The sequence below is a fragment of the Sinohyriopsis cumingii genome, chromosome 4, assembly GCF_028554795.1.
Source record: "Sinohyriopsis cumingii isolate HCF-2022 chromosome 4, ASM2855479v2, whole genome shotgun sequence".
Lineage (NCBI taxonomy): Eukaryota > Metazoa > Mollusca > Bivalvia > Unionida > Unionidae > Sinohyriopsis > Sinohyriopsis cumingii.
This window is the reverse complement of record NC_142964.1, coordinates 119,906,029-120,050,207: the sequence shown is the minus strand read 5'-3', so window position 1 is coordinate 120,050,207 and position 144,179 is coordinate 119,906,029. Positions and strand designations below refer to the sequence as shown.

At 34.8% G+C, this 144,179-nt stretch overlaps 2 protein-coding genes across 9 annotated transcripts; both read right to left on the bottom strand.

Annotated features, from left to right (window-relative positions):
• Positions 1-30,272: 30,272 nt before the first annotated feature.
• Positions 30,273-119,907, bottom strand: LOC149802004 (uncharacterized). Of its 8 annotated transcripts, none has more exons than XM_089956397.1 (12): positions 119,369-119,907; positions 75,936-76,002; positions 75,392-75,505; positions 63,109-63,189; positions 56,636-56,788; positions 56,099-56,167; positions 55,568-55,594; positions 46,157-46,237; positions 44,949-44,996; positions 43,578-43,634; positions 42,931-43,083; positions 30,273-34,549 (listed from the first exon to the last, which is right to left on the bottom strand). In XM_089956397.1, the coding sequence occupies exons 1-12, from the start codon at positions 119,711-119,713 to the stop codon at positions 33,786-33,788; spliced, it is 1,959 nt and encodes a 652-aa protein (XP_089812523.1). In that variant the 5' UTR covers positions 119,714-119,907; the 3' UTR covers positions 30,273-33,785. The 8 variants fall into 8 exon arrangements, with proteins under 8 accessions (XP_089812523.1, XP_089812524.1, XP_089812525.1 ...); XM_089956398.1 differs by having other exon boundaries at positions 42,931-43,059; XM_089956403.1 differs by lacking the exon at positions 42,931-43,083 and adding an exon at positions 36,620-36,752 and having other exon boundaries at positions 34,403-34,549.
• Positions 119,908-131,819: 11,912 nt separating this feature from the next.
• LOC149802003 (uncharacterized) lies at positions 131,820-136,680 on the bottom strand. The gene is made up of 3 exons (XM_089956879.1): positions 136,380-136,680; positions 134,769-135,895; positions 131,820-131,846 (listed from the first exon to the last, which is right to left on the bottom strand). The coding sequence occupies exons 1-3, from the start codon at positions 136,678-136,680 to the stop codon at positions 131,820-131,822; spliced, it is 1,455 nt and encodes a 484-aa protein (XP_089813005.1).
• Between the last annotated feature and the right edge of the window lie 7,499 nt (positions 136,681-144,179).

The following is a 144,179-nucleotide window of genomic DNA, read 5'->3' as shown; positions in this document are numbered from 1 at the left end:
TGCTCTTACGTATGTCAACAGTTAGACGTATTTGGGTCATATTTCGAAATCCAATCGGTCAGATAAGGAAGATACGATGAGACAAGACCGATGTTTTTGTACTCGAACAAATTATTATTCATATCTTATTGCTGCACTATGTAGTTTGCTTCTCTGTTGACAAACTTATGTGAATGTATGTAAAGATAACTAGCTATTGGTTATAACAATAGTATTCGTTTTCAATTAGGTCTTTCTAGATGGGTTCAGTGCCTCCAACAAGTTTGTAAATTATAATTTATTCAGTTTTGATGAAGTAATGAGAAAGTATATATTCTCAATGATGACAAGAATATCTAGTAGTACGAACTGTATATTGAAAACTCTTTGGAACTCTGACATTCATTTAAATTCTAGTATTATTAGCAGATAGATCAAATTACTCTTTAAATGTGCCACTTAATTTCATTCTAGCAATGCAAGGCGCAGTTAATTGTGTATATGTAGATGTATACTTGTACAGTGTTTTTAATTTATATCTATATTTTAATTTAGATGTATGGATTACGTAGCCTGAAATAAAGAATTCTTATCTTATCTTCTCTATTTACGCTGCATGGAATTAGCCGAATACCAGAATGAAATTAGAACATAAGTAATCCCGTAGGATATTCGGCAAGTTTAGTTGTACCGAAAACAAAAAATGAACCCAGAACAAAATCTATCACAACGTACAATACAAACAAAATGAATCCATGCAGATATACACTCTGAAGGGATTTGTAATTTAGAAAGTGTGTGTGTGTGTGTGTGTGTGTGATTTGGATTTTTAACGTAGCTTTAATAATTCAGTCATATCGCTACGATGTCTGCAGTGTGACCGTTTATAGTGATGTCTAGCACTCTGGCATCATGCCGCAGACATGTAGCAACACTAACCTCTTAACGCTGAACGCCAGGCAAGGCAGCTGTACAAAGTCTCCTTTTCGTTGCTGGTACCACGCGCTATGGGTCAAGTAACCCAACTCCAGGACAAGAATGTGTAAAATGTCAACCAAAAGGAATAAATACCACCCAATGAATCGGGTGCTGATAAATTATGGTTTCCCAAATGTCAAACGTTATCAAACCACAACATTTTTTCCAATTCAATAATGCAAATATTTGGTCACAAAATATTAAATCTAGGAATCGCTAGTGCCATATGAATGCAAATCAGTATAATTACTTCAGTAAGCATCATTTCAGATAAATATTTAACAATTAAGATGTTGTTTCTTCTACATTATCCAATACTGAAAATGTTGTAAACAGTCATATTGAAATACATGTGGCGCCTCAATACATCAGTTGACCTGACCCGAATGAACTATGTGATATCGGACACGAATTTCCCAACGCAAATTCATTGTTGAAGAAAAAGGATGTCGCCCATGTACAATGTTCTTAGACTCGTGACTCAAACTTTTCTCTCAGTGGCAAGAATAGAAATGCGCAGAAGCTGATACAGAATTAAATGAAACGCCGACAATCATTTGTTCTTCTTTCTATCTAGATATTTTCCACTATTATGAAAACTATATGATAAACAGAATCTCAAAAGGATAACGATTTAGTATTTTACTTATGAAACTGAATCATTTCCAGCTTTGGTTCGCCAAAGCTCGAGCTATTCTTGTTATTACAAATTATTGATGTTAAAATACCCATGTCATAACCTTCCTTTATTACATATTTCATAATGAGATATTGAAATGTATCAGCGGTAAAATGATATCGCCACAGCAAACTGATGACGAAGACCTACAGCTGGTGTTCCAATTTTTGTGTATACAGGTCTCTTCTCGCAAACTGATTTCACGTTGGAGTATAGCAGTCTAAGCTTTGTTTTCTGGTGGATGTTATCATTCCTTCAGACTGGTCGGAGAATGGTAAAGCCATTGCTTGCCTTGGCATTCTTTTTGTTGACATTCACACCGGCTCCTCCTGAATTGTTCACAATGCTGCTACAGTATGTGAACTTGTCGACAAGCTTATCCCTCTGAGAGAATAGTCATCCTGGTTTATATTGACTCGTAGGCATTTCATCTAGTCAACATTGATCTCCATGCCGGTAGTTCGGGCTACGGTATGTATGCTCTATGTTTTTAACTACATGCGCTAGAGTGTGTGTGTGACAGCACTCTAATACCTTCTGCAAAGCCCAGATCTTTCAGTTACGGGGTCAAGGTCCACTGTAATCCTAGTGGTTGTTCGATTGCCATCTTCATCAGTCGGTCTATCACTAACAAGAAGATCATTTTAACTGTTATTACAATCATTAATCACGATGAAGATATCAAACATTCAATAGTGTCGATTGCAAACTGAAATTAAGTGGCAATCATACTTTAGGTTCAGCGTTTGTTACCGAAGTAGACTACAAGCTTGCCGATACATAGGATTCACGTCTAAATGCAGAAATAAATAGAGATATCAACCAAAAACATTACAATCAATTCACAATCAATAAAAGCTGCTGCTTAATGATATTACGCTCAGAAATTTGTTTGAGCGTTTTGTGATGTTGCTACAGTACCACCACCAAAGTAATGTACGCTACATCACTCGACACAAGAAATGAGTTAACGAAAAATAAAATAAAAAATCTCTTAGTTTTCGTATTAAAACATTCATTAATTCAACAAAATAAACAATTTGAAGCAATATCAACTCATAAAACTTAAATATCCTTTACCTTGACAAAATTCTCACATGTAAATAAAATAAGATTTTCCATCATGCCAAGCGACGTTTGATTGTGTGTACCTAAACAAGTTATACCTTCAAAAGCAAAATCGAGGACTTTGTGGGCTTTGAAACGGTGCTGCGTTTCATACATGAAAATTAAATTTTCGCTCCTGAAATTTGAGTCGGCACCGTTCGCGTCCATAAAGTTATTGCTCCTTACGTCCTTGACAAATGTACCACACGAGGAAATACTTCACGTAATAACGTAGGAAAATAATATCCACTATTTATTTTATACTATGCCGCAAATTACTGTACTTTCCTAGACTACAAATTTTGACAATTCACTACGGTGTAATATCAGGATTATCTTTGTAAATGGAATTTTATTGTTACGTAATAGATATTTTATGTATTAGTGAATGGCAGATTAGAAAACGGAAAAAGTATCCTCTTTGGAGTGTCACATTCGATTTCACAATTCGCACGATATGAACCTTTGCGTCTAACACTGCTCATTTGGGTGTATTTGATTTGTAAATAAAATATGTTTTAATGCATACGTTTTATCTTTTCGAGATCATTTAAATAAATGTTTAGAGTGAGACCTTGGCGTTGGAAATACGGTTTTACAACCGAGTCAATATTTCAAATTTATATCAGAACACGAATCTGTCTGTCTGTCTGTTTGTCTCTCTCTCTGTCTCTCTCTCTGTGCGTAGAAAGTTAGTATGCTTTTTTCCAAGTTCGCTTTGGTGCTTGTGTGGGTTTTTTATAACTGAAAAAGAAACATGTGCATAATTTGTAAAGCCTAATGCAACATCTGAAGATATACATCTATGCTACACCTTGCTTGTAAAAGTCATGTTCGTATGAAAACAACAGCTGTGCACCCGTTGCCTGTATCAGATTAATATAAAGAATAATCGACTCATTTGAAAAGAAATTTGAACTTCATTTATGAGATAAGAAGACAACACAATAGCTGTGTTAGTACAAGACCATAAAGCAAAACAATGCAAATCAAAGAAAAATTATATTGATTGTGGTTAAGTCTGACACTGCAGATGGTATAGCCACATAAAATTACACTCCAACTTTTATCATTCTTCATTGTTTAAAGAAATTGTCGGTCAACTAGATGTACGCTTTGACATGATCCTTTACTATGTTACTCTTCTTTATTGTTGGTGAATATTGCATTTTATATTAGATATAAGAACAATACGTTCGTACCTGTACCCGACTATATTAACGCCCTTTCCCAAAACTGAACTGGAACTTTTCACAAGGAAGCGAATTTCGCTGACAACTGTTTCACAGTTCCGCAGCCTGTGATCCTGCAAATAACTAGTAACCCAACTTCAATAGTCACGTGACTAGGAATGCAAATGGACCGATCCAGGTCAAATTTCAGCAACGATGTACTTTCGTCTCGTCTGTCAGCGGATTAAAGACATAACGGATGCTATGATCAAAAGTTCTGAGAAAATAAATCATACTCCTATCGATTTCATGCAGGTATATCCCGATGAAAGGTCGTTCAAGTTTGCTGGGCTGGCTAGTAAGCGGCTACCCCATGCCGACGCTATCTGGGTCCAAACTATGTTGAATCACCACGAAACGGACAAATTTTAGTTTTAAGAATTATGCATTGTTGATATTTCACCGTTTTCAAAGAAATACTCCGTACATTACACCAAACTGTACCCCGCACTGGCCATCAAACTTACATTGTAGATTGTACATATTCTAACGATAGAATCTCTGTATTGCTTAGTCAAGTGAGTGAATTATTGATTCATCAGACTAATTACCTATGTACGTGCAGAAATAAAGATGGGTTATATAACTACAGTATCCAATAGTTTCCAAGATTTTCTAACGATAAATGGCCACGAGTGATTGAGAAAATTACGACCAGAAATAGATGCATTCTGACTCCAGACTATATTGCCTATTTCTCTCTCTCTCTCTCTCTCTCTCTGACCCGATCTATAGTTGCGTGAGACTCTTTGAGCGCCGGGTTGAGACTCGGTTAACTCCGGTTTGAGACGATTTGACCTATTTCTGAGAAACAGTAACCTATATATGTGTCAACAATTTGTTATACAATATGTTGGTGATAGCATTCGTGAATAATGGGGCCTATGTGCAGTTTGTATTTGACAAGGGGTTTTGACACTGGCTCCATACATCTCGTATACGGTTACTAACAAATAATATAACTAATTTATTGACCAAAACACTGTGCATTTGACTTGAATATTAGAAATGTAACGAGCCCAGTTTCAAAGCCAGTATTGTGGTTCTTTTTGCCATGACAGTTCCGTAATATATAAGCAGTGTTATTATTTGATTCAGTAGTCTTGTCAGAGACATTTAAACATCCTCATCATTCTAAACCACTTCATTAAAATCATAAAACTTTAATATGGTTTAAAAAAACAACAACAGCATCATCCAGTCAAAAAAAACCCCACCCACCCCATCAAAAAAAAAAAGACAAACACTAGCTTATACAAATAATGAAAGATGTTTTTCAAACAATATGCAACTAAATTGCAAGAACAAATTCGCTTTACTTTATGTCGAAGAAAACATTGTATCATACTCAATAATTATGACTTTTCGTCAAATTGTTTATTTTGACTATTTTTCATCTGGTTTGGTATACCTTGACTTTTTCTGTTAGATTCAGTCCTTATAGACAGACCCTTTGAAACTGAATATACTGTGTCAGAAACGTGTACACGTGACGTATCATAATACATATGAATGTTAACCAGGGTAATTAGGGGTAATTAGGGGTTGTTATCATAGATCTCGTATTGATTTATTCCCACTGTTACATATTGGATATCAAACTGACACTTAAAAAACATTCTAAGGTAAGAAACTGTTGCCCCTATCCAGAATATTGAGTGAAAAAATGCAACAGTTTCAGACAACATTCAGCCTTAACTGCGAATGTGAGATCATCCCCGCCACTGCTGTGTGTGTGTGTGTGTGTGTGTGTGTGTGTGTGTGTGTGTGTGTGTTCTATGTTATTAACACATGAACACACTTAAACATATCAATGCATTTAGTATTATGAGTAGAAACTTTTGAATGCTTCATTATCCAGGTAAAATACATGTTTTGAAGAATTTCGTATCTGTATGATTAACTTCGGTTTAAGATCCTGTTTGTTTCGGTTGAATTTACATTTCTTTTTGGCACAACCGATACCTACATGCACTGATTTTATTGGCATATTCTGTCAACAGAAAAAGCCTTGTGTAAATATGTACACATTCACCTAATTAAGGTTGCAACGTCTACCAAATTCTCTAAACAATTTATAATAAATCAAAACGATGCCGTTCGAAACGATGTGTGACAAACTTTATTACCTATCTACTCGTACGGCAATCCGACTAGATGACATATATTTTAATACGCATGTCGTACCTATCTCAGCTCCCATTTATTTCATTAGGATCTTAATACGAAATTTTCAATCAGAAAGACGTGTATTTGATAAATATATTGGAAAGGATCCACTTTGTAAGACATAGCTGTGTTGAATTTATCGGACAGGATTTAGTTTGCAAAACATTTCTTTGTTAAATATTTCAGACATGATTCAGCTTGCAAGACATGTCTTTTGCTGAATATATCTGACAATATTTGTATAACATCCTTAGGGTCGTCCCGATATAGTTCTAACTGTTTTTATATATACACTCGTAGATCAAAATTGAGAATACAACAGGACGTTTAGACTGGGCATGCGTATATGATGTGTTTCTAGAATCCACAAAGAATAAGACACTGTGAAATGACATAAAATTGAAATAGTGCTTCTTCAAAATAAAATGTTACTAATGAAAGGTTATGATGACAGAGTTTAAAGACATTTTTATCAGGATCATCAGTGAATCAACCTGATGTGTAACGTTGTGTAATGTGTGCTACAACAAATTCTCGTTAACCTCTGCTTTTACCTTGAGAAACCTATATTCGATGAGCAAAATCATACATACTTTAAGAAAGGAGGTAACATCAAAACCTACTAAGCATTCCCTAATGGCGGAGATTTATCTAATTTAATTGGAACGCGTAGTTCTTGATCACTAACAGCCAAAGGCAAGTTCGTTTACATGTGTATCTATTTTGTTAACGCTTACAGTAAGTAAATTAGAAAATGCCGGTTACACTTGTGACGTTGCAACCTTAGCCAACACGTTTTGTAAAATTCAGCAAATAATTTAATCTGAAACATATGACATAACAATTTAAGAGGAAATTACAGTATTGTGAGTTAAATCCCAAATAATCCTAAAAGTTATATCACAAATACAAAATGAAATTCCAATCTTGAATGTGCTGATGTACCAATAGCCATGAATATTCTGATTATGATGTCCCAGCAGTTTTGATATATAATAAAATATAATCCAGAATGTCTTTGAACGCGAATCCCAAAATAATTTTCATCCCGTCAATGAGCACTTTGTAATTCCGTTGAATAATTTAAATAATTCATCTAAGTTTATATCTGAACACAAGTAAAAGTAATTCCACTACACTGATGTTAAAAGAAGAATGAAGAATTTTGTTTACTTCAGAACTTTATATAAAAACTTAAGACACAATAAAATTACCAGGATGTGGGTAATTTTTGAATTCAATTTGTATACAAGATCACGGCTGTTTATTTAAATTTTAGTAACCAACCTGACAAAAATCAGGTAGACCATGGAAATTCCAGGGGAAGAAACCATGTCCTGAACTCAGATCCAAGTAATCACATTTAAAAATGACAGTCAGGTAGGCCCGAACTCCTACCCTCAATTATGGAGAAAGGTGAAGCACACATTATAAATACAGATTTAACATACACAACACATACATACATTTTTAAAAACTTAAAATGTCTATAAAATAAAAAAAAAAACGTTTGATGCTTCGTGTATTCAGATTTGCCTTTTAAAGGGGATCCACTCAGTTAATATCATGATATGTATCTTCAAGATGAAAAGAAGAGTCGTCCCTCATTCTTAACTAAAACATCATTTTTAAGAAAAGCACGTATACAACATTGTATATCTCTTTTCTCTTCTCTTCTCTTCTCTTCTCTTCTCTTCTCTTCTCTTCTCTTCTCTCTCTCTCTCTCTCTCTCTCTCTCTCTCTCTCTCTCTCTCTCTCTCTCTCTCTCTCTCTCTCTCTCTCTCTCTCTCTCTCTCTCTCTCTCTCTCTGTAATGTAATAGTTGCCTGTATATGTACCTGGTCTTTCTGATTTCACATTTGTATGATCCATCAGTAAACATTTCGAGGCCGGATATTAGTATTTCAAATCAGACAGTACAAAAGATGACCGCAACGCCCGATAACAAAAAATATTCCTCTCTCAAACTGCGCAACATGTATAACAAATATTATCCTTATGTTAAGAAATTAGGGAGGGTCCATTTTACGATAATTATTCGTGTTCCAATAAAAGACTCTTTTACTTGAAATCGTTTTAACATTTAACAATTTTAAAATATATAAAATACCTCTTAAGTTACCAGCTGATGTTTTTATTTTTTTTATTTATTTCTTTGGTTGCATGTTTCTGTTTGTTTTTGTTGTTGTATTTTCAATTCCACTTTTGGTATTTTCAAAAGATTTTTTCGCGCCAGGGACCTGTTTGACCTAATCCATTATTCGAAAAAGTCAACTGTGGTTGTAATCTATGTTGATAATCTCATTTGGAGAAAGATAATGGGTGTGGGGTTATGTGTGCCTACGTGTGTTTGTTGAAATTTTAAATGAGCCATTGTCACGACTTGCAGAAATCGGAGAAAGATAACTTCCAACAGTATTCCTGTCAGAGGGGTTCGGCAACGCTCTAATTGTTAACGTGGCGGTCGACAACTTTCAAGTTTTCCTATTCGAGTGGTTCAGCAGTGTTGTGATTGTCAGCTTGTTAGACAACTCAGCCTCCAGCAGCTTTCCCATCCTAGTGGATCAACAGTGATTTGATTATTAACTTGACAGGCAAAGTTCAACATGCTTCCCATTTGAGCCTTTCTGATTGTTATGTCGAATGACACCTTCCAACAGTATTTCCAATTTGAGCCTTTCTGATTGTTATGTCGAATGACATCTTCCAACAGTATTTCCAATTTGAGCCTTTCTGATTGTTATGTCGAATGACACCTTCCAACAGGATTACAATTTATCCTTTCTGATTGTTATGTCGAATGACATCTTCCAACAGGATTCCAATTTATCCTTTCTGATTGTTATGTCGAATGACACCTTCCAACAGTATTTCCAATTTATCCTTTCTGATTGTTATGTCGAATGACATCTTCCAACAGTATTTCCAATTTATCCTTTCTGATTGTTATGTCGAATGACACCTTCCAACAGTATTTCCAATTTATCCTTTCTGATTGTTATGTCGAATGACACCTTCCAACAGTATTTCCAATTTATCCTTTCTGATTGTTATGTCGAATGACACCTTCCAACAGTATTTCCAATTTATCCTTTCTGATTGTTATGTCGAATGACATCTTCCAACAGTATTTCCATTTGAGCCTTTCTGATTGTTATGTCGAATGACATCTTCCAACAGTATTTCCAATTTATCCTTTCTGATTGTTATGTCGAATGACATCTTCCAACAGTATTTCCAGTTGATCAGCCGAGCAGTACTGTAATTATTGGGTATACTGCTGCATTAAAATTGTAGAGAAGACTGGATATATTCTTGTCTAGTCGCTTTCAAATTCAATATTATTTTAAGATCAGGGAGGATCATCTTGGAGTTTGTGAAAGTTTTGTAAATTTGCCTGTTCTGGGTCTTTTTGCAGCAAACAATCGAGGAAAAACTGGCATTACTACAAAAGGACTAAAAATTAGTCCGTCTGGTGCGATTGAAATTTAGAGGAATTATTTCCAAAATATTTTAAAACTCTTATCAAAAAATTTTAAGACCTGACTTATGAATTTAAAGTACATCATATCATATATTATGAAAGGATACTTTTCAGTATGAAGGAAAACATTGCCAATATACTTTATAATATGGTATATGATAAGGTCATTGCTATACTGTTGTACCGCATTAATTTGCAATGCATATTATGTAACAATATTATAGACAAATAGCTTTGAAAAATGTCTAGCTTGCAGAAACGAAAAGTGATAATTAAAATAATGTTTCCAAATGGAAAAAAGCAACAAATTTTAGGGATGTGTACAATGCAGAAACTGGCAGCTATTCTCAAATATGGTAATCATATTTCTACAGATTCAACTAACGTCCTTATTTCAAATAAAACTATAATAAGGATAAGGATAAACAAAGTCGGAAAAGAATTTCAGACAATGTAATGAAGTGATTTCTAGATTCTTTTTTTTTTTAAAAATAGCACACAAAGTCATATTAAGGCTAAGTCGTATCTTGTCTCTCTTATCTAGTCTAACCTCGAAAAAAATGCAACTTAGGAATGCTGGTTTTTGGAGAAAAAAAAAGCAGAAGCCTCAGATTCGATAAGTGACGATGACGAAGAATCTTTATTTTTCGCTAGTGAAATGGGTTCTCACACGCCATCTGCTTTCTAATTTTTACTGTTCCTTCCATTTTGAGAAAACGTTTGGATTTAGAGGCCGAGAGGAGCAAAGAAGTGTGGAGGTTATCAGTATTCACAGATTCGACCAGTACCCAATACCTTCAATATGCTGATAAGGGATAGCAAAACATTGGACAGTACTGGATGGGATGATTAAAGATCAACAATATCTCGCATTTTAGCCACCGGAACAGCACCGAAACGAGACCCAATTCAACTTTATTTGAAACGAAGATCCTCAGAAGTGATGGATGATGTCATATTTTATTGTACCCCTATTCCAATAAAGAAACTGACAGAAGCTTCCCAAATATGGTAATCATATTTTTAAAAAGATTCAATTAATGTCCTTATTTTAAAAAAAAAAACAATAGAAAACAAGGTGGTTAAAAACTTTCCCACAATGTAATAAATGAATGAAAATATGTTGATATTGTTACGAGTCTAAGATCTTAAAATAAGTAACGGAAGAGAGTGAAGACAACAAGTTTGGTAAAATTTAACAAATAATTTACATCCCTAGAATAAAAAGTGAAAAATGAGAAGAAAAGAACTTACGGTTTTACGAATTAAATCCTAATTTTAATTTAAGAATGAAAACACAAGTCCTAGTAATAAAAAGTTCTAAGGGAATCTCGGTTCCAATCCGATGAAATTCAATGGCGATGACGTATGTAAAAGTCAGCGTTGTACTGATGTGTCAACAGGCTCTTGTTGAATTACTAATAATATTATTCCAGTTTTTGAATAACGTATACATTTCAGTAAATGTCTTTGTTCAAGAATTATCAGAGCACTTTTGTATTTCTAAAGAAAATCATCAATTGAATTCAATAATTTGAAAAAATAAAATGTAAGCCCAACTAGGCCACAACTTAATACAACTTAATGTGTCAAACGTATAATCCCAACTGACTAGCGTTTATCAACACATCTATTATACGCCTAATTACGACGCAAAACAAATTCCCGGATGGGGGTCAAACGTTCATCATTCTGGATAAAATAGAAGTTGGTTTACCAATTGACACATGCTTAATGACACGTAGTCCAGGTATGACCTTGACACAACTTTACGATTCTTACTCTGAGAAAGATAATTAAATTTTTTTAAAACAAGTTGTTTACCAAACCTGTCACTTATTTTGAAGGTCAGCAATTAGTTACAATGTTTCAATTCTGGACAATGTCAAATCCAGTAAACAATGTTACTTTACGATAGCATGTAATGGAGAAAAAATATGTAAAACAAACAAACAAACAATTAAATTAAATATGCATAACACTTCCCTCATTAATGTAAAAGAAAGATTTATATAATAAATCTTTCTTGTTACCATAGGTAAATTATACACGTGGTTTATAAAAAAAATATAAGAAGAAATCATATGAATGATACAAAGCATAAATGAAATAATATATTTCCTTACACGGGAAAAGGCATCTGCTATTAAGTTGTCTTTTCCCTTGATGTGCCTGATGTCAATATTATATACCTGTAACAACAAACTCGACCTTAATAACCTCTGATTTTGATCTTCCTCTTGCCATTCCTTCTCAATTGATGAATAATTTATCTGGTGCTTATTTAATTTCTTAGAACAATATCACACTGGATGATCAACACCATTTGTTATCGTCTTGAATCAAGTACTGCTCCAACCATAAAATCACTTGCATCAACGGACAGTTCAAATGATTGGCTGACATTTGGAGCTGTAAGAAACGGTGCACTCTTAAGTTTGGCCTTTAACCTATCAAAAGCCTCCTGACATTTTTCCGTCCAATTATACTTGGTTTTCTTGCTCAGTAAATTTGTCAGGTGCTCAGCAATTATAGAAAAATTGGAACAACATTTCCGATAGTATCCAGTCATACCGAATATCACATCAGTTGCTTTTGCTGATAGGCACAGGGAATTCAGAGATAGCCTTGTCCTTAGCATCTATATGTTTAATTTATCCATGTCCAACAATATGTCCTAGAAATATTACACAAGCACGGCAAAACTCACTTTTGGATAAATTAATTGTCAAATTTGCAGCAGTGAGTCTATCAACGAATTTCTGAATTGTCGCTAAATGTTCTTTCCAGAAGTCGTTGTTGATGATGACACCAACGATGTAAGCATCACAATCTTCTGGACAAGATGCAATCATGTTCATTAAACGTTGAAAAGAACTTTGCGAATCCTTCATCCCAAAGGAAATCACTTTATATTGATAAAGTTCATCTAGAGTCACGAATGCCGAAATTTCCTTTGCTTTCCGTCAGTGGGATTTGCTAAAATCCTTTCAGAAGGTCAAATTTGGTGGCATACTTTGCACGATTCTTACACTGAGACAGATAAAATAAAATTAAAAAGTTGTTTACCAAAACTGTCACCGATTTTTGAACAAGGTCAGCAATAGATACAATGTTTCATTTATTAGCTGTTTATATCAATGAAATAAAAAAAAGAATCAATTCTCGACAGTGTTATATCCAGTAAACAATGTTACTTTACAATAGCATATAATGGAATAAATAATTTAAAATTAACAGACAAATAATTAAATTGAATATGCATTACACTACAGTAACATGAAAGGTATACACTAAAAACTGTTCCTATTTATAGTACCACTCTGTATAGAAATAATGAATGAAAATATTTAATTGCGAGAAAATAATGAATCATCAGGAACAAAAGTCTTAATTACAATGGGGTGGGGGTGAAATTTTAGATGTACTTTTAGATTTGAAATATTTTGAGTTATTTAAACATCACTGTATAGTAGTATTTTTAGATCAGAAATATTTTGAGTTATTTAAACATTAGTGCATAGTGGTATTTTTAGATTTGAAATATTTTGAGTTATTTAAACATCACTGTGTAGTGGTATTTTTTTGTTTGAAATATTTTGAGTTATTTAAACATCAGTGTATAGTGGTATTTGTAGATTTAAAATATTGTGAGTTATTTAAACATCACTGTATAGTGGTATTTTTAGATTTGAAATATTTTGAGTTGTTTAAACATCAGTGTATAGTGGTATTTCTAGATTTGAAATATTGTGAGTTATTTAATCATTAGTGTGTAGATGTATTGTTAGATTTGAAATATTTTGAGTTATTTAAACATCATTGTATAGATGTACTTTTATATTCGAAATATTTTGAGTTATTTAAACATCAGTGTATATATGTATTTTTAGATTTGAAATATTTGGAGTTATTTAAACATCAGTGTATAGTGGTATTTCTAGATCTGAAATATTGTGAGTTATTTAATCATTAGTGTGTAGATGTATTTTTATATTCGAAATATTTTGAGTTATTTAAACATTATTGTATAGATGTATTTTTTGATTTGACATATTTTGAGTTATTTAAACATCAGTGTATAGTGTTATTTCTAGATTTGAAAATTGTGAGTTATTTAAACATTAGTGTGTAGATGTATTGTTAGATTTAAAATATTTTGAGTTATTCAGACATCAGTGTATAGTGGTATTTTTATATTTGAAATATATTTAGTTATTTAAACATCAGTGTATAGATGTATTTTTATATTCGAAATATTTAGAGTTATTTAAACATCAGTGTATAGTGGTATTTTTTTGTTTGAAATATTTTGAGTTATTTAAACATCAGTGTACAGTGGTATTTCTAGATTTGAAATATTTTAAGTTATTTAAACATCAGTGTATAGATGTATTTTTATATTCAAAATATTTTGAGTTATTTAAACATCTGTGTATATATGTGTTTTTAGATTTGAAATATTTGGTGTTATTTAAACATCAGTGCATATATGTATTTTTAGATTTGAAATATTGTGAGTTTTTTAAACATTAGTGTGTAGATGTATTGTTAGATTTGAAATATTTTGATTCATTTAAACATCAGTGTATAGTGGTATTTTTAGATTTGAGATATTTTGAGTTATTTAAACATCATTGTACAGATGTATTTTTAGATTTGACATATTTTGAGTTATCTAAACATCAGTGTATAGTGTTATTTCTAGATTTGAAATATTGTGAGTTTTTAAATATTAGTGTGTAGATGTATTGTTAGATTTGAAATATTTTGAGTTATTCAAACATCAGCGTATAGATGTATTTTTATATTCGAAATATTCTGAGTTATTTAAACATCAGTGTATAGTGGTATTATTTTGTTTGAAATATTTTGAGTTATTTAAACATCAGTTTATAGTGATATTTTTAGATTTGAAATATTGTGAGTTATTTAATCATTAGTGTGTTGACGTATTTTTATATTCGAAATATTTTGAGTTATTTAAACATCAGTGTATAGATGTATTTTTAGATTTGAAATATTTGGTGTTATTTAAACATCAGTGTATATATGTATTTTTAGATTTGAAATATTGTGAGTTTTTAAACATTAGTGTGTAGATGTATTGTTAGATTTGAAATATTTTGATTTATTTAAACATCAGTGTATAGTGGTATTTTTAGATTTTAGATATTTTGAGTTATTTAAACATCAGTGTATACTGGTATTTTTAGATTTGAAATATTTTGAGTTATTTAAACATCATTATATAGATGTATTTTTAGAGTTGACATATTTTGAGTTATTTAAACATCAGTGTATAGTGGTATTTCTAGATTTGAAATATTATGAGTTATTTAAACATTAGTGTGTAGATGTATTGTTAGATTTGAAATATTCTGAGTTATTTAAGCATCAGTGTATAGTGGTGTTTTTTTGTTTGAAATATTTTGAGTTATTTAAACATCAGTGTATAGTGGCATTTTTAGATTTGAAATATTGTGAGTTATTTAATCATTAGTGTGTAGATGTATTTTTATATTCGAAATATTTTGAGTTATTTAAACATCAGTGTATAGTGGCATTCTTTTTGTTTGAAATATTTGAGTTATTTAAACATCAGTGTATAGTGGTATTTTTAGATTTAAAATATTGTGAGTTATTTAAACATCAGTGTATAGATGTATTTTTATATTCGAAATATTTTGAGGTATTTAAACATCAGTGTATATATGTATTTTTAGATTTGAAATATTTTGAGTTATTTAAACATCATTGTGGTGAGACTATTTCATAACTTGGTCACACGGAGCGAATTTTATGTTTACATTTGACATTTTTGCCACTTCAAGAAATTCTTGATTCATTGAACTTGAAGTGATACGTTACATGACTCATAATGTGATTAAACGTCGACGTCATCTGGTTTTCGTGGAGCTCAAAGATGTTTAGGATCAATGTCTTTCAAGACTCAATATTATTCAGATGATTTGGCATATACAACTTTCTGCACGACATGGGGCTTTGAATGAAAACATAAAAATATACAGTTTGAATCTCCTATAAATTCTTAAGCTTTCTGTGTAAACTTGAATGTATTTAACTACCGCTGGTCTGAAAAAATTGAACTGAATGTGCTTGGATGTAGATTGTCGATTCAGTAAGTAGTGTGTAAGAAAACTGGCCCTTATTGTTCCAAACCTTATAGGCCCTTACTGGTCCAAACCTTATAGGCCCTTACTGGTCCAAACCTTATAGGCCATTACTGGTCTAAACCCTATAGGCCATTACTTGTCCAAACCTTATAGGTCATTACTGGTCCAAACCTTATAGGCCCTTATTGATCCAAACCTTATAGGCCATTACTGGTCCAAACCTTATAGGCCCTTATTGGTCCAAACCTTATAGGACATTACTGGTCCAAAACCTATGGGCCATTACTGATCAAAAACCTATGTTTCATTTGAGTGATAAGGAAAACATTTACTTCTCTGTAACTCCAGATTAATTTCTATCATAAACCCCATACACCATTTGTGAAAATTTAAAGCTAATCACCATATTTGCATTGCAGGAAGTTCGAAGACTTACCTACAGTAGATAGCCCTGGATGCGTACATGGGGATGGTTGTAAAATATCTTTCATAAAACGGCAAATATCTAGTTTAGATTTTTGAAAGTTAACATTATACATATTTAAAAGAACGTATTTATAAAACGGGGATATGAAATAAATACAAAACCACTTAAGAGTTTTGTTCCGAGTCGGGAGAACGAACTCGTTTGATACGGGGCAGAAGCATAGTCTCGCCCTGACGCACTCATCATTCCTACTCCGCATCATAGTTAATGGGGGCGATATAGCGACAATGGGAAATCTAGTCAAAAGGGTCGTGGGCCTGTATAGCGACAAGGGAAAATCCAGTCGAAAAAGGTCGTTAGCCTGTATAGCGACACTGGGACTTACTTTAAATATAGGAATAATAGGAATGGAACAAGTAAGGTGCCGTCACAATACTGGAGATTGGCAAAAATGTTGGAAAGGCTGACATCAATCGGACCAAACAGCGAGAAAAAAATATAGAATGCTTAGCGGGAACGGGGCTAGCAGGACAGAGACAGACATAGCACATACAACAGACAGCATGCAAACATCAACAGCTATTCAACTAATTAAAACAATTTTAGGCAAGAAAGCAAATCTTTTCGAGGCATATGAGTGGCCCTGAACAGGACCTTTGGGTTCTTCTATTTTCTCCTGTATTCCATCATTTCTTCACTTTGTCAATCATTCCTTTCTTCTTTTTCTCTTTGTGTGGCATCCAGTCAGGATGGCCCATCGATCTAAATTTTTTCTGCACCTTCATCCAGTTTTGATTTAGTCTGTCAAACTCCTCTTTTTTCTTTGTTTTCTTTGTTCTTTCTTTCTTCAGACCACTTGTCTTTTATCTTCTTCACTTCTTCTTTCAGCACTTTTATCATTAGTTCTTCTGCTTTCTTTAGCTGGGTTAACCCCACTTCACAAAGGACCTCTCTGTCTAATTCTAAATCTCCTTCAAGGTGCCCACTCGCACGTCTGCTGGTTGAATGAAGCCTCGTAAGTTTTTTACTTCCTTTTCGCTCATGCTTTGTACCAGATCACAGGCCACTTTCAGGCTTGTCACTTGTCGCAAAATCTTTGGTAACTGGAGCATGGTTCATCCGAAACAATTGTAAACAACCGAAAGACACATTGTTTTCAAAATATAAAAATTTTATTCAAATAACTAACAACCAACAATTAACACATTTTTAAATTAACAATCAAATAAACTAACAAATATTTTGTTCTAATAATAAACTATTTTGGACAGGTTTAATAACGTTGTGAAGTGAAGCTAGAATTCCAGGTATGGAAGTCATTGGGCCATTGATTTACACTACATTTCCTAGTTAAAAACAAATTATAACTATAGTGGTCACAGAACCATCAATCTACTTTATCATCGTTTCTAGTTGAGTGACGATCAAAATAAGTCACGAAATGTTCTTAAGAATATCCAAGACTGCGTTGATGCAGAAAATACACACAATATTGTCCACACAACGTGGAATCTGTGCCTTGTAATTTCACATTATTTAATCGTGGTCTGGGCATTTTTTCTCATAAAGTCGATGACATCGTCTTCCAAAGGTTGCACTCCATACGAATCAAAATAATCCACATAACCTTCTTTAGGATAGTAGACGGCTACCCAGTGGGTTCCTGGGAGATGACTGAAGCTTGATGGTCTTGAGGTTTGCGATGAGGCAGATCATCTTTACCACACACGACAGGATTCCAAGAAGCAGTGGGTTTTTTTCTTTTCTTTCTTCACAAGTGATCAATTCAATCCTGACTTTCTGATTGTAAAAGTCTGACAAGTAACCGTTTCTTTGTTTCCTCTCTGCACTCTGAGCCAAGATAGTTCGAATGATCAATGGTTTTCACTTCTACGCGTCGTATCGGATACTTGGCGGTCGTTCTGCTCAAAGTGTGACTGACGTCGTTTCCCACTTTAGGAAATAATTCCACACGTCGCACGTAGATTCTGGCTTCTTGGATGATGGTTTTGTAATAGAAAGCGTCACTTATCAAATGGAAAGCTGCACAGCTACGATTCAGTCTCAGGGGGGCATCCACGTCGTTCAGCAAATACTTCTCTTGCGACCACATGTCACAATGGAAACGATCCATCAGTTCTAAATTACTGTTGGGGCTTTTTATTTTGAATCGTCGGGCGTTGAATCCAACATTGTGGTTGGGGTCTTTTTCTGTAATGAATCGGTATCGTCAAACTTGCCCGCTATGTCATGTTTCCATACCACGCAAGCATCCAGATGGGTGTTCTTGGCTTCTTTTCTGTACGTCAAGAGATTTTCCAGGTAAGTGTCCATGCTGCTACTGACCAGTTTGTTATTCAAATACAAATATACTCCACTGGACAAGGAGTGCATGAAATTGTTGACGGGGTCTACCTTATCTTCGTCCGTTATATCGGTACCGTACGTCGATGTGTCGATCACTTTCACTTCCAAGTACAAGTAACTGCTATTCAGATCGATGTAATCTTTGGGCTGTCCTTTGATTTCAATCTCGATGGGAGCTGACCCCAAGCACTTGACAGAGGAGATGAAATTCCACCCATTGGGAAGCATGCATATATATACTAGATTTCCATTTACAGAAGAATGAGCATGATCATAAAAAAAACATACAGTTACTATGCACATATTCAAGGCCAACTTAGGTTACAGGTTGGGAATTGTATGAATTCATTGTGTACACGCAGGAGGATATGCATATGGAAAGAATTAAACCAGACATTCCATTTATAGCTTCAATATTACAAACGTTAGCTGACTTTTACAGAGATTATGCAATTCCACATCTGTAATCTTCAGAATAACTGATTAAAGTACTGACATGGGTGTTCAATCTGTGTAGACACCCCTGACTCATAATTCATATGTTCAATCTGTAAATATGATGTTAGTCAACAAGTAGTGTTCATGTTTGTTTATATGTATATTCGATGAGGGCAGGGTGAAACCGACAGGAGTTTGCTCAGTTTTGGATGACATCCGTAGGGTGGTAGACGCATGGTCTCGCGTGAAGGTTGACATTGACAATGAAAACCAGCAAAGAGTCCATGATAACGAGTGTCATCACCTTTGCATCCGTCAGGTTTGACACGCACAGCATCACTTTCCATGGGAGGTGGAGTGGTAGTAGTAGTAGTTATAGAAAAGTTCCCATTGTGCTTTACTGCATCGCGGAGGTAACAGCGTACGACATCGCTCACATCGCAAGGCATAGCATCGCAATCCACTTCAGAATCAACGAAATGGAATGATGTTTGTTTAACAAGGTTCACCGTTGATGCTTGGACTAGGTAGTTACAATGAACTATCGGTCTTGGACGTTGTCCCTTTTTATATGCTGACTAATATGGACGGGACTGTGCGGTAAAGTGAAGCGATTTTGTGAAGCCGCACTCACTTCTGGTGCCCGATTTGAGAAAGTTTTTCCAAAGGCCGACTGACGATTTGGTGAGTGGGTAAAGGTACAATCTTGTGCGGTTCGTAGGTGGTCACACTAAAATTTCCAACCTGTCATGAATGCAAGGCTTCTTTCAATATGCCAAAGTTCACCAGTCGACTGTTGTGATAATTGATAGTCAATCCTTTCACTTTACACTCCATGTGTACTTCTCCTTGTTTGTCCCGGTATTCGTAGCCGTAATTTTTTGGACCGCCAGTAGCAAAACTTAGAATCTTGTTGTCGGGGTGACGTTGACCCGGGCCATCGATGTAGATGGAACTGTCAGTGTCAAAGTACAGGACGCGATCACCTAACAGTTCTAAAGCTTCGTACAATTTTAAGCGAGCATGGGCTGTCACGTAAGCCGCAATGACGACATTTCCAAATTCGTCGGCTTCTACAAAGTCCAGTTCTTCTTCGTAATTAACTAAGATCAAGTCCTCACGAACGACGTCCACGTGTTTCATGTTTTTGATTTTGTCGTGAATATTCTGAAAGTACGTGGAAGGTTCAGTCAATTACTCTTTGTTGGGGAAATACGGTCGTTGTGCCATTTTGCCCCACAAGCAATTTAACATCACTTTGGCAGACGATCGCCTTCCTTCATTTTTCTCGATGAGATCTAAAGTGATGCCTTCCTGCTCCCAGTATTTCTCTTTGAATTTCATTTGGTCTTCGGGAGTGTGGCACCAGGAAGGATAGCCGCTGGCTTCTTGTTTCAGTTTCAAAAAGGCATCCACGGAGTCTGCGAAAATGACTTTCTGAGTCTCGTCACACTTGTGGTACTGTTCTGCCTTGGGAAAGTGGTAACTTTCGTACACTTCTAACAGTTGGTATCCCATATCCAGAGCTTTGAACAATTCCACGCTGACCCACCTTCCCGTCAAGGCGAGTTCTTCCTGTGTTTTGATTGCTTGTTTCAGCACAAGGCAAACATCAGTTTTCCTTTGGCAAAGATGAGATAAAATGGGATTGTACAAATCCGTGGGAGGCAAGACATTGCACTTGATCAATCCTTCGTATTGTCGAATGTTGTCCACGTCGATGTGTTTCGTCAGCAATTGCACACGTAAGGATACAGTGAACACACGACCAAGTATTTGATTTCTTCTCTGTTCTCCTCGTCGGCTTGGTATAGCAGACAGATGGCATTTGTCCGTCCTCCGTACAAACTATCCCGCGGGTTCAGTGGTTTCACCAGCTTGTGACTCTCTACGATGATTTAAACTCGGGATCGGTTTTCAAACGGTGATTGTAGTCGTGTTCCCACATTTCCACCACTTGGTATCCTTGCTTTTCTAACTTCAGTCGCTGACAAATATCCTCGTACAAGTCTTATATTGTCCGTTGCAAAAACTGATTTTTTGTGACACGTTGAGGGTAACAGAGTAGGACATCCATGAAAAAAGAAACCGTTAAACTCGTACACGAATATTTATTCACGTCCTCCAGGAATGTTGCTGCAGTGAGGGCAATGACTAAAGATAGGCTCTTGGGTGCACTTCTCGCACGCTCGATGAGTCACTCAGAAATTAGGAATGTGAGTACCGGTCTCTTGCTTGCATTCGAAATCGAAAAAGATGAAATTGCATTTCTTCTGGTCATCTTCCTCATCTTGATCGAATGGTATTTTTGAATGAAGCATTCGTGTTCCAAATTGACGATTTGGTGACAAATGTGACATCGTTTCTTTCCTCGACATACGTGAAACTTAGCACTGTTGGTACGTATGTCTTGTCCACAAATAGGACGCAATCTTTGGAGTTGACAAGCATTTTCTGCTGTGAACCTTGCATCTTCTGATGTTGTTGGCAACGGGCAGGGCTGACAAAAGTTCGTTCACAAGCAGGGCAATGCACTCGTTCTTGTCTTTCGTCCAGGCTGGGCTTAGAGGCCAAATATCCCTCACATTTCGATCCACAATGCTTGTGTTCCTCTCGTTATAGCCATAGTCTAATTCCTCACAGTAATAACTGTATCCCATGAACGCGGTGATACTGGTGATGGCATCGAAATGTTCATTATGATAATAGACATTAATGCCTTTTCTGTCTTGGAAATTTTTGCTTCGAAACAACAGAGGACCGCGCACTTCTTGAGGGTGTACTTTCAACGTGTAGCGTGGAGCCAAGACGTCTTGAAATTTTTTTCAGGAATGCCACGTGGTGTGTCTTTGCATAGCCCAAGCTTGCTGCAACAAGAGTTCTGCTTCACTTCGTTGTTTGGCTCGATCCGATCGTTGAATAGTTTCCCAGACTCTTTTCCATTCTACCGTATCGTTCTTGTCGGCATACGTTCGCCCTACGATGATGGCACGGGCTAAACACATATTCTCTTGAGGGTTGTTAATTTGGACGAGGCTACGCTTGATGCTACGAAGGTCGTCCACCAATAACACTTTTCTGAGTTGTCCGGTCCCCTTGGGTAGAGAGACGTGGGTCATGAACAGTGTAGTTTTTCCATCGGTGATGTGAAATTTGTCGTTGGATTGTTGCACGTGTTGAATCTTGTCGATGACTTTGGAAGGTATCAATTCTGATGGGCTGTGAAACTTGATCCAAACGGGGGACTTCAGACCGTCATGATGAATGGAAGGTCTCAAGCGATCATTTGGCTTGACATTGTGGTTTCAAAATGATTAACAAAGTCCCACACCTCGGTGATGAAACCCTTTGCTTTCTCCAGTGGTACGTTAGACCTGAAATCTTTAAACTTCAACGTGTACGTGTAAGCCGTAGTTCTAAATTTTCTAGAGGAGCGTTTTTCCGTCTCTCAAATGTGATAGTACTTTTCAGGGTTTTCAAATAGTGGTGAACTTTGGCTGGGTGTTGACTCTCTGAGTCTGGATTCTGGCTCATTCATGTCATCTTCAAAATCACTGGCATGAGTTGGTGCCAATACTTCAGCTACTGTACGAGGCGATAAATCACGTTTCTGCCTTTAACTTTCTTCTCATTTCTCCGTGACATGATGCGATCCTGTCATCTTGGATGCAAAAGGTCAAATGACTCCATTTTAAACGCCATGGGTCACTTTATATCCATGTCAGACCAGCATATATATAAAGGGTGTTTGACTTCCGTTCTAATATTCATTTCACTCTTAAACCGAGCAGAACGATGAAAAAGCCCACACCTATCGAACTTTTGATCAGTCAGACCTTTGCGAGGTGTCATAAAAAAATTCTTCAGACACGCCGACGGACTACTCACCATCATTTCGAGATAAAAGTTAAGATACTTGCTATATCTGTAAGAAGAAAGGGCATTGGACTACAGAGTGTCCAGACCGTCAAAAATGCAAAACAGGTGCTAGAAGAGACAAAAGTCAAGATATTTATTATGATTGTCAAGAAAAAGGACATTGGTCTTCAAAATGCCCTAAGAAACAACAGGTGCAAGAAAAATATAGGGGTTCGAACAGGAAGAAGAAGAGGTAACTTCCCCAAAGGAAGAACCCAGACACGTGCAGAAAGAGAAATATGAGAACACAAGAAGACGAGGAGAAAGTGGGGAAGAAGAGGAGGAAAAGCCTGTGAAAGTGAAGAAATTGAAAGAAAAAAACCAGAGAGAGTGAACAAAGACACAGAAGTCTATGACGTTTTTAAAGTGTTGTGTTGTGCTGTCAATTGGATTGTAAAACTTGTACCATAATAGACCAGAGAGAAAACGTGTCTCTTGATTTTGATTTTTAGAATAAGAACATACACTCACGCACTCACTCAAACATTCAAACACGTACATCATGGGTTAAAAAGGGCTTTTTGAGTTTTAATTGAATTTGACAATTGAATTACTATCTCTTTTCGAGAGAAGTGGGTCACCCTGAAAAGGACCGTTGGGTATTTGGTTTTTTTATATAAAAAAAAACTCAGGAACGGGACGAAATTATCTTTAACTGTCTTAAGCCTTTACCACGACCAATGCCCAATTCTGGGCTGGCTCCTGTCGATGACGATTTGGTAGAAATCACTAGGGGTGGTATCGCAGGAGTAGTAACAGGGCTTGGTTGTTTGGTTCGAGAAGGTCCTTCTCTCTTGGGTCGTAATAAAGAAGTCTGATACATTCGTTTCAGACTCCTTAACTCTGCTAAAATGTCAAGAGTACCGTCTCCGTTTGACTTTCACTGTCCTCCTTCTCTCTTAGACCTTGTTTCTTCTCTGCTGCTTCTTCCTGTCGTTTCCTTCTTGCCTCTTCTTCTTCTCGCTGTTGCTGTTGAAGAAGAAAAGCTTGTTCTGCATCCTTCTGCTGTTGTAAAAATTTCTCCAATTCTTCTTTCTGTCTCTGTTTAAAATCATTGACGTGTGGTAAAGAAGGTTAAGAAGGAGAAGGTGGAGACGGTACTGGTACCGGAAGAAATTCTTGAGAAGAAAAAAAATCGACTAAATCCCAATTAAAATCGACCTATTCTGGAAGTAGGCCTGTGTTGACATTGGTAACCGCTACTATACCATTGCTTGTCGTCTCCATGGCCGGTGCACCCCAACATCGTCTTCTTAGTTTCCGTCATGTATGAAAACTGTGTTGCATGGATTGACTGCGCACAGACGCTAGCGGATCTATATAGGGAATGTGACGTCACAGACTGATCTCTTCGGATCGGAAGACCGATTCCGGGTTGTGACTGAATTTTGTAACGCGTGTTTGGATTGGTGAATAAACTCAATCCGTTTCGATCCTTTTCTCCTATTCACTGCATTCCCTTCATCTGTTCTCGTCACAAGATGTGGACAAACGTAGAATCATCTACTCTAGTATCGTCGATGCTGTTCCGTACGGACTTAACCCATGTATGTAAAATCATCATGGACAATTATCCTGATGACCGATACGAGTGTTTGGAAAAGAGGAAAAGAGGAATTTATGTGGAGAGACAAGGCTGTTTGAAGAGAGTCCTTATCTATAGACCAGAAATCAGAAGAAGTCTGAGGAAGAGAATAAGACCTATGCGATGCAATCTATGTTAACGGAATGATGTTAACTTAAATCCAAAGGCCAATTTCAAGGGCACTCATACGTCTCGAAAATATTTGCTTTCTTGCCTGCAAGTATTTTAGTTAGTTGTATGGTTGTTTGCGTTATATATGTTGTATAGTGTAGATATGACTCGAAAAGATTTGCTTTTTTGCTAAAAATGTTTTGAAAATTAGTTCTATATTTGTTTATGTTTGTATGTTGTCTGTTGTATGTGTTATCTCTGTCTCTGTCCCGCCAGTCCCGTTCCCGCCAACCGTTCTGGGTGTTTTCCCCGCTGTTTGGTCCGACTGAGGTCAGCCTTTACTACATTGTTGCCAATCTTCAGTACCGTGACATCACCTTACCTGTTCCATTCCTATTGTCCCTATATTAATGGTAAATCCCATTGTCGCTATACAGGTCCACGACCTTTTTGACTGGATTTTTCCTTGTCGCTATAAATCTTGTCGCTATATATGCCCATAACCATTTTGACTAGATTTTCCATTGTCGCTATATCGCCCCCTTGAGGCTACATTGTCGTCCTGTACTACAAACAAACCGAGACAATAATTTCAAAATTAAAAGACAATTTATTTATTTTCTATTCCTAACAATACTGCATCCGGATGTATTGCCTGTTGTATCAAGTCAGTTCTGTGCGGTCTGATAGAAAAGATAAATAAAATGATTTCTAAAGGTAGATACATTGGTAAAAATATTAATCTAATGTATAATCTTCTGGATTTTGCTGAAACACAAAATAAATTCAGAATGTATAATTCTTGGATATTATTCTGTCACAGAATTAGGCAAAGAAATAACTTGGTTTCTTCTTAGAACTATTTGACTATTTCTCGTTGTACATGCGTACAACGTTATCTAGGGTGAATACGTGTTTTTCCAGGTAAGCGACTGTATTAACATGTACCTCGCCAGAAATTACTTGTGACGAAGTAACATTACTAACATGATATGTACGGGTATTTTACTCTGACATTTGCTCACTCTCCTATGGATTTAAGTAAGATCAATTTATAAAACCGACACTGGTCGTTTTGGATCACGTCAAGGAGTGTACGCTCTCCATTGTTCTCCAGCCATAGGGGTAAGTGTTAAATTTACATTTCATTTGATATGAGAAGCTTATTCGGTTTGTAATGTCTTATCGCGTAATAATGCATTTATTACAACGCAGATTTGAACTTTGAATTACAAGTCACTATTAGAGGTTAAAGTATTATCATATATCTAGAGATTATACAGAAACTATTATTATGACCAATTTGGTTTTATTGTAGATGATTGTGGCCATGATTCTGATTGTGACTGTCACTGTGATTAGGACTGTGAATATGACTAGAGCTGTCTGAAGCTGTCTAAAGTTGTTTAGAGCTGTCTGGAGTTTCCAGAATATTTAAGGCTGCGTGCTGTCGATATGTATGTATGTATGTATGTATGTATGTATGTATGTATGTATGTATGTATGTGCCACAGATGTAGACACAGCAAATTAAAAAGGGTGCTGTATGCTGTCTGTACGTGTGTATACGTATGACTGTACATGTGGTGGATCCATAAAGGGTGGGAGCGGCCAATAAGAGTGTGGGCCAACCCAAGGAATCGTGCGACTGTACAACGGGTCTAGAAGCATACGTTTGGTTCAATTGTTGTTCCAATTGCATTTTTATGTTCATAAGATTATTTTGAATCTTAGTTGTGTTCATAAGATTATTTGGAATCTTCGTTGTGTTCATAACATTATTTTGAATCTTAGTTGTGTTCATAAGATTATTTTGAATCTTAATAGGAGTTCATATTCGAGATTATGTGAATCTCTCTTGTAGTGTTAAATACTGTTTGAAGCGTATATGCAGTCCATGAGGTTTCTTGGATCTGTACTTCATATTGATTTAATATTTTGGTTTATTTTCAATGTGTGAAGGTTGTGTAGAGTGATTTGAGTCAATTGTATGTTGAGAGCGTGAGAGAATCATTGTATTTTTACATTATATATTTTTCTTTATTAATTCATTCATAAATTTCCATCTTTCTCACATTGTGTTTGTCTTATTCATTTAGTCCAAAGACCCACTCGGTGTCTATTCTGCGACATATTCTGCATCCATTAACTATAGCAGTCTTATTCACAATACTAAAGCATCACGTGACATATTGACTAGCTGTATTATTCAGGTGTGTAGCATTATGATAAAGTACTAAAGTAAGCTTAATAATTCATTACATAGTCTAATCCTGACTTTCTATTTCAACTACTGGACTGGACGTCTTTACTAATTTTTGACAATAAATTGGATGAAGTCTTTTCTCCAAACCCGTCAGTTGTAATGCTGACATGCACTCCATACTCAAACTAATCATATGGGCAATCATGTGATCCATCATGGGCATGATATGATGTCCGATAAATGCAAACTGTATGTTAAACCAACTTAGAGCTATATCTTTAAGATCAGATTTAATGTAATCAGATAGGTGTATAGTATATACCTGACCACAGAGGTAAGACACATGAATCATTTGACTTCAAACACTGACCGTTCAACATGCACTCGAAATCTAACGGAGTTTGAAAAAGAAACAAAACTTTCATCCTATTTTAAGTTCTTCAAACATGAAGTTTCGACATTCAGAGAATACATAAGTAGATATGTTGAGAGTTGTGTAAAAAATAGTTCAGCCGCAGTAATACATAAGGGATATCTCATCAATTTCATTGAAATAAAAGAGAGTTTGAGACGGGGCTGGAATGGTAATCTGCTGTGTCCATATTTCTTTATCTTGCATCTTGAAATTCTGACCTGACTCGTTAAACAATATAAGGATATTTTCACAGTAGGTTTGATGACGTCACTTCCGTGTCCTGACTCGTTAAACAATATAAGGATATTTTGACAGTAGGTTTGATGACGTCACTTCCGTGTCCTGACTCGCTAAACAATATAAGGATATTTTCACAGTAGGTTTGATGACGTCACTTCCGTGACCTGACTCGTCAAACAATATAAGGATATTTTCACAGTAGGCTTGATGACGTCACTTCCGTTTTGATAAATGCGTTATACAACTCAGTCCCTGCTAATTTTCGAATCCTACAACGTTTTCAAAACCTTATAGGACTACTAGCAAGAAAAATAACAAGAACAGACATTGTCTGTAGTTAAATTTAGATTTGACAAGCGATGTATTTGAATTGGTTTAAAAAAAAAACATTTCGTGCAGACTTGAATATCACGATTCAAATAAATTTTGAAGAAAATAAATATTTTTTAGCATCTTGGAAATGTATCAATCTCACTGTATTGCGAGCATGAGTGTTTTTTACACTAGCATACTTTGTGTACTTTGGTTAAGAAGAAACATCATATACATTGAATTGTAACGGGGCAATGTACGATGTTTGATTCTTGTTAAAATTAAACTAGCGAGGAGACACAGCAGTTTCTTGGGGGGGGGGGGAGTCAACAATTTGGTAAAGATTTGGCTAAAGTTTTCATAGCATATATTTCCTGAACGACTTAATAGAGTTGTCATTCTTTGCATCGACGAGTATGATTCTATGACAATTCATTCTGCATCACGCTTGATTGCCCTTTTGACCATAAGGTGAAGGTTACAGTCATTGCAAATCTGCCTTAAGACTTTGGTTAAAGGCTTTTCATTTGGTTTTATTTCCTAAATCCGTTGATGTATTTTGTTCATACTTAGAACAATTCCAGATGAAGCTTAAACAATTCATTGTTAGACACAATCGCTTACTTCTTTCGCGTTGGGATAATGGTCACGGTCATAGAAAATTTCGGTCAAGGTTTTGGTTAATGTATTTTCGCTTGTGTATATTTCCTAAACACTTTAATGGACTTTGTTCATATTTGGTATCAATCATTATAAAGTGAGAAAAAAATAATTCTTCGACACACTTGCTGATTTGAAATTTGGGTCAAGGTCACAGACACAGAGCCTTTGAGTTTCGTTTTTGGTTAAACCTTTTCACATGTTTCAGTGTCATAATCCATTGATGCAGCATGTTCATAAATATAATGAACCATTAGGAAGCTAAGGCAATTCATTATGAGTCATTATCGCTCTCCCCTTTGTTATTTAGGCCAATGTCACAATAAAAGAAAATTTTTATTAGGTTTTGGTTGAGTTGTCTTTCATCATTTGTTTATATTTTTGAACTCTCTTAATTGAATTTGTATTACTTTGGGTGAATCTTTATGAAACAAAGGGGAATATGTCGCGCAGTTTACAGTAATACTTCAATAGTGGGTTCGACATGCAGATCCTGGCGTTCGTGCTGTGATGGTACAATCAAAGGGGTCAAATTAAATATTGACGACGCACAAATGACTATATACTTCGAAACTGAATAAATATTTGCTACGTATTTAGCAATTCAGGTTGTTTTTTGTTTTTAAAGAAGACTACCTAGTTTGTGAAAATGTGTATTTTACAATTAATAATTCGTGCCACCTCGTTTATTTCTGCGAGTCTAAATATACGCCTAATGTGCATGTCGGCACAGTAATCATATATCTTGTTCGCTGGAAATGTCTTCACAAAAAGAAAACCGCAATCTAGGCTGACCACCTCAGCTATTTCCACTATTGGAATGACCGTAGGATTGACCCAGAAGTTGCGTATTAAAAATAGGTCGCTGCATCCGCACCTTCTTGGTTAATCCTTGCTTTACAAATAATTCAGGTGATCCGATGGCAGTATCCAGGTGTGATCCGTAGGATGACCTCAAAGTTGCGAATGGCAATAACTGTAAGTATGATACATTTAACAACAGTTGGTCAGAATTATAAAAAAGATTGCCTAAAAGACACATATGCAGAATAGGTATTGTGATTCCAATGGTCGCTGTACCTACCTTATTCTCTCTCTCTCTCTCTCTCTCTCTCTCTCTCTCTCTCTCAGATATCAGACTTGTTTATGAGAAGTCAACTATAAATACAAGTATATATTATTAATACTGTAATTACAAACTCTTTAAGATGTATATTCCTATTAAGACGTAATTTCTGCGAGTCAAAGGCTCCGTATCACGTGACTGGAGTAATTTAAGAGGACACAATGTTTACATCACAGTCCAAGAGGACTACTTTTTCCGGTTCTTTAGATTAGTTGCACTTGGAACTTTATCTTTAACACTAGCAAATATTCATCGCGTGAGTAATTCAGAAATATTGCCAGCTGACTAGTAATCACATGTTGGCGTCTTGACCAATGAAGGTTCATTTTAAATGTAATATTTATATTAACTGCAAATTTTATTTGTTTGACATAAAGGAAATGATTTACACAAGAACATGTGAGCTTTGTGCCAATGCAAATAAAAGTGTTTTTAAGTTGTACAAATACTAATTTCATCGACGAAAGTCGAATATATACGCTAGGTTTAGAAATTGGTAAAATTGGGATGCTTTGCCTTCTTTGATCATTTTATTGAAATTTCATTATGCGAGAAACCTGAAAGAACGATTTCTTAACTTTTCCAATGTGCAGATGATAGTCGTTTTCATAACAACATGCTGGGCCTATGGTTCCGCTCTCACTTTAACCCAACACAAAGATCTGGATAGTCATCAGTTTTGGTACAAAAATCGCAAAAGCTGTTATGGCAGGATTAAACTTTTATCTTACAAAACATGACAATAATTTGACAATGCATACAATTTTGTACAAAACTGTGCTTCAAAAAACACCAGAAAGAAAGAGGTACCTTACGGAAAATTACAGAGTCTGCAGCGGAAAATATAATAGCGATTAATAGCAACATAAATAAGTAAAATATCATAAATAATAAAAAGTAAACAATGAAAACTGGCACGATATAGCAGGATATGCTAGAAAATTATTTCCTCACCACTTTTCTCCATTTTTTTTTTTTTTTTTTTTGCTTTTCCTAAGCCTGCCGGGAGATTTCACACGAATAAATGAACTGGCATTTGACACTATAAACTAATATTTATTCTTCATGTAAACACACTATATTCCATAACGTCAAAATAATCTATGGTTTGTAGAAATGGGAATTACACGCAACAAGCTTGTCAATATTCTGAGATAAAACGGCAAAAAGTTCGGAAAGAAGGAAACATAAAAACAGACTTTTCGTTTAAGGTCTACTTTGCACAAGACGTTATTAAAAAATATCCCTCATAAGAAAATTTCAACGTTTTATCCCAAAATGCAATACTTCAATTCAGAAGAACATTGAGACAAATGGAACTTTGCGAAAAATCGAAAAGGTGTGTCACGATGCACATATTAGATATACAGTAGGAACAGATCATTTCTAATGACCAAAGTACCATTCTTTAAATAGATAATATTCAGATTGATGAACTAAGTACATTAATATTCAAGTATGCCAATGCAGTTTCAGAGAATCTACAAATCGTAATCTCGATCCATGGTGATGGTGTTGAGTCTAAATTCTAATAAGTCATTATCAAGCACGTTTTAAAGAAAATAATTACAGAGCTGAACATATACACACAGACAACATGGACATTTGTGTCTTTCATCCTCGTCACTTGACATTAACCTAATAAGTACGACTATTTCGTGCACTTCACCCAAGTTGTTTTTTTTTTCAATGTCCGGGATAAGGATTCAAATGACTTAAATAATTTTAGCTAAACAGGGTCAAAAACTTGCCTTTTTACGCGTAGACGATGATTGGCCTGTGTCAGTCAGCAAATAATCACTTAAGTGCATGTTGCATTGCCTCTTTTTTCATACATTGCTGATATTGTCAAATATTTTATAAGTATCATGCGGTTTCTTAAAAAGATTGAGAGTGCGAGTTTTCTACAATCACTCTATGTTTTAGGTAATAATGTATCCAACCTTCTAATTTTAATAGATAAAGACCCTGAAAGCATCGAGCATATTTGTCTATTCCGGCGAATGCTGAAGCAGGACTTAAATTTATCCTGTAAGTTATTTATAAAGTTTGCTCTTCTGGAATAGCTTAAAAGATCTCGTACAATCGGAACATTAATTCACGAGAGAAAGGGTCGCGCAAGACAAAAATGCGAGATTTAAGCAATCAACACTCCGCCTATTTTCTAAACAACAGTTCGAGGTTTGCTCAATGCAGTTTATATACTGATTTACTTTGTTCGCTTTTTGTAGGCAGAAATGAAGTGCCCCAGGTGGAATCATCTCATACCGAGAGAGGGGTATGTCAAAAAGCTAGCAATCATGGCCATAACTATTACACGCTAGGAGGATCATGTTGGTAGGTACATTTATATTTTTAAAAAATCATTAAAATAATTATGTATCACTCAAGCCAATTTCGACACACTAAAATAAAAAACATACATATTTTTAAAGAACGAGGCAGCATCACAGTTTGAAAAATGAAAGTGTTGATGCAATCGTCACGTATAAAAATATAAAACTAAATTAAATTTCGTATCACCGCAAAAAGACCTGAATATTAGTTTAGCATACTTCTAATTAAACTTGAACATACAGACAAACAAGTTAGCAAAATGTATGTTACCACCTAATCTATGTATATTTACATACACAGCGAATAAATGGGCTTCATGTGTATATCACGCCCATTTGTGTTAACAAATTTTTTTTGAGAGAAAACACTGTAAATTAGAATCTCACATTATTTTTGAAAGATAACAGTGTTAATTATAATCTAACATTAACGTCTTTATGGCAAAGTAAGACCTGAGGATTGTCAACGATTGCTCAGAAATTTGGAACAGCTAGACTGTAAATAGAGTTGTGAACTGTGTTGACCATCTTCCGATTGCACTTACATTTTGTCACACGCATACTATCATATTAGATTTATTCAAAAAGGCACTCTGTTTAGACGATAGAGGTTGTCATCCTGAACATACGTTTTCGTATAATCTTTATTTCTGCTGGAATTCATTTAACAAAATTATCGTTGACAAACCGATCTTTTGAACGTATATTAGCAGAGTTTATGACCGTGTGCAGAGTTTGTGAATCGCATTTTGAGATTCATCGGTCTGTTATATTTTCATTCTCTACCAATAAATGACATTAACGATGATTCAGTTGGTAAATGTATCTGTAGAAGTGTCTCCTGACGATGATTTTATCAATACAGTCTTTCTACATATCTTTTTGTTTGATTTACATGAAATGAATATCGTTTTCTGCCAAACTATTCATTGCATTACCTATTCAATTCTGACAATTACTGTATGGGAAATAGCGGCACCCATTAAATAATATTTAAAATGTCAGATGTACAACCGAAAGACTAAACTAAAGCCAAGAACATAAAGCACATATTAAACAAAGATGGCCTTAAATAACAAAACTTCTTGTAGATTTGACTAACGTATTGATAGAGAGATTAAAAGCTAAACATTTATGTAAACACAAAATTACAACATTATTCTCTCTCTCTCTCTCTCTCTCTCTCTCTCTCTCTCTCTCCATAATCTCTCGACCGTAATTACAGTAATACAGTTTGTAGTGTCTTTATAAGACAATTAAACTATTTATTGTGTTGCCTTCTTTTCCTTCCAGGAGTCTAAGACCGCATCAGAAACGAATTACTGCTGATTCTGTGTTAAGTTTTGAATAAAACATGTGCCTGCTCATTTGTATACAATTTAGTCACAAGAAAGATAACTCTGTCCACCGTAACATGAGCTTGTTCAAGGCCTTTCCAAAACTGGAAACGTCACCGATCTCACAATTTTCAAAGACATGGCCCAAAAAGTCAATGTAAGCTGACGACTTTACGCTAAATGTAACATGAAATTTCACCCATTGCTGCGTGGTCATTTTATATATTTTTTGAAAATATTATCGGAATAAATTGTATACATGTTTACTGAGCAAACAGTTTTTATTGGTCGCTGCTCTAAAATATGATTGAAGATAATCCATTACATCATTGTTCTATCAACTTTACTATCATGTTAATGACTACGATATTAAGACGAAACATGTGCAATTACAGACGGCTTCGTCCTCGAGAAAAAGAAGTGATGACTTAACACTGAAGCAAAACATTTGACCCCTTTATATATATATATATATATATATATATATATATATATATATATATATATATATATATATATATATATATATATATATATATATAACTAAAACAACAGAGGATAATATATGATATGTCCATTATCCCACGACAATAAGTAACTTTTACTTCGATTACTTGTTAACGAAAAGTACGATACCATGGTATTCATTTTGAAAGGATTTCCGAAGACAAGCGATATATCTGCTGCTCGTTCGTTTGCATAGAAGTCATATGCGAAGTCAACATATGACTGGTTAACCGTTGTATCCTTTATCAAGTATATTTTACCACAAGCAATAAAACCGTTTCCATAGGAACCACGTGCGACATCGAGCTGCCATGATTTCTCACGTGACATCGAAACCAGGTCGGCCTTTATAACGAATATCGATGAATCCATGCCCAACTTGGAAAAGACTACCCATAATCCATTTTCATCTGCCGTTATATCATAGTAAATGTGTTCTGTTTTGTAGAGGTAGCGGGAGTTATTATGATTGGTTCCCTCCAATGCCATGGCAGCCACTACGTCTGCCGCTTTGAGTTCATATCGGACAATTATTTCCTTTCCAGACCAATGGTAATAAAACGAACCGTTATATATCGCATGCTGTGTGCCATGGTATCGATAGTGACGTAGATCGTAAACACGATCCGGTTGGCCAGTTTCAAAGCTATTCAAAGAGTTGAACTCCTCGAGAGTATTACCATAGTAACTGTAGGTAAGCCAGTATTTGTTCTGTTTCAAAGGGTCCACCATCCAAGTTCCCAATGCTGAACTAGAGGCACGCAAATATACTGGCTTTCCTATCATCTTAATACTGCAATCTGAAATAAAATCATTGATTTGATTGACCTTCAAGAAGTAACGAGTCAAATGCTAACGTTTTTTCCTTCATCTTTGAAGCATTGTTTAACATCGTAATACATGGTACTAGTTACCAATTTATTAATTTATTGTTATATAACGGATCAGTAATCAATATGACAAAGAGATAGAAAGACATAGCTAAAATGGGGTTTAAACAAAGGATTTATTTTTTGGTACTGATAGGTTGTTTTCTTGGTCTTACAATCGTACAACACTGCTTTTCGTTACTAGTTGCTGATGAAACACTCGTGTCTTGAAGATGATTTCAAATAAAATTATTACAACAAAATAGAAGGTAATGATCTTAGAATTACGTACAGTGCGAAGGATATTATTGGAACAAGATACAAAATGTGCGCAATTAGTAATTCCAAACATTGATTTAAGTTAGAGATTCCCTGAGATATCATCCTAACCTTAAGCCGACGTCTGCTATTCCATTATCGAAAAAACATCAGTGCATTAGTCACCAAGCAGTTAGTTTTCTCTACCGCTACTACTACAGCTAGAATTACTGCCACCAAAAGTACTGCTAACAAGAACCATATCAGATAGTACTTCGGAATTACTGAACGCAAAGGAATGGTTTGTACGACAGTGCGCTTCCCGATCTTCTATCGAAATTGATTAAGTATTTTCACTAAGATGTCCTCAGATTCAAATTATAAAGTGATTATTACCAAGTTTCGCAACTTGCTAAAACAGTAGTATCAAATCTGTTTGATTCCATCCTCGCTAGTTAATGGTTGTCGTTTTGATTTCTTAGATATCAAACCTCGGCATGTGAACATATTAAACTAGTCAAAACAACGTTAACTATCTGATTGGATGCAGTTTGTAAGAACTAATCCAATCAGATTGCTCGTTAGTTGTACTCAGGACGATAGTTTGGACTGATTGTAGTGGCCTTAGTAAACGGCAACACATAGCGTATGTTATTTCTCTAATTTACACCTTTCACACGCAGATTTTACAGTGCCGAATTAAGACCTCCCAGAGCCTAAGTACTGAAAACATTATGCCCCCCCCCTTGCTACACAATGTGATACTAAAAAAAATATATAAAGCTAAAAAGGTGAGAAAATACCAGTGTTGCCATCATTCAAAATCAAACTACTCGTACATGCAGATCAAAATGGTCAAATATATTCATTTATTTTATCATCAACAATTAATCTGGATTTTTTTCTGGTGCCCTAAGCAAATGCAACGTGTGTTTAATGGGTTAACCGTACCTATATAAGGCATGTGGACATGAATCGTCATCATTTTGAATACCCACCAAGGTCATGTAATACGTTTTCTCAGTGGGCAGTTTAATATTACGTTTGCCTGCCATGGGCAATAACTCTTGCAAACGCAGCAGATAACGTGTTCAAGGCACTGTTCAAGCACTCTCCATTTGCAAGGATCGATTTGAAACGAAGTGGAGCTTCGACCCTAAACTACCGAATGTGGCGTCTTTCTGCTATACCTCAGTGGTGTGACGCGAAAGTTTGTTAGAACTGTTTGTTGGTTACGTTAGTGAATACTACGTGAGTGAGTATGTGTAAATTTGTATAAAATGTTAAGACTCTTACGACAGGATACAGCTTGTCCAATTTAGCAGCATTTCCTGTTCTCCTTATGTCAAGAAAAAGTAACAACAAATCAAATACTGATCCATGCACAGCGAAATTCGACGATCGCAAGGTTGTACATTAAGTTCATTTTACATATGGACGGGTAAGCTTAAGCTCACAGTTACGTTTCTCTTTTCCCCACTGCACTCGTTATCATGAAAATTACCTTAAATGCATGCTTGAATTTCTTATAGGGTTTACTATATACTATGACTTTCTTATAGGTTGTAATATATACTAATGATAATGCAAAAGTAAAAGACTTTCATGCTGAGAAAAAAAAATCATTTAATCCAACTCTAAGTTGAAAGAAAAGCAACAATATGTGGTCGATAATTATATGCAGACATTTTTATGCATCAACAGAGAAATTGGTTATCGATAGGAGAAGATAAACAATCTTACATGAAAATGGACAAGGTTAGTAGCAGAAGGCTGATGATTTGTTTATAGGGCTGTGTTATTGGAACATGCAGTAGGTAGCATGCTGTAACAGCGCCTCCCGATTTGTCCACCTGTTTTCCTGTGCTAACAGCATCTGAAATTACAGATTACTTTTATACATAATTGCCTAAAACTGTATAGTAACAGGCGTTACCACTAATCACTGACCTGTAATTGTTGCACTTTTATCAGAAGTTTCAAAGTCTTGCCAAGAAAAAAACAGAAATAACGCTTTTTACATTTAGTTTCCACGAGCAGTTAGTTATTCGATATATAATAATTGTTCACAACTGTGGCTTTAAGAAAATAGTGTCTTCAACGAAGACATTTCTGAATTTATTGGCAAAGTTTGTTACAAGCAACTTATTAACTTATGACATGTAAAGATTCTTTGTACTTATGAAAAATGTATAATAAACGTAATAACGACAACTATTCTCGATAACGCTGAGGACTCTTTATCGACTGGTTTCAAATAAAAATATATACTGTCTATAAATCGCAACTCCTCTACATCTTTTGACGTCCGGGTCTAACCATTTGGGTCTTTTAGTCCTGCTCAGAGAATTAAAATGAGTTAAGTTTGGTGCTTTTTCCCCAGATGATGAGTCACCAGTTCAGTTGCTCTTTCCTGTGGTGACTAGGTGGTTAGTGTGTCTGAGTTGCGACGAAAAGGTTGCGAAAACGAATCAGATCCCGACCAGGTAAGTTTGGCAGTCTTGATATGTCTCTGGGAAAGACACTTTATTGCATTGCCTTGTCATCATGTGTTGATGCTATGTTACAAATCAATCAATCGATCGATCAATCAATCATTCAATTGTTCCAGGATGTTTGAAAGCAAGCTTAAATTCAAGCCTCAAAAATACAAATATTTACCCGAAGGCTACTTTGAGAATGCAAAACCTTTCAAGCGCGACAGAAATGTGATTTGGCAATTGACCAAGTGCCTTGGGATCAGCGCAAAAGTGAAAAACCTGATGTGATGTTCAGCCGAGGCAGGTGAACGATGCCCCATGTACATGCATGTCTTAGATAATATGGATATTAAAAGAAAGAAAGAAGAAAAAAGGGAAACAGATAAGATAATAAGAGTAGATCTACTCGTTTATTGCAACGCAAAGGCTAAATTCATTGATACAGATTTTTCATCAAGGACCATTCGCTTTCACACTTGATTTCTTTAATTAGTCATTGTTCACTTAATAATTAAAATACTAAATGTAATTTTATCATTTAGTTTAACGCACATTTGACCTAACGTTCCCATCCCCCTCCCCGTGATATCAAGTTGATATGTATTCATACGGTCAAAATGCACTGTGTAATAACAAAAGTGAAACTAGCAAAAAGAGGTTACAGGCGTGATCTTCATTCTGGGGTGATCGCAAGGTAAGATTTTCTTGCATTTTAAGGTTTTCACTTTCCACTGAGCAAATTATGAATTTAAATGATAAAGTAAGTAAATCTAAAAGCCATAAAGCAGACTACATTTCTATCAAACAAGAGAATTAAAATCGCAACATGAAACGTGATTACACTGTATGAGGCAGGAAAAACAGCACAGGTATCAGCAGAGATGAGGAACTACAACCTATCCCTACTGGGCATTAGCAAGAAAAGATGGATTCAAACTGTACAAAGGAGATTGATGACAAGAAGAATGTATTCAGGACATGAAGAAGATGAAGTGCCTCATACACAGGGGGTGGGGCTCATGCTGTCGAAGCAAGCATATAACGCACTGATATGATGGGAACCACACGGGCCCAGAATCCTCACGGCAACGTTTAATGACGGTGAAGAAAAAGATAAGGATCAGCTTCACAACAGACTATAGAACATAGCAGAGAACTTCCCGGACAGAGACATCAACAGCCACATGGGTGACTTCAATGCCAAAGCAGGGTCAGACAACACAGGATATGAATAAGCCATGGGGATCCACGGCCTGGGCGAGATGAACGAAAATGGAGAGAGATTCACAGACCTTTTTGCACTGAACAACCTGGTAATCGGGGGTACCATCTTTCCCGACAAGAAAATCCAAAGAGCACATGGATATCACCAGACCATGTGACAGAAAATAGACTGACCACAATTGCACAGCCAAGGAGTTCAGAAGATCCCTGCAAGAAGTAAGGACGAAAAGGGGAGCAGATGTGGCATCTGACCACCAATTAGTTGTTGCAAGGCTGAAACGTAAGCTGAAGAAGAACTGGATGGGCACAAAAGAGAAGAAAGCAAAATATAACACCAGCCTGTTGAAAGACGTAAAAACTAAAGAAGAATACAGACTGACGCTTAATAACAAGAGCTTCTTGAAGAGGAGGAAGGCAATGCGAACAACAGATGGCAGAAAGTTGAGGATGCAGTAAAAGCGTAATGTAAAGAAGTACTAGGCCCCATGAAGCATCAGGAGAAAGAATGGATTTCAGCCGAAACATTACGCAAAATCCAGTAGAGGAAACAGAAGAAAGCAGCAGTAAATAGCAGTAGAACAAGAACTACAATAGTAAAGGTCCAAAAAATTTACAGTGACGCCCACAGAGAAGTGAAAAGAAGCATCAAGATAGACAACAAAAATTACATTGAAGGACTGGCAGCAGAGGCAGAAGAAGCGTCCAGAAGTGTAAACATGAAGAAGCTGTACTACATCACCAAGAAGCTATCCGGCAAGTACAGCAAAACAGAGGGACCTGTGAAGGAGAAGCAGGAAAAGACCATTACAAGCACAAAACGCCAAATAAATAGATGGTCAGAACATTTTGAAAAATTGTTGAACAGTCCAGCACCACTAAATCCCCCCCCCCCCCCGCCCCGAACTCCACCCAGCCAACGCAGATCTCCTCATAAGCTGTGACAATCCCACCGGATAAGAGGTCAGGAAAGCCATCACACAGCTGAGAAACGGCAAGGCAGCTGGACCTGATGACATCCCAGCAGAAGCCCTCAGAGCAGACCTAGAGGCCACCCCCATTTGAGAAGATCTGGGCGGAAGAAGAAATAAGGACTGACTGGAAGAAGGGATACCTCATCAAGATCCCACAGAAAGGCGACCTCAGCAATTGCTCCAACTACAGAAGAATCACACTCCTGTCACTACCAGGGAAAGTCTTCAACCGGGTCCTCTTGGAGAGGATGAAGGAGGCCGATGACCCATAGTTACGAGACGAGCAAACGGGCTTCCGGCAGAACAGATCGTGTACGAACCAAATAGCTACTCTTCGCATCATAGTCGAGCAGTCGTTGGAGTGGAATTCTTCGCTCTACATGAACTTTGTCGATTATGAGAATGTATTCGACAGAGTGGACCAAGAGACACTCTTGGAAATTCTTCGCCACTACAACATCCCAACCAGGCTGGTGAACCTGATCAAGAATGCTTATAACGGAATGTCCTGCAGAGTCATTCATGCAGGACAGCACACAGACAGCTTCCTAGTGCGGACTGGTGTGAGGCAAGGCTGCTTGCTGCCGCCGTTTATCTTCCTTCGAGCCATCAACTGGATTATGAAGACGTCCACCGAAGGGCAGATAAATCGGATCCTGTGGAAATTGTGGAGTGAACTTGAGGACCTGGACTTTGCCGAAGACCTAGCGCTCTTGTCCCACACTCAGCAACAAATCCAGGACAAGACCGACGTACTGGCAGCCACATCAGCACAGGTTGGCCTCAACATCCACAAAGACAAAACCAAAATCCTCAAGATCAATTATGTCAGTAACACCCTAGTCACACTGCATGCATGTCCCATTGAATAGGTGGAGTCCTTCATGTACCTGGGCAGCATCATCAACCAGCAGGGTGGCACAGACACATATGCCAAGGCAATGATCGAAAAGGCGAGAGCAGCTTTCATACAGCTCAAGAACATCTGGAGCTCCAAATAATTTCCTTGCCTAACATGATCGGACTGTTCCAACGTGAAGTCAGTCCTACTATATGAAGCAGAGACCTGGAGAACCACCACGTCGACCGTAAAGACCGTTCAGACCTTCATCAACAGCTGCCTCAGAAGAATTATTCAGATCTGCCGGCCAGACACCACCAGCAACGCCAACCTGTAGCAGGTAACCTCCCAGCTTCCGGTAGAGAACGAGATCAAGAAGGTGAGGTTGGATAGGACACAACCTATGTAAGCATCCAATCAGCATTACCAGAGAGGCATTGAGGTGGAACCCTCAAGGCAAGCGGAGAAGGGGCAGACCAAGAAACACCTGGTGATTTGACCTTGAGGCGGATGTCACTAAGCTGGGTCACACCTGGAGTCAGCTCGAGGCAATGGCACAGGACAGAAGTCTCTGGCGATCTTCTGTGGGTGGCCTATACCTCAGTAGGGGTAACGAGCAAAACTGAACTGAACTAAATACATCTTAATAGCTTTCTTACTTACTGTCTCTTTACGGTTGCCTACAAGTCTCTGAAAACATCTGAGCTATTTGAAATTGTGATTGTTCTCTTTTATGCGCTGATGTGAAAATGCGCTCCAAGTACCTTTCAACATTTTTTTGGTAGAATGTGATCAATTTATAACATTTATTTTTCCATTTCAAGCTTTAGGTCGACAGCTCTAATATTTTTGTCGCAATGGATATTGAGAACAAAAATCAACAGCGCATGGGATTTATAGTAATACGATGATAGTGCAGTTTTATTAAAAGTAAAGTCAAAGTGAAATTACTTAAATACAAAGATATGTTTATTTTTAATCGTACAATGATCTGTCTGACGAAACTGCCAATAACAGTGATGATCCACTCTATCACAGCGACAGCCATTGAAGCGCTCTATCTGAGGATTTCCAAACCATATCTTTACATATTGCCTGGCCTCAAATTCACTGATCAAGGGCGTCATTTGCTTCGGCTCATCGATTTTATTCATAAAGCCTTAGCCATAACCAAGTTTTTTTTCTAAAGTGACTGAACAAATTTGTTTTTGATAATTTATACTGGAAAAGTGACTTTCAAACAATAAAATGTCATTTAGAATTGACATGCAGTCTACAATACTGAGCACTTGTAACTTAGAAAATAGTTTCTGTTGTGGGTTTCCAAATGCTTTATCTATATTAATAATGTTTGAAACCTTAAATAGAAACAAGAAATTTATCTAGCTCAGAGTATCAAATCTGTAATATCTCACTAAAATTTTATGACTGTATAGCATCTATAAATTATATATTTTCTTCCAATATATGGTCCGAATGCATTTTATTAATATTGGAGATACTACATCTCAGAATGCTGTCAAAGCTGTACAATGTGTGAAAATATATGTTGCACCTGGCCAAACAGAACTTTTACAATAATTTTAATAACTACATAAACTTTTGTAAGATGCCACCGTATACATCTTTTAAATGTTAAGCTAGTGTTTGCACAACTACTAAACCAAAAAGGTCTAGTTGATCTACATACCTAATGAAGCGTGTATTACCAGAGCCAGGAGTTTGGAGACGACTGGTTATCAGAATCAGTCATGAAAGAGTCAATATTTAGTCATGACAGTATGACAAAGAGTTATGAAAGTGTCGATATATAGTTCATGACAGTATGACAAAGGGCTATGCACATACTGGCTTGTACTCTTCAGAGTGTTCAAGTACTCACTTATATTGAAGGTACTCACGCTTACTATCATAATCTTTTTTTTAAACAACTGATTAACTTAAAAGTTAAACGTTGAATAAAAATTGCACTTGCTATTCAAGAGCAATGAATGGTATATAAGTTATTAGAATGTATTGATTTCATTTTCTGGTTCCCGCATTTGAATTCTTATGGTCGTCGTATTGCTGACATTTTTTTCACCACAAATGCGTTTTTATTCGTAAGTGGGACAGTTTTATAAACAGCTTTTAGAGTTGTAAACATATTTGCAACATCGTCGCTGCTTTCAAGTCAAATGCATCTTATCCCCATTTTTGGTGTTACGTTGAAAGAACTTGAAGGAATCAGCTTATTTCGTTCGTCAGTTCTTCGTGCTTACGAAGTATACGTCTTATGGTTTCAGAGTTATTCAAGGACTAGTTAACTACTGTAAAAAGCATTATACAAAAGTGCCCAAAGGAATCGCTCACGGAATATTCTTGTTTGTCGAAGCGCTTGCAGTCTGATTTCGGTGGTACCCGACATAAATTGAGAAGCTAATATCAAAGTTATTTAATGCTAATATTAGTAGAAGTACAATAGCAAGCCAATAAAACATGCAAATAATGGTCCAATATAACAAGCCAATAAACCATGCAAAGGATAGTCCATTATACCATAAAGCCGTGGGGAAATACTTGGAGGGACAGTTGGCGTAATCGGGGTGCTTGAGGTTGGTAGGGTGGTGGTGGTTGTAGTGGGCTTTTTTGTTGTTGTAGTTGACGTGGTTGTTGTTGTCTTTATCACTGGAAGACATACACATCTGGGAACTGAGAATACAATTACAAACTTACATCAAAACATCACCCCAGAACATTATCCACTATCACCCTTACAGTCATCACGATCATCAGTATCGACGTTGTCATTTGTTAATATATCTTCTAATGTGAATTTAACAATATTTACTACTGCCAGGAAGAATATTGTTAATCGTTTCTTTTGTTTTAGAGACATGTTCAATCACTAATTACTATTTCAATGTACGGCGTTGTCATAATATATCTATTATTATTATTATTATTATTATTATTATTATTATTATTTAAGTTGTATGTAACCTTTCTATTTCAGAAAGAAATACACTTTCTACACTGTACCGTAAGGTGTTCTGAATTGGATACTTATCTACTAATCCAATGTTATCCTCATAAATTTAAAAATAATAAGGAACCATGTAGATTTTAGCGATGCAAACCTTTCGAGCTAGTGAATCACATGAAAATTTTGTCAGCATTCCAAAACAACAGTTACGTTAACTTACTCTGCTCTTGGGAATACAAAGTTTGTCTGTTAGTTTGTCGACCATTCAAGGGCATATCTGAAATAAAACCAACAATATCGTCAGGGTTTCACTGACTTTTTCTACATTCTGCATCTTTCGTGCATCTGTGCACAGCCAATGTAAACCAAAATAACAATACTATCTACCGGACAGGCAATTTTTACCCCCAAACGTTCAGTCTCCAAAATCCAAACTTGGACTTTCAACAGTTTTACTCAAAATAAAGCCGAAGTACCAAATTATCAGAGCTAGCTCAAATGTTTCTGGTAATTATTTTTTTGCACAATTTCATTGATGCCATATGATTCGAAATAATGTTATAGGTTTGAATTTCTTATCAATTTGTATGTTTAGCAAATAGTTTCGTTAATACTGGGCCTGATGGTTAAACAATAATAATAATAATAATAAACCGAAGAAGCCTGTGGTGCAAGGGAAGAAACTCCTGGTATAAAAACTACATTATATTCAAAGCATTCGCGTCCCATATCCCACTTGATTGAAACATGTTCGAAACGAGAAACCTTTATGTACATAAATACAATTTATGTCCTCCGAGATCATTCGCAATCGTCTTGTAATAAACGACGGAAGAAAAATAATATCTTTTTCAAGACTATCCGAACGTATTGCCAATCGCTTGCGCTCGCTCTAAACAAATAACTAGAACACAGTGCACACTCTCTAATGTTACAAGTTAAACGAGACTAACATGTGACGCTAATTTCAATTTATATAACTTAAAATTTGTCTCTAAAAGCAAATTTAATAATCTATGCCTTTAGCAGATAGAACAGAATCTAATACTATGATACAGTGATGTACACATATTCACTTCATTAACAAGAACCTGACCAGTAACAGAGAGCACGTGATCTCTGGAATGGTGTGGTTATCCAAGTCTGGTACCCAAGTTGTTTGCATATATTGTTATCCCAGTCTGGCACCCAAGTTTTTGCATATTTTGTTATCCCAGTCTGGTACCCAACTCTGGTACCCAAGCTATTTTGCATATTGTGTTATCCCAGTCTGGTACCAAAGTTTTTTTTTCCAGTCTGGTAAACAAACTGTTTTGCATATTTCACGTAGAGTTTAGCTTTGAACTAAATACATGTCTGTCCTTTTCATGCCAAATAATTATAAATACATTTTGCAGTTGACACAAACCAAAACATATATCACATTGACATATACGAAACGTGTGACATGTAGACGCGATTCCTGAAAGTTGGGAGGTTTCAGTGATTCGCTAGTCGCTGATCTGATCCAAGAACATATGCAGAATAAATGAATCATCCATCTTGTATTTATTTTAAAAATAGACAATGAGGTGAAAGTTTGCTGCCTTACCAAAACTTCGAGGCACGTTATTGCTGACGGGTCCTTCACAGTTGTAAACTGAAAACAAAATGCTGAAATTCAATCTTCAATTAGCAACGTTTGCATGATCGGAGACAATATACTAAACATAACGCGAAGATCAATGAAATTAGTGTTACCTACCATCTTTACTCGCTTATAAGTTGGGTCTGACTGCAAACTGCATAAATCCTGATTTGCTATCGCATAACTCACCGGCAAATCTGGATATTTGCAATCAGTAGAACAAACAGTATAGACCATGATCTGCCAGCGTATTATGCGACGGTATGTCATGGTCTATATTTGTTTGCAGTTGGACAGAACTTATAAGCAAGGACGGTATTTGTGACAGTTTTGCGTTTTGTAAGTAAACAGTCAAGGTAGCATTTTAAGACCATGACAGCATTATTTTCAAACATCTTCTAAGTCTGAAAGTAACTGGTACAACAATATCTAAACTCAAATACGGCGTATCCTAGCTGCATAAAGTAATTACGAAGAATGTAAAAAGTATCAACTGAATGTGTTCTTCATTTTCACTGCTGTCGTGAAATTATACGAAACCACGTTTCGCTTCTTCCTTAATTGTGTGGTACAGTTAGCTTGCAATAATATTACCGCACCAGACTCTCTCTCTCTCTCTCTCTCTCTCTCTCTCTCTCTCTCTCTCACACACACACACACACATACAAACACACTCAAAAACAAAGAAACGAAAAATATAAAATCAAACCTCCACCAAACATTACTGTAGAAAAAAACCATTACAAGGTTCCTAGTATCAAACTGTAGAAATAAACCAGCATTTCAAGGTTTCTTGTACGAGTTTGTAGAAATAAACAAATATTTAAAGGTTCCTAGTACCCAACTGAAGAAATAAACCAACATTTCAAGGTTTCTTGTACCAAATTACTGTAGAAAGCAACCACCTGGCTAAGGAGTCCTTTTGCAACTACCACTCTTATTACGTAAGGCAGGTTTGCGGTATTAGGACAGCTTAAAAGTTTGAGATAATATTGGTAAAGGAATGTCCAAAAAGGTGAACGACACTGAGGTACTCACAAAAACCTTTTTCAAGGTGATGGACGATGTTTTAGTGTGGCGTAACTGGATTCGATACTAAGTTCAAGATATGGCAAAGAGAGTATATTACCATCAATAATTACCTATTCAGTAAGATTAAGAATGTATCAAACCTGAACATTCTCCCATATCTCCTTTATCTCCCTTAGGGCCGGCTGGCCCCTTCGGTCCGGTGAAACCCTGCATCCCGTAACCTGCAATAATGCGTAGGTTAATTTAACTTATTGGTAAATACGAGCTATTTGTTTTGCTCTACAAATCTGTGGCAGCGAGGGTGTTTTAGGTCTTCTGATACTGCGAATAATGTTTGTAAAGAATTAATGTTCCACAAAAACTGAGTAGGTACTAGAAAATTATTAAAGCTGTCTTCACGCACTCTGTCTTGGTAATGACTCGGCAACCTTCCAATTGTTAGCATTTCTACTCCACTCTAGAAGGGAGAAAGCAGAAACATTCGGAACATCGGAGCATTACAGAAATTGTCACACACACACACACACACACACACGCGCGCAAACGCAGCATACACACACACACACACACACATATATATATATATATATATATATATATATATATATATATATATATATATATATATATATATATATATATATATATATATATATATATATATATATATATATATATATATATATCTTGTATCCTAAACAGAGGGCATTATTTATCACACTCATTAAAAGCTTAACTAGACTGTAATTAGTAATAAAACACGGAGGAAACAGAGAAGAGAAAAAAACAAAAAAGAGATAAAGATAGAAAGATGGAACAGTTGTATGTATGTATGTATGTATGTATGTATGTATGTATGTATGTATGTATGTATGTATGTATGTATGTATACAATACAAAGAAGCACACATTATTCGTGGAAACCTAAATATGACAGTTTTGTTTCAACCTGATCAAGTGTCATTTGCAAGAAAAAAACAAAAACGTATTAAAAAATAAACAGCTGAGATAAAACGTAAAATTATTTTTCTTTTTCACATGCCGACAGATTGTGTGGAGATTTTATTTAATCAATTGTTTTCCTAATAAACCCTCACTGTCAAACCTTTCCCTTTCAAAATCGTCATGCATTTTATTCTTTGAACAATGAAGTGAAATTTAAGTTACTTTTTATTTAAGTTTACAAATTAGGTTTGTCTTGATAATATCTACATTTATAAATGAATCGTACCAAAAGAGTGAGTAACTTGATTACATCATCATTGATTTCAAATGTTTCATTTTCTTTGGAGAAAACTAATACACGTGTCATTTAGAAATTTAGAAATGCTAGTGATCTGTGATAATCCCATAACAGCTGGGATGTTGTTTCAGTATGCAACAGAGCAGGAATCATTTTTGACAATTTTGACTGTTTAAGTAGAGTATTTGTATCCCAGGTTCTGTGTCGAATTCTCCATTGAATCCATTGGGAAAGTTGCAATGGACATACATACATAAATGTAAAACATTAAACCTCCCTCAATTATAGACTTTAATTATAACTTTTTATTTCATATCTTCTTCCATTCCATAGAAACTTTTAAAGCAGTGCAATTAAGTACATCACGTACACGATCTGATGGACATGGCAAAACATATGAACATGTCTGAGTACGGTTTGCGATCGCAAGACTTTTAATAACTTCTGTCTTTCCAAATGCTGTAAAAAGGTGTTTGTTTCATTGTAATAGTAATTGTTAATTTCTCCAGTTTTAGTGGAGAGTTAAAAATTGGAATATTCTAACACAACGTAAACTACAACCTCATGAAAACAAATTCACAAATCAGGGCAGAATATCAGTTTGCTGCTTGTTCAACCTCTAACGCATATTACCTCTCTCTCTCTCTCTCTCTCTCTCTCTCTCTCTCTCTCCTGGAGACTCGATAATTTAGAATATTTATATAAGATATAAAGAAGATTAACATCAGTTATATCAACAACATTTTTTTTCCTTGCTGTTTTTATCACGAGAGCCGATGTTTCGGATTACATATAATGATATACGGGGATAGAGGGTCTCCCTGTCTGCACCTTCTTCCTTCTTTCGATATGGAGAAATTTGGTTACTAGTCCATAAATAAATAAATATAGATGGTTCGAAGTTACTTTGAGAGAGTTAAGTCTGTTTAATAGTTGATTCATCAAGCGTTCAAAAATTCATTACTCTACCTTAAAATCAGTTAAAAGTAGCATACCTAAAATTGTATACCTTCTGGTGGGAAACGTCGAATCAAATAAATTCCTACTATTCTTAGTACGGACATATTTCTCTTTCAAAATACCAATTTGATCATCTTGTGTAAACTGTTGGGTGTACAGTTGTGATCCTATTTGCTGTACAAGCAGTGCCAGATTCAGACCTTCCAGAGCTCTAAGCACTAAAAATATTATAGTCCCCCAAAGTGTGAAACTCAAGACAAGAATATTAGATGCTAAAAAGGTGGGAAAATATCAATGTTGCAATTATTCCAAATCAAAATACTCGTACAGGCAGATCGAAATGGTCATATATAATTCAATAAATTAGATCATCAACACTTAATTGAACATTTCTGGTACCCCTATTGGTACAATAAGCACGTGATTGGTGTGCTTAATATGTAATCTGGCACTGTATACAAGCCAAAACAATTTTTATATGACACATTTAAAAGTGAAATAGTGCTTACACTTGTCACCGTTTTTGCTACACATGTGACGACTCCATCATATCCAGAATGTATTGCTTCCACAGAAAGGTATCCAATATCTTTGCAAACATAAAATTCCACAAAGAAACATTAGATACTGTACTTTTGCATTCTGCATTTATCAGAGAATATTAGTGGCTTCTAAATGTGACAATTCTCAGTCAGCCTTGATGAACATTATCTAATTTTGGAATATCAGAATAAATAGCGAACACCTCAAGATCAAATATAAATTGTTATAATAAATTTGAGTTTCCTGCAGTGTTTTGTCTTGGATTTCTGTCAACTATCCACTATTTTGGACAAGTGCAGACATCAGATTACTACTGTAGAGCCCTAGATACGCAGTGTGTTGATTTGCCTTGTTAATCGCCTATTTTGGTCATTTGGGTATTTTAAAATTAATTTGTACAGAAATAAATTTACACGTTAAAATTGTGTTTCATTGGGTAAAAATAAAACAACAGTACGTTGATGAACAGTTACAGTAGCACAGTGGAATCTTTAGGTTGTGGGCTGCTGTTGAAGATGTATCCCATAGTTTTGCTTTTTTCACATTTTAATTAATGATATTTACATCTCATTGTCAGCGTCAACGAATTAGCTACTAATGGCAAACATAAGCTGTTTAAAAATAGTAGAATTCGAACTGTAATTTCAGCAGGTCTTGGATTGAATTCACTATATAATCTACACTTCCACATCTTTTTCCTCATCCAGTGAATGGTGGCTGGACTAGCATAATTGGAGACGACATTTGGACCCAATACGCCAATCATCATCAATGTGTTTAACTTTTATGATCCAACAGAAGCTTTGAATTTGTTTTTAATCTATTTTGGGTACATAAAGCTCTCTCGCATTCTACACATGTAGATTGCATGCACGAAGCTATTGCAGCTGACTTTGCACAGTTTGGCATCATATACTAAGATAATTCGTTTACCTCTAAGACATACATGGCATATGTACCTTTGATCATGCCATATAGCTTTGGCTATTCATCTTGAAGTTTCACTCGATCAAGATTTTTTGGTTCAGTGATTTTGATTTCTGGAACAAGTCCTTCAGGCAATTCTTCCTGTATCACAGCAACTTGTTTCTCATGAAAGCCTTCCAGGTGTGCCACTGCACCATTATACTCTGCTTCAGATTATCATTAACAGTTAATGACTCAAGTACTTTGCTGAGATCATCATAGATGGCGCTGTCCTCTTTCTTAAACTGGTTCTTGGTGTGTTTTTTCTCTCATCCTTTTGACATAATCTTCCCAATTACGTTCAAATTCAGTATCCATTCCCCCTGTGATATGTCAATTTTTTTTTCATATAATAGGCGTCATCAGCTAGTATCTGTACTTCACACTTCATTATGTGATAGACATTTACCATCAACGGTCTCATAATTCTGTATTGTGGCTAGAGTCCCTTCAATCAATGGCCGTGCGTCATCGAACAATTTTTCCTCTGAAGTTCACAGTTCAAGAACGCTAGTTCATCATCCATTACAAATGCAATGACCAAAGCTATTTATGAAACATGCTTATACAACCCTTTTGCGCTTGCATTCGTCTCGGTTGCAAATGTTCAAAGTGTTGTCAGAACAGAAGTAAATGACTAAAATACAGTGGCAACTGCATTCCTTAACCCTGACCATCTTATGGAGCTCCTTAATGGACAATTTTGGATCATGCAGTGACTGTTCTATGTTTTCTTTAATGCAAATGTTCTCAAACTAGATGCACTCATGAAGTCATACAATGCACTGTACATCTCTTTAAATTTAATTATGAAATATGTGTTTCGTGATTGAATCTGTCTAATGGCGATACAATGTATTTTGGATGTAGAAGGGTGTCTACTTGCTCTTTATTTGTTTTGCAATGGCTGTATATGTTCCTCTCATTTATGGGGCACCAGCAGCTAGATTTCCCATATTAATGCTAACTTTCCCATATTAATGCTAACCTTCCCATATTAATGCTAACCTTCCCATATTAAAGCTAACCTTCCCATATTAAAGCTAACCTTCCCATATTAATACTAACTTTCCCAAATTCATGTGCAACATGATTAACAATGGTATCTAAGCAACGGCCATCAATTGGAACATTTCACAGCCTTTTGGTGATTAGAACTCCTGTTTTCACATATCGCACACATATAGTGAGCTTTTTTTCTATTGTGACACCAGTACTCTCATCAATCACAGTAGAAAATACTGGAGTGGAATTAATGTCATCAATAAGGTCATTTGTTAAAACATTGGCTATGGAATTCTGCATCTCTTCTAATGGTGTCCAAACGTAGATTTCTGTATTTAACACAATGGCCATTCTTAATCTGTAGTTCGAGCAAACCATTATTATTTTCTGAAGGTCGTCCGATTTTGCAGTGAAATGCACCGTATTGAAAACAGTTTTATCTTCTTTAGTGACAATAACAGGGACCTCATAATCCTCAGTGTCAGAAATCAGTGCAGCTTCTCCCATTTCTATCTCTAACAATGAACATGCATTTCATGCTCGATGCCAACTAACATCGTGTCTGATTACACTTGAAATTTGAATATTTGAGGTTCGTTCATCCGCACAAATACTTGTAAACTTTAACTTGGATGACATTGGTTGACATGTGTCACAAGTTAATCGCATCATCTCTGGCGATAAGCCATGAGTATTTATTTACTCTTCCATTCTCGGAGTTTTAGGACCGACACGAGTAACGTCGTGGTTTTGTTCTTCTTCTCTTTCTTTAGGGTTGAAACTGACGCTAAAATACTGTTAGCACATGGACAACCATTGCACGTGCCAAGTTTGCGCATTCTTCAATTAAATTGTCTAATATACCTGCTACAATAATTGTGAAATCTAGTTGTTTAGAATGTCCAAAATATCCATCGATTTTGCTTTGTTTCTTTTATTTTTTTTTTTTTTTTTTTTTTTTTTTTTTTTTTTTTGGCGATATATTGACTTTATTAAAGTCTCTCCAATAATATTATTACCATTTTAAAATGTAATCGTTATTTATGTATCAAAATACAATATTAGGCTGTCACTGTTTGGTCCATAGATATTTCTTAAGTGTGAATCGATACTTATAATTATGTAATACATAATAAGTATATTTCAGGCATTATCTTTCATGTAAGATACACTAGAAATTGGTATCCAATAATAACGTTACAGCTCTAGAGTTAGTAGCATAGGAAACAAAGATTTCATATCCCTATGCAGTCTTATTTTGTCCCTTATTCAGTGAAATACATGTCTTGTAGAAAATAATTCATTTTCCATTAGGACAATTCACAAATATTACTCCTTTTCTCGGACCCCACGGGCACTGGTAATTAATTCAGGCATTGGCAATTAATTGTGGCACCGTACATTGGCTTAGACCAGGGGTTCGCAACCTGCGGGTCGCGAGCATGTTCTGGATTGTCGCTAGGATTATTTTGTTGAGCGTAGCAAAACTTATCAGAAGGTGGAAACGGGGTCGTGCGGCTTAGAAGATATGTTTAGGGTCGCGGCCAAGAAATGTTGGGAACCACTGCCTTAGACAATAATCATTTCAAGGTTGATTTTGTTGGGGATTTTTTTGTAGCAACAGCAGCAATATTTCATAGTGAAACAACATCGTTTGTACAAACTTCAAAGGTGTTCATACCATAAGGCCATGCGTAACAATTGTCCAAGTCTATTAAAACGTTCTATAGAAATCGGAATAGTAAATATTAATGCACTCACGACCCATGAACTTACTTGCCAATACGGAAAACTGGCGTAAACATAATTTGTTTATAATAATAGTAATAATAATAATAATAATAATAATAATAAGTAGTAGTAGTAGTAGTAGTAGTAGTAGTAGTAGTAATAGTAGTAGTAGTTCTTGTAATGCAGGCCACTGGCCCATGATAAATCTTTGATACATCATGCGGTACCAAAAAAATGTTATCGTGCGTGACAAAAGAACATCGTATCCTTTGGGAATGATACAAATGAAAGTAATCATTTTTGCATTTATAGAACATGGTGAGATTACATGTATATATTACACAGTATTTACACAAACGAATTTAAGGCCTAAAACCTGCATAGAGCAAGTTTTGTGATATTGATCTAGAGTTTTATGTAGCAGGATTCGTTTATAGAACGGTTTCTCTAATCTTTAAGGCTTTTATAGTGAACATTGTTAAATTAGTGATCAGAATTTTACTAGTATCATTTTGTATAAAAGACCTAAATTCTTCGTAAAGTTGGATATTTATATACAAAGGTGGATAAATATTTTCTTCGTATTTCTCCATATAGCGGACAAGTTGTAATAAGATGGAATTCATTTTTTGATGCTAGCGTTACAAATTTGACACAATCCTTCCTCATAGCAAATACTTTAACAGCTTCCTGTGTTACCTCTGATTGGCAAGTTCGCCATTCTAGGCATCATGTTTATATAACAAAAAGCTCTCTTATCAATTCCAGATGTTCTTGAAAAGTAAATTCTACTTCCAATGACCAAAAGAAACGCTATCTTTGCATCGACTTATTGTCATCTTGCAGAATTTGCCTAAAAGTATATTCACATCTCTGGCTGAACAATCCAAGAAATGAATTTTCATCATTTATCCCCTCAGTATACCAAACATTGCCAAATACAAATGTAAATAAAAGCTTTGTAACATTTAGCCCAGCAATCACACACACATACCCCATCTTAACTGTTAATTATAGCATTGTTTAGGATATCTGTCTTCTTGCATTTTTAGAATTCTTAACCAATATTTCAAAATACGTTTATTAAGTGTGCTCTGCCTACTAATTCTTCCTAATTCGTTACATACAAATGCATTTTAAGTAGACTTAAATGTACCAATAATATATTAAATAAATGATAAATGAGTCTTTTTTAGTATCATTGGCATCGTAAAACCCCCAAACATCAGCCCCCTAGTTAAGGATGGGAGCTATCAAACAGACGAAGCAATCCAGTTACGAGTAATTTGCTAACTTTTGAAAGACTTTCTTTCAATATATGCATAGCCTTCACCGCCTGCAAGGACAGAGTTTTCTGACATAAATACCAATAACTTTTGAAGACAATATGCATCCTTGACATTTAAAACATGATTCAATCTTTATCTCTTCATAGCCATACTACCACTTTTCGTAACTTCTGAGATAGCCACCTCTGCGAAATACAACCAATCTTTTTTCCATATTCACTTTTAATTTTCACTTTAGGCAATATGTATGCAGCCTAATTGAGCATAATTTGCAAATGGTGAACAGTGACAGCGAAAACAATTAAATCGTCTGAATACAACAGTAAAGATAGTTCTATGGTTGCTACCGACACTCCTTGTTTCCGTCAGCTAAAAATGGTTTCAAATCGTTCAAAAATATCCAATATCGAATGGTTTATTAAATAATATCGTTAATATTGGTGATATTGTTTCCCGTACATATAAAGAAGTCGCTGCATAAAGCATCCATTCCCCAGATTTGTCATGTTTCAGTTTACTCAGTGCTAGGCGCATCTCTTCTTCTGCGATTGTTCTATCCAAAGTCTCGTGAATTACTTGAATGTTTTCAGTTTCATGTATCTTGTCAACAGAAATGGAACTTTAAATAGTTCTGAAGAATATTCATGCCAAGTTGCAGGCGTGATACTGCTTTGCATATCAGTACTTACAACACGCCAGAAAAATTGTGTATTTGTATAGAATAATGCAGATAAAGGGCTATTTCTTTTAATTAAAAAAAAAAACATATTGCTTTTGGTTGCTTCTTATAAGAGATTTATACATATTTCTATAAAATATATCATCTTAAGTGATTCACTTGTGCCTTTTAATCTGAACTGTCTTAGATATCTTATGGCCCTGCTTTTGGCGGTTGCACAATCTGCGTCAAAAACCAAGGATGGCATTTCGTTGTACTTGCTGCATCATGGTAAATATCAGTAATTGTTTCGACGCATTCATTAAGTTTGTTAATATTTACAAAATTTAAAATCTTATCCATATTTTGAGATAATAGATCTTTGCGATTCTGGATAAAACACAGACCTTATTCTTTGTTCCTTAGTTTACCCATGTAGACAAGTGAAAATAGAATTAAATGAGCATGTGTATTGATTCCAATCTATCATCTATGTCAAAGGATGATATATTTTTTAAAACGCATACGTTGGCTAAAACGTAATCTATTGTACCACATAGCGACATATTTTCAAATAGCACGTATCAACACTGACTTTCAAATCGCATTGTTTTACGAGTTCCTTAGGCTATCAAAGCTGTTAACAATCTGATTCAAAGAAAAGCCTGTTCCCCACTTGAAAAGCAATTTTAAATATTTTCACGCCTTAACACTCGTGCTAAATTGCGCTCTTGGTTTACTATATGTTATTATATCCAGATTCGCCTGTCAGTACTTACCAGTGATGATCGCCCATCCCGATACTGGGCTAGCAAGTGTCAACATACTACTACCACAGAATTTAACATCGTCCATAATGTATAATTTACGAACTGATAACAAACAAATGAAGATACGCCAGACCGGGAAAGATTTAATTGTACGTCCTTACATAAAGAACAAAAATGGCAAAACGGACGAATACAGCATAATGCGCCGGCAGATCTGGGTCTGTGCAATTTGTTTAAAGTTTTCATTAGAATAAACAACATAGACCCTGATCTGCAGGCACATTATGATATGGCAGATCAGTGTCTTTGTTGTTTGCAACTTTATTCGACTTATAAGGGAGTAATATATGGTCACAATAGCTTCTCCAGCTGCACAATTTACTTACCCTTATCTCCTTTTTCACCAATCTCTCCTAGTGTTGGCGTAAAATTAGAATTTTATAATCGTTATTGTTCGTGATAGTAAATATGGTGCAATACATAAAAAAAACACGGTATCTCCTCTTGTCACTATGTCCTAGTTTACTCTTTGATAACTCATGGCAACACTAGACATTGTGATCTCCCTCGTTAATTATTTATAGAAATATGTCGAACAAGCTATATATTTATTTCTGCAAGCATCTTGTATACTAGTCGTGAATTACTTTTTTCTTCAAGGAAGTGATATTCTTAAGGTACTAAACTAGTTTTAAATCTTCCTCTCCATTTGACATTTTGGATTAAGCGCGAATTATCATGGTTAATATTTACGTGTGGAAGCTCAGTTAAACAGGTTTTTAACCGTTAAAATATAGAAATATTAGAAATCGCAAATAGGAGAGATTTAGAAATTTGCTTAAAGACAAAATATTGAATTTTAAACATTTGTTCATAGCTTGATTCGTTTGCAACGATGGGCCACCTGTTACGCCTACCTTTCTCGCCCTTGTAGCCATAGAAACCAATCAAGCCTCTCTGTCCTTTGTCCCCTTTCTCTCCCCTGCCTTGTTTGCATGCATTGTTATAAATTGATATTTGTGTTAGTGATTTATAATAGAAAGAAAAACTGTATACCGCGATACAATTTAAAATGTTTGAAAGGACTGTACTTAATGAAAATAATTTTGCTGCCATCGGAAATTGTAACAAGTTTTACCGATTATAGTCTTCAATATTTCATGATACAGTAAAACATGTGACATTGGTATCTTCCAGAAAAAAGCAAGGTCAATAAAACGAAATTTACAAAAAAGGATCGAAGTTACCTGAAATGCATTATCGTTTAAATAATATCTTTAAGTACTTGACAAATATTTATATAGCAAACAATTTTACCTTATTCTAAGCAAACTTCTACCACCCACCCACCCCAGTGTATTATTAGTTTTTATACCATCAGTGATACCTAACATTCGTAACATTTGAAACAAACACAAAACTTTGTTCAATTTCGTTTCATTTTTTATACATACAGGTACAATTTGATCCTTCACCCACGATACCGTGGTCTCCTTTGTCTCCTTTAGGTCCTGGGTCACCCCTTTCTCCCTTCTGTCCCTTTTCTCCATTCAGCCCCCTTTTTCCTCTGATGCCCCTCATTCCGACACCATTAATACCCGGGGGTCCTGACAAAGAAAAAGGAACAGACGCTGTAGAAAGAAGACGATAGTCAATGACGTGATAAGTAGCGGCTTTGTTTGGTTAAGTCCTTTTCACTCAATCGCTTCTGCTGCCATTCATTCAAATAAGAGAGCATAAAAATATTACTATGTACGTAAATTATGATAAATACGGTTATATTTTTAACTACGCAGCATGCTTACTTATAACAGTTATTTTATAATGTACACTATCTATTGCGGACTAAAAATAGAGGAAAGAATTCATCAAGAAATAGGTCAGTGTTATTAGTCTGTAGATACTTTTTAAACTCTGGTAAGAATTTCATTAAACTCTCGACAAATGTGATGTGAAAGGTGTCATTTTCTGCAGTTTGTATGACAAATTTGATGCAAGAGGTGTCATTTTCTGCACAAGTTTATGTTATAAGTTGCCATTTTCTGCACCGTAATGACAAATGTCATGTAAAAGGTGTCATTTTTTGCACTGTTTATAACAAATGTGATGCAATGGTGCCATTATATTCACAATCATATGACAAATTTACAAAGAAATGTGCTAACGTATTTCACCAATCACCGTCTTTACTCGAGTATAAATTGGATTCAACTAAACACTGCACACACCGCGATATGCCGTCGTATAATGTGCTTGCAGACCTTGGCCAAAGCAGTTGTGATGACTAATCAGTAGAACAAACAACATGGATCCTGATATGCCGGCTTATTATACTACTGTGATTGGGGTCTATGTTCGTTACAGTTAGACCTGGCTTGTGCGCGAGAACATACGGTAGGCCGAATCATGCGTCAGAAAATAAAATAAAATAAAACTTCTTGTAGCATTCATTATGATATCATAATAATTTGTTGTTATCCTGTCAATCACAGTAGCTGGATGTGAATACTAATATTTACACACCTTTACATAGCCTTTGCAGCAAGCATCTAGACGCGTTTATATCGTTTAAATCGACTATGTCACGCAGAAAACTAACAAGTATTAGTTCATAACACCAGACTGGAACTAGTTATTTCCTCGTACGCTCTTCTTTCGTTTTGGCAATATTCGTAAACAACAATGAACTACAGCTTTGTGTCTGTGTGTTTTTTTATTGGGGATTAGGTATCATTTAATAAGTATCAGTATTATAAAAAAATGAACATGTTATTTTACGGGATTCAGAAGTCACTAAGTTTGAAACACATTGCACAAAAATGCAATGACGGCCTTCTCTTCGTTACAGCCAATTTATGCAGTGTTATCGATTTTCAAGCTTCATGATTTTATAGATCTGCAAAAATATGAAGTTATCATCTCTATCCCAGACCAACAAGTTTGATACATTTTCAACTGTTGCAACTAAAGCTATTTGGCCTGAAAACCATTAACCTTCACTTCAGAGCAAGCGATTCAATTAGACTTCGCACACACCATTTTCAAGAGATGCCGGAATAGACAACGCGATGAATGCTTAAACGTAAAATATGTAGGCTTTTGTTTAAACGTTGTTTTAAATTGTCATAACTTAAAAACTCCATATCCGGTGTTCCTTTAGCTTTCTGTTACATAATTGAACAATTATGTCTTGTTGAAGTATTAACCTTACTCAAGTTGGAATAGGCATTATCTCCCCCTAATTCATTTGCGGAAATGAAACAATTATTTTAACAAAGGGATAGTTGAAGGAGAAATAACGGTACTAGGTATTTGTGAAAGATTAAATAATAAAGAGTTATTGTAGGAAAATTGAAGAAATTAAGTGACAAACCCCACCAAATACAGTCATCCACGCTGTTTAGCTATTAAATGCGAAACAAACTGAACGATGCCTATGAAAGAATTACGACGATACAATAGAGTCTCGGTGTATGTTCTGTGTATTTTCAAACCTTCATTGCTAGACACAGAGAGAAATTAGTTCCATTAGGATATCTTGTCCAAAGTTACGACACTGTTGTATGTCGGCGGCTTTCTCGTTTGATACCTCCCATTTTCTAAAATCTGGCAACATCAGGTTTAGACCACTATCAAGTTTGGATGGTACGTATTTATCGTGCAGTGTTGTATATAACCAACGAAAGGAAAAATGAAATTACGAAAATACATAGAAAAATTAACGCGGGGAAATATTTAGATTACAATGGTTGGGTGGTAGGAAAAGAAAATGAGATTATATAAATTTTGAAATCGATTTTAAAAAATGTCAGGCATTGCAAACTAATTGTATTTAGAGTGCCTACCTGTATATGGTTAATGAAAAAGTATAGAATTGCTAAAAACTCCATAAATAGATCAAATGGATAAAATTATTTTGTTTTTAAAAAAAATTAAAAAATATCAATGTATCCACTGATGAAGTCTAGAACTTGTGAATACTAGTTCTCTATTCAGTTTTACATTAATTGGCAATTTCTTGAAGACAAACTTTGCCAAACTAATTTTAACACGTTATGAACATATGCCAGAAAAAGAAAAACAATGTATTTTTCCTGTTAAATTTAAGTTTTACTCTTAGAATGTTTCGCATTTCAATGCAGTTTTTCTTCAGCAGGAGATATTATGACGGTTTATCTTCAGCAAATGTTATAATGACAGTTTTTCTTCAAAAGATAATATAATGACAGTATGACTTCAGAAAATAATATAATGACAGCATGACTTCAGAAGACAATATAATGACAGTATGACTTCAGAAGATAATATAATGACAGTATGACTTCAGGAGATAATATAATGTCAGTTTATCTTCAGCAAATGTTATAATGACAGTTTTTCTTCAGAAGATACTATAATGACAGTATGACTTCAGAAGATACTATAATGACAGCATGACTTCAGAAGATACTATAATGACAGTATGACTTCAGAAGATACTATAATGACAGTATGACTTCAGAAGATACTATAATGACAGTATGACTTCAGAAGATGCTATAATGACGGTATGACTTCAGGAGATAATATAATGACAGTATGACTTCAGAAGATAATATAATGACAGTATGACTTCAGGAGATAATATAATGTCAGCTTATCTTCAGCAAATGTTATAATGACAGTTTTTCTTCAGAAGATAATATAATGACAGTATGACTTCAGAAGATACTATAATGACAGTATGACTTCAGAAGATACTATAATGACAGTATGACTTCAGAAGATAATATAATGACAGTATGACTTCAGAAGATACTATAATGACAGTATGACTTCAGAAGATACTATAATGACAGTATGACTTCAGAAGATACTATAATGACAGTATGACTTCAGAAGATACTATAATGACAGTATGACTTCAGAAGATACTATAATGATAACATAACTTCAGAAGATACTATAATGACAGTATGACTTCAGAAGATAATATAATGACAGTATGACTTCAGCAGGCTATCAAAAAGAATCTACATAACATTTTCCTTAGATACGGTCTGCATTTTATTAGGTCCCAGTGGAAAAACGTAACTTTATAAAGCTGTCACCGTTTCCATCCCTGCTTTTGAAATGGTCCAAAGGGTTTGATAAATACTGTACATTAATCATGTTCAGAAAGGAACACAGTACTGTCCTACGTATGCACAAATGACGATGCTGTCCTACGTATACACAAATAACGATGCTGACGACTTTGGATGCAGCTCGAGAATAATTACAGATTTCATTTCTTTTGACGTCATTTTGACGGACAATGATGAATTGGTATCTTAGAGAGGACGCTAGTAAAAGTGCATGAAACAGATTTTCACCGTGTTTCCCATTTACGAAATCAATCTCTAAATTATAGATTTATAAACCCATTCGGCTTATAATTGACACAAATGTGAAGATTTGCGCTTAGAAACGTGAAATTTTGTTGAATGGTAAGTATCTTTTGCTTCGACGGTAAAAATTGAAAACGTGTAGCATAGTTTACCATGACAAATCGGTCATTATAGTCATAATTAACATGGCATGTATGCTAACACAAGTGATGGCGGTGAAATCACAGATCAGACTTCATCGCCATCTATGCAGGAGTGTATAGGAAACTGAGTAACATGTCAATACAAAGAATGATAATATTTCATGAAGCATGAAAATGACCCGTATGTTGCTTCTGCCTACAAGTACAGTATGCCTATGGTGATTTCAAATGTGAACAAACCCAACTAAATTTCATAATTGTAAGTATAAAGTGTCACGTACTCAGTAAACCTTTAAAAGTAAGTAAATGTCGCTAACTTTGCCTGATAGTGGTATCCTCCAAGAAGAACGTCATATTTAGTGATAACTCGCTAACTATGTCTAATGGAAATATATTTGACATAGATATGAGAGGTGAGAGCGCTTAGCCTAGATAAAAGCTAGTTTTACATTGTTCTCTGTCAGTTCCTTCCCATTTATCTTAATCATTGCTGAATCCAGAATCCAATATGTTTGAAAGGACTTTTAATCATATATATATATATATATATATATATATATATATATATATATATATATATATATATATATATATATATATATATATATATATATATATATATATATATATATATATATATATATATATATATATATATATATATATATGTTAATACACCCTTATAAATCATGGATGTTAATGCACCCTTACACGTCATAATAATAATGTTATTACACCCTTACACGTCATATATGTTAATGTACCCTTACACGCCCTAATGTTAATACACCCTTACACGTCATATATGCTAATGTACTCTTACACGTAATATATGCTAATTCATCCTTATACGTACCATATGCTAATACACCCTTACACGTCATAGATCTTAATATACACCCTCCATTTACCGTACTTATTCCTTCAACACACTCAAATTTGCATTGGTTTTCCAGTTCAAGATGTTTTAAGTTGAACTCTTAAAATGTACAACGTTTGCTATATGTGCCATTTTTATATTTCATTTTATTTGCTACCTTTTCAACAGTTGGACAAATAAATATACAGGGCAGCAACATTTGAAGTATAAGTTAAATTTAATTCGAACAAGTTGAGTTTAAAATACGTTTGATGAAGATCCAAGGATACGATAGGAGGTCCCAAATACAATCATGTTGCAAAGAACAGGATATAATCTTGTAGGCTGATAAACTAAATATAATAGGATACGTCCATCTACTTGGAGCGTGGCATGACTTATTTCTGTAAGAGAATAAATTCATCTACCTGGATCGTGACATGACTTATTTCTATAAAAGAATAAATTCAGCTACATGGAAAGCGACATGACTTATTTCTATACGAGAATAAGTTAATTTACCTAGAAAGCGACATGACTTATTTCATACGAGAATAAGTTAATTTACCTGGAAAGCGATATGACTTATTTCTAGAGGATAATAAGTTCATCTATCTGAAAGCAAAATGACTTATTTCTATAAGAGACCATGTTCATCTCCTTGGAAAGCGACGTAACTTTCTTGTATAAGAAAATAAAAACAGCATAAATCCAATGAACACCACAAAATGTTTTAAGAATAGAACCAAAATCAGAGTGTGCTAAGGCAAAAAACAAATTTAAACATGTTACATATAAACCCCCATATATTCAAACTTTTATCGTATCAGAAGACACAAATCTCTTCAACACAAGTACTTATATTGTACTTGTGTTGAAACTGAATGATATAAGTCTTGGGTCTGAGTGTAAATTACAACGTTCTAAGTGTATTTTATTATAGGATTAAATCATCATGGTTGGGTATTTATCGATGTGTAAATTTTACCTAATCACTCACAAAGTAAATAAAGTCCTTCGGACTTTATGTTAACTTTATGAGTAATTAGGTAAAATTTACACATCGATAAATACCCAACCATCATCATTTAATCTTTATAATTCCAATTTCATCCTTTCTTTCGTCAAATTAACTTAGTCCATCAACAATGCATTCCAATTTAAGTAGCGCGTACTTTCCTTTCATTGCCGCTTCACATCGCCCCATTGTACAGAATCACACGAACATATTGACTACTGTCACAGTTACGTTTATTCAGAAACTTCATAATTCACATCTTAGGCAATGGTTACCGGTGGTTTCAGATCAATGTCACAATAAGGTGTCTGCAATGTTTATTTATATTGCAAACAGTACAAAAACTGAAAGTAGTCCCAGAATGTATCGATGTGTAAAACATTTCCAGATCAGTATCACATGACAGTTTGCAGCCATTTGTATCGCAGGAAATCCATTTCATTTATAAAAATTGGAATTATCCTCAGATAATTTTGTAAATGCATTATATTCCTTGGATCTTTGATAGACGTATTGCCAACCGCTTATAATCTCTTACCTGGGCTTCCCCGTGGACCCTCGGGTCCCGGGTCCCCAGTCCTTCCGGGACTTCCTCTCTGTCCCGGTTCCCCCCTCTCCCCTGAAATAATAAAAGGTTTGTTTGAAAATGCGCTGACTACAAGAGAGTTTAGGCCAAAGATAGTTGTGCATGCCCCTGTCGTTTACTCTCATTCCTATATAGTATTCACGCATTTCATTAGATTTTATTTCTTCTTTTATAAATGTTGATTCACCTGCAATAAAAAGCTAGGCTATACATGGCAGCCAATATAACTTGAGGAGTATAACTTGAGGAGGAAGAACCCAAGAAAACCCAAGCAAGAACCACCGACCCACGGGAAGCTACTGGCAAGCTTTCTTACATCCCCACAGTGACTGAGCCCGAGATTTGGACCCACGCGGACAGAGGTGAGACGGCAATGATCGATAAAGGGGGGCGCTATTTTAGACTACCACGCCCTAACAACCTTGTACACCATTCGGCCACTAGGGGCCCACTGTCTTGCATAGAAATACGCTGTGAAAGGGGAACCGGTCTTGTCTGAACACGATTCAGACACGTTGTATCTGTATACACTTTGCATCAGTAGGTGATATAGGGTACAAAATATTTTGGATGTAACGAACAAATAGCTGAAACTTGAAAAGTTACTATAACGTGGAAATTAGATCACAGTGATATACTTTTCGTTGGATATACCTTATCTTTTAAGACGCATCCACATACTATTGTCATGAGTCTCGGTGCAAGAGAGTCGAAGATACTGATGAAGGAAAGATAGAACACACGTACAAGCGAAAGAACGAACCAATACGGACAGGAAAATTAAACTCTCTCTCTCTCTCTCTCTCTCTCTCTCTCTCTCTCTCTCTCTCTCGTTAGCGCGAGGATTAAAGAAACTGGTTATTTAAAAGAATGGGCTAATTTAATGTTGTTACCATATAGAAATAGATTTATCTGAAAACTAATTGATGCTTCCTCAAATGAAACTTGAACGTGAAATAATATTGAAGATAAACAATATTATATTGTTCTTAACCGTCCATCTTGTATTTAATATCGGGAAATAATTCATATTTTCCCAATCCAAGCTGATTATGTTAGCCCTTATATCAACACCCTTACTATCGATGCGATTATGTTAGACCTAATCTGAACACCCTGACTATCGATGATATTATGTTAGTCCTTATATCAACACCCTGACTATCGATGTGATTATGTTAGTCCTTATATCAACGCCCTGACTATCGATGTGATTATGTTAGTCCCTATATCAACACCCTGACTATCGATGTGATTATGTTAGTCCTTATATCAACAACCTAACTGTCGATGTGACTATGTTAGTCCCTATATCAACAACCTAACTATCGATGTGACCATGTTGGTCCCTATATCAACAACCTAACTATCGATGTGATCATGTTAGTCCCTATATCAACAACCTATATATCGATGTTACCTTGTTAGTCCCTATATCAACAACCTGACTATCGACTGATTATGTTATTTCTATATCAGTAACATGATTATCGATGTGATTATGTTAGTCATTATATCAGTACCTTGTTAGTCCCTATATCAACACCATGACTATCGATATGATTACATTATTCCCTAATCAACAGCCTGACTATCGATATAATTATATTATTCCCTAATCAACAGCCTGACTACCGATATAATTATATTAGTCCCTATATCAACATCCTGATTATCGATATGATTATGTTAGTTCCGATATGAACACCCTGACCATCGATATATTATGTTAGTCCCTATATCAACATCCTGACTAGCTATATGATTATGACGCAATGTTTCGTTTCAGTTATCAGCTTGTATCAAATTGGGTTGCAATGGTTCTGTGTTAGAAACAATTTCAGCTTCTGTGTAAAAGGAAAGAAAAAATAATTTGTATTTGCGATATCGTCCGATAAGCAATGCTTGCAACCCCTTAAAAATCACAGTTGTTCACAAAGTTATCCGAAAAATCATAGTTCATTTTCTCCTCCAATTTGCAAGGGTGACAAAAACAGACGAAGAAAAAGAACTTACAATGTTTAATTTTCCGTATTGGTAATGGTGGAGAATTTTATAAAGTCATAAAACATAACACTATTCGATTTTTTGCAAAATTCGAAAACTGATAGGAAAAGTTATAAATATGCGGTAAAAATTAGGTTTCATATTCATCCTAACACTGACAATAACGAGATAAATATACGAAAGTATTCCATCTCTGACATCAAGATGCTGCCATGTAATTTTCAGCTGGGAAATAATGAACTTAACACTGGATGATGTGTATCTCTTTGGGAGCTAAAATGGTTAATTTCTTATTGCAGTTTTGATTGATTTGTCAGGTTTCTGTCGGAGTAGAATGCTATCAAATCGTGTAACAGTGCAAATGTTTCCCTTTTAATGCGGCGCTTTTCCACTCGATCATCTGTAGTCCTAGATGGTAAGATACATGATATATTTCATTTGGAAAGACTCACAGATTTAATCTTCATCCAGGAATCGCTCCCATAAATCTCGTGCCAGACGAATGCGTGCATCACTCCCATGTGGATTCAATGCGGATACCACTAACAGCACTCATAGGCAATAACACCTCGATCAACACAAACCAATTTACCTATCCAGGAACGACTTATATATATATATATATATATATATATATATATATATATATATATATATATATATATATATATATATATATATATATATATATATATATATATATATATATATATATATATATATATATATATATATATAACGCTACACCGATCAGTTCTGTCCTTCTTAGATTGATTCGGAAATTTTCATAACTTGATCACAAAAGACATACATTTGGTTTTCTAATTTACCAACAAGATTGGTAGAAGAGACCTAAGCTGTAAATTGAAATATATGGACGAACTCAAAAGCATACATGTCATTCCCTGATCCGATATGAAATGCTCTTCAGCTAGACAGAAACCAATATTACTATGAGTACTAGGTGATGTAACCTCTAAGACTTGCTGAGATGAACCATATCTTCTAAACGTATGGTACATATTCAATACTGTTCTATTTTATAGTATTTTGGTTTGGTTGGAGGGAGGTTGACGACAATTTTGGCACCTAATTAGCTATAACTTGCCGATGACAGGGAGGAACTAATGGCCTTTTTCCCTAACACACAGAGGAAGACGATCCATGCGGGCTTATGCGGGTATCGAACCCACGACCATCTGAGTCCAACACTCTACCAACTGAGCTACCGCAGCTCCCTCGTGTTGGAAAATGATTTGTTTGTATTTTGTTTCTCTTTTATTCTTAAAGTATGTGCGGGTCAGAAATTAGGCACTTAAATATTGGGAGAGGGGGGGTTGGGGTTGACGTTAAAATATGTTTTAATTTAATCATACTTGCACACAAAATACAGATTAATTCCAGTTTGAATTATACATATCTAGGTAAGCATCTGATTCCATTTTGAAATCATGCAAGATGTTTCAATAAATTCTGTATCATTTGATGATAGTGTGGGATTATATCATAGTGATTCTTCTATACTGTTCATACATTAGTATAATATAAGACATCATTCTGAATATCATTAGAACTTATTCGGAATACTCGATACTTTTGGATTTTATAGAACATTTAGGACGACTGTTTATTATTTCATTCACAATACTGTAAGTTATTTTTACTTTTCACCCTGTATTTTACGGAATATAATATTTTCGATGATACAAAAGATTTGGTTTTCGTTCCTTCTTGTTACTTCTCTTTTGTACGAAAAAAAGAGTCGTAAAAATATATTTTGGCAATAATGGGTTTCCTATTTGCATGTTTGGTCAAAGGTCGTACACGTGCGTGTAATATGGTGTTCAGTATCGTAAAATACTGCACTATTCTGATAATGTGAAGTTAATGGAGACAAAAATGAGCATATGAGAATATTGTATACTATATGAATAGGACAAATGAATAATGTATGAATATGCAGATTGTGTACTGTATGAGTAGTCATATTGCCTACAGTATAACTAGGCATAGTGTATACTATATGAATGGGAAATTGTATACTGTACGACTAAGCGTACTGTATACTGTATGAATAGGCATATTGTATACTGTGGGACACATATTACTTTGTTGTTCGTTTGTTGTTTGAGTTATTGTTTTGTTTGTTCAGGGGTGTTAGGGTAGGGTAGGGTAGGGATGAGGGGGTAGTCATTGTTAGATATTATTTTATTGACCTGGATAAATGCTCAAAACTGTCTTTCCGACAAGAATATTTAGTTTGGCATATGTATTATCATTGTCGTTACCTGTGATTTACTACATTATTTGTTGCGGTAGATATGTTTTGACCTTGCCCGTTACAGTACTAGCTTGAAATGTTGATAACATCAGCGTCTGCTACGCCTAATGTGACATCTTCTCCTTCGAATCAATCCCTTTATATGGCAATCTAACACACGTGTCAATCCATTTTCTATCATTTGTTGTGTAGACTGGAAATAATTTTATATTCTAAACACAAGGAGCTGCGGCACCTACTGAGTTATGTTTCACGAATCCATCATCCATGTATGCACGCCTGTTGCAATGCTGGACTTCAAAACGGTCGAAGATTGCCACATTTAGAAAATAGGATCACTGCTTAAATATTGATTTAAAACTCCTATGTTTATACTTGCTTCATAAATGCAGATGGTGTAAAGCATAACTTGGGTTTTAGCTTCCTTCCCATAAAAAAAATAATCGGAACCTATTTGCATGATTAATAAATACATTTTTCCCTAGGTCTTTCTTTGTTGCAGCAATCAATGATGATAGGAACCTACTAATGGACTTGACTCCCAGCACTACTGACTTCTAAGCAAATGAAGAAAAAAAGCTACTGAAACCTAATTTCCTTAGTATTTAAAACTACTGAATGCATCTCTGGCTTGCATAAAATTTGATATTTCTGTAAACTTGAGAAATTCCCCGCCGCTCTTCCTCCTGAGGCACTCAATACACTAAACTTAAGGAAACAAAATACGAATATAATTAACTAATGTAAATATAAATATGATCCAAAAAGATTAAATCGACCCTCCCTACACAAAACTGGATCACATTTAGACGCAGTAAGAAACACATAGCAAAGTTTATAATTCCACCAGATTGCTGGCAACAGAACAATTGACAATTGAATGTCCAGCTCTAATGGCCATTGGGGTTTTATATTTTACTTTTTTCCTAATAATAAAATACCATTTATTCTTTCATATTGTAATCATCCAAGTGTTTAAATGAAGCAGGTTAATTATCCTGGTAATTTAATATGGTAATCATCCAAGTATGTAAATGAAGCAGATTAATTTCACTTGTAGGAAAGAAAGCACTTTACACTAAATGTAATGAAAAAGAATAATTTATTGGCAAAGCAAATTGAACATGGGAGAAAAGTGTCTCTTGAATAATTATGTATGATATCGACTTTAACAATAAATAACACAAACAATACCTAATTTAAGAAACGAAAACAATTTATGTCTCTAATATATAATAATATTAGGAAAGGAAATCGTTGGCCCATTGTGCTCAGGATCCAATATGCATTGAACCCTGATATAATTGTCAGAAATAAAAACTTCTGATCGATCTAGAATATTAATAGAGACACTTTACTAAGTAGCTGTGTTCATTCTCTCTCTCTCTCTCTCTCTCTCTCTCTCTCTCTCTCTCTCTCTCTCTCATTCCTGGTATATCAACTTCTTTCAGTCCCCATTCCCTTGGCCGATTTATTTAACGAGAGGAATTACTTGCTAATTACCTCGGAGTCTCTCAGACTTCCCTTCGGCAGAGTGATTTGGACTGCCGAATTTCACACGGGAAAATACTAGAAACATGTGTGTGTGTGTGTGTGTATTCCCATTATTAAAAAAAATCAACATGGGTGGAAAATGATCTTTCTTTTAAACTTCCAAAATCAATCTGCTTTCATCAATAACAGTTTATTAGCCTTTAGATTGATATAGGGCAAACCACAGTCCCATCTCTATTTATTTGTTAGGATTTTAGGATCGCTCCACTTCGACATGGTAGTGTTGATTGTAACGGTGATCGTGTTGATCATGATGGAAGTAGTAATAATAGTACTAATATCAGTGGTAGCAGCGGCAGTGATGTTAATGGAAGTGGTGTTAATGGCAGTGAAAGCTGCATTGAATGTAGTGTTGTTGCTGTGTGTCTTAGTGAATATCTTCACAAACTGATCGAATATTAATCTTTTTTGACAGGAGATATTACCAGCTTGACCGTGCGTAACAGTCAGCATGCCAGATGATGGCTCGTTGGCTAGATCATGCTGAGGAAATTGTCGTTAATGGCTTAACCCAATTACACACCAAAGCTACCAACCCTGGCTGTCAGTGGCAGGTATAGAATACGCGACCCTTGGATTACTAGTCCGCCGCTCTTCCAAACCCAATCTACCTTAAGATGGCAGTCCAAGGATCATTAGTAACAACGACAACGGCATTATCGATCTAGGTCTAGAAATGAATGAGAGAAGACAATTAAGAGCAATGGAAAAACTCTTTACCAAATTGGTCTTACGCTCTCTGAACGCAACATATTCATTAAAACGACACAGTACTTTTCACAATGCATCAAATTCCGTGTTTTCAGGTTTTATGCCACTCTATTAAGACAGGAGAAAACGACAAAATCGTTTTTAAAAAAAATAACTTTTTTCGTAGTATCGGGGCTGTTTTTGCCGTTATACTGCCGTTTGTTATTGTTCTATTTGTAATAATAAAAAAACAGTAAGTACAGAAAAGATTATTCTTACGGTTTTCTACAGTTTGGAACTAATATTAAATGGAAAGAAAGAAGCAGAAATTATTTGCTACTTTTTAAAAAAATGGGGGTAACACATCTTTGGGACATCTTTTCTTGTTTACTTCGTGATTTCTGGAACCAAACAGGTCGTTCCAATATTAACTGCATTCAGCCATGTGTTTGCAGAAAATTAATGACCTTAACTTCTAGCTTGGATTGCGCTGGTTGATTGGGTCGAAATGAAATGCACGTGTTATTAATTGTTTGGGGCCCCGAGTGGCCGAGTGGTCTAAAGCGCTCTCCGTTACGGATCACTGCCATCTCACCTCTGTCTGCGTGGGTTCGAGTCTAGGATTCGGCCAATGTGGGTATGTGAGAAAGCTTGCCAGTAGCTTCTCGTGGGTCGGTGGTTCTTCCCGGGGTTTTCCCGGGTTCTTCCTCCACCATTAATACTGGCCGCCATGCATATGCTATCATGTGCTGAAAAATGGCATTAAACCCCACAACAACAACAACATTAATTGTTTAGATGTTCATTAAATGAAGCTTATTAAGAAAGGATAAATAAGTTTCAAGTTTTCAAAAAATAATATATTCAGTTTCTTTACCGATTTTTCCAGTCTTTGGACCTAATAAGAAAGATAGCGATATGCATTAAGTATTTCGTTTGGGTCATTATAGAAGTTGTAAAAATGATTTGCATTAAATTGGTTTTAAGGTTTTAAAAGTCTTTTTTGCTATTAATCTACTGCGGTTATTGGCCATATGCTTCCGTTTTATGATTGATTCCTTTACCCTACAGAAACAAATCGAAAAATGACATTTAATTTTTTTCGTTCGTGGTTAACTGTACGTTCAAGGAGAACGCCTGGGACAAATCACTTGGTTGATATGTGAGACTGAGACTATATTAATATTTTTATTTTTATTTTGTAATCCAACCACTTTAAGTGTATTTAATGTACAATCCCAAACTCACCATTTAGCTATTTATTTCTTTAAAATATTGAAATGAACCTTCTGTCAACTGATTGAATAGTATGAATAACGTATGATCGCGATGTACCTAACAATACAACTGTTTCCCTGGAAGGGGTCATGTTCAAAGGAAGGAGGAGACATTATTTGTATTATTTTTTTTTTTCTTCTCTCAGTACTACCTTATCCAATACAATACGTATGTGGAATATAACATGATCACATTCATGCTTATCATCATGACATGTCCATTTGGTCCAAAATTAGCACACTTTATTTTACTTAGGGTTTGTTTGCACCATATTTGGAATATATAGAACACATTATACATCGCTTACTTCCTGCAGCATTCCTTCCGTTGGTTAAATGGTTATTCTCTTTGATATATCGGCAATCCTATCCCATATGCTGTGTTTCCAGTAAATTTCATATGATACGGTGCATTTTTAAAATTTCTTTCTTCTCTAACCTTTAAATGCTTTGTCACTCCCCATTTCCCCTCCCCCCCCAAAAAAAATGGATAATCCAACGATATTGTTTTATATGTGGTGTTTAGGTCAAGAATCAAAACACGATGGCAACATGGCAACATGAACAGAAACTGATGCTTAATAACCTGATTTGATTTTGAATATAACCTGCTTGTCTCTGACCTTGTGACATTCTCGTGGCTTCTTATGATTCGATGCACTAAAGAACGGGCGAATTCGAATCTGAAAACAAAGTTGTTGAGACTACCAATGAGCAAAATTGTACCGATTTCCGACGGTAATTATCTGTAATGACGTTTCGCAGAGGTAATTTGTGTCATCGGAGGCTGACCGAACGAGTCTCGTTTGACAGCAGATTAGCTGAATATCAATAATCCTGCTAGTAACTACCGAACAAAAACATGCAGACTATTGTATATGGTCAGCGTATGGTCAGTCAGAATCAATTTTTCATGGAACTTAATCTGTATGGTCAGTCATAATCAATTTTTGTATGGAGCCTATAGTCTATGGCCAGTCCGAATCACATTTTTCGTTACTTCTGTGGAAAACATTTAGCAACATAATTGATAGGCGTTTTAGGAAAAGATAGATTTGACGTCACAACCTTTATTCCGGGTCTTCGCCAAAGGTACAATCTCGTCAGTTTCACTAGAGAAGATGCAATTATCCATTTCAGTTACACAATGGTGCATGAACCTTGTGAAATAGAGCATGTCCATAATAAAAATAGAGACTATCGGACTGAGTTAATTTATATATGAATTATATCTCTGGTGAAGTCAAAAAATGCGTGGAAAAGGAAAATCTTAGCTACGCTCGTAGATGTCATGTCCATGGACGATTTGCACCATGTTGTCATCTGAGCAGGCATTGTGAAAATAGGGATTACATAAATGTGCCGACAAGTATTCGGATATTAGCAGTGAAATCCTTTGTTCACATGCCCGTTCAATTCTGAGATTTATTATCCGATGCCAGATTCAATTTAGGACTAAAGACGAATCTCCTAGAACTCCTACCTCAACCTTTAACCGGCGAAGCTAGCCTACAAAATTGAAATCATCACAAAGCCTGCAAACGAAGCTGACAATTCTTAATACAACCTTTTCTAAATCTCCAGCTAAACTGATAGTTCAAAAGAATGACATTATATTTATATAGTTTCTATTTAATTTTGCTATATTATTAACCTCCATAAAGGAATAGGTGTACACTACATTTTTACTACGTACCGAGAGTTAGGGACAGACTATTTCATGATCAGACGAACATATTTATTCCCATTTATCCCAAGATTAAAAACACTTGACTAATTTAGATTTTTCACAATTCAGATCAAGAATACTTTTTCTTAAGCTAACTGAAGGTCGCATTTTTCCTCCAAAAGCTAAAGCCCTCGGAAACATAAATGGTCGTCAATGACATTACTGATAATTTGCTTCATCAACATCACTATAATGATGATAGTTGTAATCTTGATAATAATAATGATAGCAAAATCAAATTGTACTTATGCTGTGCTGATTACTTTGTCGACTAGTCCTTCAATACTTTCACAACGTCGTGGTCATGTTTACTCTCCTCCGTAACGATTGTTGACTTATACCTATAAAGGATACAATGTAACGTGTAGACATCACTTATTTTCCTAAAGCGCCCATTGGCAGGAATACATTCGGAGTCTAAAATGCACAGTGCGCGTGTTTCAATCTAGTCGGTATATATATATATATATATATATATATATATATATATATATATATATATATATATATATATATATATATATATATATATCGATCGGTCTAAGTCGCCACACTGGTCTATGTCGACTCTCTGGTCTAACTCTGTCTCTCAAACCACACCCCTAATCCCAAGGCTTGTAATAGCCAATGAATATAAACATTAAAAAAATGATGGCCAATCGCGAAACGTATTCGTGACTATGCTTTTGCACTAGTCGAATGTCCCTCATAAGACCATGTAGTAACTACACGTATATTCTTATTGACTTCATATTACCTTTGTGTTCTTTCCTGTACTCCTACGTAATTTTTTTCCAATTGTCTACGGCAATATTATGCAATTATTGGAGTAATCTTTCGTTTGGATCGTGACAGTCAACTGTGAATCTCATTTAATTCCTTTTTATGCACTCATATGCAGTCTTAACCTGCCATCTTGACTTTTTTTTCTACCATGCACGATTGGCAGAACCAACTATGTTTGCGTCCCATTCGTAGGACTGGATTGCTGCACTTCATGTTCAAACGTATATGTCTTGTTAGATTATAGTTCCGGTACATACGTCTACAGACCAGGCATCTTGTACGTTATTAGCTTACGCTACATGAAAAACTGAAAAGCTTCTTGTTGTACAGGATTATCTCTGTTAATCCGAATTCTAAGTCGATGGAGCGGGGGAGGGGGTGGGGTGAGTATACTGGGGAATTCGGATAACTAAGTTCGTATTCGCATGCATTTGCAATGTTTGTTTGTCACGGTAAGATAATTACTGGGATAACTGAGGTTCGAATATGCTTGGCTGTAAGTCGTAATAGCGTACTAGTAATATTATAAACCAGTTTCAGAAGTAATAACACGATATATGTAATAATCATAATGTGAAATTCTCCCTTATCTATTAAAATTCGAAGTTTATTTAAAGCCCTTCCTTATTCAGTATTATGTATGTTAACAAAAGAACAACGGAAAGCGAATAGCCACCTAATATACATTTACAGGAGTCCGAAAAGTCTTTTAAAACCATCACCTCAGGAATTTTATCTATGCCCTAATATCATAAAATCTCGGTAATCTTTTCTTTATGCCTATGACTAAGGGTACAATACAGTATGCCTATTTTTTTACCACTTTATAGTCAGCATTGTGCTGACGTATCGATAACCCCTATCTATTTATGACAGCTAACATACATATTACATTAACTCTGAAAACGAAAGAAGTTTCAAGTCTATTTCGAGCGAGCACAAGATGGCTGCACTAAAATTAATTGACTAACACTTGAAGTAGTCGATAGATTCTAAGAAAATGTCATGACGCAGTTTCCCTTCCGTCAGACCTGATGTTACTGTAAATGGCTCTAAACAAAACAAAACAGTAAAAGGGAACCTGAAATAAAGATTTTAAGTGAATTGTGGAGTCGAAAGAATCAAGAATAAAACTGTTTTTTTTTTCTATTACATTAACGATTTATGCGGGGGAACTTATAACACAAGTATCTAGCCACATGTCTTAAGATACCAAAAGACGAATTTGCCTTTCACTTGAATCTTGCCATTCGCATAGCAGAGGCAGGAGTGATCATTATCTAAAAATGTATTCGAAAAACTGACATGCAGCCAGCGGTAAGAGAGCTTTCTTTCTTTAGTGAATATAAGTGGTTGTCATAAAAAGAAGATATAGCACAAGTTGTAGTAGGTTTATAGTATTGGTGGTAGTGATGGTCGATGCCATTAAACCCATCCATCCTCTCAAAAGAAAGAAAAATAAAATAGGTGAATAGTAATTATTTATTCTGGTTTCAGCCGCCATTATTACGACATATAGCAAGGGCAGTGAGTTAAAGATGATGACGATGATGACGACGATGATGATGACGACGACGATGATAAAAACTTCAATGTAGTGATCATCAGTATCGTCTTGATCGTTCATGTAATATGAGAGGTCGTGGCTGTGGAAATGGTGATAATGGTGTAACTATAACGATAATACAAGACTCCCTTCAATTAGATTAATTTTCTACCATTCGGAGCACATGTATATATTTCCTTACACTTAGGCTGTGTGTTTAATTACATATTACGTTAATTTTACCAGAAATTATTTCAGTAAGCCTCCAAATAACGTGCAAATTATATTATTTTACCTTATGACTGCGTTGTAAATGGGCAAGTTGTTACTTTTGTGATAACGTGGAGTTTATCTCAATCACTTACCAGGTAATCCCTCCTTCCCCGGTGGACCCATTATTCCCATCAGACCGTGTGGACCCGGAGATCCAGTCTCTCCTTTGGGTCCAGGTGGACCAGGCGGACCAAATAAAGGTGTTCCTACAAATGAAAAGGAAAACAAATCAGTCTTCAAACAAACAGAGGTGAGTTAAATAATCGTTTTTGTATGTGTGGAATTCCTTCAAAGTTAAAAGATGATGACAAATTGTTGGCACTTCCTGATTACATTGGCAACCATGCTAAACACTCTTTGCAACAAGATTTCTGATCAGTCCTATGCTTTCTGCAAAATCAAAACCCAAATGGTTTTAAAATGCCTTATTTTATTCACGGTTCGATCAAATATAAACATATTACATGTAATCTAATTTGCATAGACATCGTATTTAATGATTCTAGCAAATAATGAAAAACAAATCAAGTCAAGAAAAAACAGACACACATATTATCAAAGATTAGTTAAAATGAAATAATTACTACTAATATATAAAAAATAACTAATTACTACTAATCCATAATGATGACTAACCAGCAGGTCTGCCGCTAATGCAGCTATCATATACTATAGCCCTGCAGTGAGCCTCCAGGTCCTGAGTCTGAAATTAAATAAAGTCACATCGGTAACATGGTACCCTCTATTAAGAAAATGCAAGCGATGAACTAAGGTAATAAAATGAACAAAATGTATGGAAATCAAACAAAAAATTGCTTGACATTAAATCACAAGGTCTAAGATTATGCCAATAGTTGAACAAAAACCCCGGTTAAAACATACAGGTGCCAAATGTAGGATATTACAAGAATGGTCATTTCAGATGAAATTTACGAAACTAGCCGTCGAATAATTTCTATCATTATTTGAAAATTAACAGAAACGTAAGACTGTTAATCACAAGACGAAACAACTGAGACTTTATTTGACCATATTGCAGAATTGGGTAGAGGGATGACTTGGACATATAAATTCGCATGCCTCGGTCATTACGCCTTTTCTTTGCATCGCGTTTATACGACTTTTATGACGTCATCAGGTGTTATTACAAGCGTTACATATATAGAGGATCTCAAAAGGGTAATGATTTAATACTGAATTTTTTACACGAGTGGAATAATGTCCGGCTTTTGCAAGCCTTGGCGAGCAAAGGCTCACAAAAGCTGGCCACTATTCAACGAGTTTCATAAATTTAATATTAAATCATTACCCATTTGAGATTCTTTTTATCACAGCTTTTATTTCAGTGGAAATTATTTAGATGGATCGAATAGTTTCGTTCAGTCTGACCGACGTTGCATCTTTCATTTGTTGTGCGTAAATAATAGTCCAAACCAAAGTTGAACTAGTATTTACGCTTATAAGTAGATCATTCTTTTCTTACAAACTATAAATCAAAGAACAAGCGTCCTTCCGATTAAACAGAACATTCTACACAGACAAAAGTATTTTCAAAAAAGAATGTCCAATGCGCGTGATGTCACATTCTATGATGCACTACCCGTTAGATTACAGCTGAGAATCCATGTTTACGTAACCTCGAGTGTCACGTTTACAACTAAACATTACATTGTAGCGATCGATATTCACGTGGAAATAAGGTTTACTGGATGCAGAAATCACCATATTTACTATAATGTATATGAGACCAGATATTTGAAATGTTTGTTTGGGAACAATAGACTACATAATATGCAAACAAATTTCATTTTTGACTCGCAATTGCATCACATATTTGCCTTGCAGATATGCAGTGGTTGGATAAACTTATGTCAGTTTGGAGACTGGTTTATGTCCACATTCTTCTGTAAAAAGAGGTGAGTTCATTTACTTCTGTAAGTTAACATTTAAACCACGCTTGTGTATAGGGTGGATTCCATGCTACAGATATACCGCCTCCCTCAACCCCCACTCCTAACAAGCAATATTCGTAGTTTTACTTCTTGTTATTATTGTTTTTGTCTTGTGGTTTTAGCCAGTTTTCATGTTATGATGTGTTATACATAACGTAACGAACCCCTGTGGGGGTAAATAAGCCATATTGAAACAGACGAGACCATTATGCCCCAACTCCCTTTCGGGAGTCGATTCGAAAAATGGCGGCCCAAAATGTTCATTGAAAACAAAAAATTCCAGAAGGACGGGTTAAAAAACGTTTTCCCACAATCACAGCCAACCAGTAAAGAGACTACTGCACAATAATTTCATGGGCTTATTAGGACCAATCAGAATCACAGAAAGTGATATTTTAACGTGTGGTAATATCAAAAATATGAAACTTCACATACTATAAAAAAAAACTATACATACTTTGTGATAAATGAAAATTTTGACATTAGTAGCTGTATAATGAAGTTTTAACAAAATTGTTACGAACTTTAATGTGTGATTGTGTAAGGAATCGCAAGAACGTTACTATTGAAGAACGGTTAAGGCGTGCTGAGGTGACCTTTGAAATAGATTAGATTTCGAATTTTAAAACAGTATATCGGGTAAAAAAGTGAGCATGAGCAAGAAGTACATTTAGTTTTAAATTAAATGCATGTCATGGACACAAATCGTGACGCGAGCAAAACTAGTACATATATGGGTCAACGACTCTTAAATGGATGGATAGACGGAATAGAGACAGAAAGTTCTTACTCTTCTTACCGAATGTGAGTTTTGATTTAATATAAAAAATTGTAATAATCTAAACTAAATTTAAGCATGAGATGCCTACAAATTCTTAGAAAAAAATCTTTTTTTGTTAATATTACTTGAAAATGGTGTCATAATTAAGTTCTCCTAAAGAAGGAGACCTGCAGTTCTTGTTGATATTGTTATCAATTCGTTCGTTCTCTGCCCTCACTCTTGTTTTGCTCGAAAACAATAGGTTAAATAAGTGAGAAGAAGATAACATCATTTGCGTGATATAGATTCCAAGTACATAGTAATCAGTGACAGAGTTTACATTTGGACTGGATTGCATTTCTTTGTAACAGTCATTGATATGAGTGCACAACGTTGCATTTTAATGTCAATATAGTATGTGACCCTTTGCCTTTATAGCATTACCCATGATGCATATTTTGGTTCTGTTAGATGGTTGTGGCACGTTTGCCTTGCTAACTTGACCGACCAATGGACTGTGGCACGTGCAAAGTGTTGGTCGTGGAAACTCATTTTTCTCAAGTTTTCCGTCCTTTGGACAGGCCACGTACCAGTCGATAGAGTTATAATTTTTCAGTGTAGTCACATTGTGTTGATGAATTGTCAGGAAGCTGCCTCCTTTACGGTAATAGTCTTTTAGCGGTAGAGTTATGTAATAATAGCATACGTAGAGTTGTAATAACTGTATAAGTACAATTATGTAATAATTATATATGTACAATTATGTGATATTTTTATACTTAAAATTATGTAAAAATTGCATACGTATAATTACAATTGTATACGTAGAGATATGTAATAATAGTATACGTAGAGTTATGTAATAATTGTATCGTATATGTAGAATTATGTGATATTTGTATACGTAGAATCATGTAAAAATTGTATACGTAGAATTATAAATGTATACGTAGAGTTATGTAATAATTGTATACGTACAATTATGTAATAATTGTATACGTACAATTATGCAATATTTGTATATGTAGAATTATGTGATATTTGTATGCGTACAATTATGTAAAAATTGTATACGTAGAATTATAATTGTATACGTAGAGCTGTGTAATAATTTTAAACGTAGAATTATGTAATAGTTCTATACGTAGATCTATGTAATAATTGTATACGATGCGTATCGTTATGTAATAATTGCATACTTAGAATTGTGCAATAATTGTATACGTATAATTTTGTAATAATTGTTTAAGTAGAATTATGTGAGAATTGTATACGTAGAATTATGTAATATTTGTATACTTGGAGTTATGTAAGAATTGTATATGTTGTTCTTTTCTTTTTTATCATCTGTATTTGATAGAGTAATTTGTTACTTTAGATGACAAATCAGACATATTTCATATAAATACGATCCTGTCCGATTGTTTAGTGTCTGTTTCAGGTTACATATATATTTTTCTATGAATTGACAAACATAGTTTTCGAACATTGATACTTCCGGTTCCATCTCAGAGCCAGTCAAAAACAAGACATCGAACAATATTACACAAACACCCTACATGTGTCATTCCACCACCAGCTTTCACAAACACCCTACATGTGTCATTCCACCACCAGCTTTCACAAACATTAACGAGACATCTCATATTAAAGGACCGACTCCCTTCTAATCATTCCACAGCAAACAACATCGACCCCTGTCGTGAATATCTTGCACTGAAAGGTCCAGCCGCACTACACTTCCTAATTAAGATTGGAACAACTTGGCCAACCGGAAATATTTTATCCTGCTCTGGCCCCATTTCAAGCTACAAAACACATATACAATTTTACAAAACCGATCCATGCTATCATAAGGTCCTATAAATACTGTACGCTATGACGTCTGTTCCTAGAAACTGGCTAAGTATTCGGGTTAAGAAATATTTCCCCAACTCCGACTTCCCATTATCAAACAACGAATCACTTGAATCTAATAAAGCTATAAACTGAGACGTCAATACACATGGCATGCACATAAAAACACTGGAGTTATTACAGTATGTGAAATCTAAACTGTGAACAAGATAAACATTTTATAGCGTAACTGTCTGTGTTATCCTCCACGTGCCTTGATTTCAGTCCGGAAGAATCCAGATTGACTGCAGATGAGAATTAATTACAGGATCGATTTGCAAGCGTGTCTGATACGCACGAATGCATATTCCATCCTTTTTGGGGAATGTATGCTTTGTCGATGGGGCATGGGGATGGACGATGTGTGCCGTAACCAGTGTTATCTAACCTGTATAATAATAATATTTCTCCATTCCATGTTGAAAAATTTAGTATATATACGTGTAACAAACTCGAAGTAAATTTGTTGAATTTGGGTTGAGCGTGATTATACCGTAAATCAGACTTAAACTTCTCAACCTTTGCTGCTAGAATTCTCTTCTATCTGGTTACTTACTGAAGAAGGTATTTGTGTGTAAAATTCCTAATTCGATTTTATATAAATCCTTGTTCTCAAGTTAATGATATCAGAGAGAAATCTACTGGAATAATAGCTGAATGTCGATGTTGCCCTATAAGAACCTTTCTAGAAGTTAGTCTGTAAAATTGGCATCTGTCGCGTTAAAACTATGGATAACTTGTAATCACAACGTCAAATTATAAGTGGATACATGCTTTATCGATAAAATAACGCGAAAATTGTTATTCGATATTCGGTACAGGTTTCTGGGATTCCCAAGAATATTGTCTTTATTACGTCTGCTTGAACCAAATGGGAGCAAAATAGAAACAAGAAGTCCCACCGGTATGACGTTGACCATCACTGTATTGATTTTCTTTTTGTTAAATCATACGAAACTGCTAATATAAAGTGAACGCATATTAGTACAAAAATAAATTACATTAACGTCATCTCAATGAATTGTGATCATTATGTTTCGAGTAGATCTTTGCTCTCCGGTAATCAATGAAACTGAGAGGAAATTGTATTCATAAAGATACAGAACAGACAAGTTTAGTCTGCCAAACGCCGGAAATCGTTTTTTAGATCACGGAACACGACCGATCTGAAGTCCGCACTACCGACTCAGAAGGCCAAGCAAAGCAGAGTTCTTGAAGATATCTATTACATTTATGAGTAAGCTTGTGAAATGAAAATGACATGGCGATTTTATGGTCAAAATGACCTTAGTTTTGTCATCTCACCTATATTCTCTCTTTAAACAAGAGTTGATAATAATAACAACATTGTCACATGACACACAAGTTTTGCTATGACGTCTGTCCTATTTTACCATAATTGTATAATTTAGTGCTTGCTAAAGGTTAACACTTGAGAAAAGTATTCTCTGCAGATTAAATAAAGTTATGGAGCTAAGGCCTAGACTTGACTGTTAACAAAACCTAATTGTCTCAGAGCCAGTCATTTTCAATGATCATCCAACAATAATAAAATAAATTTAATTTATTCCTGAACACAGAGACATACAGCATGAACAAGAACCACCAGAAAAAGAATAGGTATAAAAGTACATCATTTTGACTTTCTGGATTCTTTCCATTGACAATTTATGGGGGGTGGGGGTGGGGCGAAACATGAAAAATGAAATTATCATTTGTGGACATTTCACTTTTGTTTAATTGCATGATATTTTCTTCTCGAAAGTTGACAGGAATTTAAGCAATTGCCTGCGGTATGCTTGGTGCAAACATGTACGTAGTGTATGTCAAGACACTTTACATCAGATTGAACGCACTAACATAATTTCGTTTCGTAACATGACTTTTTGCATAATCAGGCTTTTAGCCTGCCTGTGAATCAACAAAAACCATGAGTGCGATGGAAAGTGTGTAATGTGAAATAAACTTGTGGCAGCTATCACTTTGGGAAGAGCATGTACAATGCATTGATGTTTTGCGTGTTTAAATGCTTTTCAATACACTGTGAGAAAATGAACATTTGTGGCTCATCTTGATAAATATTGGTGTCTGCATCTAGTAAATCTGGAACATGAAAACAAAATAACTCCATAAAATACAATCTTTTGATTGTGCGTGCAGTTTGCTATTAGGTCACATGATAGAACAATAAATCTGCTAGGGTGAACTTGGGTATGCGAGCATTGGCTTCTTGTATAATGAGTTTCTTTCTGAGATGATTTACACATTACGAAATTGAACATGCACCACTTCTATGCCGCAAATTGCAATCTGATATATAAACATGTGAATCCAGAGACTTTCTGGTGTATAGTATACTATCAAAAAATGGAAGGGCACTGAAACAATCTGTCTGGTACACTGTCAAAAAAGGATGAGCACTGACTTGTGCACACTAGTCACACATTGTTTATTTGTTGAACCATCTGTAGGAAGCAAACAGGCTGTGCTGGTCACTAAGGTTTGAACAACAGATAAAATCTTAAAACATATTTCTTTTCCAGAAAGAGCTTTAAAAACCCAAATGAAATCAAAATGACCGTTTTCTTACTACAATAACATCTACACTGTGATATAACACGAAATATGGAAGGGCAATTTGTCGTTAGTTTAGTGTGCTCTCTCTCCATTTTAAACACTTATGGATATATAGATAATCTTCTGTATCATTTCGAGCATGGAGTTTACAACTGTCCGATATAGATTTGATTTTCAACACGAACAATCATAGAGTTTACCAATGTCTAATATAGATTTGATTTTCAACACAAACAATCATGGAGTTTACCATTGTCTAATATAGATTTGATTTTCAACACGAACAATCATGGAGTTTACAAATGTCTAATATAGATTTGATTTTCAACACGAACAATCATGGAGTTTACAAATGTCTAATATAGATTTGATTTTCAACACGAACAATCATGGAGTTTACAAATGCCTAATATAGATTTGATTTTCAACACGAAAAATCACGGAGTTCACCACTGTCTACATAGATTTGATTTTCAACACGAACAATCATGGAGTTCATCATTGTCTAATATAGATTTGACATTGAACACGAACTAGCAGTTCTTGTCAACTAAGTTTGCAAGAAACAACATATAAACATATACAACTAGCTGATATGATCAAAATGCCTAGCTTATTGTTACTCAAAACATCAGTTCGTATCTCAGGATTGAACTCACCATCCAGCGTGTAGGAGGTGGACGCTGAACTGACTGAACTTTCCTACTACTCCATCTAGTTTAGTGCTACCTTAAGAATCTGATAATTCCTCTTTCCCAAGCATATCCAATGAATGTATTAATCAGACATTTCATGAAAAAGAAGTATGTTTACAATGTATGCTTTTGAGATTATTTCAGTGATTGGATAGCGGAGAGCTGTTTGAGCCACGTTGCTCAGAAGTTTCCTTGCATATTTCTGACATTTTATAGTTGTTAGATAATTTCCTTGTAGATCCCGAACATTTAACAGACACCAAAACATGCTATATGTAATGAATCCTCTAGAACATACTCTGTCCCTGGAATATTGTTTTATCATACTCAGTAATCTGTTCCATCAGACTGGTTATCATACTCAATAATCTGTTCCATCAGACTGGTTATCATATTCAATAATCTGTTCCATCAGACTGCACAGCTCTAATAACTCATTTTCTGGTCTGGTCCAGCGAAACATTTATACGAACGAAGAGAGTTTGTTGCTATAAAGACAACGATAAAATATATTCAACAAGGTATGGAATAATTTGAGAAAATTTTTAGTTTAGACGTGCTGGTATACGGAATAATAAATATTTCACCTCAAACGAAAATAAATTTCATCTTATGTTTGTCTTTTACCATGTCAATTCTTTCCTAACTCGAACAATCCATAAGCAGATTTTACTATTAGTGAAGCAAAGGTATAATTTGTATTCATAAGGAATAGAGGATATTTGCTTGAAACGAGTGAATAACGGATATATTTCATCGAGTGGATGAAAAACTTATTATTTTCACGAGTGGCGAAGCCACGAGTGAAAATGCTAGAGTTTTTCACCCACTAGATGAAATGTATCCGTTATTCACTCGTTTCAAGCAAATATTCTTTTTATTTTATGCTCACATACGTTGGCTACCTAAAGTTTGTGACACAGTGAATTAGCAGATTTCTTACGGTAATGTCAGCTGTTTACCGTACGTGTTCTTACGGTAATGTCAGCTGTTTACCGTACATGTTCTGCTGTGCTATGTGTACCTGCGCACAAAATTAGTTCCACATCAGAGTGATAAAAATTAACTGATATTTCCAGAATAACAGACTACAAGTTTCAAGGATAACAGACGGGGATTAATAATAAGAAAACAAGAAAGACATGTACATAAGGAAAAAGTAGTTTACTGACAGAAAATCAAAGGGAGGTAAGTATGTTCTGACCCAAAAAAGTAGTTCCTGTAGTGAAAAAATATTATTTTTTCACTACATTGAAATATCAGCATTATTTTAATTAGAAAATCAAGTAACTCACTGCTTAGCATAAAATAAAATATATTAATTTCGAAGGAGACAAGTCTTACAAGTTTTTATATGTGTAGGACATTTTTTATTTAAAACATTGGATACGCAAGAGGATCGTATTCACCACAGATGATTAGAATATATTTTGCAGATTAACCTTGATTTGGTTTAAAAGGTCAAAGGACAAGATTTAGTATACCTTCTCAGTGTAAGTACCATATGTAACCGCGTACAGGTCCTTTTCCAACTACAAACAATATAGACCTTGATCTCCCGTCGCATAATGCGCCTTATGATCAGGGTCTGTGATGTTTGTTCTGAAATAATATTTCTAACAAAGTGCACAGGCCCAAATCATCCGGAGCGTTATGTGACGGTAGATCTGGGCCTATGCAGTCTGCCTTGATCCGACTTGTACGCGAGTGTATATGGAAAATAAATAAATAGATTTAAAAGAAATAATCTAAGACATTCTGCGTCTCATTAAATATCTTCTAACATACTTCGTCGCATAACATAATTGTAATCAAGGTCACTACAAAAATCGGAAACGCGCGTGTACTTTACTTTTGACGCAAAAAGTGTAAAGTCCAAAACAAATTTCTATCCTGCCTTTGTTTGTGTATCCGTTGTGTAAGAGATGGCAGTTTTCCCACTGGACCAAAGATGTATGTCAGGCCAAAAGGTATGTACACCCTTTAATTCGAAACGCTAGCTACTCTGGCAGTTTTTTACGAAACCTCCTGGAGTCCCGTCTCCATGATGTAAACAGTGAAACGTGTACATCTCCACCCACAATCACCCACTGGGCCCCAAACATGTAGTTAAATATCATCTGCACAAGAAGCAGTTACTTTCATTAAAGTTAACAAATCCACCAACCCTCCTTCCAGTCCACCGGGAAGTTCATAAGGTCACCATCTCTATGCAATAAAATAGACACATGAAAGTTCTAGAAGAAAAAGAAATATTCAAAATGTATGAGAAGATGAAAGAAGCTTTTACAAGTATAATTTACTTCAATTACATAACATGGATTCAAACATGTGTAAAGTCCATTATTCGACGATTAAGATTTGGATAGTCCCGTCCACGTAATATTCAGTCAAAATATGCACTATTCTTTTCGTGGAAAGCAATACAGGAATATTCATGATGTTATGCCTGGAATGCATTTAAATTCGGAAAGACTGAAACTGTATTACAATACCTGTAGATCGTTTAATTTTATAAAATGAACAGATATGTATCACTTCATGATAAGAGTTAGAAAGAACAAACAAGAAATCGACTGTTCGACATAGTTTCAGAGTAGCGTAACAACTTTAATTTTTCATCTTTGCTGTAACAAAGCAACAAATTAACAACAAGCTATCGTGCAGCAAAATGGAATTTCAAGCCAAAAAGAATCATTATCCCTTCTCATTTTACAATTATATTTATCTTCGTTATTCAGATTCTTTTAGTTAAAGAGAAAAAAAAAATAACAACATATTTTTACGCTAAGCGCTTCCACACAGAGATTTGTGAATGTTATCGTCTATTTACGGCTTCGGGATCTCAGTTAAGTCTGGTTTTTGCATCGTCTTTCCTAGTTTTGTTATCGAAACTTACTCGAATGTTTAAGGAATAGTGCATTGTTGAAACGTAAGCTAATTTTAACGTTAAACTTAATCAATAGCTATTTCAGGATAGATAAGGTACCGCGCGATTTCAACATCCCGGGAGAATTAGCTGTTTATTCTGTTACAGAGAGTAAATTCCCGGTTTTTTTCCACAGCGTAGTCCTTTTGTATCATATGAATGTTTGCTAGCGGTATTCTGCAGGTGTAAAAATAAAAAGAAGGAATCAAAATGTGCAATATGGTAATCAATAAATCGGAGCGTGAGCACATTTTGCATGTCTTATGTAACGGAAAGCAAAAGAAATCCATCCCATTTTGTGATACCGATTGTGGTTTACATACCTCAAAATCTTGTAAATGTTTTTCAACAACACGCGTGATACCATTCCAAAAGACAATCTTACTTGAAGACAATTTTTTTCACTTATATGTGTACTGAATTGACTGGGGCCTACGCAGCTAGCAGTAGTGACATTAGTGATGAATGGTTGTTGATCGCCTGCTCTAGTTTCGACATTATGACGTTATTGGGCCTGGATAGTTCTTACTCTTTCGACTTTATCTGTAAACTTTGGGAAGACAGCAGTTTTTCATTTACTCTGTTATATGAAGTTTTTTTTTTTTTTTTCTCATTCAGATGAAGTTGTATCATCACGGGTAAATGAATCTAGAAGACTGTCCTGTAAAAGTGTTCCAAAATCGGCAACCATGTCACGGAATATAGCAATAAAACGACCTTCATGGAATTTTATTGGAGCTCATTTGCATCTTCTACAAGATTTTCATTGACAGAAGATAAAATAACTATTAAATCCTACTGGATCCATTCTTTGCAAATAATATCTTTAACAGCGGTCATGCTAGTGTCTGAAGAATATTACTGTTAGGTACAAATTGTGCATAAAAGATGAGGCGTCCAAAGTTCTTTCTACCAAACATAAAGCATTTTAAAGTTTTAGCAACAATTAGCTAACTGAGCACATGATTGATTTTTAATGGGAATGTCAATGAATATGACCTGCTGCTGCAAAAGTTATTTAAAATATTTGCGTGTTTTGCAAATGGATTAAAATCTCAGACAAAATCAAATGGGTCACATTGCAAAACTTTGGAGATATTATATCGTCCATTACGTTATGCAAATGGAACCACACCTGAATCACAACGATGCATGTCTCGTAAAAAGGAGCATAAAGTGCAACATTTACCATCTTTACCCTAGGATCAATCGGTATTGACCCAGCTCTGATGTCACATAATACGCCAGCAGATCTGGGTTTATGCACCTTATTAGCAGTAATCAGTAACACAGACAACATATACCCTGAATACCCGGTGCATTACTGGACGGCAGATCAGCGTCTACGTTCATTGCAGCTGGACTGAACGTGTAGGTGAATATATGCAGTATGAACACAGCAACTAATCCTGCAGTGGATCGTAATGTAACCCGACTAAACGCTCCCCCCCCCTCCACTTCTTCAATACTATTTGAATCAAAAACATTTTAAAAATTCTGATAGAATCTTGCTAGCAAGGAGAGTGTTCTTATCTAAACTGGATAAATCAAAATCAACCTGATATTAAGTTCCACCTCAGAAGAGGTAGGACAATCAAGCTCAGCTTGTGTCAAAGTTTTGAAGAAGCATGGTGAATAAAAATCATTCAAACAGAACTAACAAACCACGTTGTATCAATTTTCACATCAAAATGCGCACAACAAAACTAATATTAGCTATTATATTCATATATTCACGTACCACTGCTCAGGATAAATGTGTCTTAGTGGTTTACAGGCACCAAGTAAGCGTCAATTTAACTTTCTGTGCATTATCCATGAAATTTGGCATAATGTTACCATTTAAAGCGAAGAATCACAAGATAGAATGAAAGTTTAATTTCTGTTAGCTTGTTAGTTTTTTTTCCCTCCATTTTCTCAGAAAAGTACAAATAAGTCGTGGAGTGGCAGGTTCGCGTTGCCGAACCAGTCATGAACAGCATAAATCGCGTCATAAAAACTAACTAGATGCCATTTTCTTTTCATGCGTTCATACTGGGTATTGTGGTGCGAAAAAAAAGCATATTTTAACGAGTGGTGAAGCCACGAGTTAAAATATTTCGGTTTGATACCACAAGATGAAATATATCCAGTAATAACGTAGGAAAAAGAACATTTTCTCTTTTTATATGCTAAACTTTCTACTGAATTGAAGTTTGGAAGAGTAAACTTACTCTTTTTTACAACACGCTCACCCCAACACCCATTTCGTAAACTCGCCTCACTTGCATAGCCCGATCATAAAAATACACGTGACTTAAGAAAGCAGTAGGATTGGGTTGACCTAATCAGTCAAAGTAAATTAAATTTGTGTCATTTTGTAAACTATATGACTATCTGATAACAATGCACGTCCGATTAAGCAATGCACCACAGCGGGAATGTTGTTGTTGTCAGGTCTCACTGGATAGTGAACCTAATTATCACAAGCCTAGCATTTATAAATTCACACATAAGCTAAATCTGTAATGCGGTTTAGATTCACTTTGAGTTAGGCTTGGAAATGGGTTGGCTTGTTGGTGACTGCCTGTCACAGTTAGATGAGCATTGGAGATCAAATGCGTAACTTGGGCTGCAAATGAGCTGTCGACATGGTTTACGTATTTATGTGTGTCTGCTACAGAGGTAAATATCTAAAAATCTAGATGGTTGAGGGGTGATGAAAAGTACGCTAATTTGTTATAGTACTAGTGAACTTTATTCATGCATAAGGCACATACTGATTTTTTTAGCTGCCTTATCACAGGAAAATATTCAAAATAGCTATTTCCTGTCAAAAATTAATGTAACATTATGGGGTTGGTGGCAGTGTTGGTTCAGTATAAAAACCACCAGTTGCATCAGAATTAACCTGATTACTACAGTCAAAATCTCACATGCATGCTTTCTACAAAAATCATTAGTTCGTTTTTATTTGTATCTTCATTGTAAAATTATTATCATTTTTCTGCAATAGGTCATTGTTGGATGAAAATTCACCAGAAAAACTGTCCAGTGAGACCTCAAGGAAGTAAAGAGAAAAGAGGAAATAACGTCGAAGAGATTTGAACGGTGTCTGGTCAAATTTCTCTATCAGAGTTTAATTTCCATGTCTGATATTTAAGATAGTTTTTATTCATTTGTTCTAGTTCACAAAGTACTCGTTGTTGTTACTGCATGTACAATTTCTGTAGAAACAAACAATCAAGAGTTTCCTGGCATGATGGGAAATCTTATATTTTAACGTGTGAAAATATAAGGTTATATTTTCAATGTGAAAAAGCTAATATATATTTTTCACATGTGAAAATAAAGGAATGAAACAAAATATAAGTTATTTCGCAAATAATTCTCTATATTTCAAACTTAAGTATATAATGATGATGTAATCTTTCTTCTACTAGTTCTATTCGTATTATGTAAGATTACTTGCCCTTTTCTCCATCTATCTTTTTCATGTCTTATTTTTTATTTATTTATTTATTTATTTATTTATTCAGTCTTGGACACGTAATAAATGATAACTGTACGCATTCGTCCAAAGCAATAGAAGGTCAAGCTATGAATAATGTATTCTGCTTGGTATCATTGCAAGAAGTTATTTTTGGAAAAGAGTGAGTTGTTGCTTTGAGTCTTTACTTGTGTTCTAGCAGAAAAACATACACATGCAACATGACGTAGTAAACCAACAAATACATACACGTACAACATGATGTAGTAAACCAACGAATACATACACATACATTATCACATAGTAGGTATAATTTTCCTATAGTATGTGCAGTTTCATATTTGTGATATTACCACATGTTAAAATATCACTTTATGTGATTCTGATTGGTCCAAATAAGCCCATGAAATTATTGTTCAGTATCCTCTTTACTGATTGGCTGGGATGGTGGGAAAACGTTTAACCCCGCTTTCTGGAACGTTTGGTTTTGAATAAACATTTTTGGCGGCCATTTTTTAACTCGACTCCGAAAGGAAATTGAGGAACAATTATCTCGGCTGTCTGAATATGGATATGTTACCCCTACAGGGGTTTGTTATGTCATGTATAATAATATCATAATGAGAAAAATGACGTAAAATACAAGACAAGAACAACAATAAGAGGTAAAACTAAGGATACTGATTATTTCATGGTGTGGTGGGGTGAGGGAGCGGTATTTCTGTAACATATAGAATCCACCGTATATACAAGCGTGGTTTAAATGTAAACTTACAGAAGTAAATAAACTCACCTCTGTTCACAGAAGAATTTGGACATAAATGAGTCTCCTAACTAACAGAACTTTATCCAACGACGTCCTCTTTACGCAGTATATATGGGATACAAATCCGATTCAAAAAGAAATTTGTTTACGTCTTCTGTACATTCTATTGTTCCAGTTAAATATTGCGAATATCTGGTCACAAATGCATTGCAGTAAATGTGGGAATCTCTGCATCCAGTAATCCTATTTCACATAAAAGTCGCAACAATTTAATGTTTAGTTCTGAAGGTGACATTTTAGGGTAAACATGCGCTCTAGGCCTACTGTTTAGCGTATCAAACAATGTGGTATCACATCGCATTGATTATTCTGTTTTGAAAAATGATTTTGTCGTTATAAAATGTTCTATTTTGTTCGGATGGAAGCTTTTTCTTTGATTTATAGTTTGTAATAAGTACAATATACTTTTACTAGTTTAACCTTTTTGGGACTATATTTTATGCACAACAAATGAAAGGTGCACCGTCTGTCAGAATGAACGAAATTATTCGTTCTTCTTTTTATCTAAATAATTTCCACTGAAATAAAATCTATGCGATAAAAAGAATCTCAAATGGGTAATGATTTCATATTTAATTTATGAAACTCGTTGAATAATGTCCAGCTTTTGCTCACCAAGAGCTGGACATTATTCAACTCGTTTAATAAATTCAATATTAAATCGTTACCCATTTGAGATCCTCTATATATGACGTGGTAAGCCATCAAATACATACACATACAATGTGACGTGGTAAACCAACAAATACACACACATGCAACATGACGTAGTAAACCAACAAATTAACACATACACAAAACCTGATGTAAAGAAACATATACATACGTACCATGCCATACGATAAGCCAACAAATACACATATACACAAGACGAAATAAACCCCAAAAACACATACACATGCAACAATGCATATACAACATGAGATGGTAATTCAACAATTATATACACATGCAACATAATGTGATAAACTAGTAAATGCATACATATATAACATGACGTTATAATCAATCAATATACGCATACACATAAACCAATAAATACATACACAAATAATATGACCTGATAAGCTAATACATGCAAACACAAACGCTGTGACATGAAAAGCCAATAAATACAAATAGATACATCATTAGCTTCCTTACTGAATGAATATGTTATTCTAATAAAACCATTTTTTAGTAATGTCGCTGAAGCAAGATCATATGATGACATGATATCATTCTAGGATACGTATTTGAACGATCTGAAACATGTGACGAAAATACAGATCTATCAATTATCGGAAAAAATGAACGATTCTTGTAGAATGTCCACCTTGCATAATTTTTCACTGATTCCAGAATTTCATTGACAGGAAAATCCACAAAATATGTCCTACAGATGGATAATGACCAAACTAATAAAACAAAACAAATCAACATCAAAACAAGCAAAATATAAATAATGGAGAAGTCCATCTTTTGGATGCAGTCTACACCATTACGTGATCACAGAGAACAATGTTGAACTGAAAACTATCATTCATTCAGTTTCATGACTTCAGACAAAATTGCTCTGCTGCTCTTTCATTGAACACTGTTAATTACAGCACCGCACCATGGTATACCACGTTATTTATGAACATACCGCAATACGTACTACGGTATTATGCAATTACATTATGAACAAAAATTAATTTCCTGGGACAGAGCCCAGAGATTTTCTTTAAATTTCCAGCCTCTTAAATCAATGAAAACAATATATATTGCTCTGATTTATAGCAAAATAGCACCATCTTATATACATTACATTGTTTGAAGAAAAAATATGAATTATACTGAGAGAAAAGAAATAAAATATTTATGTTTGAAACAAAATCGAAGCCGCTCGCTGCCCCAAAAACTAAAAAGATAAAGAGACTGTAGTAGAAAAATTTGTTTTGTATATGTTAACTGCTGTTTAAGTTGTCTTCGAAAAACTGTAATTAAAGTGGAATGATTACATTTGATTACGTTTTCACTATAGCTGACACCACATAAATCATGTGGACGTTGGAGGGCTTGTTGATAAAAATAGGAAGCATTGACGCTGAAGCCTATAATTTACTAGCTACGCTAATAATATAACAGAAAGGGAAACTTTAAGTGGGATGTCAACACCTGGTTAAGACATTTATCAGAGAAGGCCGGTAGTACACTGATTTAACCAACAATAACATATTTAGCTGACTAAACAGGAGATAAATGCCCTCGTTGGAGGATTCTCTGTCTTATAACGGAATGCATATCCTAAACATACACTAACAAATAACAGGAAACTAAATTTTTTCTCCCTTTCAATCCGAAATTATTTCAAAAGTTTGATTTCACTCGAATATCTTTCACTCCATCGCTTTTGGCCGCCATGATGGCTTACATGTGATTCAAGGTTCATAAATATAACTATATTTGTGACAATTGAAATTAATTTGTGAATAATACAACTATTTTGTACAAATATGAATATTTCTTTGGAATTATTTATTGTGAATAATTGGAAGGTACTTAAAATATAGTAAAAGGCCTAACTCTGGAATGTCCGTGCATTACTTACCGACGGAAACTACCGAAGTACCGGAACAGGGAAAACATACCGCGGTACGTACCACCGGAAGAAAATACCATTGTAACTGGTATAACGGAACGAAAACAAAGTATTCATCATTATTTCTTCACACACGTAAATCTGAAACATTATTTAATTCCTCAACGTTCGCAACATTAAAGAAACAAGCTATTTGTGTTGTATTTATTGTACATTTTTCCAATAATTCGCGTACTTTATTGTCTGTTTTGTCATTTATTGTGTAATATTATTTATTTTCGTCAGACGCATTTAACAGTGTAATAACTCGTTGTTTGAATATCATTGTCTTAATTTCTAACTTACTGTATACCTACTCTGCCTCGTCCAGAGCTGATTCGAGTCAGTGAGTCTTTTCTGTTCGTCTGTCCTTCGCTTCAGTTATATGTACATGAATTAGTACTATTATAACATCACATAATTTTATTTTCCTCTAATTTGATGAGTTAAATAATGTAATGTACGTGCCATATATATATATATATATATATATATATATATATATATATATATATATATATATATATATATATATATATATATATATATATATATATCTGTCTGTCTGTGTGTGTAATGATTTATATGTACGTCTTTTACATTCGTTATGGTGATAATTGTACGTCTGTATATGAAAATATGGAAACGGAGATCTTCATTCAACAAAAGCTCAGTTCTATTGTGTTTTAATCAGTGGGAGAAAATCTTCATGCATTATATGACCAACTGATAGACATCTCTATAGGTAGGAGATATTTCAGCTATTCTGATGCATAATATCAACATTTTAAAATGGAACCGTGCATCACGTGACAGTCAACCGGACGATGCGACAGACTTTGCCAATGCCTGTAAGCTGAAGCATGGAAATGTGCAGTATTGGAGGATGATACCATTAACTGAACAGAGAGAGAGAGAGAGAGAGAGAGAGAGAGAGAGAGAGAGAGAGAGAGCGGAAGACGAGGTGGAAGGAGGGTAATAAGTTACCTTTAGATTGCAAATCTAGTAGATTCTGGTCAAGCCCATCTCAAAGATTTTTACTTCCATTTTTAAGCTAATTGATCATGTGATTTTGTGAATAATATTTTACTAACAGTGCTGTATCGAATGTCAAATAAAAATCACTAATAGAAATTTTAAAAATTATATGTTGTCGAAAGTAAATAAGCAGTTCATGAGAATGTAACGTGGTTGCCATTTTGATACTGGCTTTTATACAGGCTTCAAAGATCTGGTTACCATCATGCTCTTTAGCCGAGCTATAAAGACCACACCTACCAGGCTGTAACCAAAATGGCTCAATTATTCTAGAGGAATCAAGAAGAGTCTTTCCACCTCCTTACTATGGATGTTACAGAGTTGCTTAAAAATACCCCCAGACATACATTTCTTAATAGATGATCTCAAATGGGTCATGATTTAATACTGACTTTATGAAATGAGTTGAATAACCTCAAGCTTTTGCAAACCTTGGCGAACAAAAGCTGGACATTCGTCAATGAGTGTAATAACTTTAACATTAAATCATTACACTTTTGAGATTCTTTTTTTTTATCACATAGTTTTCATTTCAATGGAAATTTTGTAGAGACAAAGAAGAACGAAAAATTTCGTTCATTTTGACTGAGGCTATGCATATACATGTTTCGAACTTTAAAAAAGATCCCAAAAGAAGTTTAACAAGTATTAACGTTTAAAAGTAGATTACACTCTTTTGCATAAATTATAAATCACAGAACAAGCGTCATTCCGAATAAACAGAACATTTTACACAGACAAAAAAAGAAAAAGAAAAGATTTTAACAGAATGTCCAGTGCGTGTGATGTCACATTGTTTGATACAGTACATGTTAGAGTACAGCACACGATCCATGTTTACCCCAAAGTGTCACTTTCACAACTAAACATTACATTGTTGCGATATTTATGTGAAGGTACCATATTTACAGTAAAGTATTTGTGGCTGATAATTTGTATTATTTGATTTGGAACCGCAGACTAGAAAACGTACACATTTCATTTTGAGTCGGAATTGCATCACCTATTCAACGGGTAAATATGTTGCAGTTGGATGAAAAGGGAGACCGGTTTATGTCTTCATTCTTCTGGTGGCGCTCACCAGATAATATGTACTTTTGAGAGAGTGACGTATGTAAGGTGAAGTAGTTCGCATTTAAAACATGTACAGTGGAGAGAATGTTTGCATACCTCTATGCTACATTAATTTAATGTGGATGATATTTCTTTTGGATGTTGTACTTTTGGAAATTTTACATGATTTAAGCACACTGCTAACTAAATGACTGCTCCCTTGTGTTAAAAAATCAGTCTGAATTAGTCTAAAGTACACTATACATAGCAGCTATTAAAATAGGGAAAATGAATTTTGCAAGACTAGACAGTACCAGCTTCTGAAAGTGCAACGAATGAATTACCAAATATATAAAATGTAAAAAAAGAAGTTATCGGCTCATTTTTATACAATTTACCTCTGAAGTTCAGGAAGTGAAAATGACCAAGTAGAGCTAGCACTTTTTTGAAAGGTGTACATTTTGAAGTAATTCCAAGCTGTATACTCTATAACCCAAAGTACACCCATCAATCATACACTAAAATAAAGGGAATTAAAGGTTCTTTGCATTATACCTAAGATATACAAGGTCTTTTTTAAATAGCCAGTATAACCAGTGAGGAAAGCCGGGGTCATTCTTTTTCTTTAAAATCCTAACCTATGCAAAATGCGAAACTGTATAGCGCCACCTCTGCGATCAGATGTGAGTTTGTTTGCTTCTATAAATTAATATTTAAGCCAAGTTTTTATATAGGGTGGACTCATTGTTACATTTATACAATTCACCCCTGATGTTCTTCTCTTGCAGTTTTACGCCATTTTTCAAAGCACGATATGCTATGAATGGCCTAACGAGCCCCGTGAGGGATTAAATTCGCCATATTCAGAAAGACGTGACCCTTTTTGCCAATTCCCTTTGGGCAGTTGATTTTAAAAAAAAGCCGCCAAAATGTTAATAGTATGACCAAAAGAGAAAAAGTTCCATAAGGCGGCGTAAAGAAACTTTTCCCACTATCGCAGCCAATCAGTAAAGAGAATATGGAGCAAGACTGTCATTGAATTATTTGGACCAATCAGAATCAAATAAAGTGATATGCTAACTTATTTGCATAATATCCTAAAAAAAGAAAAGGTTCCACAGCATTTGATCAAGATTGATCCTGCCATTCTCAAGAGAGACGAAGTCGAAAACTATTTGTAACCTACTTGACCAGAAAGTCGTGCCGTTACCATAGGCAACATCCGTCGTTTCTTCACTCTCATCACAGCACTGGCTCTTTCAGAATATATCGTTGCCATAGGCTATAATAACTCCTCGGTCGCCTCGGCGCATTAATACACAAACATACTGACTGGAACCTAATACACAAATATATTGACTGGTACCTATCTTCTTTCTCTGATCACAGATCTAAATCCAGTCAAACACGATGCATAAACAACCGAACTATGTAATGCTGTTTTGACGCGTTTCATTGTAACATTCTCCGTACAGTGTTACGTATACCGCATGCCACCATGTAACGTCATCAGCCATGTGCTCCATCACTGCAAGTAAAGAATTTCCTTACCATTTCCTGATACGTATTTAGTAAAATCGTACACTGCACACAAAAGCCGTTATAGAGAAATTATTGCATAATATGTATCTAACTTGAGTTTGGTCCAGCTATTAAACTGTATGAGTTTCTCCTAATGGCATTTTGATATGCACTAATGTTGTCCTTCTAAAGGGGTTAACCCATATTTGAGAAGTAAGGAACGTCTTAGCAACAATTTAGAATAAAATTGATAAGAACTGGTTCAGCGGTTCAGGAAGAAAGGTCAAAACTCGGTTCGTCATCTTGTTGCCATGGAAGCCACGATATATCTAAATGAACCATCCAGGTCACTAAACAATAAAACTTCTGAGACTGATTTTGAGCCTGATATTCTGTATCATCCAATCAGAACAAACATTGTTTTTCTTAATGACACGTTTGATTGGTTGAAAATGAATTTCAATCTCCAACTCAAGCTCTGCAGCCCAGGAAACAGTTTTGGTACAATATATCCAACCAAGTATGATCAAATATTGGCTCTGCCGTTCTGAGAAGCCAACGGTCGGTTGAATACATGCTTGTATTGAAGCTACGAAGCCGATAGAGGAGACTACCATGACAAACTATTGGTAGAGCAAGCCCTTGCAAACGTTTTTATCACGTGTGATCGAAATTTCTTGTTGCTGTTTAAACACCACAAGACCGTGTCACAAACTTCAAACAGGTAAGTTAAAAACGATCTAAAAACCGACAAAATGTTTTGATATCCTCTACCCCCGGAACAGTTTTTGTAATTTGCTATATAATTCCTAATCAAAGCAATATTGCTGATTATTACACTTATGCATAAAAATTCATTAAAAAATGGATTGAATGTAGAGTCAGCCGCCAAGAATAACTGGTGACGAAATCGCCAAGAGATATATGAGTGAGATTTGTTCGTGAACAAAAGATCTCACACAATAGTTTAAGAAGGCGTTCGGCCCAGTAGTAACTATCCTTTGTAGCACAAGAATTACATACGCGCTCAAAATGACAACACATTAAACATTCAATCAGTTCCCCTGGTGAACGGTGGATATAGCGAAATTTCAGTGCGCAATCGAATCGTCTATATCTCAGCACACATCCCAAGTTTTATCGACATTAAGAGGTTCTAAATCCGATTTTTAATTTGGACTCCAAAGTCTGAATTCAATCTCCGCACCAGTACAGTTTTGTGACTTTATAGCCTGGTCGTTGAAACATTTTAACGGCCAACACTGAGATATTAAACTGCAAAGGAAATTGTGAAATTTTAATGCCGAACTTAACAAGGTGAATTTAATAACAAAGGTGGCCACAGATATAATTAAGTTCTAACGTTATACAGAACATGTTCTTCATACGAATGTAGTAAAGACGATTATCACAAAATAAGAATGGTAAAACCACATTAGAGAATGCAAAAATCAATTAAAATCTAAAGAAAGAAATTAATAGGGATTAAGCATGACGCTGTATCTTTGGAAATAATTGCCGTTCGAAAGCACTAAAGTTCAACATCTAGTACACATGACGATAAACCTCGATGACCATTAAAAATTGTTAAACAACGTGCGACATAAAGGAATACAATCGTCTAAACATTTATTCGTTGCTTGAATACTTTGCAAAAAGATGCAGATTGGATATTGTTGCATGCAGTTTATATTAATGTGTTTACCATGATTTATCATCCATGCTTACGTGCTTCAACTGTTAACTGATTGTAAATATCTACTCAACAATGAAGGTACCTTTTAACTCTACGCTCCTTGAGACTGGACTTTAATATCATAAATATAAATTTTCAAAATGTATAGTCGATTGGTTCTGTGAAAAGATCACGCATTGTTTATAACTACCATTTCTTTTTTGCAACTGTCAAGAAATAAATAAAAATAATACGTACTTGCAAGCATGGATTTATCAAGCGTTGATGAATAGTTACCTAGGTGTTACTCTGCACAGTACTCTCACATTGCACCAACATGTCATGAACATATGCAAGGCTGCATATCTTGAGCTGAGACGTATCAGCTCCATTCGCAAATATTTTTCAGTTGATGCCACTAAAGCACTTGTGTGTTCATTAGTACTTTCAAGACTGGACTATTGTAACTCAGTTCTGTCTGGTTCATCTCAATATCTACTCCAAAAACTTCAAAACACAGCTTCTCAGACCATCCTTAGAGTACCACGATCAGAACACACCTCCCCGCTGCTCTGTACCCTACACTGGCTATCCATTCGATCCAGAATCAAACACAAAATTTGTTCTCTGTGCTACGTTTCAATGACGGACTCTAGTTCAACATACTTTTCCGACCACACCCATGTGTACACACCAGCAAGATACTTACGCTCCTCTTCTGACAATAGTATACTCATTATTCCCACTATGAAAACAATGTCATATGGACAGCGTTCTTTTGCATACGAGGGCCCAGCAACGTGAAATGAATTGCCCACTGAACTTAGACACAAAGACAGTGATCACATTCAAGAGTGCTCTCAAAACTCACATATTTCGACTGCAAGAACAAACTTAAATACCTAATAATGTTTCCTACCTTAAATATTCTCAGCATGTTTTTTTATGTTTTCTAATTTCATGGTGTTTGTTTTTGTAATCATATCATTATATATGTTGTTTATCTTACAGGTGTTGTCTAATGTTGTAAAGCGCTTAGAGCTTCTAAAGATTAGGTGCTATACAAAGTCCTCATTTCTATTATTATTATTATTATTATTATTATTATTAGACAAACCTGTTATTAAATGTTTAGACAAAGAAACCGTTACTGGTCTAAGCTAAAGTATTAAGTAATGTCCTTTAGCTATTTTTTTACTGATTAAAAGAAATCTATTCGTGATTTGTTTAGTTTGGCTTGAGCTTTTCTAGCCGTTGCTTATGAATATTTTTTAAATATGAAACACCTTTTTAGTTGTTTGTAAGTGTCGACTGACATCAGGTATGCTATTAAAACAGATTACGTTTGAAAATACAGTAGTCAAATGTTGCCAATATTGGTGGTTCCTTTGAGGCTCTCCTATTTCCTATCATGATAGGACACATAACGCTTACACGAGAACGCAATGTCTAGGTTATTAGAACCTTTTGAACAATAGAGTTGAACTTAAAATGAGTAACTCGTGTCTACTGTCCCGTCATGTAATTAATCGAATCATTGATTTCTCACTAAATAGTACTTAAATGGGAAGAAAACATTCACTTCTCGTATTGAAAGATGCGGGATTCAGAAATACAAAATATTTGGTCGCTATCGTGCTAGTTAGGGTTCCCAAGAGAGTTCCTAGCTTTTAGTATATTGAACAAAATGAGAGATACGCTTCATTTGGAAAATGAACTTTCGTCTATCAAAATTAAATTTGTTGTTAAAAAAGTCTCTACTTTTGCATGAACGAACTTATTTCTATTAGAGATAATAAGCAACATCTTTCAGAAGGAATTACAAAAAGCGATTGTACTTTAAAAATAATAATGGCTTTCTTTTTCTGAGTCAGTATATGTATTGAAAAGGTAGAAGCCCACGTTACCCCGTCTTGGTGACCTAGAGTACAAAAGATTTTGTTTTATGTCATGTGCACTACCACACACTTATTTCAGGCATGTTTTGGGTAGAAATGGGGAAATTGGATGAATTATAATAAATAAGGAATCTTACATGAGTGTTGATTTATTATGAAATTAAGAAAAAACGTAGAACATTTTACATGGCGAGCACACTAATTAAATTATTCGACGAGATTCATAAATTTCGCTGGAAACGAGCATAGATGAAAGATCTTATTTATTGCATGAATACAAATACATATTTTATTTCACCAAACTTCAGAATAATGAGCGAAATTACTTCGAAATACATTTGGATGCCTCGGTCTTTACGCCTGTTCTTTGCATGACGTTATAACGTTAATTGTGATATTATTATAAAGTGTTATTGCACATAGTGCATGTAGACAAATAGTCCTATGAATATATTCACGTAAATAAAACATTTGTTATGTGATAATATATTATACACGCGTTTTATTATGTTTCATACGTATCACACGACATTCTTGATATTTCCCCTTTTGAAGTTATTTCAGCATCACCTTAGACATAGAGTGAGTTGAAACAAGGTATATGTATAAAGTGAAATAACATTATACACCAATTAACTTAAACAGTGTGGAGTTGTAATCATTTTGAATATTGACCATGGTATGATATAAAAGTCATTGAATGTTGTTTCATTTGAATATATTACATACATAGACAATTACTTTGTTGTAGGTACTGTCAAAGACAAAAACTTTGTGTTTTACAAGAACACGCCGATGTAAAATTCAGATTGCCCAACCTACGTTCCTCAAGGAAAACAAAAAGCCCCACACAATAACCTTAATTACATGATTAGTGATTGATACGAAAGTGTAACAACCATGTATTGTACTTACTTGTAGAAGCACCGGCCTTTCTATTGATTTTCAAGAAAATGTGCTTCTTTTTATAATGCGGATGATTTATTTCATGAAGCTGGAACGTGGATGCAAAAGGTGATGGCTGGCCCCTTGTTACATAATCTTTTATGAGCTCTCTGATAGGCTTTTTCATTCCTTAATTGGAAAGCCATTAAAGTTTTAATAATTACAGATTTAATATTTTGATTGCTTCTCCTTCTCACTCGTAAATGCTCTATTTCAGATTATATATATATATATAGGCAGAGGCTCATTGTACGTGATTATTAGTGAGTATTATCTAAAAGAGACAGTACGTATAGAACCCCAAGTTTAGTTCTCAGTTTTTACCTAAGTTCGTTTGGGCGTGCTTGCTAATAATTCAAATGATGAGCAATCTCTCAAGAAAACATGTACGTTTCTGAATAATTAGAAGCCTGAATGCGTATTGCTTATTACCAATGAACTGTGAAACTCAGACAAATCAATAATTCAGTGTTCTTAAAGATGCGCATAAACTGGTTATTTTTTAAAAATTGGAACAGTATCCATAAAAATCACTACAAACATAATTATAGGATGCTCATTTATAACGTGCTCAAATGTAATAACGTGTTCGTTTGTAACAACAATCTCGATTGTAATAAAATATGTGGCTGTAATAACATGCTCAAATGTAATAAGGCGCTCGACTGTATTAACGTGTTCTAATCTAATAACGTTCTTATATGTAAATATGTACCTGACTGAAATAACATGCTTCGTTGTAATAACGTGCTCAAATGTAATAACGTGCTTGATTATTATATGAACTCGACAATAACGAGCTATGTGCAAATAAGTCAAGGGTCTATTGCACTGACATGCACGCTTGTGAAGGAATTTGTAAACAATATTATCTTAAAAGTCAAGATCACATTTCAAGGTCAAATATAGACCAGTGTAAGTTATACGTATATCATGTATCTCCATACATTTTTAAATGCTCTACATTTGCCCATAAAGATCTTCATGATATTTGCCTTTGGACTAATAAGTGTATGTGTTTAAGATTGACAGAACTAGTGCAGCACGGAAATGTCAAGGAAATGTTAAGGTCAAGGAAAAATGGTTTAAACTAATTGCTGTTTAATACGATAGTTCTGGAGCCTCTTGAGAAAACCGAAATCGCATTGTATATACATTTTAAAAAATGAGACCGAACAAATGTGTGACCATGATTTTTAAATAAACCAATCTTTCGCAAAAGAAAAGTTCGACTCGTGCAAAATATATATGGATGTATGAATATGTGATACATTCACTTTGTCAGATCAAATTACACGTTGATTGAGCCTAAGATTGTTTGCTATTAAATTGAATTCACTGGCAATGATTATGTGTGGATTGAACCTGGTTTCTTAACAGTGACCAATAACCGCCAGGACAAAATTAAAAGGCAGCTATATGGAATGACTGTTATAACTGAGAACAATAGGAAATGTTTGCATGTTGGGAACCTGTCCGGAAAATGTGCCAGTTGTGCAGATCCAATACATAAACTTAGCGATTCAATGCGTACAATGTGCATAGAACTACGAAAATATCTTGTAATTATTTGGCATCGAAGAAAGGATTTGTTAACATGACAGATAAATTACATCGGTTATTTGTAAAAGTCAGTATAGACGGTGCATAAACTCTGAATCTCAAAAGTCTTAACGATGTGTGAATGCAATCCTCCTAAAGACAAGTCCGTTATTCGGTATACTCCCTTCTATGTTGCAGAAAAGAAGAGCTTGAAAGGTGATATCTATACATTGTCCAACAATTCAGTTATATTATTATTGTGTGTACTTCAGAGTCAGAAAAGGTCATATCAAAGAAGAGTGGAAACGATGGATAAATAACTCGATGGCCCTTCTGGAATTTTATTTTAATCTCAAGATAGATAGAAGAACTTTATGGCCCAACTGGAATTTTGTTTTAATCTCAGGATAGATAGAAGAACTTTATGGCCCAACTGGAATTTTGTTTTAATCTTAGGATAGATAGAAGAACTTTATGGCCCAACTGGAATTTTGTTTTCATCTCAGGATAGATAGAAAAACTTCTTTATGGCCTATCTAGATTTTTTTAAAATCTCAGGATAGATAGAATAACTTTATGGCCTCACTGGAATTTTATTTTAGTCTCAGGATAGATAGAAGAGCGTGATGGCCCATCCGGAATTTTGTTATAAAATTGCACCAATATGTCATGAACATATGCAAGGCTGCATATCTTGAGCTGAGACGCATCAGCTCCATTCGCAAATATCTTTCAGTTGATGCCACTAAAACACTTGTGTGTTCATTAGTACTTTCAAGACTATACTATTGTAACTCATTTCTGTCTGGTTCATCTCAATATCTACTCCAAAAACTTCAAAAAGTTCAAAAAGTTCAAAACACAGCTGCTTGGATCATACTTAGAGTATCAACAATTCAATACCACGATCAGAGCACACCTCCCCCTGCTCTGTACCCTACACTGGCTATCCGTTCGATCCAGAATCAAACACAAAATTTGTTCTCTGTGCTACGTTTCACTGACGGACTCTAGTTCAACATACCTATCCGACCCCACCCACGTGTACACACCAGCAAGATACTTACGCTCCTCTTCTGACAATCGTATACTCATATACTTATTCCCACTGTCTTAAATATTCTCAGCATGTTTTTTTTCTATGTTTTCTAATTTCATGGTGTTTGTGTTTGTAATCATATCATTATATATGTTTTTTATCTTATAGGTGTTGTAGAATGTTGTAAAGCGCTTAGAGCTTCTAATGATTAGGCGCTGTACAAAGTCCTCATTATTATTATTATTATTATTATTATTATTAATCTCAGGATATGTATAACAACTTGATGGCCCATCTGGAATTGTATTTTAATCTCATGATAGATAGAATAACTTGATGGCCTCTCTGGAATTTTGTTTTAATCTCAGGATAGATAGGACAACTTGATGGCCATCTGGAATTTTATTTTAATCTCAAGATTGATAGAAGAACTTGATGGCCCATCTGAAATTTCGTTTTAATCTCAGAACACGAAATACAAAAGTAACTAACTGGATAGTTTAGGTCGGGATTCTTTTTTTTTTTTTTTTTTGAACAAGTTACAATGAGTTATACGGAATTTTATGTCACAAACTATACTGCAAAGTCTATAAATCAATTTCGAGAATTTGAAACATGCAATAACAAACCGGTATTGTATATATAATTTATTGCACAAATATTTATGACTGACGATTCTTTTTCGAAGAAGAAATCAACCAAACTGAATAATTACTAACCCTTTTTGTTTTGGATTATATCTGGTCATATTGTTTTCTGGTCTTCATTCAGAAAGTAAATCTGTAATTTTGAAAAAAGGCCCAAAACCCTTGAATAATGAAAACAAATTGCAGCTCCTGAGTTCATAATCTGATGACTGAAAGACAGAGTATTGTTGAATAGGTGTGTACTTCTTTTATATACAAATTTATAGAATTTACATGATCCATACACGGAGGTGAAGGGCGAAAACCAAGCCTATTTTTAAGCAACTTATATTGTAATCATGATGTTAATTATTTATTTTATTCTTTTATTTTTCTTTGCTTTCAAGGAGTAGGACGATACAACATCACAATTAACGAAAAGGGACAAATATATTCGTAACGAAAGCTGGTCCCCACATATCAAAACGCATTTTATTTATTTTATTTATTTATTTATTTATTTATTTATTTATTTATTTATTGTTCGTTCTCTTTAATTATCCACATCATAATTAAGATGTTGCCTCCTTTTCGGTTTCCAGCAGAGTTTTACATTTAGCAGAAATAATGCCATAGATGGTGAAGATAATTTCTTTTTTGGCATTGATCGAAGAAACTAGGGTTGGCACTAACTCATTGTAATTTTCTTTATATTATGTAGATTTGATAAAATATCATTATGAGAAAGGATAGTCAGTGAATGACATCGATTATATTGTAATTATAAAGCGCAAGGTTTGGTCTGAACTCAGATAAAATGTGAAGGAATGGCAAACAAATATAAATCAGAAATCATGTCAAACTATGAACAGTTTCAACTTGAAATTTAAGTAATTCGAAACCAAATTGCTTTGACACACACATACACAAACACACACACACACAAACACTTGTTTGCGGAAGATCTGGTGTCTCTTTTGAAATATAAATGATTTGACTGGAAAAAAAAAAAAAATATATATATATATATATATATATATATATATATATATATATAGAGAGAGAGAGAGAGAGAGAGAGAGAGAGAGAGAGAGAGATGTACAAAGCCAAGCTGTTACTTTATTGGGTACAACTTTTTCTCATGTGCCATGATATCACTATATATATCCTTACCATCACTTTAAAGTTGGAACAACAGATAATAATGTGCTTAATGTCGTTATTGGTAAATTCTCACAAGATGGTAAGTTCTCACGATATGGTATTATTATCAAGATATATTCTTTTTTTCCAAATTGCAGTTATTTATAACCTAGATCATTGTTGGTTTTAACAGTCTACATTATACATTAAATATATCATGGAAGATGGAATACATTTAAAATCTCACATTTTTTCTCTCATGGAAGATGGAATATATTTAATTTTTCACACAGTTTATCTATCATAGAAGATTGAACACACGCAGTTTATCTTCAGCCAGGGCCGGATCAGGTCACGTTTTGTTGTGGTTGGAGGGTTTGATTGGGGTAAGCTATTTGAAAGGGGCCCTGACTTTTCTCTAAAGAACACCAAAGCAAAAGTCTAAGTGTCTATTAGTCAAGGAGTGCATAATACCCAATAAACATGTGCAAGAATAAACAATTAATTGATCTAAGAGAGTAGTACTATACAAAAAAAAACTAAATTGTTCTCAAACAATATGAAACAGCAGTGGAAGAAGAAGAGGGGTGCGTGTAGAGGAAAACATATTACAAAACCCTGTCTGTCTTTTCATTACAATTAGAGTTTTGTTTTGTGGATACGATTATTGATCCACATGGAATTTTAGATTAAATTACATAATTCTGTCAGCATGTTGAATGTCCAAAACACTGCACGATATTCCCAACATTGATTCTGCAATGACGCCATTTAGCGTGTCCTTGACATTGTACGTTTGCTTATATAAAGTGTGCGTCACAATCTGGGTAAAATCGGATGAATGGTTCCTTCTTCTGAACCGATGACATATCTAGTGCTGAGTAGAGAGTCCTGCTTTTTTTTTAATTCTCAAGAATAATGGTACAATAAACGAAGTAAATGCTTCTTTGATTCTTGGTAATTTAGATAATAACATACAGAAGAAATATGAAGATTTAATAGCTCGAGGTAGTAGCCTACTGCAGAGCTCTGTAGCGTCATGGAGTTTATATATTACTTATATTAAAATGGTGTATATTGGATATCTCTGATTCATCTCGTTTCAACATAAGCTTGATTAGACTCATGCTGTATGAAGCAGATTTTATTAGCATGTATTCAACCAAGACTCTCTTCAGAGACACTAACTTTCAGTTTTAAGTTTCTTTCATATATTAGATTCTTATCATGTAAAGAAAATAGATCATGTTCACCCGATTCATAAAATACATAATGTTCCGCGTGCAAGTAAGGTTTTAATACGCACACTATAAAAGTAACAGAAAAGCATTAAAGGAATGTTTTATTTTATTAATATTATTTATCTACAATCGTTGCAACAAAATATTTATAACCTGAGGTAACGAGACTCTTGCTGATTGAATGCAATACTGCTGTTGTCACTCCACACAGATTCGAGCATGATTTATTACTAGCGAACATCTGTTTAGTCAATTTCGGAAAATATCTGGTACGTAGATCTGTCTTGCGCATGCGTGCTACTGTTTAAGATAGTGGTAAAATTATTCCGGACCTTGCTAATCGACAAAATGATTTTCTGAACATCAAGGAAACCCCAAATATATGCAGAATATTTACACAAGCAAATTTAATTTAGTACCCATATTGACAGGTGAAGACAATTGTTGGAAATTAATTAACGCTCATCGACTGAATGGTAATCAAATTACTCTTCACTAATCAATGCTGTCTAATAATGTAATCAACAGTTCCTGAGAAGTAATGGAAAATATGGAAATAATAAATGTGAAAAGCATATTACAATTAAATCACTCATGACCAAATATATATTTAGGCTTCTCCAGTTGACACTATAGACATTATAGACTCTTGACGTGGCATAGTAAGCAAGTCTATGAAGCAGTAAAAAGTTAGTCTATCATCATCATCATCATTAATTTTAGTTTAGTAGTAGTAATAGTAGTAGTAATAGAATCAGCAACAAAAGTAGTAACAGTACCATCATCCTTCTTCTTCTTCTTCTTCTAATTCTTTTTCTTCTTCTTCTTCTTCTTCTTATTATTATTATTATTATTATTATTATTATTATTATTATTATTGTTGTTGTTGTTGTTGTTGCTGCTGCTGCTGCTGCTGACGTTGAAGTTGATGCGCTCGATTTATGAATGACTAAATAAACACATCTGTAATATGAAGAGATTAATGACAACCATTATTAGAAACGACACTACCCTTCCCTCTCCCCTCTTTTGATTGCACAACTACCACGACGATAAAGCCTGTCTTAATGCTTCATACTTCAACTAGATTCTCTTTATAAAATATATCGGATCGCTCACAAAAACTGATGATGATGATGATGATGATGATGATAAGTGTGTGTGTGTGTGTGTTTTATAACGAATCTTTTAAGAATTTTTCAGTCATATCGCTACGATATCTAGAGTTACTAGTGGTAGTTTATAGTGATGTCTAGTACTGAGACATGTAACATGATGTCCCACCAGTCATATTATCCTGACACCAGGTCGACCAGTCCTAACGCTAGCCTCTTAATGCCGAGCACCAAGCGAGGCAGCTGCTAGTACCATTTTTATAAGTATTTGGTGTAAATGAAACGGTCAAACACTGATGATACTTCGTGTGTAAGTACGTAAATCAATAAACCAAAGTACATATTTATTACATCAACATATTAAATTGCGACAAATGAGTGTATACATGTTAGAAATCATAAGGCAAATATCACTCTTTTAAAAGCACTAGATCACGAAAGATCGTGTGTCAGGGAAATAATAAATATGAAAGAAGAACTGACAAACAACAGTGCAACACTGGTGTGCAACCAGAGCAAACGTTATCGGAAAATGCCGATTCATCGGAAAATACCGATTCGTTAACGGAAAATACCGATTCGTTTTTAAAGCACAAAACCACAGAAAACAATTACAAAAAGCGAAACAAGAACAAAAGACAAAAGCGTAATTACTATACCGCGTCTGCACGATACTTACATAGACTATATAATCAGAACTATGGATCGATATAAGCTAGATCCTCTGGACCGACATGGATTGCATTTTAATTTGAAATAGTCCCAAAATTTAGAGCCAATGATAGGAATAGTGTTGGTGATTAATTCCATTTACTTAAACTAACTATAAAATGTCAATAAAATGAAAGGATTTGACCACGATATGATTTTTAAATGTGCGATTTCGTATACGTAAAAACACCAAGGAAAAATTCAAATTCTTGTAATGTCACTTTATTACCTATTCTAGAACAGCAATATGATACTATCATTTCATATATGAGCTGAAGGAAAACAAAATTAAATCTGAATAAAGTGAATGATCGGGAAGAAGGTGTGTAATGGAGGATCAATTGCAACCGCAATCGTTCATGTAGATACATCACAAGGTTATAAAAATGGGTATATTTCGGGCGTGGCAAGACTAGAAGGATATTATCTTGTAAAGGAGATATTTACTGGCAGAACTGTCCTATGTTACTACTGGAAATCCTAATAAAATAAATGTACTATGTTACTACTGGAAATCCTAACAAAATAAACGTATTATGTTACTACTGGAAATCCTAATAAAATAAATGTCCTATGTTACTACTGGAAATCCTAATGAAAGAAATGTACTATGTTACTACTGGAAATCCTAATAAAATAGTTGTCCTATGCTACTAATGGAAATCCTAATACAATAAATGTACTATGTTACGACTGGAAATCCTAACAAAATAACTGAAGATACAAAAAGTTAGCAAAAATGACTGATTTAAGCAAATGATCGTGCTGATCGTCTTTGTAATACTTGTGTCCAACGATAGCGATATTCGAATATCAGTCTACAGTAAAAGTTACATAATTTAATTTTAAGGTGTGCTAGTAAGTGAGCTTGCTTTTCCTGGGCGCATCGTATGGAATTTTGAATCGAATGTTCTCCTGTTCTGTTACTGTTAGAGGTGGGATGTCTATCTATATAAATCAGAAACACCTAGTGTTCTATGAGTCCATCACACAGTATTAAGCCGACAAGCGCACTCCTCGATCAAAAAATAAATATAAACTCATTGATTAGAAATGGTTTAAATTGAGAAGGTGAGAAAGTTCCTATATCAGCGCATGAAACATCTTAAAACGCCAGAAAGGCTACAGAAGAGCTGCTCTTGTGTGTGATTCTGGCATGAGAGCCGTGTGACAAAGGTAAAAGAGAGTTTAAGAAATAACTTAACGAAAACGATGCGCCCTAGGAAGTCAGAACCATTTTAAGGAGAAGCTAGAGTGGCATGATAGCAACAAAACATATTAAATAGACCAAAGATAAATGATAATGACGGCAAACAACTACAGTATAGAAATTGTTATCACACAACAAGGTTTTCAAAATAGATTGAGAATAGTTGAATATAAAATATCATTCAAAGTTTAGCTGACATTTTGCATATCGAATCTGGATACGAAATAAGTGAAAGTACAAGATGCATGTTTGACATTGCACATACATAAGAACAGCTCATACGAAATTCAAACATTGCTTTACCTGAATGGAATACGAACCAAATGTTTGCGTTAATGTGAACAATAAAGACAGTTAGATGCTTATTTTTTGCTGAATAATCTATTTTAAATACATCAATTGATTATGTTGATAGACCGGCAAAATACAATCAAAATAAATGCTGTCATTTGTTTGAAAGATGTCCTGTAAAAGAATAGGACATTTGAGATTTGAAAATGAATTTGACATATTCGTAAATGTGTATGAAATATTGGAAGGAACAGAGAGACCATCGAACCAGTTATGATAACTATAAACGAAAGACAAAGACACTTTTGACATGTTAATCGTATTTAAATAGGGTGGTCCTAATGACCCGAAGAATGCGATCCCTGAATACGGGGTAGTTGTAGAATTCAAAAACTGTCAGCATCAATGATAAGTTATGTATGTTGTTTATTAAGATTCTAAAGTTTCACGGTGCCAAATGCAGTGCAGTTGAATATATTCTTCCAGACGATCACGCCAGACTAGTGTGTACCAACGTAATAACGAAACAAACTTCACCATATATTTGCATTTTATTTGAATACATTTGTAATAAATGCAAACCAGCAGTTAACAGAGGAACGTAAAGCACTCAAGTAGTTTACGATGCGTTAATTTGAAACGAACAACTTCTACATCATAATGAAAGATATATCTTATTCACAGACTAAACGAAAAACATTTCAATTCAATAAGCATTAGTAATATTGGCTTGAAGACCATAATCACTTAACAGGAACAATGGTGGTACAGCACATAACGAGTGATATCAGAATTAGAAATACACAAAATCAATATCATTATTTATGGTTACGACAGTTATCTGTTCATTAGAACATTGGTTATAATTGGTACATATGAAGAGTTATCAAGAAGCCCAAGTAAGTAATTATTCTGGCGACATGAGACGCTTTAAAACAATCCACACTATATGTTTTTAATATATAAGCTATGAATGATCCAGGCATTTCAATACGGCAATATTAAAAACTGTAAAATGCAATGTAACCAGAAATATTAAACAAGAAAATATAAAAGAATTTATAATGTTTTCATGCTCTTAGCAATGACAATCTGGAAATAAATTTCAAAACAATCTGTAAGTAAAATCTTTACCTTAATCATTATTAAATATACCAAGAAAACCTGATATTCAAATCCCCTTACTGACGTGCATCAGACATATCTTCAATTGTTCTGGAAAGAGGCTACATATAATTATTGGTAAATTCCAACATAATTTGTTTCCTTGACAAACATTCATAAGATTGTAAATATTCGTTTATATTTTACAAGCTTTTTTCATAATCATAATTTTGTTTACCAATTATTATCAATTTTAAATGTTACTTGTTGTATTGAAATCGTGTTGTTGTTGGGTTTTATTTATTTATTTTTTTTTTTTTTTCGTTTCTTATTTTTTTGGTTCTGTTCAAATTACAAACCGTACATCATATCTGTCACGTACCCCTACAGTATTATTACTAACACCGGAGAAGGACGGATAATAAAAAGAATAAATAGCTCCGAGCCCCCAGTCAGCAAGACCGACGGTCTAGGTGTATAAAAGTAATAAAGTGAAAGGAAAAACAATTTAATAAATTATATCAGGGTATTCAAAATTACAGGACAATTTTTCAACGCAATTTCTTTCAATCTATACAAGGACCTATTCACACTACTAGTTATTTCATCACGCGAAATTCAAGGTGAAAATGTTTCCTTCCCCTGTCCCTTCTATGTTACTCTCTGCAACTTCAGCCTTTGTATCCCGATTCGGTGATTCCGGTACCCTCGTTTTCGTTTTTCGGCCCTGCGCCTTTGCACTACTGCCCATTTCCACGTGCTGTCCGCATATTCGCCTCTCTGTAATCTTCGGGTGGCGCCCTATCCAACCAGGAAAGCTTTCTTTAAAAGCCTTTGTTCCAAATCTTGTCCGAATTTTCTGAAACACCTCGTTTTCGCTCTTTTGTTCGAGTGCACAATTTGTTCTCGGAGTACACGATGTTTCTTTAGTCACGTCAAAACCTTTGCTGATTCTTCCAAATGAATGTAACAAGATAATGTTCGGTTGCGTGAGTAACCCGTCCAAAATATTATTTGTCTTAGTTCTGATTGGATACCGGTGGTCTCTTTGACAACTGTCTGGGGTAATAGCACTGATATGTTACAATGTCGGGTGTTCCGGTCTCTAAGCCTAACGCCGACCGGTGACGTCACTGGCTGATTGCAAAACAAACAGAGTTTCTCACCACCGCGGCAAGGTTCTCTTTGAATTAACCGCAAACTTAACTGTCACGCAGTTACTACGTCACAGAGATTTTGTTTTGTTTCAGGATCGGTCTAAAGATGTAAATATTATATAACCCATATTGACATTACCCAAAGTACTTTGAATTACGAATTCTCTCAGAAGACATTTGCAAACATGAGACAGAAATTGTTAGCAAATTTTCTCACACAACGTGACAATAGCATTGTGTTATTATTATTTAAAATATTTACAAATCTTGTTCTTTTGTAATTATACATCTTTTTATTCCAATATTAACTTTAATTATCTTTAACTACTGGAAGAGAAACAACTCTGCATAACCGCAAACTTGCTATTCTAAATGTCCATTATGACAAGTTGCCTTAATAAAAAAATTGCAAATAATTGCATCCACTGTACTCATTTGAATTCACTTTTTCCAATAATAAATTACTAGAACTGAATCTCCTGACATTGAACATATTCTGTAAACAATTGTATAAAATACCATTTGTGATATAAAACATCTGCTTTAGATTGATAACAAACTGAATTAAACAGACTCAATAGCACCTCTTCATTATGGGTGTATACTGCTCACAATCGAACTCGACAGAGATCTTGACAGTGCCAGCTTAAATAAGAAGTTTGATCAACATTTATTCATAAATATGACCTCTACACTGATTGAAAGATCGAATAATAAGATGCAGTATCAATTAATTAGTATGAGTGGATGTCGCTCATAATCGAACTCTTCTGAGATATTGATTACAAAAGTTTACATATCAAGTATGATCAAAAATCAGATCCGAAAGATGATATTTGGAGTGCTCAAATATTTAGCCAATCAGATGCATGATTGCATCATTAATATATATATATGTGTGTGTGTGTGTGTGTGTGTGTGTGTGTGTGTCGCTCGTAATTGAACTCGATAGAGTTGTTAATGATTGAAGCTTTCATACAAGATCTGATCAGGGTGATGTGTGATTAGGAGTTTCAGCGTAACGTTAACAATTTCTCAGCTTTATCGCTACGATGTCCTTGGTGTGACTTTTTATAGTGATGTTTAGCAGTGGGGCATCATGCCGCAGACATGTAGCATCATTATTCTGACACCAGTCCGACCAGTCCTAATACTATCCTCTTAATACCGAGCACCAAGCGAGGCAGCTGCTAGTATCCTTTGTAAAAGTCTTTCTTATGTCTCAGCCGGGCTTCGAACCCGCGGCCTGCAGCATCCGAGGCAGATTCTCTAACCACTTAGGACACCGTAGTGGTATAATATAAATAGAAACATTGCATTTAGAGTGTGTTCGCAGCCTCCTGAATGAGATTCAAGATCTTCTCATAAACATCCAAATCTCACTCGTAATTGAATTCATTCGATATATTAATGACATAATCTTGCTTACCAAATCTCGTGAAACTCTGATCAGAAACATGGCTTGTAGAGTATTCACAAACAAGTAATAATAAAGGGACGAAGGAAGCCAGACTTTAAACAGACGATTTAAATATGATACGGAAAGATGAAAAATATATTTTATTCAATAAGAACGAAGTATGAAAGGTTCACGAAATAAGGTAAATAAACGTTTAAAGTACAAATTGGTAGATATTAATAGATTCACCGGGCAGTCAATAGCGCACCTTTCAGGCGGTTTTGAATGACAAACTAATTATAGAAATATGGAGACTCTTTACTGATATACATTCTAAATATTCAAGAAAAGATATTTACCCACATGAATGCATGAATGGTTTTCAGATGTTTATTGAAGCATCTTTATCGCCCTTACATGATTAAGCATAACAAATGACGATTATCATTATGTTCAGGAAACTAAGTGAACATTTCTACTTAAAAGCACTTGGAGATCTTTACTAATATTACATATATAAATATACCTTGATACCACGTGACATTTTTTGATGTGTATAAATGCAGAATTACAAACTATGACTTGCTCATTATTACAGTGTTCCTAGGCATCATGCGAGTTTAAAGATATATGGTGTTGAATTAGAAATGTTGACAGATTATGATATGCTTATGATGAGTGAAAATGGAATACGATGAGGAATTGGCATATTAGCATTTGCAATGTCGAAGTAAATCATGAATACAAGGACAAGGATGGTCAGATAATAAGCACTGGTGAGTTCGAAGGGTCAATCGTAGTGTTGGTCATTATTATTCTAGACGCAAATAATCTGCAAGGTAGGGTATTTTTCAATATTTACCGGGGAAAATAAAGAAAGAAAAAAATAAGATGGGTAGCTGGTTGGCATAGATGGATGGCGACTGCCAATGCATGGCACACAAGCAGGACATTTTTTTTGCAAATGCAATATGAATAATAATGGTTGCATTTTAAAAGTTGTTTTACAAGTGTTTAGTATATATGCACGACATTTCAAGGATGACCAATAGCCCCCAGCCCCCACCCCCCACCCAAAAAAAAAATACAGTTCCAGATGAAAATGATTCGTCAGAATTACCGGGAAGTTAAAAATACTGGTGGAATTATCTTTTTTTAAATGTGCATAGGACCTACAATTTGGGGCACCTGGATCTCGTAGGAAGTGGCATATACACTGGATGTGTTTTACTACAATACAGTAACATTTTTAGCATAGGTGACATGCAAACTAAAAATGCAATTTTTTTTTTGTACGGTGGGCTTATGCGATTTCGCTACACCATTGCTTATTTGTTCATTTCATTGTCTTTTTTAGGCACTTTTATGATCGAAGATGTAAACAGAGCAACAAGCAAAGCTATGGGCAATTCGTGCTCCGAGCGTGAGCCGAAGGTAGTAAACAATAATAGCTCCTGTACGCTTTTGTATCTGTCTAAATGAGTCCTGTTTATTACATAACAAATAATGCTTGTGATATTTCTAAATTTCCATGTGTTATCTGAACGTCCGAATACCATTTTGCATGTGCAGATCTGACGATCGGAATATCAGCACCATAATCCTTGATTATTTTACATAAACCTTACTCACGTGGTTTCCAATTCGTCCTCGACAATTTATGTTGAACTGTTACAGATTGTTTATCAACCTTTAGAATATCGCTTATTTATGCAGCTGATTTAATTATAGGGTTCAATCAAAGTTCAAACGAGTATTTGGATTTCTGTAACTCGTTGTTTGTTTTTTTTTTCCAACCATCCTAATCAATCTTCACAACCCAGTCACTTGGTAGGAGTAAGACCTCTTCGACACCAACAGAATAGCCCAATTACATTTTTGAATCTGATATATTTTTGAAACTTCGCAATAATTTGTTCAAAGCTACAGCAATTGTTCTTTCCAAAACTATAAACTATTCTGTCTTTTCATATGTATTTTTCACAAGAGAAACACATTATGAAATAGATGTTTCATTCATAATTTATCCGCCTAAGATGTAGATAATATCCATTTTGATGTTTTCATTTAATTTGCTATTTCGCGTATCTGTTAATCTGTCATTACCTTGAAGAATAAACACATCCAAACTGTTAACGCATCACTATTAATTTTCTCATTAAAAATGTATGGAGATTTGTTTGTCTCAAGTAAAAGAAACTAACTCCGCGTATTTCTTTATCTATATTTAATATTTTAAACCCGAAAATCATACATGGCATATGATGGTGTGTAATTGTAGTCTTGATATGATGGAATGTCTGGAATGTTAAAATTATTGTATATGAAATTAAATAGTTTATCTTTATAGTCTCAGTTAGGAAGAAATTATCTTTTCAATGCAAATGCAGTTAGCGGTAGGGTAACCATTCTCATATTTTTCAAGGAAAAAACCCACAAAAACTGCAAACAGATTTAACTGTCTCTAGTAAACATTTGTCCATCAAAATTTCACTCCTTAAAATAGTTACTGCAATCCACACTCGTCCGCTTTTCGCTTTAATTGATGTACAAAAAGCTCGTGTCACACTGTGTTCAGTATTTGTTAACAGAGAGTCACTTTCACGTTTTAAAGCGTAATTATAATAAAGAACAAATGCTTAATGGTTTGAATGTGAAAAATGATATGTTAGTGCAAAATATTTATCGTTGTTAAATATTTGTGCAATACAATACCCATGTCAACTTGAACATTTAATTGACTTCCATTATAAGAGTAAGTGCAGCGTTTTGTCTTTTCTTTTTAATATTATTTTCATTTTTTTTTAAATTTAAACATTTTGGTGTGGAAGTTCATTTTCTTGTACACATTTATTGAGATTCTATTTACTATTTAGCCTCATTTAAATATAATTCTTTGTTGATTCCTCTTTCTAACATCTTCATGTCCACAACTGCAATACCATTTTAATCTCGTTCATTTTACACTCTTTATACGTCTAGTATTTTTACATGACTTTTCCGCGATCAGTTGTTCTATTTTGCTTTTGTGCCATTTTACAGTTGAATTTGTCTCCAATATTGATTGTAACGTTTATTTATGTTTTGTTTAATTTCAGTTACAGCTAAATATCAACGACAAAAAAGTTCAGAAAGTTTTATTTATATTCATATTCTATCGATCTACACACTCGAAAGAAGTAATGTATGTTGCTTCTTCCATGGGGTGTACAACCCCTTCTCATATCATTTACATTGGGATGAGTTTGTGGCAATTATTCGCCATTGAATCTTCTATGAACGAATTGTCCACGAAATATATGTTTAGTTGTTTGTTTAATTAGCGTACTTTCTTTGCTTAAACGTTAGAGAAGTCTTAATGTTACCATGATTTCACATTAATTCTGTGATTTTATTTCCTTTTATTTTGACCAAAATATCACAGGCTTGCTTATTCGTTTTCCATATTGTACAAGGGGTGAATGAGATATATCTCTTTAGAGAAGCAGTTAGAATCCACTTAATTTTTTCTGATATTACAACTTTTCGAGTCATCTGTGATATCGTGTATTACCCTGCTAGAATATTGTTATGGATTTAAGTCGTCGTATTGCTTTTTGTTCTTGTGTACTATTTTGTTATTTACCTGCCTATATTTCAGATGTACTACTTTGTAAGGATACTTTATAATCTGAAGTCACCTCATCGCGTTTTTCCTTGTCTACCATGTTGTTGTCAACTTCCTAGTTTTCGGAATGTATCACCTTTTTCCCTTCTTGTATTTTTTTTTTTATATATATTGTCGGTTTAAACTCCTTCGTTTTACATTGCACCATTGTTTGTTTCTCTAAATGTGCCACATTCCAAACAAATCATTATCAATTAAATCTCTTCAATTTCATCTTCTGGATATAACAATGTATATACCGTACTTCCTCCATCTTAAGTTGAAATATATAACCTTTTGTACATCACTTTTAATGAAATATTTTAGCTGGCTCCCGGCGTACGTTATTCTTTATCTATCCAGTTTAATGTAAGCTTACAATTGTTTGATATCTGGACTTTCATGATCGTAACGAAAATGTGTTAAATACTGTTCTTTGTCAGTCACTTGAAACAAATAAAAGCATTGAACGAATAATATATGCTTACAAAATTCCGTTTAGGTGCTATCAACAAGCCAACGGGGCGTTCATTTTTAACGCTTTACAACGGTTTGTTAAATGGCTTAAATGTGTAAATGATTTCAGATTAACTTTACTTTTGCGATTCCTGTTAATTGAATCTGCTAGAAGTACTTTACATACTAAGCCACTATGTGATGTTAATAAACCTTTTTAAATTCTATTTCTGTTTTTTGTTGAATCGTTGTAGATTGGTCTTTTGATGTTTACGAGATCTTCAAGTGGTACCTTTAAGTTTGATAGATTCTATATCTGTATATTGGCTCACATCCAATGCGTAATTTATGTCTTCTTTATACTGTACTGCTTTAGTCATTCAGGACTGATGTATCTTATTTCAATTTTATCATTTTTGAAAGTAGTTTGAATATTTACATTTTTTCTTAATCATCATGGGATACATTTTATGTTAAGCATCAATAAATTTGCACTTTTATCCTTTTGCATGATGACGCATCTAGCTTTGTCCACGCTTTTTCACCGTCCAAATTTGTAAACAAAGATATTATTTATAGACACCAAACAGTATTTCTTTCATCAATACCATGAACTGTTTGTATGACCTCTTTGAAAACTGTTGAATGCAATACCACGTGGTTTTGTTCCATTATGAACACAAATTCACTGTAATATTCGCTCCGCCGTTGTCGCTATGTGAAATGCCCATTCGCTCCGTTCAATGCCCATTCGCTCCGTTCAGTGCCCATGACCTCCGTTCAATGCCCATTCGCTACGTTGAATGCCCATTCGCTCCGTTCAATGCCCATTAGCTACGTTTGCAACTGTGCCTTCGGTACGATCATCAGTTTTAATCAGGTTGGTAGATTTTATCACATCCATTTATTTTTCGTTAATATCATGAATAACTGTGTCTGAGTAGTGATACAATGACACAACAGGAATTCGGATTTCTCGAAATGTCTTGCTGTAATTCGGGCATGAGCAATCTAAACCAGCGACCTGGTTTTATCCGATTAGTTGCATTATAGGGTGCACCTTTGAAAATCGCTTATCCGATTCGCGCCCTGGAAGAAGTTACACGTGCCCAGTATTAATGGTTCAATTCCATTATTTTATCCACGATTCTGTTTTAGATGAAAATAAGCAGTGTACTTCAGAGAGTCATTTATATCAACTTGACAAGGTTAGAGGAATACAGTTAACGATTTATACGTAATGCGATTATAAGCAGAACAAATAAATCCAGCGCGTGATATATATTTGAAATATAAAAAGCTTAGAATTTGCTGAAAAGGTGCCCTTTTAACCTACATACTCGGGTAACCACTTACCTGCATGATTACCAAATTTTGCTACTCACTGGCGTATCTTCCGACAAGCTTACGTACATACCTACATACCTACATACCTACATACATACATACATACATACATACATATGCATACATACATGCAAGGTATTGACGGAAGCATACAGCAAATGATTTGTACGTGCCTTCATTCTGTCGGTACACTTTAAGAAACTTACCCTGTATGTAGATCGAATATGTTCCTTTCCCCAACTTCCTGTCTCACCTTGTGATATTTTCCGTTTAAATCGGGATGCACGATGTGTTGACTGACTGTTTGCCTTTAATAAATTCAGTATATATTCCTGACTTGTAGAATTTTCGAGATCGGTCCCTTTCACATTTTTAAAATTCTGCTCTAGAAGCAAGTTTCCATTAATGGATAGGCGTTTTAATTCTTCAATTTCCCTGAATGCCCACCACAGACCGAACGCTAGAATAATAATTCCAAAAATAAGCGCAATGTCGAGAAGTATTTGAAAGGGAAATTGTTTCCTTGAAATTGCTTGCTCCTTTACAAACATATTTGTCGTTATATTCTTCTAGGCTTCGTAAATACAGTTAACTCTGCATAACTTGCAATTGGAAATGCTCTACTGTTAACGTTCCAATACAGCCTGTCAAGATCCGCCTCAGATAACTGGTGCGATTTCTGTTTTCTTGGTCCATATGATCCTATCAACACTGTGTGATGCTATATTAAATCAAGCTCTCAGCCATCACTACTTATTTCTTATTTCCAAACAGCATCACCCAATTTACTCCGTTTCTTTTGTTTATTTTGACATATCAGCATCTGAAATCAAGGCAGATGGTGAAGTATTCAGTGAGAACCAAGAGAAGAAAGTAAAGACATCATTCTTCCGTTGTAGGTAGACTTGACTTATTGTATGAAAACTGAAAGGAAGTTTGAAGTCAAAGGTAATACACGATTATAGCATTGCCAGAGGTTTCCTTCACACGTGTCAGATTTACTATATTGCTAACTGTTGTTTCTGACTGCTGTTTGTTCGCTCACTGGTCCCGTTAATGTAATCATTGCCCTGCCTCATTCAAATCAATTTAATCGAGATGCATTTCTTATTTTAGAAAGGGAAACATGCGGTTGGTTGAAATAAGAATTGCCTCATCAACCGGGGAAATCTGACATAAAAAGTACCTGTCTAGGACGTGACGGCGGTACCTATGTGCAATTAGGAGGAAAACACGACAATTTACAGTCCAATTGCCCATGAAGACAGTCACTGTATTGATTCCCTGTCAGGCCCTATTGTCTGAGGCCGGAAAATATGGGAAAATAAGTTTTCCTTTCTTTTGTAACAAATTGCTTTGAGATTGGTGCGAACGAGGGCTATTGTCAGAGAAATGTGCTACTTCATCCAGAAAAGAATACTAGCTAATCATATTTTATTGAAAAATTATGTTCCTTTATTGATTATGTAAATTTAATTTGGACATATCATCCCATATGCGAATTAAATTGTCATAACCTTGTTGAAGTAAATTGAACCGATACCACACTCTATGTTCAATTGCAAAATCCTGGACCAAATACCTCGCTTTGTCCGTGCTGTTTTTACCTTAGACTCTCATATTCGACAGCTTTCCAGATCTGATTACCTAAATGACTTTTGCAACTTTGGGTCTTCTGAAATTTGACTCTGGAAATGTCTCCTTTTGCGCCAAAGAGCAACATGAAAATTTTAATTCGAAAGACCAGTATAATTAGCTGTTTTGCTTTCTGTGTCTCACATTAATAGTCGAACATAAAGTCGAAGGAAATGTAAATTTGCTATAGTCCTATAGTAAGTCGTTCAATCCATGCAAATAGGAATGCTAAAGAAATTGATCACGCTGGAGTTTGATAGTACGTTTCAATGGGTCAAAATGCCAAATGTAAAAACCGTTATGTGGGTGTTAAGGTGATTGACGTATATATCGTACTAGGAACTTGCCATGAGATTTTGCTTTGGTTAAGGGTATCTAAAGACTTAAAACACAGTGAAAGACTCATTGATTAAATCCATTATTTCATGTGATAGTTTAAGCGGTTGTCCATTGGTTCTCAACATGTTTGTTTAGGTGTTAGGTGAAAGGATCTTCTTCTTCCATAAAGACAATTATTTGGAATAGGTACCTTGAAACGTACTTTGCAAAGAAAGATGGACGTTATGTTGGTTTAAAAAGAGACCAGTAAATAAATCTATTTTAAACACACTGCTGAACGTAGCGTCACGTTTCTGGTGCAGATGCATCAGGCATCGTTCGTAGAATCAATTTAGTTTCAGAACTGTAATTAGATGATAACGGCAATTACGACGAAAAGTAAATATATTTGCATCGAGTAATCAATTAGAGAGGAAGTCTTTTCATACTTTTTATCTTTCTCTGATATAATTGATTACATGTAGTTAAAAATTTTGTTGTTTTGGATCGAGATTTATTAAAATCGACTAGACAAAACCTACGTGAAGCTGCCGTTAATTTGTACTAGATCGTCAACGAAGTGTTCACTTTTAGAATCTAATATGTAATATCAGATTGTACTTAATTTTATTTAGTGTAGGCTTTGCTGAATGTAGCTGTCTGGTTTTCATCCTTAGCCTCTGTTATTGACATTTCTAGTCACACGGTTGTTCTGAATCAATATTTTTTTCAGAATTTTGTGTTAGACAGAACGCATTCGAATTTAAACATGAAAAGACAAATGTACCCTTTACACAATTACTTGATACCACAACTAAATATACCTTCAGTCATTTTTCCCAGCAAGGCATACTATCCCGATTAGCAATATAAAATCCTGATAAGAAATGTACGAATGAAAACAAGCGTATTCTGAGAAAAGCACATGGACTTTCCGCTATACGGAAAAATAATACTAAGAAACACACGGACTTTCCATTATATAGAAAAAATGCACACGGACATTCCATTATTGTGGTGACAAAAATAGGTGTATAAATGTTAAATTTGCTCTGAGAAAAATCGTTTTGTTTTTTTATTTGATGATTAGCGGAAACAGCATATCTTTCTGTAGTACCTTGATCGATGACTTACTTTCTATTATTTTTATCTTCGTTTTTTCTAAATCAATTAGATATAAGTCGGGTGCTACAAATTCGTGTATTGTAATAAACGTAATTACAGATACATATCTAATAGGAGTACTGTCAATAATCACGCATTAAAAGGGTGCGTATACGACATTCACTGATTTGAAGAAAGAAAAAACACCCCTAATGTTCTTGTTATTCAGAGTCTACCTTATCATATCTTTGTAAACAGATCCAAAGTTACTCGAAAATATTGTAATATTTTAACTGCATTGTGGGATACCTATGAAAGTGCAGTTCAGCTGTGGAGAGGAAGCGCATCGTTTTACATTAAACAATGATGCAGCCTATACTCGCGTTTAAGTCGAGTCCAACTGCAAACAACATAGACGGTGATATGTTGTCTCATAATAAGCCGACAGATTAGGGGTCTAAGTTTTATATTCTGCTGATTACTCCTGATAAACTATATAAACTCAAATCTGCTCGAGTGTTATGCAACTTCAGATCTAGGTCTATGAAGTTTTCAGCTGGAGTTAAACGCGTTTATTGACAGTACCCGTGGCTTTACACTTATTCGTATTATTAACAAAGACTGACAATGTTTGTTTTTAGACTACTGCAAAACGTCACTATGAAATCACTTTATGTCAAAAGCATGTCCATTCACGTAATGATAACAAGGGAGGGGTACACATTTCGTAATGTAATTATGAAAAGGTAAATAAGTCGACAATTAAGTATTTATATTCCCATTTATCTTCACTTTTGTTTACATGAAATGTAATATGTTTGGTCGCTTATCTATGCTAGTTTGGGAAAGCTGTTATTGTCCTTTGCTTTATCTTTGTTGGGAATGTTTTTTTGGTGATTATGTGGAGGATATAACAAACTAAGTGCATATTCTCCCAAAAAATTAGCCAAGACATTTCAGACACGGATGAGTAACGCATGTAACACAGGACCGCTTAACAATGCCACATTGACAGTCAAACCCGTCGACTGGGGTCATTATAACTATAGACGGTTTTTCTGACGTTTTCGGTTCTGACTTTCATCGTTGTTAAGACCTTTAGAGTTGGTATAGATCACTGTCCAATGATTTAAATTACCCTGGATTATAAGTAGGCATACACATCTCATACGTCTGCGTATACAGAAAACGGACAAAATAACACAAAACTAAACCCAAAACGCATACCGGAAAACGGACAAAATAACACAAAACTTAACGAAATACCTAAACCGGAAAACAAACAAAATTACACAAAACTAAATACAATGCTCATAGCAGAAAACGAACAAAATAGCACAAAATAAATACAGAAGACATAAATTACGTATTGGATGTGAGCCAAAATACAGATGTAGAATCTATCAAACTTAAAGGTACCACTTGATGATTTCGTAAACGAACATAATAACACGAAAGGTTTAATGTAATACGCATACCGGAAAACTGACAAAATAGCAAGAAGAAACATTGCAATAAGCTCAATAAGTCCATCTCTTACATTGACGAGAAACATCAGAGAAACGCTTGATTATGTTTTGCTTTTGTTCTCTAAGGTACAGCACCATAAATAAGTTATTTAGTTCTGAGGCAATTGGAGTAAGATGCCTTGCCCAAGAACACACCATAGTAAGCGACCCACGTTGTTCCGATGGTAGGATTCGAATCCGCAACCATTTAGGAGTCCATCACGCTACTCACTGATCCACTGATCCACCGCTTCATTAGAGAAGGTATTCGAGCTGGTCATGAAGTGTATAAATTCGTAGCAAGCTACATAAATTATTAGTCAAGAAGATGTTTGTTTATTTAGTTTAAGACACAAGTGACTGAGTGCATCAATCAGATAAAATATTCACACACTAAACGGCGATTCTTTATTGTTTTCACATGGCGCTAATGGGCTTCCGTACGATTCTGTATGGCATAGGAACATTTAAAGTTTTTCCAACCTCCCCCACCCAGCAATATGTATTCAAAGAGTTGGCATCTAAAATATGTTCACGTTCTGTAAAAAAAAAAATTGGTAAATAACAGTTCTCTTTCCCCAAACGTCAGGTCTAAGGGGGAAGGGGACAGTTTTTATGTACAAATTTAATGCCACAATCAGCGACCTAGTATAAAAAAATCATAAAAAATCAAATACACAAGTGAGGTCAAAAAGGTCCATATTTTGGATACCTATATTAAAACAAAGCATAAGAATATTATCCACTTGACCAAAGAAGTCAATGGCAGTTCATAGCAGAAGAAGTTTATGCACCCCAATCCCAAATTTATACATGCAATTTTCATGTACGAAGGTAATTTTTGACACAAATTTGATGCTCACAGTGCAAACACAAGCCCTTTTCCTAGATGACAATTCTGCAAAACTGTGTACTAAACAGGCTGATGCAATTGAAAATAGTTGTCATCCAAGCCGCTTTTGAGATATTCTACTTCCCGCAAACCCATGTGTTTACTGCTATGGGAGGATAGCTCTTCTTCCTAGCCGACTATTGGTATTTCACTATCAACATACCGCAGAGTAACTATGGAAGGTGTACATGCCTGACATCAATTCCAAGAACAACACAAGCCCAAAACACCCAGTTCACAAATATATCCATATCTTGAAATAGTAAACAAAATAGCTGAAAAAGTCACACCATAGCCTTAAGTTAATAAATTAGCCTGGGGCCATTTTATGAAACTGTACCCTACCACGTAATGAAGATGAAGAGTCTGTGTTTTTGTAAAGCCATATTAAATCAACTGACTTGTCGACTCGTATGAATGATGTTACCAGCTATCACGACAATTTTTGGACATACAATATGTACTCGCTTATAAACCGAATCTAACAGCTAACTGCCCAGACTTAGTTCTGCCGTCATATAATGCGCTGGCAGATATGGGTCTATGCAGTTTGCTGGGAGTAGTCAGAAGAACAAACAAGATAGACTTTGATCTGGTGGCGCATGATGTGACGGTATAACAGGGTCTATGTTATTTACAGTTGGATTAGACTTGCAAGCGAGTATAGATGGTGTGTCCTGGATTATGCTGAGACACTTAAGTAGTCCATCCTATGATGCAAATATAAATATGAACGACGTGTCAAAATTATTAGAAACGTGAGATATTTGATTTTACTTCGTCACATACATCGGAAACTAAATATTTTACATTTTATGGCAGAGTATGTCAAAATACATGCAGAAATATTTCTCATCTCTTCTGTTTGTTTCGTTGTTTTTTCTTTTATCTGTCTGTTTGTGTTTTTGTGGGGAATGGGGTTCGTTTGCTTTGTTTTTGTTTTGTACTTTGACACGGTTACGTCAGAACTCTTTAATGTAGACGAGTAGTTAGCATAAATACATATATAGATAGAACTACGGTCATTTAAGCCACTATGATGTCATCGGTGATGGTAATAAGTTTAGACTGGTATATTTTCCGAAACATTTATTAAAAGCAATGTTGCATGAGAGAATAATAAGATAACTTCAAGCCGGAAACATCACGACATAAAGGGAGAAAACTATAACAAAATTTCAAGGGAAATAATTGCCTAGCCTGACTTTTTAGAGGGAACGGTGAGTCAAATATAGATAGATCAGTTTCTTGATTGACAGATAATCTTGGGGAACATGAAAAAGAAGATAGTCGAATTTATTATATGTCTTTAGAATAATATGTGTTTGTGGAGGTTCTGTTATATAACCTGGGCTTGATGAAAACCCGCATCGTACGTGCTAAACTATCCGAATCAGTCAAACTCGCAATGTTGAGGCAATCTAATACCACTGCCGTGCGATTGTTTTGCGGAAACGAGGCATTTAACATTACTATTGTATATGAATCAAAAATATTTCACTTGTTCCATAGCTATCTCAAATGATTATAATTTTCCTATAAGTGTCAATTTATTCGTCTCTTTATCTATGTAGAAAAGTAAAATGTCCGGTCAGGTATTTTGATCATGGGTCCGGTTATGACTTTGATCTTGGGTCCGGTCGGGTATTTTGATCTTGGGTCCGGTCAATTTTTTTCATGGCCTCCCTAACGAAGAATGTCGCAGACAACCGTTGCCACTACACACTTGACAGCGGCATCCTTTTATGTGTCTATTTAATGACCGAAAGAATTATGAATATTCCAAATATTCTTAATAAAACGAGAAAAAAGTAAGACAAAACATCAAACTTCATTGTCATCTCCATAGTAAACAAATTATGGATAAGTTTTAACATGTAAATTACTAACCATTCTTTATAAAGTAAGTATTAATCTCACTGTCTACACATCTAAGTATCAACAGATCTACATCAAGTTTGAAAGCAATTAATCGACTAATTAAGCTGATGATGTACATCACATGTACTTATGCTATCCTTTAAATTATATAATGATGTACACCCAAACTTGCCTATGGTATCAATTAATACATTTATTGATGTACATACAAAATATACTTATTGTTTCGACTAATTAATTTAATGATGTACACACAAAGATACTTATAATATCGACTAATTAATTTAATGATGTACACACAAAGATACTTATGGCATCGACTAATTAATTAATTTAATGACGTACACACAAAGATACTTATGGTATCAATTAATAAAATGAGTGATGTTCACACAAAGATACTAATGGCATCGACTAATTAATTAATTTAATGATGTACACACAAAGATACTTATGGGATCGATTAATTAATTTAATGATGTACACACAAAGATACTTATGGCATCGACTATTTAATTTAGTGATGAACACACAAACATACTTATAGTATCGACTATTTAATTTAATGATGTACACACAAAGATACTTATGGTATTGACTATTTAATTTAATTATGTACACACAAAGATACTTATGGTATTGACTATTTAATTTAATGATGTACACACATAGATACTTATGGCATCGACTATTTAATTTAATGATGTACACACATAGATACTTATGGCATCGACTATTTAATTTAATGATGTACACACATATATACTTATAGTATCGACTATTTAATTTAATTATGTACACACAAAGATACTATGGTTTCGACTATTTAAGTTAGTTCTGCACACCTAAAGTACTTATATTATCGATTAATTAATTTAACGACGTGCAACCATTTTGTTTATGGTATCGATTAATTAATTTAATCATGTGCGACCAAAATGAATATGGTATCGAATATTTAATTTAATGATGTACAACCAAACTGCTTATGAAATCGATTAATTAATTTAATGATGTATACTCAACGTACTTATATTATTGTCTAATTATTTAATGATGTACACCCAAAGTGCTTGTTAATTAATTAATTTAATAATTTACACGTATGTAATTGTCATTTTTGCTAAGCCCCAGATATAGAATCATGTTTAAGATATAATCTGCATGTCTTGGTAATATTACCGCGGCCTTATGTTTTATCTCTTAACATTGCCGCGGGGTTAGTGTTGCAAGGTTACCATGACCAGCCAGAGACCGGAAACTTGAATCGGAAAAGGCGATCAGTCGCGTCACTTAACAAAGGCTTGCCATTATCACACCTATAATTTAAAGGTTACTGCAAGGGGTGAACGGGGCGTGTTGTTATCTGTTCCCTACGTTGACAGACAGCGAGAGGGACATTGTCCGCTAGGTTTGATTGGATCAGCCTACAGCGATATCCAATCTAAAATTGAGATAGAGGGCGTAATTACAACTCAGACCCGAATGATACCTTCCGAAATCATAAAGAGTAATTTAGAACTTATTGGTAGATTCTAAGGAAAGACAAAGCTTCGAAAAGGTCAGTAAGTTATTTGCTCGATTTGTGCAGAATATTACGGCATCATAATGATAATTATTTGTAGTATGTACACTTAATTACTAGAATCGTTCAGTATGTAAAATTACCTTTGTAGCATTTCATTTACGTTCGTATTTGAGAAATAGGCTTGAGCCTTACGTAGAGAATTGTTAGTTGCGAGGTGGAATAATGTTGATTGTTCGCTTGTGGTCAGAAATCATTTTGTAATTCGCTATTAGGTTACTTCGTAGTAAACCAGTGCATTTATTAATGCGTTATGTTAGAATTTGCACATGCCTGAATTGTGAATTCGGAAATATGTTTGAAGTATGTAAGATTAGTTACTATGGACGTTTGCATATATCAGAGTATGGATATTTAAATATTCTCGTACTTTGTATGAGTTGTTTGGTAAAGAAATGCGTCTGATTATTGTGATATTGCTTCGTATAAAGGGATTAGGAATATGTACAGATGTGACGGAATTTATTGATGTATGTATAGGAGTTAATTGATACCGTGCTGTATTATGACGTTTGTTTTACTATACAAGAACGTATGGGTATCTGGATGTGAACGAATGCTTGACTGAAGAAATTTAATAGCCGTTATTTAATGATATGCTGTGTGTTGTGTAAGATGAAAGGGGTAAGGAAAATGTACCATCCTTGTGTTTTCACAGGAAGCTTTTTAGGAGACAGAGAACTTCCGGTTCCATTGGGTCCCAAGTCTTCAAGAGTTGGAGACGGATTCGAGACTGTAGCCGAGACTGTCGAAGTCGATAGTAGTGTAATCGTGGGAGAGAAAGTACAGGAGGAGGAGAAGGAGTCTAGATAAAGTTTAGGAGGAGAGGAGAAGGAACTTGGAGAAAGGTTGGGGAGAAAGAGGAGAAGGGATTGGGAGAAGTAAGAGAGAGAACGTATACAACAGATGAGTAGAAATACAAGGACAGGTGGAAATCTATCTCACACTGCTAATCAAGTGATGCAATAGGCTTATTAAAGGGTCGAGAGGAAGGAGTGTAATTGGAAATTTGAGTCATTTGATTTTTGAATTGTTATTAAACTGTTATTCATTGAAATTCAACCTTTTTGTATATTTCACCATCTAATTGTCGGCATTGCTGACTGGGGGCTCAGAGCTATACATCTATCTTTCATTAAATTTAGCTTCCAACAAAACAGAGTATGGGTTGGACATCTATAACAGTTTAAATAAAATATTGGTAGTACCCCACCCCAACCAAATACTTCGCCACAGTCATCGACCAATTAATTGAACGAGGTACATTCAAAGCACTTATGTTACTGCTAATTTTATCTAGAGAAGCTGAAAACAATAGACAATTAATCACTCTGAAACAGGTCTTAGAAGAAAAATGGGGCATCCTTCCCTCTCCGGTAAAATTGATCAACTTGTCTGCCGACCCTCCATTTAGCGCTATCTCGTCCTAACTAAAAGCCATTGTCTCGGTTTATTATCGATGTAGACAACCATTTGTTTTGCTTCAGACGTTAAAGACAGATATTCAAGCATTACGCCTTCTTAAAATGGAATATACATTACATGTTCGTTAAGGAAAATATATTAAAATGATAAAATCCGACAGGCTTCGAATTATGTGCAATTCGACAGTGAGAATAAAAATTTTGAATGAAAAGTATATTTAGTCATAAAAGCAAAGAAGATCGCCGCAAACCCTTTGAGACAAATAAATTGAAATGTTTGAAACATAATTGTGTATTGAGATAGCATTGTTCGTATAGAGAACACCATAAAAGAAAAAAGTATCTGGCCGCAATATGCATATCTTCTAATATCATAGATTATGCTTTTTTAAATCTGAAGATTAAAACAAAATTGTACTTATTAGTATCGGTATGTATGTATGTATATATGTATTGATGAATCAGACTTTGTTTTTAGATAAGATCAGATAGTTTACAAAATGAAAAATGTTCAGTTTTTCTGCGACAGATTATGTCAACCCAATCTGACTGCCTTCTTAAGACACATCTGTTTATTTACATGATCAGCCCATGAAATGGAGGTGAATTTACGAAAATGGGTAGTTGTGAGCGTGTTATTTCGAGGAGTGAGATTAATCTTGTCAACTTGATTCTGGAACAAGTATGGTATATAAAAAAAAGATAATTTTATTTTCATACCTCGATACTGGATATATTTTTCATCGTGTGGTATCAAAAGCGATATATTATAACGAGTAGAGAAGCCAACCGCTAAAATATCACGTTTTTTTTTTTGGTGCCAAACGATGAAATAAATTCGGTATTATTAATTACACTGTGGACTTAGTACAGCGCCTAATCTTTAGAAGCCGTAAGTGATTTACATTATGATATAAAAAGTAAACAACGACAAGATTACAAAAACTGACACCATCAAATCACAAAACATAAATATGCTGATGTTCTCAATTAAGTAAACATTGGTAAGACTTTAAGCCTATTTTTTTTAGCCAAAAATAGGTGAGTTTTTAAAGCACTCTTGAATGCCATCACAGCGTCCATATGTCTAAGGTCTATGAACAGTTCGTTCCACCTAGATGGGACCTGGTACGCAAAAGAACGTTGTCCGTATGACTTCATTTTAACGGTATGAAAAATGAAAATGGGAGTGTCGGAAGAGGAGCATAGATTTCTAGATAGGGTGTACACACACACACATATATATATACTGTCATTATATCAGCAGATTTCAATAACAAAGAGGGTCATTTTAGGTAGCTTGAAGTTTTCTTTCATTAGTCACTTCAATGCGACAGAATACATAGCCCCCATCTTCGTTAGCCAAAAGGGCGATTTTTATGTAGTAATATATGGTAGAGTGTCAGAGCGGGTCATTTCAGTTATCTAAGGAGCTCGTTATGATTATTGGTGTTAAATTTAAAAATGTTAAAATTAAAATAAGGTTATTCCCGTTTTCAACAATACGCTTACGCATGGCACGTATTGTTATAGCAAGCATTCGTTGTTCATGCTTTCTGCGCATTTCGATCTTTCAAAAGCAAACTCCTGTCCTTTTTAGTGATATCCCCTGACCTTTAACAGCTGATGGAGTACGTTATCGAAGCGAAATGCAATAAATTCTGAAGACTGGCTTGTAAAGCCTTCCATATTCCGCCTTCGGCAAAAAGAGAGAGTATTCGAGTGCAGGGCGGTCTGTGCAATTACATTGTTCTAACTTCTACTGAGGGATTTTAATCTGGGGTTTGTAAATTTCAATCGGAAGGCACAGGGGTGGGTGGGTGGCGACTTGTTGTTATTATTATGGTGTAATGCGTTGATACAAATATAACTTCACATAAAATGACCTGGAAACAAGGAACCAAAAGTAGTCCGCAGAATTTATCAATGTGTACAAATTCCAGGTCACTAATGACTATCACGTGACCGTTTAGATCGAATCAAATTGAAGGAAACGCAGCAAATTCATAACACACACACACACACACAGATATATATATATATATATATATATATATATATATATATATATATATATATATATATATATATATATATATATATATATATATATATATATATATATATATATATATATATATATATATATATATATATATATATATATATATATGTGTGTGTGTGTGTGTGTGTGTGTGTGTGTGTGCGTGCGTGCGTGCGTGCGTGCGCGCGCCCGCGCGCGTGTGTGTGGGTGTGTGGGTGTGATTTCGCAACAGTGTTCAAGACACAAAAACATCGGTGGAGAAGAGATTACTGTAGCATGGCAAATATATTTTCCTGAAAAAGGACATGAACATAAAATTACAATTGTGCAAGCATTAAGAGCCGTCGTCAAAACGAATTATTTCTATACGTGACGAAGATGAAGCATAATTCATGATGAACAATATGACGTTTAATACATGATGAATAAGGTGACGTTTAATACGTGATGAGCAAAATGACATCTAATATGTGATGAACGCGATGACGTTTAATACACGATGAACAATATGAAGTCTAATATATGATGAACAAGAGTACGTCTAATACCTGATGAATAAGGTGACGTTTAATACGCGATGAACAAGATGACGTTTATTACGTGATGAACAAGACGAAGTCTAATAACTGATGAACAAGATGACGTCTAAAACATGACGAGCAAGATGACGTTTAATACATGATGAATAAGATGACATTTAATACGTGATGAACAAGATGAAGTCTAATACGTCTAAGATGAAGTCTATACCTGATGAATAAGGTGACGTTTAATACGTGATGAACAAGATGAAGTCTAGTACGTAATGAAAAAGATGAAGTCTAATAACTGATGAACAAGGTGACGTATAAAACATGATAAGCAAGATGACGTCTAATACATGATGAATATGATGACTTCTAATACGCGATGAACAAGATGAAGTCTAATACGTGATGATTAAGGTGACGTTTAATACGTGATGAACAAGATGACGTCTAATACATGATGAATAAGGAGACGTTTAATACTTGATAAAAAGGTTGACGTTTAATATGTGATGAATAAGGTGACTTTTAATAGCTGATGGACAAGATGAAGTCTATCTAATAAGTGATTAACAAGATGACATCTAATACGTGATGAACAAGATGAAGTCTAATACATGATCAATAAGGTGACGTTTAATAAGTGATGAATAAAATGAAGTCTAATACACGATGAATAAGGTGACGTTTAATACGTGATTAACAAGAGGACTTTAATACGTGATGAACAAGATAAAGTCTAACACATGATGAATAAGGTGACGTCTAATACATGATGAACAAGAGGACGTTTAATACGTGACGAATGAGGTGACGTCTAATAATATGAACAAGATGCAGTTTAATACATCATGAATAAGGTGACGTTTAATACGTGATGAACAAGATGAAGTTTAATACGTCTAAGATGAAGTCTATACCTGATGAATAAGGTGACGTTTAATACGCGATGAACAAGATGACGTTTATTACGTGATGAACAAGACGAAGTCTAATAACTGATGAACAAGATGACGTCTAAAACATGATGAGCAAGATGACGTTTAATACATGATGAACAAGATTACGTTTAATACATGATGAATAAAGTGACGTTTAATACGTGATGAACAAGATGAAGTCTAATACATCTAAGATGAAGTCTATACCTGATGAATAAGGTGACGTTTAATACGCGATGAAGAATATGAAGTCTAATACATGATGAACAAGATGACGTTTAATACGTGATGAATATGACGTTTTTTAATACGTGATGAACAAGATGAAGTCTAATAACTGATGAACAAGATGAAGTCTAATACGTGATGAACAGGATGACGTCCAATACATGATGAACATGATTACGTTTAATTAAGAGTTTAACGTTGTTTTTTCTGAGTTCATCGTGGTATAAACTGTCAGTTGCCGACTCACACGGCAAATAACGCCCGAAGGGCGTTATGTAAGCTGTGTGAGTCGGCAACTGACAGTTTATACCACGATGAACTCAGAAAAAACAACGTTAAACTCTTATAATTGAAATTTTAATTATTTTTTATGTTATTTTGTTTGCATCATTAAAAAATATAAATCTTAATTGAGCGTAGTAATACATGTTTGGGGTTTTTCTGTTACGTAGCTATTTATAGCAGTTAGGCTTGTCCTGCTTGATCGTAACAAGGTCATCATAATACCAGTCTTTCAACCAATGATAGCCCATGTAAGGAATTATAACAATGCTGCCATGATTTTTATATTTTGCCTTAATGGACACGTTTATTCAAAGTGAGAGCTCAATATTTAAAGTCACGATGTCATGGCTGTAAGAATGTATGCATTCGTAGACTGACTGAATGTGATTTGGCAGATTCATCACTGTTCTGGCACATGAGTGATCTAATTTCGCTATTCAAAACCTATTTTCGTGTTTATAAACAAGATAGAATAATACATTTATGTGTATGATGTTAGGTTATATAAAGTCTGTGATCAGTTTTGTTAGTTCAGACATACACACACACACATATCTAATATAACTGAGTATTTATTTTATCCCTTAAGTTATTATTATGATTTGATTAGTGACAATGGTTTATAACCTGATCCCTCTCATCAAATGTCTGACATCATTGTTGAAAATAGACACACAAAAGGACAGATGCAGACTGAGGCAAATGCTGATATAGAATGCTCCTTGTGGAAGAAGCTATGACTTTTTAACTCAGGGGTTCAAAACAGCAAGATAATTTAATTTGTTGAATTTTGTGTTTATTGTTTACACACTTTTCTAAGTATAGTGTAACAATAATTACAATACAGCAATATCACTATAAAAATGAAAAATTGTATGACACATTCATGTATTTACTACTTTGATATTTGTACTTGTATCTAACTATTTGTTATGCATTTTCTTAATTTGTCTATAATTATTCATTGAAAATTGCCATATAATAAAAACCAGGAGTTGTACATGATGTTTTGTAAATTATTATTCTAGCCTTGATAGTTGAGATGGGGCACTTAACTTGAAAATCATGTATTTCCTTAACTTGTTTGCACTTACTCGTTTTAGTTGGAACTAAACTGGAATGTGCAGTTATTGAAATGACAGGTTGATTGTGTAATGAAACCTGTCATAGAGTTCATTGTACTATGTGACAGTGCTTGTAGGTGATTTTGAGCAGATTCAGTGCTAACATTTACTTGATTTGTACTGCTAGATTTTGTAGTGGTCATTTTAACATTTGCTTGCTTAGTACCGCTTGAGTTTGTAGGGGTCATTTGAACATTTACATTTGCATGAGATAGCATTGCTGAAGAGTCTTGAGCAGACAATGCTACATTTGAACATACATTGGAAAGAATGTTGCTCATCTGTTGTTTATGTTGAGTGCTGGGCCTTGTGTATGGTTTCAATGATAGTTCATTGGAGTGGTCAGACAAAGACATAATGTGCCTAGCTGGAAGGTTGGCATCTGTCATTGCATTCAGAGCTGTGGCACGAAGAGAGTGAGCAGTATATCTTGCAGATATATGGGCATTTTTGCATATGTCAGGCATAAAACAGCTAAATTGTCTCTTTCCAACACATCTTGTTGTGTACCATATTTGACACAATTTGGGAATTTCAAAAGCACTTTTATCAGTGTGACAAAATAATGATTCAGCTTTTGGATTAATGCGTGTGAGGTAGTATTTTACTGACCTGACTGGGCAGTTTTGACCACCAGTTGCATACATTCTCTTGTCAGAATTTTCCTCCTTAGCATTTAAGTCTCCCTGATGATTTTTTTGTATAGTTTGATGGGTCAGAATGACATATTCAGCCCCTGTTTCATCACACCTGATTTCAAGACTGTTGGGTGTTAATTGACTGTGAAATTCTAATCCACGAGTAACATAGTGGATGGACAGATATAACCAAATCCTGTATCTGAGTGTGATAGGGTTATCTTGCATCAGGTACTTATTGATTGCATACATGTCTGATGGAGGAATAATGGGTTTGTCTTGAGTTGATCTTGATAAACCATTCTTTGTGTTAAACTTTAATTTTCCATTTAACATGTCATTTGCTTTTCTAAACTCAGGGTCTGTAACAATATTGATTTGACGACCACATTCAACCTGCATGTAGCGATTAATAGCAGCACGGACATTTTTTAATGTGTTTTTATGGTATTCTTCAGCTTGGGCTTCAGGGAGCATCCTCTTTCTTGTTTCGGTGACCTTGGGGGCTGCTTCGGCATAAAATATGGCTAATATTTGGGCCAAATGTGAAGACTCAGCTGACTTCAGATCAATCTCAATATTCTTCTCTTTGCACCATTCTGAAATTCATGTTTTTCAGCTTGGTAGTATCTAATTTTTTAACATTTAAAATATTTAGATCTTTGGGAAGAATCATTCATGCATATCTTCTCTTCATTTTTTTATTATTAGTTACTATTATATAAAAGATTGGTTACATTTTTAGGCTGTCACAAGTATTACTTTAAAGATAAAGTACACCTTATTCACTGCAGAGAAAGTTAAGTCTCATTTTTATAAAAAAAAATGGCATGAATGATTTTTAATTATTTTTTGTTGTTTCTTTTTGCATAAAAATTAACAAAATAATGCCTTTTCATAACATAATTTAAGAAAATAATAAATAAGAGCAAATTAAGTATCAAGCAACGTTACTTTAAGCTTACATTGATGAACAGTCCAATATACTACTAATTATTATTATTATTATTATTATTATTATTGTTGTTGTTGTTGTTGTTGTTGTTAATTTATTATGATTATTAAATGAAAGAATAAATCTACCTGCAGTATTGTTATAGCCCCATTTAGTATTTTTCTTCGTAGACTTTGAGTACCGCTGTTCAGATATGTTTAAGAGATCTTCCTCTTTAAGTGATTTGAAGCGTTTTGGTTTGTGGTCATCCTTGTTATCAAATGGGAACGTGACTGGTGTTGGTTCATTCAAACTAAATGGTAACTCAGTTTGTGATTCTTCCACTTCAAAAGGCTCGTCAAAAAGGGATGGGTCAAAATTTTCAATATCTTCCTGCATATAATCTATCTGATAAGGCAAAGTTAGCGAAAAATCTCCAAATTCTGACATATCAGTTTCAGCGTTGGATAGCTATAAATACCGTATACTGGTGACCTTGACCTAGCGCACTTTCAAACATTTTTATCCATATTTTTAACAAATTTCCCCAAAGAAAGAATGATTTTATTCATAAAAGATGAGAAATATCGGTTGCTTTAGTCTTTAAGATTTAATTCTTTTTGTTTAAATTCTAAGAATGTTCTTTTCCTTTATTGCTTACTTCGTGTCTGCCTTCACTTGCAGTGTTTATATTATGCTGTACACGTGACTCTATTTATAGAAGTGGGTATTCTTAGAAAAGTAGTTCTCCTTACAGTTCATACAGAAATGAACGCAATTCATTTTGATCACGTGGTAAGAATCTGACCAATGGAAATGTTACTTTCCTGTACCAGCTACTGGCATTGCAATTATTACGTGATGAATATAACGTTTTCTAATACGTGATGAACAAGATGAAGTCGAAAACATGATGAATAAGGTGTCGTTAATACGTCATGAACAAGATGACGTCTAATACGTGATGAATAAGGTGATGTTTAGTACATGATGAACAAGATGAAGTCTCATACATGATGAACAAGATGAAGTCTCATACGTGATGAACAAGATGACGCCTAATACGTGATGAACAAGAGGACGTTTAATACGTGATGAACAAGAGGACGTTTAATACATGATGAACAAGATGACGTCTAATACATGATGAATAAGATGAAGTCTAATATATGATGAACAAGATGATGTTTTATACGTGATGAATATGGTGACTTCTAATACGTTGAAAAAAAAGATCGCACACTGCTGACATGATTATCTAAACAATAAGCCAAACTGATGTATCTTTATTGCTTTACTGTGTGAAAGTCGACATGTTAACATAGCAGAGCAAGTGTAATATGCAGATGTTGCGTCATGTCGCATAATCATGTAAACACGTCGTAATTAGTATCTCGTCCTGTTGACGTACAGACATCGTCTGCTATAATATGGTATTACTTCATTATGACGGTTTCAGCCTAATGTTTTTTATGCATATTGTGCTGAACCAAAGAGATAAAGGTACGGCGCATGTTTCTAATATCTATTAAATAAGTGATTTATTGTAAGTGTGAAACCGTTATCCTTGAGGGTAAGATCTAAATGTTAACAATGCAGTAGTGTGTATAGCGTTGTACGGCACATCAGCGCACTAGTGAATATATAGTGCCAACTAAAGGTAAATTTCGAAAATTGCAAATGAATTGCACACACATTTAGGATGATTAACCATTCCACCTAAATGTAAGCATGAAGTACAAGATGATATCATAAAGAAACATACAGATGTAAATATCCTGTTAGATCACAAACAGATTGCATTAAATGGTGGACGGAAGTAAAATCGCATTTAGACAGGAGTAACCCTCTCCATTGAATATAATAATAATGAAGGAATACATTTTACTCTTACAGCCTTCTGTTGATGAATTTATATGGGATTTCATTATCCTAACTGACGCCTACATGTCTTTGTTTTGTATTTTTGCTAGTAATAGGAATTTCGAATACATTATTGACATCATCATCCCGAAAATGGGAGCAAGTGTCTTTCCCAAGGGCATTCAGAAGCAGTTGACCCTGGCTGGCCTGATGGGGTATCAAACGTGATACCGTTTGACCGACTCCCTACCAACTGTGCTACGGCGGTTCGTTGCCGACATATAATGCAGTGGTTTATGTGGGATAAAACGTATGAGACAAATGGAAAACTAAGTAAACAACTACTACTACCTCAACACTTCTACATTAGACCAAATGTACCAACGTTTAGAGAAGTATTGAATTCTATAAAAGGTGCGTTTTAAGAAGAAAATGATTGATATTATTTTATAAAATTTTCGGTAATTTCTGATCATCTTTATTTGTTGCTGTTCTTTCCATTTTTCAGGAAGAGAAAAGTACCATTGTAAGGTACGAGTCTACTACAGTCTAGTTTACGTTCTGTTATCGTGATTTATATCCTTTCTTTTCAGTTATAAAAACATCCCTGTATTTAAATTTGTAGATGACCATATTCGACTGAAATATTGATTGTGGTATTGCTGTCGTTCTGAGTCAAATGACCTCTACTGTCAAAAAGAACAACAACAAATTAAACATTATATATATAGATACATAGATAAATAGATAGATAGGAAACTTCATATGAATGGATTCTCTTGCATGAATAAACTTATATTTTGAAACCTTTGTATATGGTGCTTGTAAAGATATGTATGTGCGGTATCGTTGAAAAGCCTTTTCAATTACGGGCACGCTTCACTCCAGGATTGAATATTTTTGGGAAATATTTAAGTATAAAATAATACAATGCTAACATTCGGTTTTTTACAGAATGCCAGCTTATAGAAAACTATTAAACTCGGAGGCCTTTCTTCAGTTTTCGACAAATGTTGTTCCTGGCTACAAACGATGATAACTAGACATAATTTATTTTTGTTTAGTTATTGGCGTTATTATTTATGTCGGTTATTGTTCTTTGTTAATGACACACCTATAATTGTAACCAGAAATTAAGCAAACAGCTAGGAGACGAATGCGCCAGCGAAATTATATGAACCATGTAAATAAAAGATCGACAATGTAATGGTTTTGTAATATGTCTTATATTTTAAAGTATAATTTATCTCGACAGAATAAAATTGATAGCTACGTCTCATCCGTATGTTCTAGCACCTTAAGTAGGACGTATCCAGACGAGAACACATTTACACATTGTGGCAAAAAAAAAAAAAAAAAAAAAAAACATCTTGAAAGACCTCTTTAAATAATATAAGCCTGTTAGACGAGAATTATGAAGATTAAAAGAAATATATTTTTCTTATCGGAAAATATAATACATAGTTAGTAAATAATTTTGATGTATATATGCATTCATACTTATGTCCACTCATTTCCAAGGTTTTATTTTTCTTCACATTTCATATGTGTGTCCGTTTGTGTTCAAACACAATCATATTAACAAGTATCTGACTAAACGTTAGGTCAATAATAGGAGCCCATTACCTTATCGCTTTGTATGAAAGCAATTTCTAAATAGTGTCACGTGTTTTTCTTACTCTTCCTCATTAGGACGTTTGTGTTCGAACTCGGAATATTTTCAAATGACAAGTCTGATAGAGAACCTGCCCACAAGAGAGAGAAGAGAAATAGATAGGCACGAGAAACAAAATCCAGTCGCTTGCTTAAGTTTATCTCAACATTGTCTGGATGAACGCGAGTTCTTGTCTATTGGTTCTGATAAGTTAGTTTAATTATTCTTGTTATCTGTTCCTCAGAAAAATGTCACACGCTTCAAAGAGTTAATCATACTTAAAACACGGTGGATGACTTCAATTGATTACTTCGACAACAGGTTTCCCTCTGTCTTCCACACTGTAATGGAACTCGGTCTCTGGAACTAAATTAGTTTTGCAGTGGCAACACATTAGGGAAATAGCATAATAATCATCATGACTTTGTATCCAGTCAGGCTGTATGTCCGATTTTAATTTTATGCACAAGAGTCTTCACTCATTAGTAACTTTTTTCACTGATGAATTTCAACAAAAAAAAACTATTTGAATTACCGTTGATGTTAGATGTGGAACAAACGCGCAGAACCCAGGATCTCCCTAAATCGAATAGTGCAAGAAAATGTGTAGGCATAACAAACGTGATGTATCTTGCATAATAAAACAAATGAAATTGAGAACTTGAATATAAATTGATACCTTCTCTGATAAAGCTGTCATTTAACCAACAATTTTAAATAAAGCCATCATTTAACCAGCAATTTTAAATAAAGTTCATTTACATATCAGTATGAAATCGAGCAGTCTATAACAAAGTAAAATTATATTCTGCATAAATGAAGCACTTCAATCAATTTAAAAAATAGCATCTGTCAAAACTAAAGGAACAGTTGATTTGACGACGTGCTGTATTCGATACAACTCTAGTTCTATTAGTACATCACATGATCTAATATCTGTCTCCCCATAATCACTATGGATTAACCCTTTTATAGGCTATTTATTTTTTGCTTTTCCGTATGGATTATAAGTTGTGATAAATTAAACTTCAAATGATAAAGGGCAAACAAATATCATTGATTTTTTGTTATCTCACGATTCAAATGTCAGAGAATTCAAATGAAATTCATTAATCAGCCTAATTGTCGCACTTGTTTCTGGACCGGAAAAGGGAAGAAACATACTATTTACTAACTCATTTTCTGGTTAAATTGTTCTTATTTACTGAATTAATTTAATTCATTTAAGAAATAAGTAGTAAATGATTCTATCTTAGGTATGACTCTCGATGCAGAAAGATAACGTTCATTATTTAGAGTAATATTTGTTCGCCGTTCTAAATATCCACTAATAGATTAGATGAAAAACAGCTACGACAATGGAGGAAACCCTAAGTCATTACTGTCGACACAAAATGGTTATTTCACTGATCTCCCTTAATTATCTTCATCCATTATGACAAGCAAATGTCGTCCAGACACTCTCATCACGCAAGATTTTTGCCTTCGGGAAAATCCGAAAAGTGATAAATCTTCCAAGGTGTCAGCGAAATTGTTAAAACGCTAAAACATATCGGGAGTCTGCAGTGGTGACATTTATTAGATAATTTCACAGTCAATTATGTCGTTGTCAGTGTGACACGTAAACGTTAAGTTTGTCGTCTAGGTTAGGCTCGCAATAAATTATTGACTGCAAAGGATGTTATCTGCTGTATTTGGGGCATGAATTAAATTTTAATTGGAGTCAAATCGATAACGGTCACACAGATATGTCAGTAAAATGTTAAATAGCAGAAATTGACAAGATTGAGACAAACCAGAGCAGAAATATTGGGAATGTTTTTGCCATTTGAAACAGTTGTCATGAAATTATATTTTTCAGAACAGATATTAATAAGGGCGGACTAGAGAGAATTATTCTGACTTAAATGGGAGTGTTCAAATCTTTTGGCGATTAAAGAAAGTAATCCTGATTAGCTAAAGCTAAACGAGTAGGGTGGCTGTTCCGAGACTGAATTCAAGGTTTTAAGAAATTCCCGTTGCGAAATTAATCAGTCTATGTTTCTGAGGCAAGCCAGAATTTAACTCCGGGAAATAACATTTGATTTTCCAAGGGACGTGTCTTGGAAAGTTGAGGAGACGAAAGCCAGAGATTCAGTTACATAGTAAGAGTGAGTCTCAAAGCACAATGTTTATAGGTTATTTCATTTGTGTGGGAAAATATGAACGAGTTTTTTGGATGGAATACTGCACGACCTTGAGAGTGCAGTACATCAATCCGACAAAACGAGTTCATATTTTCCCATACAAATGCAGTAACCTTTTTATTATATGCTCATTTTCTCATTCTACCTAAGGCTTTATTATATAATCAAAATACACTACAATAAACAATTATTAATGCGCACTTAACTCCGCCCAGATAAATTTAAACTTAGTCGCGCGCTCAACATAACCTTCGAAAGAAAATGGCGTGTCTAGTTAAAATCGAAATTTGCAATCATATTGTGAATGAATGCGCATTTCAACAACTTTTCCATTTGATCTGGAATGAATAGATTTTGGTATTTTGTTTCGATTCTACGAAAGTTCGTGATTTTGGACTGGATTCATCTTTGCAAATTGTACATGAAATACACCGGATTGAAGCAGCGCGGGAGAAGCGTGTTTACATCTGCAAGTGTGTTTGTTCTGTCATTGACTTTTTGAAATCATAATGTGGGGAAAATATGAAGTGTTGTTTCAATTGCAATTATCAAAAAGACGCTGTTGAATTTAATGTTTATTTCATTTTGAGTGCAGTAAGGAAGATGTAATTGCACTTGGAATATAGTCGAAATAACAGTACAATTTCGAAATGTGTAACAAAGTAGTTCCTAATACACTATTGGGCACACGTGTCCTGCGCGTGGGTGCAATATGAAGGTGTGCAATATCGTAAAATATTGAACGATGTAAAGTTAACGGAGAAAAAAATGAGCATATAATAATAGTCTAAATTGCATGCAATATGTTCATTGATGTAAGTTTATAATTATTTGCTGAAAAGTTCGTTTCAAATTTATGCTTCGATTTTCCTTGAGTTCAGAAGTTAATATTTTACATGCATTTAGCCTATAATGTTATATGACTCATGCATTATATGAATGAGACCTAATTACCTCATTCAGATGTAACAGAATTATGTATTGTAGGAATTTCATGCATCACTCTGATAGAAATTGTGAGAATTAATTTCTCTGTCTTAATTGATATGTATCATGTATGCTAAGAATAGATTTTACTCTGTCTATGTCAATGAATCGCTAATTCGCAAAGTAACATAGTTTGGACAAGGAATGAAGTCCGTTAGTTCCTTTGTGTAATGAGGTTGTGAGGTTGTGATTTTTTTTCAACCGAGGTGTTAGCATTAGGAGTATGTGTCGATTGCCAGAGACAGCTACCAATTTACAGCACACAGCGGGCTGCAATGGTTATCAAAATGAGGTTAAGTCAGGTTCCAGTAGGAAGCAGCAAGCCGCTAGTCATCTGATATAAAAAGAGTGGTTTGATCTCAGGTTAAATAAATAGGACGCGTATTTAGGTTGGGTATTATATTTTATTTGAAGGAAAACAGTCCCATACTTGTACTGCACAGTGAATCTACGACCATGACAGGCGATGACCCGAAGAGGCGTTAGAGAGAGAGAGAGAGAGAGAGAAGAAACAGAGAAATACGGCACACCGACCTATCATCAATAATGATTTCGTAATGACCGGAAGCAACCAGGTGATGTTGACATGCCGGCAATTTGAGTTCGATCAGCTACTAGATATAAAACAGAACGGGTAATTGAATGTTGCATACATTTTAGAACTCTGTTTCTAGGCGAAAGAGAATCATTCAAGGGGCATGTTCAATTTCATTTTTGTTTATGACATTGATTCAATTTGTAGATTCTACATGCAGTGTTCGTAGTGTTCCGTTTTATAGTTCTCCTCCTATCTCTTCTTTCCCATCCATTAATTTCATATTTTACTTTATCATTTACTCGATCTGTGCAATAACACCGTGGTCCATTATCTTCTAGGTAAAGACAACCAAATACCATAAGGAGTGAGAATCTCACATCTCGCGAGAATCTCACATATCATCATCCTACCGTTTGATAGAGTCTTTGATAACTCACGACAAATAAAACTTTCTTCCCCTTTTTACATCATTTTAAAAGTATTTGAACACCTCCATTGAACGCCTTTTAACTCATTGCTTCTACAACTGAATCAATTTGATATAAAGCAATTATATGTCATTTTATACTTTTCAGTAAAAATTCAGATTTGTTGCAGTATCTGGCACTAGCTGTAATCGATGTACTTTGTATTATAAACATAATTAATTTTATTTTCTACAGAATCGTCTTTTTCTTTGTTTTCGGTGACGATCTTTTTTCTAAATTTATTTTATCTTGAA

Excerpts from the sequence above, each read along its gene's own strand:
- LOC149802004 (XM_089956397.1), bottom strand. The coding sequence starts at position 119,713 with ATGTTTGTAAAGGAGCAAGCAATTTCAAGGAAACAATTTCCCTTTCAA. Across the intron at positions 44,997-46,156 it reads AGATATGGGAGAATGTTCAG|TTTACAACTGTGAAGGACCC; the intron begins GTTTGATACATT and ends TTTTGTTTTCAG. Across the intron at positions 43,084-43,577 it reads TTTGTATTCCCAAGAGCAGA|TTCCCAGATGTGTATGTCTT; the intron begins GTAAGTTAACGT and ends TTGTATTCTCAG.
- LOC149802003 (XM_089956879.1), bottom strand. The coding sequence starts at position 136,680 with ATGTCAGAATTTGGAGATTTTTCGCTAACTTTGCCTTATCAGATAGAT. Across the intron at positions 135,896-136,379 it reads GGGCTATAACAATACTGCAG|AATGGTGCAAAGAGAAGAAT; the intron begins GTAGATTTATTC and ends CATGAATTTCAG. Across the intron at positions 131,847-134,768 it reads AATCTAGCAGTACAAATCAA|GAAAATATATTTGCCATGCT; the intron begins GTAAATGTTAGC and ends GTCCTTTTTCAG.